The following is a 144,179-nucleotide window of genomic DNA, read 5'->3' as shown; positions in this document are numbered from 1 at the left end:
ATTGACAATCGGAATGTAATGTGAAAAATGTACATGATGCATGTTTATCGCAGGCCTCCACTCCCTCCAGAGATATATACTGTGGGGGAGTTGTATTTAGAAGAAATGAAAAATGGCAGAAAATTGAGTTTGGTCCAACGATCCAAGGATTCAGGACGGGGGGTGGGCGGCATATTGTATATAGTTTACGAGTTATAGGTCAAAATCAAAAGTGGGCTCGTGTAGTGCAACCATGAGGCCAACAGACCACATGGTGGACATCTTGCCATTACGTTAATGAAATGCCACCCTGCTTTTTCAATGCAAAATGTGAATATGGTCTATTAGGGAAAACTGGCCTATACTAGTGCATGAAAACAAATACACTTGATTGTTCCAGTAATACCAAATAGTTTGATAAAATAAATTAAAAAAAGGTAAATATCAGAAAATCGAGATTGGTGGAAATGGCCGTGGCAGGGTCATAATTCAAGAAATTCAGGGGAAAAAACCTACACAAATGATTGTATTGAGCTACGATTCAGGAATGAATAGGCCAATTAAAGCAGAAAGCTGGTAATTTGAGAAATTAAGGCTGAAGTGCCTTCCGTTGCCTGATAGGATTTGTTCTGTGTGTATGAAATGTGTTACAATATATAGTTTGACTTGTCTTGGACTACTAAAGATATGAGCTGTTTAGTCTTTGGGTCTAAAATGCACCAAATCGGACTTATTTTTCCTTTTTCATCTTATGTTAACACTGTTCTATTTTATTCTTGTATTGTCATATGCAATGTTGATTTACTTGTAAGTGACAACATGGATCTTGGTTCTGATTAAACTAACCTGAAATTCAGGAATGATTGCCCTTCATTTTTAGAGTACCGAAATCCTGACGACACTTATCCCCTGCGTAAGTGGGTTGTGGAAGTAATTTCAGGAGGGGCGAGATCTATGGACAATAACAGGGTCATCTTAGAATCGTCTCATGAGAATTGTGGTCCAAAAATAAACAAACTATCAGCGATCTTGTCGGGGAGGTGGGGCTCTATCGATACTCAGTCACTCATATTTGACAGTCTGTTTCTGGAGAAAATAATTCGTCAGCAGTAACAACTACCCAAAAGGGCGAGGTCGCATGCACGCATCCGCCTCGTTGACGGCAGACTGCTGGGCAAGTGCTGGCACTTTGGAATGGCGCGTCAGATCAACATATAGAATGAATTCTGTACTGGCCATAAATATATGGAGCGTGTCTTGAGTGTACAGGGTTTGATGAGGGCCCAGGTAGGGCCGGGCCTGTTGAGAACTCTAGTTTTTGCCGGCTGCCGGGCGCGGCTGCTCTAATAACTTTGGGGAGTTTAAATGTACAGGTATCCGTCAAAAGGGAGACATCGAAGAGGAAGGATGTGGGGGAGGGACAACATATGGAATGTCAGAACAGGTCACAGGTCTAAGGGTTTGAGGTCAGATGTAGAGGTGCTGGCCAATATTGACGACGTCATGGATCTCCATAGGGGGCGTGACCAACCAAACTGACGGGAAATGCACAATTTCATAGTAAATGCGACCTGCAGTCGCAATTATTATTATTATTCCCCCCATCTCTCTCCCCTTTCCTTTCCTGTCAACCTATTATATCTTTCAATGAAGGCAAAAAGCCCCAAAAATATCTTTCAGAAAAGAAAAATGAAATGGCGATGGCCCCCCTACTTCATGCATTGTATAAACTTGCATAGTAAACTGGGCCTACAATAAAGTGTATTGTGCTTACTGTGTTATCGTTCATATACAGTATTCTAACTTTTCAGGCCTTTGATGTGAGCTTACAGATCTGCTATTTTCTCAATTTTAGCCTCTTTGTGATATTGTTTGACAATGTGGCCGATGTTCGAACAGCTTTTATAGTATATTGTAGTTTGTTGATTGTCTCCACCAGGCCGAAGGCATGGGGAGAGAGTATGTTTTGCACTCCGTCCGTCCGTCCGTGTGTCCGTCCGTCCGTCCGTCCATGTGTCCGTCCGTGTGTCCGTCAGTGTGTCCGTCTGTGAACAGCTAATCTCCGGCACTGTTAACCCGGTCGATGCCACATTTTGCACACACACTCCCTGGATGCCAACGATGAACCTCTGCCCCAAAATTTCCAGAACGGCCTGTTATAGCGCCACCAGGAGGCCGCTTTGTGCAAAACAAGTTTTTGGACAGTACACCTACAGATTTTGTCCAAACATCACGCAAATTGTTACACAGTCTCTCTAGAGCCATTCAACCAAAGCGGTCTTTCAGATTTCTCAGACTCCATCCTGATTGGCTAAGATTGGCTTCCAAAGTTCGCAGGAGTGTTCAGTGTCAAACAAAATGCTGCAAATCATGAACACATTGTGTGATTTCCGTGAAATTGCGCACGCACATTCCCACTAGGCCGAGGAAGAAATGCCACGTGAACATTTTCAACTCAGCCTCATGGTGGCGCTATAACTGGCCGAAAAGTGTTTTTACTGCACGGATTTGTGGATAACTTTGTATGCCAACTCCCTAGAGGCCAAGGAAAAACCTTTGCCTGGATTTTTTCACATCTGCTCTTTATAGCGCCACCAGAGGCTGACATATGTAAAACACATTTTCTAATATTACTCCTTCAGATGTTATCCAAATTTCACGCAAATCGGTACACATGCTCTCCATAGTCATGTAATCCACCTTCATTGCCTACGATTGGCTTCTAAACTTTTCAGGAGTAGCCCGCTTGGTACCCGTTTTGTACAAATCGCCACAACTACTCAACGCAGCGTCCGATTTCGGTGAAACTGTGCATGCATATTCCCACTAGGCTGAGGAAAAAATGCCACTTGACAGTTTTCAAATCAGCCTCATGGTGGCGCTACAACAGGCCAAGCTGTGTCACACACACACACACACACACACACACACAAAACATGATTATATTACTCCTAAACATTTTGCCAAACATCACACACATGGAGAACGGCCCGAGGCCCAGATTAGGCTTCTAGATGAGTTGAGCCTGTTGATCTCCTGTGATAAACTAGGGCTGGACAAAGATTAACACTGTGGCCCTGTGGGTAGATTAACAGAGGGATTTAATTGTTTAAATGGAACCTCAGTGTAAACATTCTTATCATGGTCAGCTGTTGACCCAGCCCATCAGCATACAACTGGCTGCAGGGTTCTTTGACCATTTTGCCAGGCTCGGTCACATTTGTCCCTGTATATGCGCATGCTTAAAGTGAATGGCACATCGAGTGGCAAAGCAACAGGCAAAGTGAGTTTAACATTGTTTAATGTTGTTTAATGCAATCAGATGGGACTTTTCGGTTTGGATGCATATGGGCTGTCAAGGCCAGAAAGTAGTTTGCCACTCAGTAGGCATTCCTGCATACCTTCCGGGTTTGATGATGATGTCACGTGCATACCCTCTATTGCAATGCGTTAACTTGTGAGGTTTATTGTCTCCACCAGGCCGAAGGCATGGGGAGAGAGTATGTTTTGCACTCCGTCCGTGTGTGTGTGTGTCCGTCCTTCCGTCCGTCTGTTACCAGCTAATCTCTGGCACCGTTAACCCGGTCGATGCCAAACTTTGCACACACACTCCCTGGATGCCAACGATGAACCTCTGCCCCACATTTTCCAGAACGGCCTGTTATAGCGCCACCATGAGGCAGCTTTTCACATTTTTTACCTAAAACTGCACCGATCTGCGTGAAACGTTGCATGCACACTCCCTAGAGGCCAAGTGATTTTCTATACCAATAGGAATTCTCTTCAAAACTGATCTTCATAACTCGTTTGCTGTAATTTGCCTCCGAAATCATAGAGAGGAGCCTATTTTAACAAAGAACGCCATATATCATGGCCAATTAACCCCAAACCTGAATCGCACTCGGCCTCCAAAGTGAACCTTCAAAACCACTTTAGCTGTCCGCTCTAACTGCTCATTTGGACAGAGATGGAGGCCGATTACATTCCCACCCCGATGTGTGTTCTCAGTCATGACTCTGGCCTCATGCACGCACATGCATGCAAGCACACACATGTGTGCACGCACGCAAACACACGCACACACACACACACGCACACTATAGCTTACTCGCGCACGCACGCACGCACGCACGCACGCACGCACGCACACGCACACGCACACGCACACACACACAGTATGTTTTAATGGGATAACAGAGTGGAATTTCCAATCCGTCTTGAATCACTAAAATGATTGGTATAATTTGCACAGTTTCTATTGTTAACACACTTACATATTTAAATGCAACAGCAGCTATCACAATACAGCTGTGTGGCCAGATGGAGAACTGACACTTTAACATCTTTCAATCTGGCATTCCTATTTTGGGCATGTCATTATTATTATGGTTAAATTGTAAATTTCAAATGTCTTGATATTTAAAGCTGCATGCAATTCACAATACTTTTTTTTGTATGTGTGGGTGAAAAAACATGATTTTGACCAATGGGTATGGTACGATCTATGACTATAACTAATACTAGAGTGGTGGTTATATATAGTTGGTCTACCTGCTCTTCTATTGAATCATTTACTGTAGATCCTGTCGGGTAGGACTGCTACTGTTTGACAGGAGGTATTGCCGCTCAAATCCAAATCCATCCTCTGCTCAAACCAGCTGCCCCTTACTGTATATACTGTACCTCAACAGTTGAACATGTTAGAGCTCAAATTCTAAAGTATCAAAAGTAGCAGATCTACATGCGCTTTTGATGATTTTTGTGTGATGCTGTAGCAGTGTTGTTTTTGGCAGCAAATTTATATTTTAGTTTTAGTCATAGTCTCTTGAAACGTTTTCATTTAGTTTCACTCACATTTTACCTGGAATGTTTTAGTGTTTAGTCTAGTTTTAGTCGACTAAATATATCATAAGACGAAATCTACTAAATAAGTCGACTAAATCTACATGTGATTTAGTCGACTAAAATGTGTTTTGGCGGGCCTTGATGGGGGCTGTATTGTCAAGCCGCCTCACAGTACACAAACATGAGATAGGCTCTTGCCTCCACTCCACTCCGCCACCCACCCCCACCACCACCTGTCTAATAAATAAAAGAATAACACGTATATCATGTAAAAACCACCACATGCAGCGAAACATGACAGGCGTCAGTCAGCAGCACTTACACCAACTCAGCACCCCGCTGTGTCCGGTCAGTGTCCAGGAAAGAATATCAAGCTGTTTATGGGTAAGTAACCTTAGAGTCATATATCCAACCATTTGTTCTGTTGCTTGGGTCAGGGGAGCAGCTTTAATGGCATTGCCCCCACCCCTCCAGCGGTGACACGCTGCACTGTGAATGGATAGATTCCTGATTAGATTTACCTTTTCCTTAATGGGCCGATGTCAGCCACCTGCCCTTGGGGGCACAATTCTAGATCCACCACGTGATGTGACTGTTGTGACAACATCCACCCTGCTGACGCCCATGCTGTGTTTACTGTGTCACTCATGTACACATACAGCATAAAAGAATCCTATAATAAAAAAGGAGCGGGCCCAGAATAGAGCCCTGAGGGACGCCGGTCGGGTCAACCAGGCTTCACAACCTGGTTTGGAACAAAGGGGGTTCCATCGCGCCACAAGCCAAATTCAGGCTGGTCAGGTGCATCTCAGGAGCAGGACTGATAAGATAATAATAATAATAATAACTTTGCACACACACTCTCTGGATGCCAACGACGAACCTCTGCCCCAAATATTCCTCAACGGCCTGTTATAGCGCCACCATGAGGCCGATTTAGGCAAAACACATTTCGTACACATTGTATCCATACATCACACAATTCGGTATACACTGTCTCCATAGTCATGGGATCAACACGGATCTGCACCATTTCCCATCTTCCTTCCTGATTGACTAAGATTCGCTTCCAAAGCTCACATGATTGGTCCGTTTCGAACAAAATGCCACAAATCACAAACGCAGTGTGCAAATTTCCGTGAAATTATACACGCACATTTCCACTAGGCTGAGGACGACATGACACAATTTATTTTCCAAACCAGCCTCATGGTGGCGCTATAACAGGGCAATTCCTGTTTTTACCTATAACTGCATCGATCTGTGTACAACTTTGTATGCGCACTCCCTAGAGGCCATGGAAAAACATTTTCCCTGCATCCCTCCACATCTGCCGGTTATAGCGCCACCATGAGGCCGATTTCTGCAAAACACATTGTTTATATTAGTCCACAGATTTCATCCAAATCTCATGCAAATCGGTATACATGATCTCTGTAGTCATGTGATCAAGACGAGTCTGTTTGATTTTTCAGATTCTACACTGATTGGCTAAGATTGCCTTCCAAAGTCTTCAGGAGTGGCCCGTTTTGTACAAAATGCTGCACATGTCCTGCTCATCCAGAATTCTATCCTCAGAGATGCTATGAGTGATCTGGCTCTGCATTTCCTCAACAAAATGAAGAAAATTGTTGCAAAAAACAAACAAACATGTTTATATCACATTTTGCCAAACATCACACACACTCCTATCCTCCTGGTAGGAGTGTGTGTAGTTACTTTTGATTCATTAATGGTATTTTTTGTCACTTCACTGTCATGTGGGGGTCCATGGGGTCCTGACCCACAGGTTGAGAACCACTTGCACAATGTTGACAATACTGCCTATTAGATAGAGTATACTCACTACATGTCCATGCACAATGGTGTTGCAGTGTTTTTGCACAGGTTAGCTTGACAAGAACATAATGCTGGATTCATATCAATGTATTTTCTGACAAAAAAAATTAATGAATTAAGTGAATGAATGAATGGGAGGAAGGATGGAAACGAATGAATGAATCATGGTCTAGTAGGCTAGTTGGTATCTGTTCTGGAGTCTCTTAATGTCTGGGTCGTTTTGTTTTAGGTGATTATAACATCTAAATGATGTCTTTTGAATTTTGATCAGTTAGTGCTATTGTTCTAATTCTCTCTCTCTCTCTCTCTCTCTCTCTCTCTCTCTCTCTCTCTCTCTCGCGCGCGCTTTGTGTGTCTCTCTCCCGGCCGGGCCAGACCTATATGGGCACTTTGGAGTTAGAATACTGGACAACTCACCCAGATCCAGGTCCCCCTCCCACCCCTCACTGGGGAAAGTTTCGGGGGGACGGGATGAGTTGTCTTGTTACCCCCCCCCCCCCCCCCCCCCCGTCCCCTCACCTGATCTATCAACTAGCCTAATTAACAATTTTGCATTTCTGTATTAGCGTATTTTGCATGCACTTATACCCCCCCCCCCTCTCTCGCGCGCGGTGTAGGCCTAATGCGATGTGGGTGGGGGGAGGAGAAGAAGGGAGGGGAGAGCGAGCAAACGGCAAGGACACAAAACCCTTCTGCGAACGAGATCTGAACTGAAGAACAACTCTCTCTCTCTCAGAGTAGACCTGAGAGAAACATTCCACAATCCAATGCTGAGGGTGGCGATCAAGGCACGTGGGAGCCCTACGGCCGTTACGAAGCGCTAGTTGTTATTGAATATTGATGCTGCATGTAACGGGTAATATGAACAGATCATAGAGGGATTGGGAAGTGGGCACATCAGGATTGAAGGATTCAGTCTCGTGCTCGTCATGGAAGGACGAGCCGCAGAAGAACTCCTCCGGACTTCACTGCTCTTCTGCTTGTTCTGCGCCGGTGAGTTGGCTTGCTGTGGTGACTCAAAGTAGAGCTACGGAGGTGGTTCTCAAACTTTTTCACGGTCAAGGACCCCCAAATTGACACTAATTATTAGCCCGTGGACCCCCATTTGAAAAGATATGCCAGGGACCCCCATAAGAGAAGATTTTTACAAGAGATCAACCCGTTTAATTTCAAGGACCCCCAGTTTGACATGCATATAGATCTACGGACCTCCATTTAATGCCATTTCTATCTCTGGGTCCGGGACCCCCAATTTATATTGTAAAATCAATGTTAATTTAACTCTGAGAGTAGACCAAACTAGCATTTAGCTCATGGGGGCCCCCTGGAACTCCATCAAGGACCCCTGGGGCCTGGGGGTCCCCGGACCCCACTTTGGGAACCAAAGCTTTAAGTACAATTATGAGGTATCTATCTTTACTTTACCGGAGTATTTCCAAATCCCAAATGTCATTTTACTTCTACTCCACATCTCAAGAAAGAGTCTACAGTTTTACTCCAATACAAGTATTTTAAAACTTAATACGTTTTAAAGTTACGAGTTACTTTGTAGGTTTTTGATCATTACAAAACAACACAGTCATTTGAAAATAGCAGATGCAAGACACATTGTTGCGCTATTTTCAAAATGTTTTTTAATATACATTTGAAAACATAATCTGTACATTCTACGTGTGATACTTTATGTTATGAGTACCAGTACATTTGTGCTAATACTTTTGTACTTCTTCTGCTCAAGTAGGCCTACATTTTGAATTCCAGACTTTATACTTGTATTTCTACAATTCTACTTTGTAGTATAGGCTACTTTTCCACCACTGGTTGGCTTGTTGTTGTTGTTTCCCCTCGGCCTCTACAATACGTTTTCACCAGGAGGACCATCACTTATTTAACACCCCATCCACGGTGGGGCTATAGTGAAACAGCTTGTTCATATTTAATTCATGACGTGAACTTGTCATTATAGGTTAACAAGGTGGATGACAAAAAACGCTGTGCGCGCCAAGCGTGGTGTGGCACATTGTTTATTCTAAAAGCCCTAGACTACGTATACTTTCTTCCTATATCCTAAACTTGTACGAGCTTGTAAATCTGTCCAACTTTTGTCTAAATTTGTCCAAAAGGGACATAGACTAATAGAAGATAGATAAAATAGAAGAATGCACCTCAATGTAAAATGTGCTTTTCCCAGACTTAAATCCAATGTATCCTTCAACTTCTTGTTTATACCCACAATGATTTACACGTTTTAGCAATTGTATAAATATTAGACATTGATTGTAAAATGTTCAAGCATGTTCTAATTACAGCATTAGCCTATAGTATAGGCTAATGTTGTAATTAGAACATAGGCTAATGTTGTAATTAGAACATGCTTGAACATTTTACAATCAATGTCAATGTCAATCAATCATTTTACCAAAATGTTATAACGGAAAATGGTCTTTGTATAGTATAGGTCCTATACTATACGAAGACCATTTTCCGTTATAACATTTTGTACAGAGACAGAGTTTTACGTTGAAAGTGCCCACTCTTCCTTAGTGCCCAGTGCTCTTACCTATAGACTAATAGCAACCTAGTAATTAGTTATATTGAGTATAGGCCAAGGGTCCATGAATATATACTGTTCTCTTTGATGCTCTGAAGTCTGAAGAGCATCTGCTGAACCTTGAAATGCAGACAATCATCATGGGCTGAACACAATCATGGTGGCTGGGGGTAAACTTTGAAGGCGGTGAGTTATACTGTAGCTACAGCACAGCTGAGTGTGGGGGGAGGTATAGGCAGGGGGAACATGCTGCCATTGTCTCCCAGGGTGTCGATAGACAGGAGCCAGGAGAGAGGGTGGGTGGAGGGGGGGCAAGAGTCAGAGGACTCTTAGTGCTTTTTCTGGTTTTATCCTCGTAGCAGTTTTTGTATTGACCTACCGGTATTTACAAGCTTGTTTGTTAAATGTAGGCTATATAATTGTACAATCCTATGCAGTAGGCTATATTAATGTCTGTAGTTATGAATTCCTGTAGTTATATGTACATAGCCTGTATACTTTATCGGCGGGATTCAGCGTTTTAGCCAAAGCGATAATTTAAGCATAATAACAATATCATTTGAAAATGTATATATCTCTCTTCAACAAATGGGAGCCAGCGGCAGGCTTTTTCCAATTGCGGTCCTTTTCATAATTCAGTGTTTTAGGCAAAGCGATGCAGGCCTAATTATTATATTATGTTCATTCCATACCAAAACTGTGTCGTGTGCGAGCGAGTGTGTGATTCTGATCTATCATCTCTGCGAGTGTTGACACTACACAGAGAAGAACTGGGAGGTGGAGGAGCGAGGGGTGCGCTGCCCGGAGCAGTGTGCTAACCAGGTCTTCACGTCTGGCGAGGGAGCGGGGAGCTCTGAGGCATTCACCTGGAAGTGAAATATGTTTATGGAAAAGTGCAACAGCTCTTCCCTGTAAAAGTCTTTCATAAGGTCTTGAACAGGGGGTCTGGGACCCCTATAGAGATACTGTCGGGAGGCCGCCAAATCTTGGTGTGATAGAGACTTTACCACTTGAACCCTCAAATCCATTGGGTTAGGGTTAGCAATTCTGGGGGGAGCTTAGCTGCAAATAGGTATAGGTAGGCGTAGATCGGCTATGTTTGGTGAAGAGGTTTGGTGTACAGGCATAAAGGGCAGGCCGGGTATCGAGAGCCAAAGGTCAATTTGTAAGTATTGAGGGTTTAAGTGGTTAAATGTTGGAAAACACACTGTACACACATTTAACATGAATCCAATGTAGCTTCATCTATGTCTCCCAGCTAATGCGTCCGTCACCTGAAAAACATTGAAGACCCCTGGCTGCTTTAAGCAGTATAGTCTGCAGAGAGGTCAAAATGCAAGGCCAGTGCTCTATGCCCATATATCCCTGAATTCTTGCACGGTGACTGTACACATGCACAGAGCATAATTCGGGTTCTGGGAAATTATTGAGTGGAAACAGATGTTACACACGTACTTTTACGTGTATCCAAATACACATGCAAATCAAGAATAACCCTGATTTTATTGCTTGTTTGTAACTTTGTATGCAAAGGCCCCGTCACGCCGTTCTCCCACCATGCTTTGCATTTTTTTTCCCGTGACAGCAGAAAGACAAACAAAAGAGAGGAAAAACCTTCAAACATAAACAGGTGTTGCTGTGTCATCACCAGTCCTGCATGTCTGGGCTAGTACTCTGAGACACACACAGCTGTGTGCACAATCCTGTTGAATTAATAGGCTTTTTTATGACACCGCATTGAGTGCATTCAGCTCATCATAAGCAGACACAGTCAAACATGTATGTGTACACGGGTGCATGTGTTTTGTCCGACGTACTAACAGTCCTACACAATCATGAGTCTGTCACAGTACCCCAAAACCCAACCCTAAACCTAACATCACAGGAAGCCACGGGCTAGTTTTAACCTGCCACGCCACAGGTTAGTTTTTTGGGGTTTTTTTGCTTTCGCCTTTATTTTATAGATTTTATAGAGGAGGGATAGACAGTAGGCTGACAGGAAATGGGGAGAGATATGGGGGGGTGACATGCAGTAAAGGCCGTCGGGATCGGGAGTCGAACCCGCGGCACACTGCCAAAACGTTTTTTGTTTGTTTGTTTGTTTGTTTGTTTGTTTGTTTGTTTGTCTCCCCAAAATCATTATATGTCAAAACTGTTCTGTGTGTGTGCGGAGGAAGGGGAGAATGTTTAGACCTGTCATAAAGAAGATGCAAAACAATATGATTTATACCACTTAAAATGGTATAAAAGATCGGTTTCTCCAGATCGGGGAAATTGCCGATCACCGATCGAGTCATTTGGAGTGAAAATCGGCTAATCACAGATCGGTGGTCGATCGATTGGAGCACCTATACCATTTACACGTTTTAGCAATTGTATAAATATTAGACCTTATACACCATATGCCAAGTACAGTCATTTATGTACACTTAGCAACTTCTTTAATCTGTTGGCCTACCTTCCTATAACTTGTAAATCAGTGTTGATTTTATTTATTTAGTCTTTAGTCGTGTTTGTGTACTTTAGTCAAGTAAGAGTGTTAAAAGGTGTGACTTGTGCAGGCTACAGGAAATACTAAGACCTACTACACATGTTTAAAAGCAGTGGATCTAAACCACAGTGCTCTTTAAGTGTCCACACTCCCAACGTGCTCTGTGCTTCTATAATGAGTCAACTGTGTCCTTAACTCTGGAAGATTGCTTTGAGGGTATAATTAGAAGCTGGTGGGATGTGGTTGTGTGCTTCTATTGCTTTGAGGTTGGTCCATGAAAGGTTTCATTAAAGCACGTTAAATGATTTTTTTTCTTTCTTTTTTTTCTTTTTTCTTCATATGGGAAAAGGGCTAAAAGGAAAGTGTGAAGTCTTTCCCCAGAGGAGAGAAAAGCTTAAACTTCCAAGCTGGTGTACCTATTTTGACCATTTCGGAACATTTTGTGATGCTTTGTGAGCTTGTAGATCAGCTATTTTCTCTGATATTGGGCATTTAAAGCACACCACCACCACACCACCCCCTACTAATGTACCCTCTCCAGACTCCAGTCTTATGTTTTGAAAACCGCTCTATTGAATTGGAGCATGTGTGAAGACATTTTGTGCAATTATCCACTTCATCTTTCTGCATATTAAATATTCCATTTAACTACTTCTCTGGCAGGCAGTGACGCTCAGTGTAATGGCTGTTTGGAGTACTGCTGTGATGGCTCGCCGCCTTTCTGCTGTTCTTACTACGACTACGTCGGAACAGCGTCGTAAGTCACACACACACACACGCTCGCGCTCGCACGTGTGCACACACCATAGACTGTAAATAAAGAATGGACACGGGGGACGTATTGCACCCATTTGTTTCTACAGACCCGCTTTGAAGCCTGTTTTTCTGCAACCCGGAAAACGACTGCTATAGAGGGTATGCGCGTGACATCATCATCATAGCCGGAAGTTATGCGAGAACACCTACTGAGTGGCAAAAAACAACTTTTCTGGCCGTGACAGCCCATACATCCACACAGAAAAGTCCTATCTGATTGCATTAAACGACATTAAACTCACTTTGCCAAGTCACTTTGCCACTCGATTTGCCACTCGATTTCCCATTCACTTCAGTAGAATAGAACTCAACTCAGTAGAATAGAACCAGCAGAAGCCCTAGAAGCGCTTCATCTTCAATTAGAAATGAATGGTCCCAATATCTACAAAAACACATATTATTGAAAGAAGACTTTATTTGTTTGTGTTTCTGGCAGAAAGGAGCTTTCTGACAGACACTCTCTCTCTCTGTCTCTCTCTCTTTCTCACACATGCGCAGTTGCGCACGCACTTGCACAAGCTCAGCATTCATCTAGAAATGCTGACAAACACACACCAGCTGTTGGGTCACTTGGTTGTCTCGTCACCTTTGAACTGTGCATGTCACCCTTTCAGAAGGCTGTCCTTATCACTTTCATACACTACAGCTCATTGTTTCTCCTTTCCATGTCAAGGATCCCCAAATGGTTATGTTTTACGCTGTGGACTCCCATTTGAAAAATATATTTTATAGTAAAACGTATAAGAAAGACGTTTTCATTGTTTGATCATTTCAATGTCTTGTGATCTAGATTCTAGAACAGTGGTTCTCAACCTTGTCTGGAGTTAAAAACAGCTTCTTTTTTTGTACTTCTTTTTCTCCTCAATGTAGTCGTTATGGGTGCAGTCTAAACTAAGTATGCACCCCAGTCGTTATGCCAATTGATTTCCTACCCCCACACATTTGTGTGTTGTCACTGCAGTTATAACCTTTTTCAGATGGGCCAAATATATATAAATTTGGGGGTCCTTGGCACACAAAAATCACACCTGTGTGAACTGAGCGGTGCAACTCTACATGTATTATTGTGGAGGTCCCCAGGAACGCAACCAGGGGGGGCGGCCAAGTTCCGGCTAGCCTTCCCACGTCCGAAACGGTCGAGAAATGACAGAGTTACCGTGTTGCAGCTTTCCGTGCTCGGACACAGGGACACACATACGGACACACATAGCTGCGTAATAAAGCGGAGGCACCGCTCAAAAATTCTGAGAACCTCTGATTTAGAAGGAATTTGTAGTATCTTGAGACTTAATTGGTTAATCGTGTGTGTGTGTGTGTGTGTGTGTGTGTGTGTGTGTGTGTGTGTGTGTGTGTGTGTGTGTGTGTGTGTGTGTGTGTGCACGTTGCAGGGGGGAATTGATCTTCGGAATTGTCTTCGGCGTGGTGTTCCTCACAAGTACAGTACTGTTACTTGTGTACACGTGCATGAAGCACGGACGCGGCGCTCGCGTGGGCGTGTTCAACAGCTCCTACATCAACACTGTGACCCAAGGCTACCCAGGTAGTGACACACACACACACACACACACACACACACACACGTTTGTATAACTATAGAGCGTCGCAGTCCCGCCCCCTCGAGAGACCCGGAAAAGAAATCCCCGTTAATTTTCCTCATAGACTTTTCAGAAAGTATTTATTTAAAGACGTTTACGCCGCGGACAAAGCCAACTCTTGTCGTGACAAATCATGACAACAAACAAACATTTTCGGGCCAAACAAAGAATTAGAAAGTAGAAAAAAACGGCAAGTTACAACACTTTTTTTGTTGTTTTTCTTCTTTGTAATTATTTGTTTGGTCCAAAATATTGTGTGTGTTGTCATGATTTGTCACGACAAGAGTTGGCTTCATACAACGCTTAAAAGGTCTTTAAATAAATACGTTTTGAAATGTCTATGGGAAAAATGCATTGGGATTCATTTTCTGGGCCTGGCGTCGTTATGAAAGGGGGCGGGACTGCGACGCTCTATACTTGTGAGAACCTCAACAGTATTGTACAGCAATTTTATGAATGATGTTTTTAGACAGGATGTTTTTGGGCTACCAAAACAAACAGTGAAAACACACAAATACAGCGAGAGAGCAATATTTGTGCAAGCAGGGTAAAGTTACTAAAACCATAGCCTTTTCTGGCATATTTCTTAGCCATTTATCCAAGGCATTTATTTATCCAAGGCTGCCAGAAGATGAAAACTGCCTTTGCTTACTGTACAGTCTTATTGTCAGCTGCAAATAATAATAAGCAATTAATAAGTCAATAATTTAACAATAAACCTAGCAAGGAACGATTCAATAAATGAACATGAATAATGCAGATGAAATACATTCTGATTAGCTGGGATGAGTGCTCAACTCAATTGATCACCTCAATAGCCCATTCCGATCAGCTGGTAGCTCAAAATTGGTTGCTTCCCCACCCCCTGGGAAACAACCTATCTAAATAATATAGATAGGTCACAACAAGAGCCCTAACTTCCGTGTTCACAGCCATCTACTTTGCTGGGGGACCCGGTGGCGTTTACCGTCAAGGACACGGTGACCCGCATGCCGCGCAGAGCGCTCCTGCATGGAACAAATGCACCACGGAGGCCCCTGTGCATCTCTTCCGTGTTTGACGGAAGAGATGCTCTTACTGGGAAAGCATCTTTGTCGGATTTGAGCTATAGGTTTTTCTGAAAACTGATTTAGAAGACATTTAACCGATTTTGGGCGGGAACCCCTTTTGGTGTTTTAAACATTATGTTATAATTTAGCTATTGAAAAATATCAGATCTACAAGCTCATAGCGCGCCACCGAGTGGCGCGCTACGAGCTTGTAGGTCTGATATTTTTGAAAAATTGTAAAAATGTGGTACAAATCTTTGAATATATATTCTTTCAAAGTAAATGTTTTTAACTCGGGTCTAAATGGGTTAAAAATAAATCATGGTTGATTGGAAATCGCATTTGATTCGATAGAGCTCCCATACCACGTGCGTTCTTTACAGAGACATACCTTGCGTATCTTTTAGCACGCACACGCGCACACACACACACACACACACACACACACACACACACACACACACACACACACACACACACACACACACACACACACACACACACACACACACACACACACACACACACACACACACACACACACACACACACACACACACAGTGGTGACTGGTCCAGGCTCTTTGAAACCTTAGTCGTAGTCCTCAGGCGATCCTGTAGCAGACATCTTTTGAGAACATGGACAGATGTAACACAGTAACAATATCTCTCTTTGGCCTCCAGCGTCAACCACTGTTCTTTCTGTTCTCACTGGGATTTCAGCTGTAAAGAGTCTGAAAGACCTTTTGAAGAGAAAGAGGAAAAACAAAACGGCCTTGAGAACGATATAGGCTGATGAACTGTTAAACCCCAGGAGAGATTGGAAACTGCGATTTAAAAAAAGGGTGTGAAGTGTGAACGTAAAGAGTGGTGGTTAAATATTATGCAAAAAAAAAACATTAAAACCTGAGGCTGATTCTACAATTCATCGCTGTCGGGTGGAAACCTCATCCGTCCAAAACTGTTACTTTTCAGGATTCATCTAACTATAAATGCACCAAGTCTATGTCTGTCTTTCTGTGTGTGTCTGTGTCTGTGTCTGTGTCTGTGTCTGTGTCTGTGTCTGTGTCTGTGTCTGTGTCTGTGTGTGTGTGTGTGTGTGTGTGTGTGTGTGTGTGTGTGTGTGTGTGTGTGTGTGTGTACTGTTGTAATCCACGTAACCCGAGAACCTTTCTTCCCACCGACTTCGAATTCGAGACACGCGTTCCACCCCACCAGAGAGAGTGCAGTGCCCGGTGTCGAGTCGGTCGGACCCACGGTTGTCCAGAACCGCCCCAAAAAAGCCTCTGCCCGGGCTCTGGACTGCCCAGTGTCCACACTGTATATGGAGCTGGCCTGTTCTGAGTTCTGACATCATTCTGACGTATATATTTGGGCATTCCTGACAAAGAACTCCATATATGGGCATAAAAGGGACACAGACATAATATCTGGGTGGGGCACTGGGGCATTCATTTCTAACTTGCATCGTTTCAAGTAGGCCAGTGTCCAACGGGCACCATTGTAGAGGCTCCAACAGGCACCGCTCTAGTATTCCAAAAACGGCAAAAGTATCAGATTGTCAAGCTCAAAATGCGTAGCTTCACATTGCGTTTTGAGCTTGTTTTATCTGATACTTTTGATGCTTTTGTGTGGCGCTGTAGTATGATCAAGTACTAGGGCAGTGGTCTCCAAACTTTTTCACATCAAGAACCCCCAAATTGACACTAATTAGCCCGCGGACTCCCATTTGAAGAGATGTGCCAGGGACCCTCATAAGAGAAGATTTTTCTAACGGCTCTAGCAGTGATTCTCAACCCGTTTAATTTCAAGGACTCCCAGTTTGACATGCAATAGGCTACGGACCCCCATTTAATGGCATTTCTATCTCTGAGACACCAATTTACATTGTAAAATCCAAATAAATTTAACTCAGAGTGTACAAATGGAACCAATTGGTTCCATTTGTACACTCTCAGAGTTACAGACCCATAAGGGTCCATTTGGTTCCTAACTATCATTTAGCTGGGTCCTGGGTTTGTGGAACTCCCTCAAGGACCCCTGGGGGTCCCTGGACCCCACTTTGGGAACCATTGTACTAACTAGGGCATCCATTTACAAAAATAATTACAAAATAAAGTTAGAATATGGAGATAAGGGGATTCTGCCCGGCGGCAACGAAATGCCTTCTAAATCCTCCTGCACTTCTTTCTTTCAGTTGAACACTCGAAGCCATGCTGAACGGCTAGAATAGATTGAATGGTTTTTCCCGTAGGCGTCAGGTCTCCATTTCAAATGACTGTGCTGGGGGTTCTCAACTTCTCATGTGAAATGTTCACTATGCTTGATACATTTGGTTTTAAATTAAAGTGTATTTTTTTTATGAGTTTGATTACTCAGAGTAATAGATACAGATCCGATACTAGATGGGTCTATACCCATCTAGTATCAAAGTATTAAATACTGGCAGAATAGTGACATGTGCATTTATTTGGAGACTGGTGAGAGACTATATTTGCTTTGTGCTGCCGGCCACATTGGATCCATGGCAATTTGCATATCATCAGAACCTATCCACCGACGATGCAGTTGCCCTGGCGCTACACTCTGCACTCACCCACCTCGACAAGGGGGGGAAGATTTAATTAAACTACTCATTTGTCTGAGGGGCCTCAGAATCCCCTCAAGGACCCTCAAGGGCCCCCGGGGGTTCCCAGGAGGACCCCACTTGGAATACCATTGCATTTAGGCTACATGTCCGGGACGTTTTCAATAATTGTGAAATGCCTTGTTGTTCCTCTTTGATCTTAAAATAGAAAATGGTTGGTGCAATACATGCTTCTGAGTGCTTTAGACTAGTTTTCTGCAACGCTGTCAATAAAACTGCCGTTTTTGCCCTCATCTTCATTGTGCTCATCACTGTGTAGTTCACCAATTCAACCACTAGAGGACGCAGCGTTCCTTTCAAAGTTGTAAAATGGAGACAAGAAGCTTATTAAAAGTGAATATATGTAGTATGCAGTAGTAGGGCATCAATTTGTGTGTGTGTGTGTGTGTGTGTGTGTGTGTGTGTGTGTGTGTGTGTGTGTGTGTGTGTGTGTATATATATATATATATATATATATATATATATATATATATATATATATATATATATATGCAAACAGCTGTGTCTCATATTGTATCTTGTAGTAAAAGTGGCACTAAACAATGAAAACATTGTACTGTATGTACAATGACATGGGAATACTGAGGTCATTCCTTGTAAACGGTGCAGGGATACACACCAATGATTAGTAATCCTTAAGGTGGCTGAATCCCGTTAGATATCCTTCTACTGTCACAGGCTAGCTGCTCACAAATCTTGCTGCTGTGGTTGCACATTGTTGTACTTCCTGTAACCGGACCGCTCACTCCAAAACACATGCTTGCCCTGCTCGTATTCTTCCTGTTTTTGTTTTACTGAGGTTATAAGGTTAAAAATAAGGTTTACAGAGATTGTGCATTACATTCACCCATTCACACACCAATGCCGGAGGAAACCATGCAAGGCACCAACCTGCACATCGGGAGCAATTAGGGGTTCAGGATAGGGCATTCACTTCTAGTCATTTTTACTAGTTGACTAGTTGTTTAACTACCTATTATGTAAAATAAATAAATAAATATTTGTACATTTAAAAACTGTGTACATTGGTGACTATAACTATACTCTAACTGATCTTGAGGCCTAGAAAATCGACTAGTCAACTAGTACCAACAAGGTGGACTAATGGATTTATTAGTCGACTAGTTGAATAGTCAACTAGTTGCTTAATGCCCTAGTTCAGGACACTTCGAAACTTTGGAACTGGGAACCTTGAGGTTCCCAGCGGGTCACTCTACCCCTGAGCCACTCCGCCCCAAGGTTAGGTAATAGGCATACTGTAGTTTTACTGAGTTTAGGAATGCCTGGTGGCGACCGATCCGAGATCGCCGGATTTGACCCGGGACAAGCGTGTTTTGGGGGCGAGCGTTCTTGGATTCATACTCAGTTTTTTTTGTCATGAGTCTCAAAATCTCCTCTCTCGCTCTCTCTCTCTTGCAGGACCACCTCCTCCCTACGCCTACAACTATGAGATGATCCCCTCCCCCGTGCAACCCCCACCCTACACCCCCACTCAACCCAGGGCAGACAGCTACTCCCCCCTGCAACCCCCACCCTACACCCCCACTCAACCCAGGGCAGACAGCTACTCCCCCCTGCAACCCCCACCCTACACCCCCACTCAACCCAGGGCAGACAGCTATACTCCACCGCCTTACCCTGGAGGCTGCGCTTACAAGTGACCGCCCTGCCGGGGGTGTTGTTGAAACCATGGACAATTTTAAAACAAACTCCACAGGCAAGGGTCCATTTGGGTCCATTTTCAATTTCAACCCCCTCGGTTACATTTAGCGGCATACAAATGGTTTAACGTTTTAGCAAAACAACATAACTGTGAAAGGCGTTTTCTTCCCCAGTGTGGTGTGTTTCACTCTCGGATTACAATGCTGTGCACATCAATGGATGTGACGTGCTTTGATCAAGGTGAAGATGTAATTTGACTCAACACATCGTGGACGTTTCCCCCCCCCCCCCCCCCCATTTTATTTAAGGGCAAAATACTTTTGAGGACAGAGAACATGGACTCCATGTCCCATGAGACAGCAGAATGGATTTTGTTTTTGTCCTACTTTTTCTTTTTTTCTTTCTTTTTTTTTGGACGTGTTTCAGGTCATTGATATCACTTGAAAGAGAACAAACCTGTTTAAACTTGAGTATTATACTTGCTTACTGTACGGAGGACTTAATGATGATGAGGTGTGCTCATTGTTTTAACTGAGTCTACACAGTCAAATTCTCAGTGTGAATTTAACTTCGAGAGTGTAAAAATGAAGAAAAATCACACCCGTGTGAAGTGACTGGTGTAACTCCGTGTGGGGGTCCCCGGGGGGTCCCAGGAACTTCCCGACCCACAGTAATGCGCCCAGGGTGCGAGCCCGGTTCCGGCGAGCCGTCCCACGTCCGAAACGGTCGAGAAATGACATAGTTACCGCATGGGGGTCCCCGGGGGGTCCCCGGAACATCCAGACCCCCAGGAACGCGCTCAGGGGGCCGGGCCGGTTCCGGTGGGGGTCCCCAGGGGGTCCCTCTACTGTACTCTACTGTACTTCGTCAGCGTTGTAACACTGACGAAGGCTTCGGCCGCAACGCGTTCGTTGTGTGCTGCTTGTTTGCAGCATACCATATCCAACCTACCAATGGTAAAATAAATAAGTGCCTTAAAAGATATTGCCGTGAGTGCTGGTTTTCTTCTGTTTAAAATGTCGTTTCTGACTTTGCACCCGGTAAAATGATTAAAGTGAGTGAGACGAGATGGAGTCGTGCATGCTGCCTTCGAACTGTACTGTACAGTCACACCCCAAATCATCATATATACAGTTAATGTGTGTATGTGTTTGTGTGTATGCTATTTTCGTGCTCGGACAGACCCAGCCAGGGACAGACGCAGGGACAGACCCAGCCAGCTCCGTAATGGAGTGCTTGCACTCCATTACTGGCCGTACGATGGTGGATTATTGGCCTTTTTCTGACTTTACTTGAAACCAAGGATCATTCATCATTATAATAAGGACGGGTGGTTGGAGTCGACTACATGAACCCATAAGGGACTACCTTTTTTGCGGATCCTGGGTTTCGATGGGCGCTGATGGGACGCTTGTTTTACAGCGCCGGATAGGTGGCTACTACTAGTCGGGCGGGGTTATATAACCTCACAAAAACTATGCCTAAAACTAACCCTAACTTGTAAAAACAAGACTTTTCACCTGAGGCCGATTCTACAACAGTTTTCTGTGAAAAATACTAAATAAAACACGTTTTCATGTCAAGGACCACCAACGATTATATGTATTTGGCCGCCGACCCCCATCTAAGAATATTTCATACCAGGGACCACCCAGAAGCAAACATTTGAGTTCAAACTATTTTACATTTTTTGATTTGATTTGATTTGAATGGGTTAATCCAGTGGTTTTCAACCAGTGGTCCGGGGACCACCAGTGGTCCTTGAGGGGGTTCCAGGTGGTCCCCAGCTAAATTATGGAGTTGTTAACCAAATGGAACCTTATAGATATTTAACTCTTGAGAGCGTAATGAGAATGTAGAAGAATTGTTATTTTGATCAACGCCAAAACAAAATATTCTTTAGTTTTGGGTCTAAGAGGCTAAATGTGGCTCAAATGCAGAATAAATAATGGGCCTTGAAATGAAAAGGGTTGAAAAACCACTGGGTTAATCCATGAAGCGTTTTTTCTTCTTCCCATCAATAAAGCGTAACAGCCCGGATGTCATCCTGGTTTTATGGAAAAGTAACATTTATGAAGAGACGTTTGATGCATGTAAAAAAGTGAACTTGTGTTGCACTAACATACAAAACAACTCTTGAACAGCTCTCAAAGCATTTGCTGAATGTGATTCTGTGTTTAAATCCCAATTCAAGACTCGATTCTTTCAACTTTACTAACTGAAGGCTAACATACAAAAGATTGCTTCAACAGTACGAAGAGGCAGTTGTTACTGAGTGATGGTGTAGTAGGGGCTGATGATGAAAACTATTAAACTATAGGAGAACAGGGATTTCAACATGTAGAGCTGTATTAACTGAAGGCTATTGTAGCAGTGGCTCACAGCCTCAGCCTCAGCCTGATGACCTCAAATGTCTCATATCTCCCCTGAGCCATAGGCAATTGCTTTGGCTTAGTGGTTAAGATGTTGGCCTTCCATGCGGTGAACCCTGGTTTGATTCCCGGGTGTTACACTAACATACAAAACAACTCTTGAACAGCTCTAGAAGCATCTGATGAATGTGATTCTTTGTTCAAATCCCAATTCAAGACTCGACTCTTTCAACTTTACTAACATACAAAAGATCGCTTCAACAGTACGAAGAGACAGTGCACAGTTACTGAGTGATGGTGTAGTAGGGGCTCAGACAGACTCAGCACAGAGAGTTCATGTTCAAATCCCAGTCTCCCTAAAGTTTAATGCTAGAGTTATTCAGCTTTATTAACTGAAGGCTATTCTAGCAGAGTGGCTCACAGCCTCAGACTGACAATCTCAAAACTCTAATATCTCCCCTGAGCCATAGGCACTTGTCTTAGTGGTTAAGATGTTGCCTTTTCAAGGCTCGGATAAAAAAGAAAAACTCAAAAGCACCAGGAGACATCTGCTGTGTGCCCAAAGGTGCCATGGCTCAATGGTGTGGTGTGCTTGATCGGTTTCCTCTGCTACAGACAGTTGGCAGGTTCAATTCCCATGTCATCAAGGTGCTGGAGGACCATCGGGAGGGGTGCTCTCTCCCCCTGTCTCCTGAGAAGTAACGGTTGGGGCTTATGTCTGAAAGAACCCTGTCCAGCTAAACTTTCACCATGAAAATGTCCAATTAGTGGTTAAGATGTTGGCTTTCCATGTGGGTTCGATTCCCGGCTGTTCCACTCACATACAAAAGAAGACCTCAACAGGCTTGATCCAAAGAGAATGGATTCAGTTTTTCCCAGGTGTAAAGATAGTTTGTTATCAGCGAGCCAGGTGCTCTAGCGTTGCTGAGTTCAGAGCTGAGGGCCTTTTCAACCTGCAGTTTATTGTTCCTGGCCTGTGCAGTGCCGAGTCATCTGCGAACAGGAACAAGTTGCAGTCACAAGCTGATGTCATGTCATATGGAATGGATACGTCCATATAGGAGGTTTATTTATATTGTGTGTCAAAGTGTAATGAAACACCAATATAATGTACTACTGAAAATGCAGAATGAATGAATGAATGAAGCCTCCCATGGCTACATCCAGCTACCCACTATGATTACAATACAGCCACATACTGAGTCATCACACCTGTGTGTGTGTGTGTGTGTGTGTGTGTGTGTGTGTGTGTGTGTGTGTGTGTGTGCGCGCGCGCGTGCGTGTGTGCGTGCGCGCGCGCGTTTGTGCACTCCCGCGTGCGTAAATCCTGCTCCGGTCAGGTGATCCCAGGCGGGCGGCTGACGGAGAAAGCAGCTGGTGTGGGATATGTGTCTATGGTTCAGCCCACCATCAAACGACACGCACAGCACACTGACTGACTGACACATAACACACGCACATTAGACGTTAGACTGTTTCACCGGGATCCATTGGAACCGCAAGTCCCCAGGACCTCAAGATATCCCACTAATACTGCGTTTTTTTGGGGGGACGCATTTCTTTTTCGGGGGGGATACAGTCACACAGAGCGGCATGGGGGGACACCGGAGAGTGGCGTTATTGTTGCTGGTGGCTGTAGCGGCTTGTTCCGCCGTGGAGGTAAGAGAGAGAAGACCCTGATTGTGCTATAGATGTGGATGGATGGATCTCTGACTGTGTGACAGGTCCTGGGATCGGTACGTGTCGCCCCCCGACAATCAAGCGATTTGCGTGGTCGGCGGGCGACACCGATCCGTAGCCTACGTGAGCACTGGTCGGAGCAACAATGGCTTTTTCTTTTAATATATTGCCTCAGCTCAGCTGTTGAACGTTTTCCAAAACATGCATACTAATAGTCTGCTTTATTCATAGATACCGTATCTACGTTGATTTGAGGGGGGAAATGATTATAGCCCGTACAAGATCAAATGACAAGATCCTTGTAACTGTTATTGTTTTTTCGGCGATCATGGAATTTGAGGCATTTGACGTTTTTGTTCTTTTAGAAAGAAAGCCGCAAACACGACCCCCCCCCCTCGAACCCCTCTAATGTTGATGGATAAACACGCTTTTAAAACGTGCATACAAATAATGTCGCTTGACGACAAATACCCCGCCGTCCCCCAACGACAAAAATAAATAAATAAATAGAATTTGACAGAAAACACGCACATTTCGGCCGGGGGGCAGCGGACGGTGCATGTCTGCGCCATGATGGTTATTCTTCTAACAATGTTTATTATGAAAAGGAAAGGCATGCCCCCGTCTTATTTTTCCGTATCCCGAGGGGTAATTTAACGGGAGCTGGGCGTGTTGACTATAACACAGCTCCATTCCTTGGACATTTTATCCGTCCTAGAATAAGCATTATAACGCCAGTCAATGTGTCTTAAAACTAAATGAATACGACGTCTATTTAGTTGTGGTGGTGTCGTGTCTGAGATGCGGAGGCTTTATTGTTTATGTATTGTGCTGGTGTTGTGCACATTAGAGGAGACGTACTGTTAAGATGGCGGCGGTGGGTGCACTGCAGACTGCAGCATTCCAACATGAGATGAGAGAGACAGAGAGCTCAGCTGAGCCATATGCATCCAACAGGCTCACTATAGTGCTATGTTATAACCAGTGGTTCCCAAACATGTCAAGGACCCCCAAATTGACACTAATTAGCCCGCGGACCCCCCCATATGTGAAAAGATAATGCCAAGGACCCCCATATGAGAAGGTTTTTACGGCTCTAGCAGTGATTCTCAACCCGTATAATTTCAAGGACCCCCTGCAGTTTGACATGCATTAGTCTACGGACCTCCATTTAATGGCATTTCTATCTCTGGGACCCTCTATTTATATTGTATATTTATATTGTACAATAGTGTACAAATGGAACCCATTTGTACACTCTCAGAGTCAGAGTTACAGACCCATAAGGGTCCATTTGGTTCCAAACTGTCATTTAGCTGAGTCTCTCAAGGACCCCTGGGGGTCCCGGACCCCACTTTGGGAACCACTTCTCTATTATACACAGTGTTTCAATCTCAACCTGCGAACACCCCCCCCCCCCCCCCCCCCCCCCAGCCTATTTAAAAAGCTTGTTATAATGTCACTTCACTGTACCGTTCCATTACTCCCCCCCCCCCCCCCCCCCCCCCAAAATCATGTGAGGACCCCCGTGGGGGTCCCGACCCACAGGTTGAGAACCACTGAACTACAGCTGGCTGTGGGTTCTCAGTGAACCCGTTTGTTACATTTAAAGACGGTCTGTCCCTGAAAGAGCAACATGGGAGCCTAAACTGAGATAATTTCACACAATCACTGTCCATTCATTTTTTTCCTCTCCTTCTCAGCCGTGTTATCATAGGCTGCACTGTAAAAACATTATGGGAGGGTTAGACTACCCTCTCCGAGATAAGGAGTGGACCTGTGAGGAGCCTTTTGGTTAAATTAGAACTGTGTGTGTGTGTGCGTGCACGTGCACAGAGAGAGAATGTGTGGCCCTTGTCTGTTGTGAGAAAAATCCACTGCGGTGTTGTGTAACCACCAAGTGGCCACATTGTTGCAGATATAATCCTACAATCGGCCCTTTGGCCGCTGCAGCCTTTTAATTATAGTGTCTTACAGACAGTCTTGTTGTGTGGGAATGGTGGTTTGCGTCCCCATGACAAAACGTAACCACCACGACGACAACCCACAGACCCAAAGGTGCTGCTTGTAGCACGGCCACGGCACACACACACACACACAGTCACAAACACAGTCACACACACACACACACACACACACACACACACACACACAGACACACACACACACAGACACACACACACACACACACAGTCACACACACACACACACACACTGTGGTTGTAGTGTCTGCGCGCACTGCCGAACAATAGCCTTACGCACCTGTCCTAGAGCAGCGGTTCTCAAACCCACAGGATTTTTTTATGTGCAACATTGTTTTCTCACTCAACGGTAAACAAAACAAACCAGAAAGTGTAGCCTATGCACATTTATATAAAGTAACAATTTCGATACGGTAGCATATCGAAATCGGCCATATCGGCCATAAATATGCCATATCGCTATCGAAGCAATCTCAAAATAATTATAATTTTCACCGATATTGATGACTCGATGATAATCAATGGCTTTTGGTACTCGCAGATTAGTCCCTCAGCCTACCTGTCTCTTTAAGAGCATCAGCTGTTAGTGGGGAGGGGGACTTACCATCTACCAGCAAAGCAATGAGTTCAATATAAATATTATAAAATATGTAATATATCGGTATTTGCTCGATATGAAATATAACCGGAGATCGGATATCGTTCATAATTTCAATATCGTGCATCTCTACTTTTAAGACCTTTTTGATATCTGTAAAATAAAGAAATTAGAACATTTTGGTCAAAAGTGATCAAGAAAATCTACAAAAAAATGGCCAAACATTGGGCAAATTGTACCCTCTGGAAGCCCCCCCCCTAAAGACTTTGAGAACAACTGATCTAGAGACTCAAGACCCCCCCTATCTCTCTCTCTCTCTCTCTCTCTCTCTCTCTCTCTAAGCCCTACATTTAATGAAATGTTGCATAATGTCAAACGAGACAAATTGGGCAACTTAATATGACTAAATCCCTTTATATTGACATTGTATTCTTTGTTAGGGTGTACTTTCTGTCAGTTTAGGAGGTGCTTAAAAGTTGCGTCTGCAGCAAATCTTCAAAGGCTGAGGCAGTGACGAATGAAGGGCATAATAATCAAATGAAATGAGATTAAATATTAGATGGTGGGTGGAATGGAGATTTAGCCTTATGAAATGTCAACATTAGCAAATCCCTTATTGCCTAAGGTATTATACTGTATATATGCCATCATGTGGACAGACCACACACACACACACACACACACACACACACACACACACACACACACACACACACCGTTTGTATTGCTATACTTGTGCGGACATCAGCGTTTTAGGATGGTGACTTTATGAGTGCCATCATTAAAAACTCTATCCCTGAAGCCAGAAATGACCAATCTACAAGCTGGCGACATGTCGCGTTGCAACATGCCGTGAGCTTGTATCTCATCGCGTGACACCGGCGCACAACAAAGCAACCATTTTGGTCTTCACAAGAGAAACTGTGAAAAAATTCTCCTCACATGTCCTCATATCTTTAAATGTTAAATGTTTTTTTTTGTGGCTTTCGCCTTTATTTTATATATTTTATGGAGGGACAGACAGTAGGCTGACAGGAAATGGGGAGAGAGATGGGGGGGAAGACATGCAGTAAAGGCCGTCGTGATCGGGAGTCGAACCCGCGGCACACTGCCAGACTGGATTGCCAGCCAAGGTGCCTGGACCACTGAGCCATGGCCCAGCTCATATCTTATTTCTCAAATTCTGCTATATTTGTGAGGACATTTGACCCTAACAAGTACGGTAATACTAGCGCGCACACACACGTGCACACACCATTCCCTCCAGCGCCAGCATGGCCTTGACCTGGCAGCGGGGGCTTTAGGAAGCTAGGTTTCCAGGCTACGACCCGCCCACCCACCCCACTGCCCTGGATGATGTTAAGTCTCCGCTGAGCGTGGGAGCTGCATGCCAGCCTTTGTGCGTTTCCCTGTCCTTGGGAAACCAGGGGGGGGGGTGTCTTGGATGGGCGTAAAGGAGGTCTTGTTTGTGTGCAAAACTGTGCATAGTGCATACTGCAGTGTTTCAGCCTTCGGGGGGGGGGGGGGGTGGTTGGGGGGGGGGGGGATCAGCCCTCTCTCCCTCCCTCGATTAGCGTGCATTAATACCATTATGTCTCTTTCCGTTTTTTTTTCTTTTCCTGTGGGTTTGTGCCTGGCACCTTATACTGCAGATCTGTCTTTGTGAGAGGATGGGTGGTTCTTCTTCTCTCGAGGTGTGTGTGTGTGTGTGTGTGTGTGTGTGTGTGTGTGTGTGTGTGTGTGTGTGTGTGTGTGTGTGTGTGTGTGTGTGTGTGTGTGTGTGTGTGTGTGTGTGTGTGTGTGTGTGTGTGTGTGTGTGTGTGTGTGTGTGTGTGTGTGTGTGTGTGTGTGTGTGTGTGTGTGTGTGTGTGTGTGTGGGGGGGGGGGGGGCCGGCCATCTCAATAAACAGTGGGGGTTGAAGATATCCCGAGGAGGCAGGAATGTGGATTATCTCTCTCTGTCTTAGAACATTCTGTCATCTCGGTTATGACAACACTGACTCCCACTTAAAATCTCATCATGATGTAGCGTCCCCTTATTCCATGGCGAATATTCAGTGAAAGTAGCACACAATCTACAAGGCTCCGAAATGTCGAGGTCAATTCACTGAAGGGATTTGGTAGGAAAATGCTAACAGACCTAGAGTCGAGCCCTGGGGCATCCCTTTCAACTGGGTGTATGTGGTTAAAGGACCACTTTTCGACCTGTCTTCATAATTGGTCCTCACTAATGTTCATGATAAAATAGCACCATTTATTTTCCTACTCGGTGACCGTCTGTGTCTCATAGAAGGGCTGTGGGCAGTTCACAAACCCGTCCACCAGTGACATCATCGTTAGGCAATTGCTTTTAAACAATATTTAGATTTTTATTATCGTGAGAACGATGGCTTCCATCTTCGCATTGCAACTTTTCAGGAATAGAAAGCCTGCAGTTTCTATTAGCTTGGATTCCCCATCGATGATGTCACTGGTGGACGGGTTTCTGAACTGCCCACAGTCCTCCTATGAGACACAGACTAGAGTAGAAATGAAAACCAATGTGCTATTTTATCATGATCATTAGTGAGGATCAATTATATGTAGATGGGTTTGTAAAGTGGTGAAGTGGTCCTTTAATGTCACCCCTGACCTCTTTATTTCTTTCTTTCTTTCCTTCCAATTGAGTCCCACACACACATTCCTTGTGTTGCCAGTGCTGTCGTATCCCACTGACTCACCCGCCAGTGAGGAGTCCCCTCCGGGAGGACGTCCTACTCCTCCCGGCTGACAGGTGCCGCCCCCAGCCCGTAAGACTATGTGCAGTGACGCGTATCAACCGTCCAGCCTGGCTTCCCTCCCACAAACACGGGCCAATTGTGTTCACCACAACCCCACAGTCGTGGACAGGCACTTTTCCAATTCCTGACCTTTTCCTTAGAGTAATTTGTTGTCGTGGTCGGTCCGTTGTCATGGCCGTAGGCTCTGTGGAACTGGGTCTTGACGCTCCATTTCGCTTCCTCCATCCGAGTAGTGATCGCCTCAAGCCATGCGTAACTTTCCCCCCCCTCATGTCACTTGACCTTGTGGATGTAATGGAAGTCAACTGCTCCCGTGCGCTTTCCTTTCCCCCAGAGCCTTGCCAGTCGTTTTGTCGGTGCCATGCGCGCCGTCTCTGTAAAGCTGCTTCCTTTGACAAAACATCTCTTTACAAGGACAACATAATTAATAAGTAACACTTAGTAATGCATCTTAAAGCATACCAGATGAATTATACACAATGCAACGACTCGTGTATCTTAAGTAAAGGACAACTTTAGTTTTTTTCAACCAAGGTTCATATTTTAGGTTGTTATTGGAGAAAGTAAAAGATAAGCATACATTTTGTTTCATTTGCTGCTTTCTTTTGGGGCATTCGAACATGGGGGTGAATATATATTCTTTTTACAAAATGTTATAGCGATTTATTTTTTTATTATTTACTATAGTCCTACTAGACCCCATAAAATGACATCTGGCCACAAAAGATCATGGGATCTATTGAATGTCAAGGGGAGATGACAAACTGACATATTGAGCCTAAACACACGGTATGGCATGCCCCTAGTATCCCCCTTTACATTCAGTAGATCCCGTGATCTTGTGTGGCCAGATGTAATTTCCTGTGGTCTAGTATAAGTAAATAATAATAAAGAAATCGCCTTAACATTTTGTAAAAAAGATAGAAAGCAGCAAATGAAAAAAAATAAAAATAACGCTCATCTTTTACTTTCTCTAATAACCTAAAAACAAAAAACTAAAGTTGTCCTTTAAGGTCTTTCTGGGTCTGTCCGTCTGTATCTCCCTCTCTCTGTTTTTCTCTGTACTGCAATTATCCACATTGTAAAACTTGTTAGCCCCGTAAAGGTTGCAATCTATTCTCCAGTAGGCCGGTCACCCCACTCGCCCGTTGAACACCATGTCAGAGGTTTAAAAGAGCAAAGGCCAGAGCTCGGCTTGTGAATGAAACGCTGTGTGGCCGGTCGATGGCCTTGATCTCTGGGACCCGCCGAGCATCTCCCTGGCCTTGGTCAGCAGCACTCTGCACTCTGCAGCCCTCAGCTCAGAGCTGCTGCAGTGAGTGCACTGCTGTTACTTAGCCAGGCTTCATGTCTGCGTGCATGTCGGGCAGAAACCTCATATCTCCCATGTTTCGACTTTTTATGTTTTCGTTCCAAATGAACCCATTTTGGCCTGACGTCGAAATTAAAAAAAATGTCTTTTAAATCCTGACGGTTTTCTGAAAAACCCATGTTTCTATGTCGGTGGTTCTCAAACATTTTCATGTCAAGGACCCCCAAAAATATGACATTGGCCGCCGACACCCCATCTGAAAACATGTTGTTCCAGGAACCCCCCCAGAAGCAAAGATTTGAGTTAATAACGTTCACTCTGAAAGAATATATACTCAAAGATTTGCGACGTTTTTTTTCAAAAATAGCAGATCTACAAGCTCGTAGCGTGGCACTCGGTGCCGCGCTATGAGCTTGTAGATCTGCCATTTTTCAATAGCTAAAGTATAACATAATGCTTAAAACACCAAAAGGTATTCCCGCCCATAATGGGTTAAAGTAGTCGTTAGGGTTGGGATCTGGAAGCAGATCTAGCATGTCTGACAAAAGTAGTGAAAATAGCAGATCTACAAGGAGCTCTCAACGTGTGGTGATGCCAGTTTGTAGAGGTTTTTAACCTTTCTGATAAAAAATTAACCATCTTGGAGATGCAAGGTTTCCACCTGACGGCATCGAGATATTCTATACCCGACAGGTTGACTTGGAGCTGGTTCATATTTGATGTGTCTGAAGGGAGGGGGGGTTCCAGGGGGAAAGAGAGGAGGGGGTTTACACATCATAGCTGTCGGACAGAAACCCTGTATCTCCATATTTCATCTTTTGTTTGTTGGTTATTTTCCCTACAAATCAATCAAGAGCGACAAATTAGCCGTCAAGTAAAACTTCAATAATGCGACGCGACAGCCCTAAGTGGAACACTTCCTGTGAAAAGTAACAGTCCTGGACATCGGAGGTTTACGCCCAGCCGGCGGCGATGACATATGGGTGCGTTCCGATCCGGGAGCAGCTCCACTGGAGCAGATGGTGATTTAAATGCCTTTCGTGAAGGTCACATTTTGATGGGATGCCAAAGGATGCGGCGTGGAAGATGCTCCCAGATACTGGGCTGTAGTCGTTTGAGATTTTATCGAAAACATTAATTTTGCTCTGCTGTATTTATAGGAACAAATACTGGACATCATCTATACTACAGGATACTACTGGACCTACCAGATTCTACTTGTAACTGAATGTTGATACCCAACCCTCTCCAGATAGTTTTATCTATAGGGAATGCACATTTTTGGAGAAAAGCCAGAGCCTTGCTGTCTAGCCTCCGGGGCTTCCGAGCAACCCACAAAACCACAACATTCCATTGCATACGGGGGCTCTTTAGACGGATACAATTGCAGCCTCCTGACAATGAAGCAATGATCGTGGTGTGGTGTGGTATGTGACTCAGTTTCCTGGCTTGGTGGTGGCTGTCATGGGATTCGCCAGGTCAATGTCGCCGCTATTGTGACTTACTGTGTGAAATCCACAAGACTACACAAAATATTTTGGCCAGCGACATCGTCTTTGTCATATTGTGTCATAGACAACAGCCTTTTGCTCAATCTGTGTCTCGGATATCTCAATGCTTTCGTTGTCTGTCTTAGTCCTTGCCCTTTTGTTTTTAATCTGCGGCTGCCCTTCATAATTGACAAAATGTGCAACAGATGATATACTTCTCAGGGTCCATTTATCAGGAGGAGGTTATGACATTTAGAACCCAACTGATGTATCACTATTCTTTTCTTTTCTGACGACACTATTATTATTGGCATCTATGCAGACAATATTTTCCTGATATTTATCTCTACCTATTTCAACCTGGCGTCTCCATTTTGGAAATGTCATTATAGGTGAAAATCTTCATATGATTGTTTCCCTCACTATTAATGCACATTATTTATTATGTTGGTACCATTTCTGTCTACTCATTTGTGTCTGAGAGGAGGGCTGTGGACAGTTCAGAAACCTGCCTGCCAGTGACATACCGGTAGGCTGGTTTGGTCATTTCAAACAAGATTTCAAACTTGTCATTTTATTAATACAAGAACGTTCTTCTATTTCAGCATGCTAACTTTCCAGGAAGTGAAAGGCGGCAGTTTCTATCATCTTGGAATCCCAATTGATGATGTAAAATAGGATAAGATGAGACCCTGATTGACCCTGCGACGGGAATTCAGATGCCAATTGCCAAAGGCAGCACATGAGTTAGGATTATTGGCAAATTATACAACAAAACAAAATATCCAACACCATACACCACGTGCATGCATAGGTCAATGCTGGAGAACGTGCACAGTAAGCTATACAGCTGTTGTTTTCCGAGCAATTAGTCTATTGAACGAGCCGAGTGGCCATTGTGTGCCTCATACATCTTCATAGCTAGGGGCACCAAGGACTGTCTATAAGTCTATTGCTTGTCCCCTTTGGGAAGACTAATCTTATCACCCCTCCTGCTAGCTAGACCTTCCCACAATCTCCAGGTGGAGGGGGTTGAGGGGTCATTGGAGCGAAGGTTCCTGGACTGTCCGTATTCCATTAGCCCACCATTTGAGACACGACGCGAGTAGACAGAAATGGTGCCATCTTATAATTGGCAATGATTAGATTGCACTGATGAGTTCTACTCCTATGCCCAGGATAAGTGCTCATACAATTTACAATTTACAATTTAGGCATTTAGCAGACGCTCTTAATCCAGAGCGACTTACATTAGGCAAGAACAAAAGTATGGGAATACATCACATATATAAAATGCATTTATCAAGAAACATGCGTAAGCTAAGAACGTAACTAGAACATATCTATATAATGACACTATACATATTAAATATACATATATACTATACTATGCTATACATATGTACTATGATGTGCTATGACTACATACAATGCAATTATTGTGCTGTCTACAAGACATGCTATAAGTCTGTTTCAAATGCTATCTAAGTCTAAAAAGTGCTATCTAAGGGGGTAGGATAAGTGCTATGGGCCATGATGGAGTCTGAAAAGGTGGGTCTTCAGACTACGGCGGAAGATTGGGAGTGATGCTGCAGTTCTGATTGCTAATAGGGGGCTATAGGAGTAGCGAGGGGAGGGGGGGGGGGGGGGTTTGTTTGAGGAGAAAATATGTGACTCCCTGGACTCCCTTCCTTCCCTTAACCTGGGTGCAATCACATTTCCTGACTTTGCTTGTCGTCACTGGGTGGTTTTTGTCCGTCTGTGCACATCAGCACTGCTCTGTGTAAGACGGAGAGCGCGGCGTTCTCTCAGCTGCTGACCACGCAGCTGGCTGAGAGTGAGAGTAATCAGGCCGGCTGAGCTATCGCAGGCCTCCGCCCCGACGCAATTACTCAGCAGCACTGTGAGCATGCACTGCACTCCCAGTGCCCGTTGCATTTAGCCAGGAAATAGCCTACGCACGTCTTATTGGTAGGGATGCAACAACCGATCAAAGTAATTGATTTTGAATCGATTGCCAAAACAAATTATGCGATAAAATAGTTGCTTAACTATATAACATAACTATCGATCAATATTCTCATCATAGGTGAAAACTGAAGTAAAAAACAACGGCAGATCTACAACCGTGTAAACTTGTAGATTTGCTATTTCTGATTGTTTATTCTGATTAGCACACTTAGACCTGAGGGCAGTTCTGTAGAAAATGTCTTCTAGATCCTGAAGTTTTCTGAAAAACCTCAAATTTGTATTCCATATTTTAAAATGAAGAATAATGTTGCTATACTGTGTATAGCAAGGGTATAGCAAGAGGTATGTTCCCGGCTTGAAAGGTATAACAACATGCACCCAGAACAACACATAGGTTGTGTTCCAGGTTAAAATAATTGACAGAATAATCGCGGACTAAATAATCAGTAGTGGACTGGATGCATGTTTGGCCGTGTGCGTGCGTGCATGCATGCATGCATGCATGCGCGGCATTGCGCGTGCAGTCCTGCATGCGTTGGCGTCGATGCTGCACGTCGGCACTCTCTTACATTTTTAATCTTTTGTGTCAGCGCTGCGGTCATTGCGTCACGGGGTCATGCACGTGTCATTGCTGCACACGTGTGCATTCATACATGTGACCTTTTTGCACACACACACACACACACACACACACACACACACACACACACACACACACACACACACACACACACACACACACACACACAGAGCCAGAGGTTTATAATCGGACTAGAGGCGGTTCAATCAAGATTGCAATCACAGACAGTGTGGGGCCAGAAAGAGTGTGTGGGGCTGTGTGTGTGAGCAGTCTGTGCAGGCAACAGTGTTACTGTTAAAGTCATTCAGCCATGTCATGGCAGTGTACACACACACACACACACACACACACACACACACACACACACACACACACACATTTCACGTGATGCTGTAATATGAAATCAAAAAATCACACGTGTGAACTGAGTGGTGCAACTCCCCTCTCCCCCTGCCTCTCTCTCTCGCTCTCTCTCTCTCTGTTATTAGCACTAGGCAACAGTGCAACACTATCTCTCTCTCTCTGTTTCTGGCACAACAGTGCCACTTTTGCCCCTACTGGTACTCATAGCCACACACATAGCCACACACATAGGTTAACACATAGGTTAACACAGAGTCACGGACATTGCTGTTCCTTGGAGTGGTTGCACCACTCAAAAACAGCGAATGCACGGTCAAAGCAAAAGATGGCAATCGTAACAGCCAGTCTTGTGCGAGCTTGTAGATCTGCTATTTTCCGGCATGCGGCGAGGCGGCATAAATAAGTCAAGCTTGCGGGGAGGCATCTGCAAGCCACGCTGCATTGTGGCGGTGCTGTCACAAACACTTTGGTTGCCACAGGGCTGTCGCAATAAACTGCAACATCGCAATACCCAGCGCTCTGTTGACAAGACCAGGCAACCCATCAGGGCCTTGTGGCAAACGCAACCGCTATCCTCAGCATTACTCTCAAACCCATTCAGGACGGGAACCCCTTTGGGGGTTTTAAGAATTATGTTATACTTTAGCTGTTGGAAAAATAGCAGATCTACAAGCTCGTACGAGCTTGTAGCTCAATGACCCCCAGATCATTCTGGGGGTCCTTAACATGAAAAAGGTTGAGCACCATGCACTGACACAGACACATAGGTTTTTCAGAAAACTGTCAGGATTTAGAAGCCATTTTCTTTTTAGAATCGACCTCGGCTCTAAATGGGTTAACCCATTCAGGACGGGAAGTCGGGAACCCCTTTTGGTGTTTTAAGCATTACGTTATATTTTAGCTATTGAAAAATAGCAGATCTATAAGCTCAGCGTGGCGCAGACTTTTGAAAAATCGTGAAAATGTGGCAAATCTTTGAATATATATATTCAATATATCGTTTTTAACTAAAATCTTTGCTTCTGGGACACAACATATTTTCAGATGGAGGTCTGAGGCCAAATGCATATCATTTTTGGGGTCCTTGACATGAAAAACTTTGAGCACCACTGACATAGAAACCGCCATGATTTAGAAGTAATTTAGTAGAATCTGTTCTCAGGTCTAAATGGTACAAAGTATACTATATACCTGTGTGTGTGTGTGTGTGTGTGTGTGTGTGTGTGTGTGTGTGTGTGTGTGTGTGTGTGTGTGTGTGTGTGTGTGTGTGTGTGTGTGTGTGTGTGTGTGTGTGTGTGTGTGTGTGTGTGTGTGTGTGTGTGTGTGTGTGTGTGTGTGTGTGTGTGTGTGTGTGTGTGTGTGTGTGTGTGTGTGTGTGTGTGTGTGTGTGTGTGTGTGTGTGTGTGTGTGTGTGTATATTTTTTGAAGATATCTTTTGGGGGCTTTTTTATGCCTTTATTGATAGTTACACAGTAGTGTGACAGGAAATGGGGAGTGAGATGGGGGGGGTGACACGCAGCAACGGTCATCGGGATCGGGACTCGAACCTGCGACAGTAATCGGGCCCAGGCCACAAAGTACATTTTATGCTTAAAAGCAAGTACGAGTATAAATTTGACAGGCAACCGAGCAACTTTAACTCGTAGTGGAGTAACATTTGACATTGACATACTTTGACTTTGATCAAGTACTGGAGTTGAGCACTTAATTTGTCCAACACTGCCTGTGAGTGCAAAAAAAAGAACCCTATTTCAGGTCTCTCTGCCTGTCTTTTTTTTTCTTTCTTTTTTACACTTACATTAACACAGAGGATTTTTCGCTGCGTATAGGCTTTTTATCCCACCCTCAATTTCCAGCACAGCGTGTTACCGTCGTTTATTTAATGTATTTTTCATCAAACGGATCGACCCCCCCCCCCCCCCCCCCCCCAGACGGCGTACTCGTGTGAGTAATTGTCAACCTGACTCGCGGCGCTGCGAGTGACGACACTGCGTCATTATGTTTAAAGCCGGCGATGATCTCATTCTGTTAATCAGTTTTTTTCTTTTTTTTGCCTTTCTGTGAATTCTCTAGTGGCTGCACACACACACACACACACACGCGCACACACACTGGCGTTGGGATTACTATACCTGTGAAGACATCCATGTTGTAGGGCAGCAATTTTATGAATGACCTAATTTTTACTATTTATTTTTCTTTTGTTGCTGTTTTTCAAACACTAAAGCCTACTCGCTTGTGTGCCGGTGTCGTGCACCAAAAAGATGATCTACAAGTTCACAATGCATTGTGTTTCGATGTGCTGCGAGCTTATAGATCAAATGGCCCCTTGGGGGGGTCTCAAATGGCCCCTTGGGGGGTCTCAAATGGCCCCTTGAGGGGGTCTCAAATGGCCCCTTGAGGGGGTCTCAAATGGCCCCTTGAGGGGGTCTCAAATGGCCCCTTGAGGGGGTCTCAAATGGCCCTTTGGGGGGGTCTCAAATGGCCCCTTGAGGGGGTCTCAAATGGCCCCTTGAGGGGTTTTCAAATGGCCCCTTGAGGGGGTCTCAAATGGCCCCTTGCGGGTGTAACTCTTGAGAGTGTACAAAATGGAAAAGTTTGAGAACCACACCCACCGTTTGATTGATTGAAGTATTTATTTAACAGTTTGCAGAATGGGTACATTTGACATGAAAGCACAACTCAATACAAAGACTTATTGTAAACAAGCATTACACTTGTTTACACTAGGGCATTCACTTCTAGTCATTTTTACTAGTTGACTAGTTGCCTATAGTTTACTAGTCGACTAGTTGTTTAACTACCTATTATGTAAAAAAATATATTGAAATAAATATTTGTACATTTAAAAACTGTAAATATATTAACATATTATGTCAATATATGGCAAGTAATGCAGAATATAGCCTATGCTGCATATATTATGCCATATTAAGGTTCATATACCGGTATGTGGATAAAAAGGAAATATATGTCTCTATATAGCTTATGCAATTTATATTTCCATGTGGGGGGGGTACATCAGCTAGGTCGGGAGGTAACAGGGGGTGCATGGCCAAAAAGGTTTGGGAACCACTGCATTCTACCTGATCTTGAGGCCTGCAAAATCGGGAAAAAGGAAAAAAAACGTTTTTTTCTTTAATTGGTGTCATTGGTAACACCTGTGACGGAAGTAAGGAAGAAGCCCAATTTTCTTTTTCCGATATGGCTGCTGGGCATTATAGCCTATATTGTCCTCACACTGTCTACTATTCTTGCAGGGACCTTTGGCCCTCAAAAGTATACACACACACAGTGCGGGGGAGGGGTTTCTTGTTTTCCGCGCTTGTTATCACAGTCTCATGTGATGTCTGTCCCACACACCTCCCTGGGTGTCCGTGGTTGACATGGTGTCTTCCCATGGCGCCCTGCTTGGCTCTGTGGCTATAATTAGGCCGCCATGCAGGCGATATTCCTGTTCTCTTCCTCCTTCCCCTTGCGTCTCCCTCCCATCCCTCCCGTAAAGAAATATGAAATATATAATAATAATCCTATGACCTGACGAAGATGTAATTGACACATCGAAACGTTGTCGCTTTTTACCTGCACCCTGTTACAAATAAAATAAGGGCCTAAATTGTCTGAGCTGCTCCAGTGCCTTCTTGTTCGCATATATCTGTCCTGCTCCTGAGATGCACCAGACTTGCCTGCTATAGGCTAGAGGTGCGGCTGGAACTCCCTTCTACATGAAATATATAATGTTTCTGTCTTTTTCCAGGATCGAGACCAGTGCTTCCCAAATGAAACAAAAAATAAAAACCTTTGAAGAAATGGTGAAAATAGCAGATCATGCGGCATACAACGCATCATGGCAAGGCGTTCAGTGTCTTCAGTCCAGTCGCAACTGGGTTTGATCCAGAACATTGAGGAACCGTAATCGGTTCCAGTACACTTGGTGCAGTTTCCGGAACCCGTTCCATTTGTGTACACTCAGAGTTACAGACCTGTAAGGGTCAATTTGTTTCCATTTGTACACTCTCAGAGTTACAGACCTGTAAGGGTCCATTTGTACACTGTCAGAGTTACAGACCTGTAAGGGTCAATTTGTTTCCATTTGTACACTCTCAGAGTTACAGACCTGTAAGGGTCAATTTGTTTCCATTTGTACACTCTCAGAGTTACAGACCTGTAAGGGTCAATTTGTTTCCATTTGTACACTCTCAGAGTTACAGACCTGTAAGGGTCCATTTGGTTCCATTTGTACACTGTCAGAGTTACAGACCTGTAAGGGTCCATTTGGTTCCATTTGTACACGGTCAGAGTTACAGACCTGTAAGGGTCCATTTGGTTCCATTTGTACACTGTCAGAGTTACAGACCTGTAAGGGTCCATTTGGAATCAGATCATTGACTCGTTAAGGAACCAGAAAAGGATACCAACCCTACCAGCCGCTTTGGTATTTTACGGAGTCGCTTACTTCCTGTATTATTTGTGTTGGGTGTTGGGTTGTTGGAGCAGGGATGTGGGGGGGGGGGGTGGCTTTTCTTTTCTTGGAAATTGAAGTGTGAAATTGAAACACTTGTTTGAAATGTCAAGTGTGTGTGTGTGTGTGTGTGTGTGTGTGTGTGTGTGTGTGTGTGTGTGTGTGTGTGTGTGTGTGTGTGTGTGTGTGTGTGTGTGTGTGTGTGTGTGTGTGTGTGTGTGTGTGTGTGTGTGTGTGTGTGTGTGTGTGTGTGTGTGTGTGTGTGTGTGTGTGTGTGTGTGTGTGTGTGTGTGTGTGTGTGTGTGTGTGTGTGTGTGTGTGTGTGTGTGTGTGTGTGTGTGTGTGTGTGTGTGTGAAGGAGAGAAACGTGAGAGGGGTTATGTGTGTGTTCCAGACCGTTCCCTGCTATTTCTGGGTGTATGTTTCCGGTCTGGTCCGCTTGCCGTTGTCGAGACAGACATCCTGCGATTGTACTGCGCCAGCAGGAATACGTGTGTGTGTGTGTGTGTGTGATATAGGGAAGTGACAGCATACTGCGGTTGTTGTGAGAGTCCGTGACCTATATTCCCTGTGACAGGCAATGGCGCCTTGAGTTGACTCGCATAGTGACATGTATGATATACTGTATTTGTGGACTTAATTTATTTGGCATTTGTACTTAGTTTGCTCTCTCTACGTTGTACTATAACAGAAGTCACTGGGTGCTCACAATCTACATGAACTACATGAAATGTATCTCCTAACCTCGTCAGCCAATCTCTATTCAAAACTATCACTGCTTCTGCTGCTGGCAGAATGCTGTTAACGAAATAAATCATGTCCACCTTGAACATCTGACACGTCACTAACATTGTTCAGCTAGTGAGAAGCCTGGCCTTGCCAGCGTGTTTTCTGGTCTAGAGGGGAGCGCGTGCTTGGAGCAACTGCTGGAGAATATTGGTTCACCGATCTGAGCCCCCACCCCTGCCCCCCCTCCGCCCCTCCCCTCCATGGTAGAAATCAGCAGATTCACTTCCACTCCTCTCCTAGACCAGGAAATGTGTCATGTTCCCCCAGGCTTTCTTTTTTTTGAGCCGAACGCGAACGGAAATAATAGCCTGGGCTAGCTAGTGAGGCGTTTGGCTAGTTAGAACATCGTGGATGTTCAATAACTGCGGAACAGAATTCGGTGCACTGGTAAAGTTGTTATGGTGTCATTCTGTTCTTGTAGCCCAACAAAGTTTGTGTTTGGGTGAAGTGCTCTGCAAGCTTTGTAATCCACACGGCGCAGTATGTTTTCAAATAGGATGGAGACCCTTATTGGCAGAAGGGCTGCAGAATTAATCCTCAACCAATACGGACGGAGTTTTGGGTTAAAATCCCAAAATGTACTGGAATCAATGTTCATCTTTTCTTAGTTGGTTTTCTCTGTCACTTTAAGGTGTCTCCAACAGTAAAATGGTTGAGGAGATACTCAATCTGTCACAGAGAGCTTTTATACTTTAAGATCCACAGTGTTAAATTAACTGGGGGACAAACGGGACCCCAAGGCTGCGTTTGTGAACACTCCCGAGTTACAATCGCTGTTAAATTAACAGTCAGGACTTTAGTGCGTACTAGTCCCAGAGGGGGGGGGGGGGGGGGGGGGGGGTGGTGTGTGGGTGTGTGGGTGTAGGCCATCGGAGCACCATCTGTGTGTCGGAGGTGGTCCGTGGTGTCGCGGCTCCCAGCTGATTCCCAAAGACGGGTCAGCGCCAGTTTATCAGGCCAGCAGTACTGTGCGGGAGAGAGGAGTTATTTCTTCTAATTTAGTCATTCCTCCTCCCCACACACAGATATGTGTCACTGCTGTTGTATCCTACTGACTAGGGATGCTGTTGTATCCTACTGACTAGGGATGCTCCGATCAGGTTTTTTGGGACCGATCACCGATTGTTTTTCTCATGATCGGCCGATATTGATACCGATCGTGTGCGTAAAGGGGCAAATTTCCAAAATTGTTATATGTCAAAACCCACGTCAAAACTCTTCCTGGGTGTGGCGAGGAAGGAGAGAATGTTTAGGCCTGTCACAAAGATGCAAAATGATATTATGCTATACTGTATATCTAATATACAGTATACTAATATACAGTATAGCATACTTCATAATAGAAGATGAGGAGCAACAGATCTTAACTTGCGGATTACATGAAGTCTTTGCTGAAATCGTGACTGGATAGATGTAATATGTTGATCAAACATAAACAAACAGTCTATTGTCCAGGGTGAGTCCAAGATATGTGAAACTGGCAACGTGTTCTACTGACTTACTTACCATTAATGAGGAGTGGGTTAAGTCAAGTCACAGTGTGGGTTGTTTCAATGACTGGTTCTTTTGTTTTGTCCACATTCAACTCTAAATAGTTTTCAGTGCACCACTGTGTAAAATGGGAAATGGTGTTCAGAGTTATTGTCATGGGCTAATACAGTCATTTGTGTAGTGTGTAGAGGAAAGGACTGAGGACACAGCCTTGGGGGGCTCCTGTGTTGGTGATAACAGTTGATGAGAATGATGTACTGTACCTACTTTAACTGTTTGTGGTTTGTTACGAAGTTGTGAGTCCAGTGGAGGGATGTTGAGGAGGTGCAGTTTCTTGATCATATGATGGCGTTGAATAGTGTTGAAAGCAGAACTGAAATCAACAAAAAGAATAGTGGCAAAATTGTCCGAAGATGAGACCAGATGTTGGAGAAGGGAATGAAGGAAGCATGCCACAGCACCCTCTGTCCCCCTCTTTGCCCTATACGCAAACTGGAAAGGGTCCAGCTGTGACCTGACAGCTGGCAGAATGATGTTTAGAATCAGTCTTTCCAGGCATTTCATCATTATTACACTTTACAATTTAGGCATTTAGCAGATGCTCTTAATCCAGAGCGATTTACATTAGGCAAGAACAAAAGCATGGGAATACATCACATATATAAAATGCATTTATCATGAAACATGTGTAAGCTAAGAACGTAACTAGAACATAGCTATATAATGACACTCTACATATAAACTATACATATATATACTATACTATGCTATACATATGTACTATGAGGTGCTATGACTACATACAATGCAATTATTGTGCTGTCTACATGACATGCTATAAGTCTGTTTCAAATGCTATCTAAGTCTAAAAAGTGCTATCTAAGGGGGTAGGATAAGTGCTATGGGCCATGATGGAGTCTGAAAAGGTGGGTTTTCAGACTACGGCGGAAGATTGGGAGTGATGCTGCAGTTCTGATTGCAACGGGGAGTGCATTCCACAGCTTTGGGGCCATGAAGAGTTTGGGACGTGTGGAGCGTTGTCCCGGCGTTTTTAGTGAGGGTACTTCCAGCTTTCCTGCATTATTGATGTTAATGCTACGGGTCTATAGTGGTTAGGTTCTGAGGGGCGGGGATTCTTGGGTACCGGTATGATGATGGATGTTTTCCAGAGGGTGGGTACGGATGCTGTCCTGTAGGATTCCCAGAAGATGGAGTGAAGGATGGGGGAGAGCTCCATGGCGCAGAGCCTGAGCACCTTTGCACGAGATGCCATCCGGCCCTGGCGCCTTGCCAGGCGTACACCTGGCCAACAGCTGTCGGACATGCTCCTCGGTGAAAGAGGGATGCGACGGCTCCTGAAAGGGGAGGGCTCCCGAGTCCCAACAGTTCCTCGCAAGCAGCAGAGTAATCATGACTGTCAAAACCGTTCAGAGTATTTGCAAAGGTGGTAGGATCTGGAGTTGTGCAGTTCTTTTGTCTTGTCTCACCACCAGTTAGGAATGGGTAATCGGTTCCCCTGTTTCACATTTTAGTTCTTGTCGCCGATTTTCGTAAATGAATGGCCTACTTCATCATACTGTCATACAAAAGAGGCTTTGTGTGCTTGTAGATCTGTTATTTTCACTATTTTAAATAATTTTTTAAAATCATCATATGTATGTTTTGTACATGCAACGTATTCCACACGACGTGCACATCCAGCGGTGCCCATTCGTGCACACTGTCCCCTGATGACATCGCTACTCTCAGGTGACGTGGGGGGGTGGGGGGGGGTTGCTATGGTGACGACGGTGAGGGGCTTATGACAGACAGGCCAGCACCTCCAGGGATGCCAAGGCTCTGTGCCGTAGCGCCACGGCGATTATCACCATAGAGACCAAACACCCCGCCTCTTCTTCTTGTGGAGATATAGACAGATATTCAGTGGGCTGAAGCAGTGGTTTTCAACCCTTTTTGTGGACCACCATTTGATAAGATTTAGGCTCTCAGAACCAAAACTTTGAATATTTTGTTGTCAGATAAGATTTTGTCCACAATTCCATGGTGTATGGTGTTGGTAAGATAGAGATAACAGGCAAACGTTGATCAAAATAACGATTATTCTAAATCTACATTCTCTAATTGTGTATACTTCTTGTAAACTCAAGAGTTAAAGATCTGTAAGGGTCTATCCATCGTTTGTGTGTGTGGGGGGGGTTGAAAATGTGTTGATTTGCAGGGATTATCTTGTTGACCAAATCTGCGAATAGGCCTTTTGTTTGCTGCGGTTTATTATCCTACTTTATCCAAGACTCGATGTGAAAGATTCCATTGTGAAATCTTTAATAGCAGGCGGCAACTTGCGGAGGTCGGTCTACAAAAAAACCCACAGATGCTCATTTCCTATAAGATATGAAACTGATTATGAAATGGCAAATCGTGACGATCCCAGCATCCCCCGAGATCCCGTTTAATCATGTTGAAGACGAGGGAATATAACTCAGGTTTCATGACATTCAGTTTCATTTATTTTTGTTTTTCTTTTAGGTTTTATGACCTCAATTACACCCAAACAACCTGAACTTTGAACATTCAGTGGATTTTCTGTGGTCTGAGGTTTTCTCTGTGTGTTCTGAAGCAATGAAAACAGGCAAACAGGCGTCAACAGTGACGTCTGCTGGCACATTCCTGTCATATATGGGATTTGTGGACTCTTACCTCACAGTCCACAGGAAAATCTGAGCACTTGTTTGAGCCAGAAAACCTCAGACCACAGAAAATCTACTATTTTGTTATTTAACTCGACCTCTGCTGCCGGTAAAAGCTATCCCAGAAGAGGTGGGCCTTACTCCTGACTGAGGTTTTGAAGGAGGTTGAGTGAGGGGGCGTTTTTGATGATGTTTGGGGAGTGCATTCCAGAGGGAGGGGCCAGCAATAGAAGGCCCTATCTATCCCCCCCCAGGTACGGTAGCCTACTTGGACGGGGTTGGCTTCACTGGACCTGAGGGAACGGGAGGGGCCGTAATGGTGGAGAAGATCACAGACGTAGGGCGTAGCCAGATTATTGAGTGACTTGGTAGGAATTTGTAGTGCATTCTGTGTTTGATGTTGGACGCTAAAGGAATAGCTTAAGTTAACTATCTATCAATTATTCACCCCATGAAGCCTTGAATTCATGGAGGTTTTTTTGGGTTGTTTTGTCGCATTCCTGAGCCAATAATTCAATATTTGATGACATCACACAGCAGTAGGAGACCATGGCAAGAAGAACCATATCTAAACTCCCAAACAACACTCACAGTGTACTCGCTGAGGCCTGCTGATGATCCTGATTCAAAGAGAATGTTATAAATATGTTTTTTTTTTTTGCTCTAACTTAAATTAGTCCAATATTAGATTATTGGCTCTGGAATGCAACAAAAACAAAACGATCTCCATGAACGCAAGGCTTCATATGGTGAGTAATTGATGGGAAGGCATTTGAAAAAGCAATGCTTATTCCAAAAGTAACTGCTCGATACCGATTAAGGCTAACTTTGGCTGATACTGATATGTTTACCGATGAATTGCCCATCCCTAATAAAAAAATCACACCCGTGTGAACTGAGTGGTGTAAGGTCTTATATAGACTGATCAGATGTGGTCTGACGTAATGTCTGACGTAATGAAATCACACCCGTGTGAACTGGGTGACCGTAGCAACCATGCTAATTTTTTGGTATGAACAGACAGACAGACACGTAAACTAACAAAGCCAGTCGTAGGAGTTGTTTACACCACTCAAAAAACGCACCCGTGCGAACTGAGCGGTGGAACTTTACTTTTATTGTTGCTGTGTGTTACAGTGTTATAGTTACATAGTGACTATGTGTGTCATAATACCTGTCAATCACAGTTGTTGACTTAAGAAGCTGCAGGGTCAATAGGTCCTATACTCAGGCGGACAGACATTGCTGAGCATAGAAAAACACACAAAATGTTACAATATGATTGGAGATTTCTGAGGTTTGTGCCTGGACTGCAACGATATGCAAAAGGAGAGAGGCTGTGTTTTTGCTGCGGTTGGCCTTGTTGGTTGCATGTTCTTTCATCAGGCTGTGCTGTACGGGCCACGGCTCTGTAATTGGAATTTTGGCAAGCGGGGTGTGTGTGTGTCTGTGTGTGTGTGTGTGTGTGTGTGTGTGTGTGTGTGTGTGTGTGTGTGGGGGGGGGGGGAAGAGAGGAGGGCCTGGATGCCCTCTAATCAGTGGAACACACCCCCCCATTGGATCAGCTCCCAGACACACATCAAACACATATACCAGCAAAAACACACATGCACGCACGCTCACAAAATGCCAACGCACACACCAGGCGAGCATGACGGGTGATTTACACTTTGTTGCGCACCGAAAATAGCCGAGGTACAAGGTCGCAATCCGTTGGCAGTGTGACACGTTGTGGTCTTGCAGATCGGCTGCTTGCGCGGGCATCACATTACGTTACGAGCATGCCCCTGGAAGTTGGCTCAATTTAGCACGCACGCATCCTTTTTGATCGTCAAAGACGATCAAAGGGTTTTGAGTTACAGTCCAGCGTTCCAAGTGATTTGTGTATCATCTGTGCGTGCGTTGGCTGCGTGCGTGGATGTCTAGCATTCTGTCGCCGTGCCAGCCTTGTATAATTCAATCATCGCTCGGCCCAACAAACACAACTACAGCGCTTCCCACGGCCCCCGCATCCTATAAACAACCTGCCGTGAACGCAGATCGAGGCGTTTATTCCACTTTTTTTCATTTGAAACATTGGACTGAATACTGAACTCATGGCTCTCTTATGCTTAAGAAATAATAAGTCTGCACACCGTTTTTAAAGCTCCCCAAAAAATATTTTTTACCAAGGCAGAAAAAAAACCCAGCCTCTGTTTCGGCCTCTATGGCCTTCGTCAGGTATACTGGATAGCAGCGCATATAGGACAGGTATATAGAGGTATAAGTGGGAAGAAACAAATCAACGATAAGCAATCACGCCTATCGCAGTCCCAATTTGGGATTGAACTTGGCTATGACACTCGGGACAAAAATGAAGCCATTAGTAGGCTATCCCTGTGTGGCCACCAGGAGAAGAAATCATCACACATATCAAGCAAACATCAAGAACCCATATCATAACCCGATCCAAGTGTAGAAAAAGCTCCCTTGAGCTATACAGAGAGTAGCCTAGACCTGCACCTCCTGACCACTTTCTCTTATGCTTATCCACACACGCAAGTCCCTGTGGTGGACACCACTGCCTGTTTGTGCCTGTTTTGGGCCAAAGTGGGCTCATTGGGGCCGAAAAGGGCCTCAAGTGGTGTAAAGTTTTGCCCCTCTCCCCAAGTGGTGTGAGGCAGGCCAAACGGGGCCAAACCGTTAATGCTGCTTGCTGTTTGTCTTTGTTTTAGTGGGGGGGGGGGGGGGGGGTACAAATGTTTACATATCTTGTTAATAAACAGTTAACAACATTTGGTGGTCCAATTTGACACTGTCTTTACAGCACTGTAAGGGTCCATTTGGTTTGTACCCGATAGCCGGTGTACTGCCTGCACAGGTGATTTGCATTGGTGTACAAGACTTGTCTACACTGTCTACATTACATTGTTAGGCAAGAAGCAACGTTATCTCTATGTACTGTACTTGGGGGAGGGGGTTTATAGGCCTACTATATTGTGCTATTGGAAACGGGAGATATTTTGCATGCGAGGCCATGCGGTGCTGGACTGCCATATTATATTCTCTGTCGGCTGGAAACACTTTTCCCTGCCGGTGTTTTCACTAACCTTTTGAAGAATCACGCCGAATCATAATCTATTTCATGAAAATCCGCCTGAAAATAGTCCCATCGTTTGTGTTTGAGTTGAAAAATCCACCACCGTGGCGATCCGAAACAACAACAACACAGAACAGAGCGATTATATATTAATAACGATTATTATTATTAACAGTATTTTAGCTGTGACGTGAGCGCCCCCTCCAGAGATACTTCCGGGTCCTACTTTTGTGTCGCTTTTGTGTCCCCATAGAGTTATACTGTGTCCCTCCATCGGACTAAATCTGAGACTAAAACGACCACGAACGTCTCATTTTACCGCTTTGCTTGCAACACCGTTGCTACTGGTCTCAAATCTGGCTGTGACAGGCCGTCTGCCCCACACTGAATACTATCGCCATTTTATTTCATTGTGTCAACTAAATCCTCCATTAGAGATCGTATTAATGCAAACTAGAGTCAACATACTCAACCCTGCACACATTCTAAATATGGCCCCGAAATATTGTACTGAGCAAATGGACTGTTACCACCTTCAATAATAATGATAATAATACTCTATTGTCTCCACATCATATATTTTCTTTGTCATGGACACTCGTACAGAACATTAATAATTCTACTCGAGTTGGAAGCATTAAGACCCATTTTAACCCTAAATGGCTTCCTTTCTGAAAAATAACATTAATTGTAAAAAGATTCACGCGTTTATATATTGCTATTTACAATGAGAAGCGGACGGGAGCTGGTACCACTTGGACCCGGACGTAACATAGGGCTACAAAATTACATCGGATTTAAATACCGAATTACGCACGGTAGGCAATGCATTGAGCCTCAATTTCCCAGAAACCCTAGGAATCGAGCTTCAGTGTTTTTCTTTTTCCAGTCACGTGATCCAAACGCGTGTCGTGTCGTGTCACGGATGTCCGACGGAAACCCCGTATGTCTTTAAAAAAACTGAATAAAACGTATAAAACAAAAGTCGGGAATAGCGTGATCCACAGGGAATGTGTTCATTTACAAAAAGTTAAAATATGAAATGAGAGGTTTCTGCCTGATCGTGACGACATGGAAAGCATTATTTTCCAGGAGGACTGTTCATCTTGTAACATGGACAGGGGGTGTGTTTGTGTGTGTCTGTCTGTTATCAGTCAGGCTTTACTGCGTGTCCGTTATCTGTGGTTACAGGACTCATAATGGGGTGAACGCACAAAAAAGGTGTGTGTGTGTGTGTGTGTGTGTGTGTGTGTGTGTGTATGTGTGCGTCACAACAAAGGGGGATGTGTGTGTGTGTGCGGGTGCGCGTGGCCGCATATAGGCTACTTATGCAAAGTATGCGTGTACTTGACGTGTGTGTGTGCGTGTACGTGTGCGTGTGTGCGCCTCTGGCGCGGCTTCCATCAGCTCTGTGTCAGGCCTGGACCGCTCAGATAAGACGCACAATTAATAACGCAGCAGGAGGCAAGAGCAGGCCCTGCCTACTGTGTGTGTGTGTGTGTGTGTGTGTGTGTGTGTGTGTGTGTGTGTGTGTGTGTGTGTGTGTGTGTGTGTGTGTGTGTGTGTGTGTGTGTGTGTGTGTGTGTGTGTGTGTGTGTGTGTGTGTGTGTGTGTGTGTGTGTGTGTGTGTGTGTGTGTGTGTGTGTGTGTGTGTGTGTGTGTGTGTGTGTGTGTGTGTGTGTGTGCGCGCCAGTACGAGAGGGAAGTGTAGTGAGGAGGACATGACTCATGTATTTGTGCGTGCGCACTGCACTAACCACATGGAACGCCACTGTCCCAAATTCTGGACATAATGAACATACTCTGCAAAGGAAAGCCGACAATCTATAACCACTCCAATTGTAGTACTAGATCAGGATCAGGATTTTTGAAAGTTACAGTAGAATTCTATAGGATTGTATTGGAACTTTGGAAAGTTCCTAGTTCCTTTGGGGACCACAAGTTCATGGGTTCAACTTCAAACCCAGGCACCGCCAACTCTGTAATGAGTGTGAGGAGCACTGCTTTCGGTGCTGTGTGTGTGTGTGTGTGTGTGGGGGGGGGCGATCTCTCCAACTTGGTTTGGTTTGTGTTTGACTCCATTGTGTGTGCGTGTCTACATTATCACACTGAGGTGGCTGGTTTCTCTTATCTTACCAAAACACACACACACGCACGCACACGCACGGGCAGAGGACACACAGGCACACCCGGCCTCACGAGAACAGTATTGCTTTGAAACGGCAAAGAAACCTACTATTCATTTTCAATGGAAGCCAGTGACAGGAAGATGCAAAGAAACAGCCGACGGCTGTATCTTTGCAAACTTTTTTGTATCCGTAACTTTTTTACGGCTACAAAAAAGTTAGTTGAGCTGGTTTCAACTTCAGCTTCAAAGATTAAAAAAAGCTACAAATACGCTGTGTAGGTTTGCATCTTTGTATCTTTTGCATTTGCCAGAGTGAGATGTCAGCTTCTCGCGTTAACGAGCCAACGTGTCCACCTGGCTTCGGTACACAGACTGCGTGTCCAAGTAATTAACGTTCTGCTGTATATGCCGACTATTGACTTGGTCAGTGGTTCTTTTTTTTAAAGATTTGTTTTTGGCTTTTCTGCCTTTTATTGATAGTATCAAGTGAAGACTATCCTCGGAAACCCAGACGTTTTTATTTCCAGGGAGAAAAAAAAAGTCTGGGGCCGAGTCCACTTCAATTTGGCATACAGTAGCGCAAACGTCGCTCACTCTGCTGATTTCTGATCGTCTGCACCTTTGTTAAATTGACGCACACACGTACACACACACTCCTCTCTCTCTCTGTCGCTCTAATTAATTCGTCTCATGTCGCGCAGCTGCGTCTAGTTTCTCCCGGCGGATCCTGGGAGCGTACCTATGTTCCGCAGGTTCTATGTTCCCCACCATGCAAAAAAGGTTCTTTGTTCCCCACTTAGAATAAACCTAAACCAGAAACCTAACCTAGTAATTTTAGTAATTCTAGTAAGACTAAAAGTATTTTAGCAACTTAGTCTTAGTGTTACTTTTAGTAGCAAATTCTGATTTAAGCTCAGTCTTTGAACAATCCATTGAACTTTAGGCCTGCCTAGGCTGCTTAAACTATCTAGTCTTAGCCAACTGACCCCCGGATCCTGCCGGGAGCTGAAAACCTTTTTATTTTTATTTTTATTTTATTTATTTTTGCTATTTGGTGTTCAGCTTATAAAGGGCATTAAACAGTGTTTCTCAAATTGGGGTACGCAGAGGTACTACAGGATGTAGCCTCCTTTTTACTGTTATGTTTAATGATAAAACATTGACAATGTATGAACGTGCTGGCTCTGTAAAGCTTTAAACCAAATAAATTAGAATTGACTAGTAGCACAATCATTACTGAATAGACGACAATTAATCTGGTCACTTTTATTTGAACATATTGACATAAAATGAAACTTTTGAGGTCAGTATTTTACTATTTTGTAATCAAAATGTTTTAAAGATTTTAAGGGGTACTTGGATTCAGCAGTCAGGAAAAGGGAGTTAAAAGGAGTACTGAAGCACAAACCGAGGGGGAAGTACTGGTTCCCAAACAAGGGAATACAAGTTGAGAAATTATGAGATGGGAAGAACTTATTAGTGCACGAGTGCGTGCATCTAGTTCTTGTGCGTGCATCCAGCCAACAAATTCCCTTAATCATGTTGCAAACCTCTTCATTATTGGGTTACGCCATTAGATTATGTCTGCTATGTGTGTGTTATGCTGTTGCATAACGTGGTTAATACTTTCATCCATTTCCCCCTCGGGAGGCATGCAGAGCTCTTGTACGAGCAGCTTTGTTACGCCTCCTTTTGAACTAGCATTCATAGTGATTCTATTCACGATTATTACATTTAATTTATAGCTAACCATCCACTTTTAACAACCTGCATCTGTTAGTGGACTATATATGAACCAGTGTCTCTTTTAGTAGACTATTGGGTGTGTTTGGAAATGCACTGATTATCTGTTCCGATTTCAGAGTGCTCTGATATCGGTTAATTTATGAATCGGAGGAGATGCTTGTTCACTATAACCTGACTCCGCCAGATGGGGCAGCAGAGAGTACACTGGGTTCCCCCCTACTGCTCCACTGATTGGCCAGGCCGTTTTGTGGCCGGAGCATCAAGTCTGCCTGAGAGTTCCCAGATGGGAGCAGGAGGGGGGAACCCAGTGTACTCTCTGCTGCCCCATCTGGCGGAGTCAGGTTATGTTCACTAACCTTGCCGTTAAAACTCAATGTATCCCATGTATAAACATGAGTATTACGTGTTTTGTGTATACTGTACTGTAAGATGCATGTTGAATACTGTCTACTAGGGCCATAACTCTTTACGCTCTTTACCGCCTTTTCAGGCGGGGAGTGGCTGGCGCGCCTTGGCAATTCATTTTCAATGAGAGAGGCGTGCGTTTTCTTTTGGACACGCGGATAAAATTCATGCCTCGGGTGGTGCGTGAACCGTTTGCTAGCTTCCGGTTAAGACCCAAGGAAAAGGGAATTGAGCTGCCATCGGGAACAGGAGCTCCAGGCTAACATCTGTCCCCCCCAACAACCCCCCCCCCCCCTTCCTCCCCAACGGTTCCATTCTGTCATGACTATCATGGAGGATTGAGACCCAGAGGGATGCCTATTCATCCTGGCCAAACTCACCGCCTTAATCCTCAGTACCCAGATTACACTGTTCCCCTGGGTGGGGGGGGGGGGGGGGGGGGGGTGGTGTGTGTGTGTGTGTGTGTGTGTGTGTGTGTGTGTGTGTGTGTGTGTGTGTGTGTGTGTGTGTGTGTGTGTGTGTGTGTGTGTGTGTGTGTGTGTGTGTGTGTGTGTGTGTGTGTGTGTGTACTCGTGAGGTGACGTGTGGGGAGCTTGTAATAGATGGTACATTTTTGTGTGGACAGGGCTTTTGTATTGACAAAATCTAGGTCAAAGCATCGGTAAGGTACAAGTAGAACTCTCCAAAAGCAGCATTGTCAGCCAGCGGGACACTAAAATCTGGCGTCGGCCGGGCTTCACTTCCCGCCATCCCGAGATTATTGACAGATAAATCATTCTTCTACTATCTCCATCCTGTTGAGACAGCATTAGAGATGGAGAGATGGAAAGAGCGATACATTACATATTTATACACACACACACACACTGAGGGTGTGGGGGAATTATTTGCCAGTCAAAGAGGACGACATATAGAGGTAATTTGAATGTAGAGCGAGCGGTTGGAACACATTTGCCTTATCTAAGCCTCTGACGGACAGGGACCTGATTGATGATCCCGGCTAAGGCCCAGCCTGAGAATGACTGGCTGTCACATTTGTATGTTTTTTGTATTCATTTATTTCTTTTTTGCTTTGAACATTGGAACGTTACATTTTGACCAGCTGCGAAGCAGGCTGGTCTACAATCTATCAGGTTGGTAGTGGCAACTTATGGTATGGTGAAAGATGCTGGCGGCATCGGTTGTGTTAATAATTTCACTTTCCCAGACCACCAAATTAAAAATAATATTGAATTGTCCTCCTTTTTTTGTTTTTGTTTTTAGCTTTAAATTCCATATGACGGGATATGACTGATCCCGTATTAGCGTTCTGAGCTCAGTTCAGCTCAGAGGGAATTAAAGTTGGAGGAAAAATCTGCTTGTCTGCCAGGCCCCTAAAAAAAAAAGAACCTAAAAAAAAGGAGAAAAAAAAACATTAACAAGATTGGGACACACACACACACAAACACACACACACACACAATGGCATGGCATGGCGCCTCCCTCTGTCCCTCGCTAGCCTGCTCCCACTCCCCTAGTCCCTCCCGTATTGTTGCAAGTCATTTACCAGTACAATGCTGTTATTCGTGTGTGTGTGTGTGTGTGTTCTCCTGAGGGAACTGGGACACATATCCTTATGCGCGCACACACACACACACACACACACACACACACACACACACCAAACTTATAAATAAATATGCTGATGTTTGTACATGATGCCCGGCACGCGCGCACAGTCGCGCCCACACACCGTCCGTCTCTCAATCGCTCTCTCTTATTATGCCTGTAATATGTTTTGTATCAAACGGGCATCAATATGTACCATTACGCAATGCGTATTATTTTACTGTGAGAATAGCGGTCTGTGTGTGTGTGTGTGTGTGCCAGCTACATGAGAGCTGAGCATTATGTCTCCTTGCCAACCTTACATAACCCACTCTCACAATGTACTCTCTCTGCTGTCCAGAAACACAAACGCCACAGTGTGCATTTTTTTTCTCCCATAAATAGACAAGTTAAGACAACTCTGTTTAACTCAATCCAATGATTTGTGTGTGTGTGTGTGTGTGTGTGTGTGTGTGTGTGTGTGTGTGTGTGTGTGTGTGTGTGTGTGTGTGTGTGTGTGTGTGTGTGTGTGTGTGTGTGTGTGTGTGTGTGTGTGTGTGTGTGTGTGTGTGTGTGTGTGTGTGTGTGTGTGTGTGTGTGTGTGTGTGTGTGTGTGTGTGTGTGTGTGTGTGTGTGTGTGTGTGTGTGTGTGTGTGTGTGTGTGTGTGTGTGTGTGTGTGTGTGTGGGGGCTACAGTCAAGTCACTGGTGTAAAGCAGTGGTTCCCAAACGTTTTCATGTCAAGGACCCCCAAATTGACACTAATCATCCCATGGATAATTATCTCTCTCTCCTCATTCTAATGGTGGCAGCCCTGCTCATTCTAATGGTGGCAGCCCTGCTCCCTCTCTCTCCTCATTCTAATGGTGGCAGCCCTGCTCCCTCTCTCTCCTCATTGTAATGGTGGCAGCCCTGCTCCCTCTCTCTCCTCATTGTAATGGTGGCAGCCCTGCTCCCTCTCTCCCCTCATTCTAATGGTGGCAGCCCTGCTCCTTCTCTCTCCTCATTCTAATAGTGGCAGCCCTGCTCCCTCTCCCTCCTCATTCTAATGGTGGCATGCAGCCCTGCTCCCTCTCTCTCCTCATTCTAATGGTGGCAGCCCTGCTCCCTCTCTCTCCTCATTCTAATGGTGGCAGCCCTGCTCTCTCTCTCTCCTCATTCTAATGGTGGCATGCAGCCCTGCTCCCTCTCTCTCCTCATTCTAATGGTGGCAGCCCTGCTCCGTCTCTCCCCTCATTATAATGGTGGCAGCCCTGCTCCCTCTCTCTCCTCATTCTAATGGTGGCAACCCTGCTCCCTCTCTCCCCTCATTCTAATGGTGGCAGCCCTGCTCCCTCTCTCCCCTCATTCTAATGGTGGCATCCCTGCTCCCTCTCTCTATCCTCATTCTAATGGTGGCATGCAGCCCTGCTCCCTCTCTCTCCTCATTCTAATGGTGGCATCCCTGCTCCGTCTCTCTCTCCTCATTCTAATGGTGGCATCCCTGCTCCGTCTCTCTCTCCTCATTCTAATGGTGGCAGCACCTCATTCCTGTCCCTCCTCATCCATTTGTTCTTCACCGCCGTCATTTTTATGACTCTCCTCCTGCCCCTCCCGTTGAAGCCCTTTTTCTCTCCACCTCGTATGCTAATCTCCATCTTTTCTCTCTCGCTCCTCGAGGTCTCCCGCTTGTGAAAGATTAATTGCTGCCATACGGCATCTTTCCACGGTGGACGAGCCAAACCCACTTCAGCCCTACGGTCTTTGTTTGTATGTCAAAATAGACGACCTAAAACCTGAAGATCGGCTGTTTTCACCTGCCTCTGCCTGTCTGTCTTTGCTATTCGCTTTCTCTGTTCTATCTGTGTAACAAAGTCATTTTCAAGTTTCGTCTCTTCAGAGCACAACTATTGTTTGAACAAAATGAACATGTCAAAATGGAGGATTTCAATACGGAGTTATTGTAGTCTGTGGCAACTTGCGTTAATAATGCTTTGGTGTGAATAATTTCTTAAAATCTCTCTCTCTGTCTCTCTCACATATCAGGTGCCTACAGACGTGTCCATGGGTCTTTTGGCCGAGCCCCAGGTGGCCATGTTCTGTGGGAAGCTCAACATGCACGTCAACGTGCAGAGTGGCAAGTGGGAGCCCGACCCCTCGGGCACCAAGAGCTGCATCGGTACCAAGGAGGGAATCCTGCAATACTGCCAGGAGGTGAGGATGAGTGGGAAAGGCGTCACTGTGGGTTATTTCGATTTAGATTTTTGCCCTCTCAGAGTTATCATAACCTTCATTTCAACTCGTTGTACAGTTGAGGGGGCAGGCCCTCATTTTCAATGTTGCCGATATACAGAACACAAAATCAACAGGAATATGCATTATTATACAGTAATATTAAATATATGAATCAGAAGACAGAAAATTAGGGGTGCGATATAGTAACTAATTTCAAGAATTAAAATCGAAGTATATCGAAATTAAAACCGCAACATTGACTATGTATCGTATCGTTTTGCAATGCAAATAATCGGTATCGAATCGTTTTGCTATGCAAATAATCGATTGCATCAATACTACATTTTTGTGCATGGTATTTAGCATTTTTTAGAAGAAAAAATTAAAAGAGGGGTTTAATTAGGCTACTTAGTTTAAAATAATGTCAATGTATTTAAAATAGTTACTGTATCGATTTCAAATCATTGAATCGTATCATATCGTATCGCCATAATGAACCAATATCATCCATGTATCGTATCATCAACCATGTATCATGTTACGTATCGTATCGCTATTAAAATGTATCGTTACACCCCTACAGAAAATACTCTATTCAAAGAACTAAAACAAAAGATAAAAATAAACGGACACCAGTGCCTATCGCGCCTCTCAGACAGAGAGGATAAGAATCTCTGGGGATCTGTGGCCTAATGCATATGAAAACGGAGGGTCCTTACAATGAAAAGGTTTGGGAATCACTGCACTAAGGTCCCCCCCAAGCACTCTTCGTTATTGTTCTCTATAGTTAACCTAATTTACAACAATGCAACATTTAGGCATTTAGTAGACAAGGTAATCATTTACTTAGTATGCAGAGAGTAGCGATGGGACGATAATCGTTTACAAAAAACATTCCTAAAGGCAAAAATAAATTCCATAAAGTAGAAAACAAATTGCCGATTTGTAGATATGCTATTTTCACTAGTTTGGGTCCCGAGGAGACATCGAATGTCTCTTTTGGGTCACGGGCTAAAATGTTTTGGAACCACTGCTCTAAACGTTACTCACCATCCTTGGAAAAAAAAAACAATATAGATAAGTGGAACCAGGACATGAATTCCACTGGCTCCCTTGTCCTGTCTCCCCCGTCAAACAGTTTTTCCTTGTCCTGTCTCCCCCGTCAAACTGTTTTTCCTTGTCCTGTCTCCCCCGTCAAACTGTTTTTCCTGTTGTGTTTCAGTGTAGAAACATAACATGGGAAGTGGCCTCGTTTTGTTCAGATTCGTCTAATGTTTGCGTGATGAAGCTTTGGCCTCGTTTCTGAGCGTAGTTGCTTGTTTTGGGGTGGCTTCCAAATGTCTTGATTATTGTTTAAACGAGTGGTTCTCAAACATTGTCAGGTCAAGGACCCCCAAATGAATGTATATTGCCCACGGACCCCGCATCTGGAATTATAATTTGTGCCAGGGTTTAGTACCAGAGTTTAGTTTGTGTAGATCGCCTATTTTCAAATGGCCAATATACTGTATTTTGGCTTAAAGTGGTCGTTTGACTAGTCGCTTCTCTTGTGCCATCGAAAATCTGGCAGTGTTGACGAAAGACCAGAGACGGATTGAGGCGAGGCATGGAATCTATTGGCAGGACGTGCACTGTGCCAGGGGGGTTATAGTGAACTGTGCGAGGGAGGACATATTTGATGGAGCGAGTCAACATTTTTTATCAAGGGGAAATGGGCCTGAAGGAATCCCATTGGACAGCGATTTGCTGCAATTAAGGGCCCTTTGCTTCCAAAATAACTAAATGTGAAATAATCCTTTAGTCCCCAACTCGCTTAGGGCACATTTGCACATGCTGAACATCAATGTTTTCGCTGCATTTACCCAGCGATAAGGGGGTAAGACACTGACAAATAGGGCCCTATTTTTGCCTTACCTCTTAAGTTATCCCTAAACTTCTTTGGCTATTTGAACTATTCAAAAATGTTTTTCAAAATAGTAAAAAAGGCAATCTACAAGCTCACAACTTGTAGATCGGCTAGTTCATACATGGGCAACTTGCGGCCCGGGGCCACATGCGGCCCTCACCATCACTTTATGCGGCCCACAGGTTAATACCAGAATACTGATATATTATTGATTTCAGCTAATTACTAGTATTAAAATGTTATTGTCCTTTATTTTATGTCCAATATATTTGTATTTAGTTCATAAAGTTAACATAACTTAATGCATGAAATTAAATTAAATTAAAAGGTTACTTTTCAGGATTCCAATTCAAATATAGCAAAAATAGCTGATCTACAAGCTCAAAACGCATCGCAGTGGCGTCCATCGATTAATGCATTCAGTGATAATTTATAACGTTTTGATGACCTTATTGATTGATTAACCGTGGGGCCTCTTTGTATGAGGAATACAATGAAACGTGCATTGTCTTGTCTTTTCACATCACATGCAAAGGCAGAGACACTTCTGTGGTTAACTGGCCCACATGTGTGTTCCTCGGCCACGCGCAGACAGCATTACGTTACACAGAAAACCACCCAATGATAGAACCGCAGAATTTTCGATTAATTGTTAAGTTTATTTAATTGAAGAATTTCGTAACTATAGCACCATCTAGTGGTTAGCGCAGAATGCCACGTTTCTTTTTGAAGCGACACCACCGGTATCGACCTACTTCCGGGATCACGGAAGCATATCAGGGCCGTACGTTATATCCATGTGTTGTGATGATCACAACAGCTGAAACGGTCCCGCGAGGTCGCCATAACTTCCTCCAAAAACATGGGTGTTTACTGTTTTGTATGATCACCTCAATTCCAATACAAAGAGTTTTTTGGATTGTGTCTAGCCCGGGACCCGATGATGGAAAATGACATCGCGGAAGCGAAGCGTTGCCTGGCGACGATGATGCCAAGAGCCATTATTAAACCCTCATCTCGTCCAATCTCGCCCTAGGCGATCTGTGATCATTCATTTATCTCGCCCTAGGCAGGGGAATGAGTTAACAGCCATTTACAAACCATTAACCGGGGGGACCGTCTGATTCCCCGAGTGTCTCCTATTGGCCTGAGCAAAACATAATACAACTTGAAACTGTGTGTGCAGGTTTACCCAGAGCTCCAGATCACCAATGTGGTCGAAGCCAACCAGCCAATCAGCATCCAGAACTGGTGCAAGAAGGGACGCAAGCAATGCCGCAGTCACATGCACATCGTCGTGCCCTACCGCTGTCTGGGTAAGAGACCGTTTAATTTCTAGGACCCCTCAGTTTGACATGCATTAGTCTACGGACCCCCATTTAATGGCATTTCTATCTCCAGAACCCTCAATTTATATTGTAAAATCAATGTTAATTTAACAGACCCATAAGGGCCCACTTGGTTCCAAACTATCATTTAGCTGAGGACCCCCTGGAACTCCCTCAAGGACCCCCTGGGGTCTCTGGGCACCACTGACATAAAGAAAACTGCATGCTGCTTCTCCACATTTGAAAAGTACATTGTAAAATAAGATGAAAAGACTGGGGACAGCGCTGGGTGTACGGCATTTATCCTGGAATGAATATGAGATGACCTGTGGTAGGTTAAAGGAGTAGTTAGTTAGAGTACTTATTTTGTATCAATTTCACACCACCATGAAGCCTCGGTCAGTTTGCACTTTTTTTCCCACACATTCTCCACGGACATTTACCACAGGACTTAGACAGACAGTTAAAACGGGTGCTATGACAATGGATATAACGGGTATTGCATACTACGGTGGGGTATGTATTCCTGATTTTCATTGTTTTCAACTTGTGTGTGTGTGTGTGTGTGCGTGTGTGTGTGTGTGTGTGCGTGTGCGTGTGCGCTGCAGTCGGGGAGTTTGTGAGCGACGCCTTGCTGGTTCCTGACAAGTGTAAGTTCCTGCACCAGGAGCGTATGGACCAATGTGAGAGTCACCTGCACTGGCACACTGTGGCTAAAGAGGTACGCTCGCTCACTCACTCACTCACTCACTCACTCACTCACTCGCTTTCTCTCTGCCAATGGATTGTCCATTTAATTCGGAGAGTATAAAAACTCACTCTCAATAGGCACACTCACTCTAGTATAGAGGCTCTCGTAAAGCCTTTTCCTGTGGGAACCCCACAACCTCCGTTAAAATGCCAAATCCTCTCTCTCTCTCTCTCTCTCTCTCCCCCTCTCTGCCCCCCCCCGGTCGCTCCAGTCGTGCGGGGACCGCACCATGAACCTCCACGACTACGGGATGCTGCTGCCGTGCGCCATCGACCGCTTCCGCGGCGTGGAGTTTGTGTGCTGCCCCGCGGAGGCGGAGCATGACGCCGACAGCGCAGAACAGGATGACGACGACTCTGACGTGTGGTGGGGCGGAGCCGAGACCGACTACTCGGACAACAGGTGTGCATGTGCACACACACACACACACACACACACACACACACACACACACACACACACACACACACACACACACACACACACACGTGTTATCTCTCTCCTCTACAAGCTGACAACGTTGTGAGCTTGTAGATCTGCTATTATTGGTGAAGATACTTGGTGTACGTAGGTTGAAAAATAACAGGTACAGTGGGTGGCAAGTTTTTACTTTTAAGACGTTTTTATTACCTAGAAAAGAAAAAGAAAAAGGAATGCATCAAAAGTAATCAACAAGCTACATACTATAAAAACTGGTAAAAAAAAATAGCCAATCTAGAAGCTTATAGCTATCTTGTAGATCAGCTATTTTCACAATGTAAGAACCGAGTCAAACTTAATGTAATGCCTCCACTCCTACAACAAGTGCTTGTCAGGGTGGGGGGGCGGGGGTCCCCAGTTCAAATAATGATTAACACAATCTGTGCTGGCACGAGAAAATCTCGTGAATAGCTACTGTACCCAGCTGTGCCATCCATCAGATTACGATTACCTCAAAAATAAATAAATACAACACATCACCAAAGTGCTAATCTTTTAGTGGCAGGGGCGAGATAATAAACATATAGGCATGGACCAACATGTGCAGGTGTTGGACTGTACATCAAAGATGATCCTTTTGAAACTTCTCAAAGGAACTTTCAATGCCAGTTTTAGTCTGGACCTGTAGGTCGTTCCACGACCAGGGACCAAAGAAGGCCAGACATTTTTTCCAATTGACTTTTCGTATTTTTGCCATGTCATTAGAATCTTGGCAGCGTTATGCGTCCATACTGCGTTGTCATCCCCTGTGTTCTCTCTCCTCCTCGCAGCATGGTGAGAGAGCCAGAGCCAGCCGATCAGCAGGTGGAGGAGGAGGTGGAGGACATCAGGACAGCTGCTCCTCCCGCCGTGGTGCTGGAACAGGAACAGCAGCAGCATCAGCCGCAGCAGCAGGTAGGCCTAACGCGCCTAATCGCAATCATTCAAGATGATCGCCGTTATGTTGCATTGTTGAGGTCAGCCCGTTGCTCTCCCCAGGTTTGGCAGAGGGAGTTAACAACCCAATTTTTAAATTGGGGGGTGGGGTCGGTGGCCATATCGTTTTTGGGGGTTCTTGACATGAAATAGTTTGAGATCCACTGACATAGAAACATAGGTTTTTCAGAAAACTGTCATGATTTAGAAGACATTTTTGTAGAATCTGGACAGCCAATGATCAAAAATTGTTTGCCTAGTTGCAGCCACGGAATAATATAGACCAGCTAGCTCTTCAAGCGAGCTCGTAAAACAATTGACAATTCAAGCATCATCAACCACAATACATGATTTGCCAGTCTACTTCCTGATTGGTTAGTCATTTCTGCAGGGGCTTATTTACCAATGGCAAAGCTTCTAGTAAAATCTTTGAATGCAGATTGTGGCCCCTAGAGCAGGGGTCGGCAACTGAGATTGTCCTCGGGCCAATATTATTCCCAGACATTCCATCGCGGGCCGGCCGTCTGGCGCGTGCGTGCGCGCGCGCAGCGCGCGCGCGCCCGTGAAGGCGCGCCTAATTCGGTCTAATTCGGGTCTAATTCGGGTCTATTTGACCAATATAAATCAACTTTTTTCTTTTTTTTTTGCTGGAAAAATATGGTGCTGACACGACGTTATGCTGCTTTCACACGGGCAGATGCAAAGCTACACTAGTACACCTAGTCACAGAACAGTGTCGTCGTTAAGCAGCAGGAGGATCCCACTGGCAGCACCTGTCCGTTTATCATTAGCACAACCACGAACGTCCAACACATATACAATGAATTACTCACCTAATGCTGCCTGCAGGTTCCATGTTTAATTCCAGCGGTGTGTAACCTACATTGTCTAAGTGACAGTTTTCATATTGTAAATATGGTCGCTAACGTGGGATAACGCATAACGCTGCCAAGAAAAAAAAAAAATAAATTCTCTAAATTATCTCACGGGCCAGATATTATTTCTGGGGGGCCAATTTTGGCCCGCGGGCCGCCTGTTGCCGACCCCTGCCCTAGAGGTTTCACAGACAATTTTTTTGGGTAGCGTTTTACCCATTGCTGGCTGAAAAAAGAAAATAAAGGTCATTCAAATTTTGACATTATTGCTTATAGCTACTTTAAGTAAAACAATTGAGTACTTTTTCCTCCACTCCGTCTCTCTACAGGAGGAGGCGGCTGAGGAGGAGGTGGAGGAGGTGCTGGACAACGACCGGGACGGAGACGGTGCGGAGGACGAGGAGGATGAAGAGGACGATGATGATGACGAGGAGGCGGGAGCCGTGGAGGAGGAGGAGGACGTTGTCGACACGCTCGACGACGCCGCCGCCGACGATGATGATGACGACGACGATGATGAAGATGAGGAGGACGACGGCGGCGAGCCCACCACCAACGCTGTCGCCATGACTACGACCACCACCACCACCACCACTACCGAGTCTGTGGAGGAAGTGGTCAGAGGTGAGGCCGCGCGTGCCGCTCCGCTCACTTGCCACCATAGCATTTGTATTGTTTGTTTGTTTTTTGGTCGTTTTTTATTTTGTTATTTTTTGGTCCTAATTTAAGCTGTTTTATTTATTTTCATTTTAAGTGCTACCTTACACTTAAAAAACCCCCAGCTGAAAACAGTAATTGGCTATTTTTTATATTTATTTATTTTATATTTATTTAATCGTAAAATTGTAATTTGTTAGAAATTTATTTTGTAATAATATAAATTATTTATTTATTTATTTACGTTTGCCCATAAATCACAAAATATGGATGCCGGGCTGAATTCAACGGCATTCAATTTAAGTAAACAAGAGTCTTCGAAACCCCAGTGGTCATGTGGGGTTTTTGCAGGGTCACCTCCAGTCCCGTCATTAAGGGCACACGTAACTGTCCCGTGGCAAAGCCGCATGGTTGGAGATGACGGTAACGACACTGTGTGTGTGGTGTGTGTCCCCCCCCCTCCCTCGCAGAGGTGTGCCGCGCCAGCGCGGAGACGGGGCCGTGTCGCGCCATGCTGCCGCGCTGGTTCTTTGACCGGCAGGAGGGCCGCTGTGCCCAGTTTATCTACGGCGGCTGCGGCGGCAACCGGAATAACTTTGAGTCGGAGGAGTACTGCCTGTCTGTGTGCAGCAGTGTCAGTAAGTCCTGTTCCCAAAGGCCTCCGCTAGCCGCTAACCGCTATAGCCGCTAGTGCCAGACAGTGGCTCTCAATCTTTCAAAGTTCAAGGACCCCCCCTCCCCCACCTTTAACTCTGACAGTATACAAATGGAACCAAGAGTTACAGACTTGTAAAGGTCCATTTGGAGTGTCCATGGGCTGGACAACCACTTTGAGAACCACTGCACCACTAGCGGACCGCCAGCTTTCTCCCGGTCTGTCCCTAATCCTTACTTTTCTAGGCAATGTTATTATAGTGACCTTTTCATCATTATTATTATTTTTTTTGTATCTGTCAATATAAATTTTTTTTGCTTAGTTTTAGTTTATTTTTAATAGACAATAATTAGTTCTAGTTGTTTTTATTGTAATGTGGGTAATGTGGGATTTAGATGATTTTGGACAAATTCTAGAACTACGGAAGTAGTATCTATCATTTTTTGTTTCAGTAGTTTTGTTTTAAAGAGGCCTACACAGTTTAAAACAGTTTTTATTTTAATTTCAGTTAACTGAATCATTTTTTGTCAATTCTAGTTTTTGTTATTTTGCAACTTTTAGCTCACTATAATAACACCTGCTTTTAAGTAACCCGTCAGTTCGCTGTCTTCTATCCTTCCGTGACCGTCCTATCGCCCGTTTCCCTCTAACCCCTGACTTGCTTTGAGTGTGCTCAATCTTTTAACCACTTCAACCCTATTATGCACACCGTTGACCGGAGTCCCTCATGGCTCTGTCCTAGGCCCGCTTCCTTTGTTTCCCCCCCACCAAATTTCTTTGCAGAAATTGGCCCTTGTGAGCTTGTGGGACGGTTATTTTGGCCAAATGTTTGACCCATAAATGGGGATGCTGGTGTTGATTCAAGTGGTTATGTAATGCAGACAACCCAGAAGAGAAAGTTGATGTCGCCCTGACCCAAACTAATACAAAATAGCCGATCTACAACGGGTCGCGAAGCATTGTGAGCTTGTAGATCAGCTAGTTTTTTAACTTTTTTTTCTTTTTTACGGTACAGTACAGTGTAGTTCATGTAGGAAATGACAAAATGGATTTATTTAGTGACTCCTAGAAATAGGTCTGTGACCCACTGGGTGGGAAACACTGATGTAATGGATGGTTTTGGGGATCTGTTTCTGGGGGCCAGGCCTCTCCAGGAACAATGCCCCGTGCACACACATGTTTAGAATGCTGTGATTGATGGACTAAAACATCTGCCGCGCTAAGGTCTGCCTTATATCGTGTCCCGGTCATTTCTATTGTTCCATTCTATTGTTTCTATTGACTGGACCATTGAGTCAGAAACTGAACTCAATGGATTTCCAGTAGCAGTTCAATCCAGGCTGCCGGCCTGTTGTTTCCATTGAGATTACATAGTAATATTTGTCGGGTGAAAGAAGCGCTGTCTCCGTTGTGTTCTTGTATCTCTTGTGTTCCCCCCCCCCATATTAGTATTATTTTAGTAATGTGTAATGACACTGTATGTTTCTGTGTCACTACCTCGCGGCAGTTGTTTGCGTTCGTTTGCGACGTTCTGTTCGTGGTTCAATGACTGTGTGTGTTGTTGTGGCTGGCTGGCTGCGGTGGGGTGCTGATTGCGGAAATCAGCCCTTCCACTGTGTGGACCCGGCGGTGTATGCAGTTGCTTGCTATCCCATTGCCCAGAGGTGCGTGTGTGTGTGCATGGACGCCGTGTCCTATTGGCCAGAGGAGGCAGACGAGGCAGCCGGTCAGACGAGGCAGCCGGTCGACCTGTTCTAGGGCTAGAACAGGTCGAAGTTTTCAGGAGCTTTTCATTAGTCAGGTGGTTTCACCTGACAAAAAAAAGGGCAAAAGTAATAAGCAGGAAGTCTAAAGGTTTTGCTCTGGTGGTGATTTTAATGCTGTGCAAGGTTCATTGACCTTGTGCGCGCACCCAGCAGTGCTTCAGTGTTAGTATAGCACAATGTTAAGCCTTGCAGTAAACCGCAATAATGTGATCCGCCTCTCCCCGTATTGCCCCCTACTACATTTTGTGTGTGTGTGTGTGTGTGTGTGTGTGTGTGGGGGGGGGGGGGGGGTGTGTGGGGGTGTGTGTGTACACCGCCTGTGCGGTTTCTGCTCTGCTGAGCATGCCTGCTGCAACATGGGAATGAGAATGCACTGTTTTTTCCCCTCTGTGCCCACACACAGCCCCTTTTCTCACACACCTATTTGTATTCCTATACTCGTGAGGACAGTGATTTTATGGATTTTAGCCAGGATTAGTCGATCGATCTACAAGTTGACAGCGCAACACAGCGGGACACATTGTGAGCTTGTAGATCTGACATTTGTAAGCTTGTAGAGCTGACATTTCGGATTCACGACGCTGGCATATATGCAGTAACTAAGTATAAATGAGCCAAAACTATGAACGCAAAGTTCGCAAACCCCTTTATTTAAACCGGGAAACAAGTATTGCTCTTGTCGGGACCAGGGAAACACAATGTCTGTTTACTATACTTGTGGGGACATTTGGTCCTGGCAGTAGTGCACACACACACACACGCGCGCACACACTCACACTCACACTCACACTGAAGCGGCAGTGGGGTGGCGGTGACGGTGGCTCAGGGGTAGAGTGACCGGGCTCCCCAGAGTTGGTGTCGGAAGTGTCCTTGAGCAAGACTCTGAACCCCTAGTTGCTCCTGGTGTGTGAATGTAATGCACAATCTCTGTAAAACGCCTTGGATAAAGGCACTATATACTGTAAATGCACCATTTACCTCACTCTCTCACTCGTGGTTAGAGCCTGGTCGATCAGCCATCAATGCCGGGGTCAGCGCTGTTGAGGGCCAGCGTTTGACATCCGATCCAAACATCGAGACAAACAAAAACACTGACTTCAAACCCACTTAAACCGTAGTGTCACTGCCTGGCAGAAAGATCCTATCTCCATATATTTGGTGTTTTTTTTAAACTTTATTTGTAAATTGGTTTAACACCATACTTGATCATACTACAGAGTCACACAAAAGCATCAAAAGCAGAACATCCGCAAGTTCGAAACGCGTTATTGTGAGCTTGTCGATCTGCTACTTTTGCTTTTTTGTTATTTGAATCCTGAAAAGGAACAGTTTTGGACATATGAGGTTTCTACCCGGCAAAATACTTTTCTTTATGTCAAATAGTGAAAACAGGCAAAAGATTTTGGCAGAATGTTCACCCATTATGACATGCCCATGCCACGAACGGTACTCGAGTTACTTGGATTACAGACGTGCATACAGTGCATTGTGAGCTTGTAGATCGGCTACTTTCGGTGGATGTTACCCTAGTATGACATGTCCTGAATAAGGACACTATGGGGTTAAATTAGAAAAGCTGGCATGTTGTTTTCGTGAGTCTGTGAAATCAGGCGTTCTCTTTAGACATAACCAGATTCACATGTCTCTAGTCTAGCACGCTCACGTCAACAGAACAGACTAAACACTCACACACACAAAGCAACCACTTTCACTGGTGAAGGACACACATGGGCACAAGCGTATACACACAATTCAATTCAATTCAAAGGGCTTTATTGGCATGAGAAAACATGCACATACACACACACGCCTCAGTGTTTGTGTTGCGACCAAGGACTTATTTGAATCAATGAAAGGTTATTTTAGCCAATGTGTAATGCTAATACAATATATGTATGGTAGAGCGTGTCAATGTAATATAACTAGTACATCTGTATGGTAGGTGTATTTCTCGCTGCTTTTAGCCCTTGCCACGTCTTTTCAGAGCAAGGTCATATTTTTTGAAGACCAAAAATGTGCCGGCCGTAAGTAAAAAAACGGCTGTGTAACATGTCCGCCATCTTATTTAAATTCCCCCCACGAAACATAGATTTTGTAACGACGCTTTGGTTATGAGTCGTGAATAAAGCTTGTTTTGATCAAAAACGCAATTTGGGAAAAGAATCAGAGATTCAAAACGTTCAGTTAACATTTAAGTGGACGGACGCAGACCTTTTCACTTCGGGTTCATTTGCTGTTTATCGATCGCCTATAGCAACCGAGAGCTATTCATACGGTGGTGAAGAGCGTGATCTAACTTAATCAATAAAAATCCCTAACTTGACAACTATTGGGTTTTTTTATTGATTCCGTTTGAGATCGCTGATCGCCACCATCTGTTTAGCTCTCCATTGCTAGGCAACGCTCGGCCAGGCTGTGGTCCGTCAGTGAAAAGGAAAAGCCCCCTGCCACTGCCACTGAAATCTTAAAACCCTTTTATCTTGGATTATTTTCTCAGATTGAGTTGTTCATCAAAACGGCGATGTTTCACGGCACGACAGTGACACATCCTTGCAGTTACAATATTAACATTTCGGGTGACTTATAAAAAGATCGCAGCTAACATTAGCCTAGAGGCGGTGTTTGCATCCGGTTCATAGGTTGTGCCTTTTGGGGTCTTCAAAATCAGATATCTGGCTTGGAGACCTTGGCAGGGTATAGGGGGACTACAGACGAAAACTATTCTAGCAGTAAATGAGGTAAATAAATCGTTGTCATGGAATAATGTTTATAAATATTCTACTGTGTTTTATTAGACATGATAAGCAGTGTAATCTGTACTCTTCAGACCCGTGGGCTGAATTCCAGCCGCAGAATGACTGTTGGAGCTAAATGAAGCTCTGAATACAGTAACAGATGAGGAGGGCCTTTGTCTGTGTCACACAATTATCTACGGGTCATCTGAGGAGGAGTCGCCTTGAATTCTGGCTTCGAGCAAACAGCTTTTATAAGTGCCTTTGGCTTGTTTATTTTCTGTGATATATTGGTAGAAGGTTGTGTTTTTTATTGTTTCGTTTTTTGGGGGGAGGGGGCTTGTTTCTAAAGTGTAGTTGCTTATTTGGGATGTTGTTTAAACCAGTGGTTCTCAAACAATTTCATGTCAAGGACCGTCAGGGGGGGCACAGTCGGCAGTGCTGTCGCCTCACAGCTAGAAGGTCCTGGGTTCGATTCCCGCTGGGGACACTCGGTGTTCTCTCCTCCGTGTCATCAGTGCCCATCCCCGAGGCGGGGTTGGCAAAAGGGCCTTTCTGTGTGGAGTTTGCATGTTCTCCCCGAGTCCCCTAGGATCGGTACCCTCACAAAAACATGCAGTAATCCAGGTCTCTAAACTACCTCCTCCTGGCCAGCTGGGGCACCTGATGGAGGGGAAAGGAACCGGTCGGACACACCACATCCGGCCGGGAAACTTCCCCCTGTCAGGTGAAAAGAAGCAGCTTGGACTCCTCATGCATAGTTGAGGTCAGTCTGCTGCCCCCCCCAGGTTGGCAGAGGAAGTGTAGCGCCCAGGATTACATTAGATAATTGACACTGGGTGAAAAAAATGGGTTACAAAATCGTGGGATACAAATTTAAGAATAAAAAAAGGACCCTCGGATTACTATGCAATTGTTCCTGTATCACCATCTGAAAACATTTTATGCCAGGGCAGGGACACCCGTACCAGTTCTGTGTTGTTAAAATGTTGGGTAAAGAATATTTCACATTTTATTTATTTTTTAAATGCGATTCGTTGTGAGCTTATTGATCTGCTATTTTCAAATGGCCGATGCGTATAAGGTAGGTTTAAAGTGCTCATGTGGCCTACTTCTTTTGGGCTAGTTTTCATAGTCCTGCTTGCTTATTTCTCTCGATAATTTCTTTGCTACTACCTTCGTTTCTCTCTTGCTGGGTTACGTGCTAACGACATTAACTCCTGTTGAGATATTTGTGGTGTTGTTTTTTTTGTGTGTGTGGCCACTCGGCATATCCCAAATAAACGGAAAAGGAGTGCAAGACGTTGGAATTGAAGTGCTGTTCTGACATCAAGTGCGATTCAGGGGCCATGTCCACAGAAATTGTTCCAGCGTGTTCTCTCGTGTATTTCTATGGTAAATACGCGCTAGAGTTGCTCCTCTTCCCCCCCAAAGCACCGGGCTTGTTTTATTGTCCTGGCTGTGTATGACAACCTGGTGATTTTTAAGAACTGGCGTTGAATCATTATCACAGCCATGAAAACTCCATGCTTACGTTATTTCAGCTCGACTCTATTTGCGCTAGTATTAGCGCAGATGGCGGCATTTGAGCACCACAGCGTTCAATAGGTTTGAATGCTGAGGGCATGAATAACTGTTTTTGAGCACTCCAGACATGATTATCGGACATGATACCCCCCCCCCCCCCCCCCCCCCCCCCTTCTGTGGACATGGCCCCTTATACTTCATCGTACAACATTGTCCCGCACCGAAAATAGCCTAGTGTAAAAGCTCACAGTGCGCACTGTGAGCTTTTTCTGTATTGCGCCGACTCATACCACGACAACGTTTGAAAGAGTCATAACCCAGGTCTGGTCTCCTTGCTGCTCCTCAACTCCTCCTAACTCTTAACCTCCCGTGCCTTTTCTCTCTCTCTCTCTCTCTCTCTCTCTCTCTCTCTCTCTCTCTCTCTCTCTCCCTGGTCATCCGCGGTGCCGTTTGCCATGTCATCAACCCTGTCAACACCCCCCCCCCCCCCCCCCCCCCATACACCTCTCAGTGCCCACAGCCACGCCGAGCATCCCCGACGCGGTGGACCACTACCTGGAGACGCCTGGTGACGAGAACGAGCACGCCCACTTCCAAAAGGCCAAGGAGAGCCTGGAGGCCAAGCACCGCGAACGCATGTCCCAGGTATACCCAGTTCCCCACCACTGATATGGTCGCTCACATATAAAAGACAGGGGGCTGACTCTCGCTGTCCTGGGGGAGAGGGGGGGCGGCAGAGCAGCTCGCAATTCATTTCTAATGGGAGTCACATGGTTTTGACGAGACAAATGCTTGCTCCATGGCTGTCTTCTGCCCTCCTCCCACCCCCCATGGAGCAAGCAGGGAGCAAGCTGGTCTCGTCGAAACCAAGCGACACCCATTGAAAATGAATTACGAGCCACAGAGGACACAGGAGACACCGAGAAGACAGTGTCTTTTATGTGTGACTAAACATTCCAGGGAGGAAGTAGGTGTGTGAGATGGGGAAGGTCAGGACATGATTAGGAGGCTTTAGTAAGCAAAGAGATTTGAATCAGACGATGGAAGGTTTTGGAAAGGAAGGTGACTCTATAAATAAACAACATGACGAGAGAGCATGGTGTCTCTGTGTGGGAAGGAAGGGAAGAGAAGCAAGGAAGGGAGGGAGGAGAGCCAGGCAGGGGAGAAGACATGCCAAGTGTTTGCAACCTTTCCAGGCCGCTGCCCCCCAAAAATAATTATAGTTGAACTGGTGACACCCACCCTGACAAGCACTTGTAATTCTAAAGAGTTGAGGAGTTAGGAGTTTAATTTGACTCTAGTCTGTTCCACACATACATATAGATAGCTGACTGCAACTAGTTCACAAATGTGAGCCGTTGTGAGCTTGCAGATCAGTTATTTTGTGCCTCTTTCTTATATTATTTGACAATTAGGACATTGTTTTACCGTACTAGCCCAAGAGTGTTTCCCTAATTAAAAGCAGGTGTGCGCGGAGGAACCTTGGCTATGGGAATCACGCAGGTGAATTAATTCAGGTTTGTGTGTGTGTGTGTGTGTATGGGCTTATCTATGTCATCACGCAGTTACCACCCCCCCCCCCCCCCCCCCCCCAGCAAAATCCAACCTGAAAATGATATAAAGAGAGACATAAACCTCACAAACCTGGAAAACATCGCTCTTGCATTTTCACGACACCTTGCTGATGGCTGTGGGAGGATAAAACTGCTTAGCAGACCGTTTTGCATGCGGTGTAGTCTCTAGTATACCGCTTACACACAGAGAGAGAGGTTGGGGGGGGGGGGGGGGGGGGGGTTGAGAATGAGAGCTAAGTTGGCATAAATGGAGGAAGAGCGAGAGAGGAAAGGCGTGGTGATTTAAGCAGAACAATGGGTGCGTTTTTCCTAGTTTTATTGTTTGCTTTTCAATCTCTGTCTGCTGCATAGCCACAGCTGCGATGGTTCAAGCACACTAATTGCATTCCTAAATCAAGTAGCTCGCTGTGCGGTCAGCAGTGCATGCTCCGGATTTCGCAGCTCGGAAAAGCGAGAGCTAAGACAAACTGCACACTCATGCACGCACACACGCACGGACGCAAATGGACAAAGGCTCCATTTGGTTACATTTGTACGCTCTCAGAGTGACAGCCCTGTAAAGGTAAATGTACCCCCTCACTGAACTCTTTTGAGAACCACTGTATTATCGGAGAGTCAAATCGGCTACAACATATTTTCAGATGGGGGTCTGTGGCCAAATACAGATAATTCTGGGAGGTTGAGCACCTCATAGAAACAGGTTTTTCAGAAAACCTTTTTTTGGATTTAGAAGACTTTATTTATTTTTAATCTGCCTCAGTCCTAAATGGGTTAATCCCTGCGCTTTTGCTCGTCTGTTAATTGTCTCCAGGTGATGCGAGAGTGGGAGGAGGCAGAGAGGAAGGCCAAGAGTTTACCACGTGCTGATAAGAAGGCTGTTATCCAGGTCAGACACACACACACCAGGCATGTGCAGGGGGGAGGGGGCTAGTGGGGCTTGAGCCCCTGCCATTTTTCCTCAAATTTCCCTAAAATATATATATTGTTTTGTCCACATAAGGGCATGTGGGGGGGGGGGGGCAATTAGTGGACAATGTGACCAGCAAGGGCTTATGTGGGGGGCCAATAAGGGCTTTGTGGGGGCCAATACGAGCTTATGTGGGGGGCCAATAAGGGCCATTATCATAATTAATTATACTTTTAATGTGCTGGCTGCCATCAGTCAGTTTTAGTTTCAGACTAATGAGAACTTTCTGGGGACATAATTCACCTTAAGAGAGTGGGTGGGGGTTTTGGGGTAAAACAAGGAAGTGGGGGTGTGTGTTGTGCTTGTTGTGTTGTGAGTACGACGGAGTGTGTGGATTAAAGAGACGTGTCGTTCTGCACGACCAAAGAGAGAAATAGCAATTCGTAATTTCTTGCTATTCCTACAACGTATTGTTTATTTTACTGTCCAATGACATGAAATGGCACAAGGGACGGACTACACAAAAACACCACCCCCAAAAATCGGCCTTTTCTGGGGTTTGAGCCCCTGCCCCCTCAGTGCTCTCTGTACGGCCCTGACACACACACACACACACACACACACACACACACACCAATTCAATTCAAAGGAGCTTTATTGGCACGATGAAACATACTTACATTGCCAAAGCCAGTGTCAAAATACAATAAAAACCGTTGAAAATTGGGGAAAGTATATATAGTTGGATATACTGCAATATAGAAATACTCTGTTGCAAGTAATAGTCCGGAATTCAGAGTGTACTGAAAGTGCAGAATGTCCCTTTTCACGCACGCAGCGTTTCCAGGAGAAGGTGGAGGCGTTGGAACAGGAGGCGGCCAGCGAGCGGCAGCAGCTGGTGGAGACGCACATGGCGCGCGTCGAGGCTCTGCTCAACGACCGCCGCCGGCTGGCCCTGGAGAGCTACCTGACCGCTCTACAGCAAGACCCCCCCAGGGTACGCACGCACGCACGCACGCACGCACGCACACACACACACACACACACACACACATACATGCCTGGAGAGATACCTGACCGCTCTACAGCAGGACCCCCCCCAAGGGTGTGCACACACACACACACACACAGCTAGGGATGTCACGATTTCAGAATTGTAATTGTCACACAGATAATTACGATTAACATTTTAATTGTTTTATTTTTAACATTGAATATTGAAACATGGATACATGAAACAAATATTTTGTTAAAATGTCTTGTATATCTGCTATTGTTGAATAACAAAGAATTTTCTTTTAAATCACGTTATTTTATTTATTGGCACACGCCAACAGACAGGCGTGTTCCGGCTACGAGCCTTCATCAGAGCCGTATTTTAAATTATATTGTCTGTGCTTTCCTCAGACTTGTAATCTCGGCACCGCTGTGAAAGAGGGTCTCAGCCCTCTGTGTGTTTTTCCGAGAATTCGATAAAGGTTGAAATTTAATAAAATGTGTCCGTCTGTATGTCTGTCTGTCCCACAGCCGCGCCACGTGTTCAGCCTGCTGAAGAAGTACGTGCGTGCCGAGCAGAAGGATCGGCAGCACACGCTCAAGCACTTTGAGCACGTCCGCATGGTGGACCCCAAGAAGGCTGCCCAGATCAGACCTCAGGTAAAGCGCGCGCACCCCCTGGCGTGCATGTTAAACCCATTTTGGGCGGGAACCCCTTTTGGTGTTTCAAGCATTCTGTTATACTTTAGCTATTGAAAAATAGCAGATCTACAAGCTCATAGCGCGCCACCGAGTGGCGCGCTATGAACTTGTAGGTCTGCTATTTTTGAAAAATCGTGAAAATGTGGCACAAATCCTGACAGAAAACTGACAGGATTTAGAAGACATTTTATAAATTTCGACGTCAGGCCTAAATGGGTTAATACCGACAGTTAATACCGTCACTCGACCCAGTGGCGGATGCGGAACAACACTACTTTTTTGGGGTTTTTTTAAGAGGCACAGCAGGTGTGATGTGTCCAGGATGTAAACAAAGCTACATGTGGGAGTCAGAGGTTCTTCTCTCTTTTCACACAGTTAGTTTAGGGTGCGTGGAAAAAAAGCCTGTGTTGATTTTTCTTAGTCACATTTTTTTCTACTTCGTTCCTCCCCAAAAATAATCATATTTGAACCGGCGACCCCCCACCCTGTCAAGCACTTGGGTTCCACTTGGGTTCCACTTGGGCGGCGGTGGCTCAGGGGTAGAGTGTCTGGATGGTAACCGTAAGGTTGCCAGTTCGAACCCGGGCTCCCCCAGAGTTACTGTCGAAGTGTCCTTGAGCAAGACACTGAACCCCTAATTGCTCCCGATGTGCTAGTTGGTGCCTTGCATGGTTTCCGCTGCCATCGGTGTATGAATGGGTGAATGTAATGCACAATCTCTGTAAAGTGCCTTGGATAAAGGCGCTATATAAATGCACCATTTACCATTTACCATTTACCACAGATAAATATCACAACGCCTTTCGTCGGGAGGCATTGGGGGCTTATAGATCAGCTATTTTCACAAGTTTTGCCTCTTTCTTATATTATTTTACATTTGGCCAATGTTTGACCATGCAGTGTTTATTAAAAATCTCTGTGAATTCAAGGCATGTCATTGATAAGCATTGTTTTGGGTGAACAATCCCTTCAACATTGTTCTCTCACTCAACAGTGAGAAACCACCATACAATGTAAATATATACAGGGCATCTGCACATTTCTAAAGTGGCAATGTAATGACTTTTTAATACCTCTAAAATATATGAAGTTTGATCTTGGTCTTGTGGAGAGTGAACTTGATCTCACACAACACTGAACAGAGTGCTGCAACACTGCTGTCGGAGCCATCTGGGACAGACCACACACACACACACACACACACACACACACACACACACAGACTCCCTACAGCGAACTTAAATGGCTGACAAAAATGAGGAACTGCAATCCGCCGAGCGAATCAATAGAGCTTTCACTTAATCACGTCCCATAGTTACCCCCAATGAAATGAAATGAAATGCAATGCCACCCTGTGATCAATGAACCAACGGGGAGGACAGTGTCACGACAGCTAAAATCTTTACAGCATGAGTATCAGGGCTGTGAATCTTTGGGTGTCCTATGATTGGATTCGATTTCTTTTATTGGGGTCACGATTCGATTCAAAATCGTTTTTTTTTTCTTTTTCTCGATTCATCTCGATTCTCGATCCAAAAACGATTCGATACATTTCAGCACGATCTACTCCACTCTTCTGGCATGAAAGCAGAGTACATTTAAAGCTTTTATAATTGTAAAGGTTTTAAGGTAAATTTAACTTATCTGACTGAGTCTGACACTCGGTTACCAGAACAATACATTCAAGTAAAAACTGCTGTAAAATAAATAATATTGGTAGGCTTAGGCTAGCTGGTAGTACAAATGCACACATGCACGGTATGCAGAAACCCATAATGTATTACACAGGTACTTTTGAACTCACTAACAGAGTATGCATCTCTGTGCGTGCGGGCGTAACATTTTGACGTCAAGCATGGTACTACAAACCTGTGTGTGTGTGTGTGTTCTCCCTAGGTTCTGACCCACCTGCGTGTGATTGAGGAGCGCATGAACCAGTCCCTGGGTCTGCTCTACAAAGTGCCCGGTGTCGCTGACGATATTCAGGACCAAGTCGGTGAGTCTCTCTCAACACATCACCAGCTTCTTTCCAACTGTTCATTTAATCACAAGTTCACGGACGTTTGGCAGGCAAATCACACGGAGAGGTGACAACGTGCTTTAGCAGCCAAGTTGTGGCTAGAAGGGTTCGCTGCTCAACAGTAGGACGATGATATGACATTAAAAAGAAAGTTACTTCAAAATAGACTACCCAAATAAATTTACTATAGTCTGCATGTTTTGTAAATTTCCATTCCACTCCTGTGGGTCTGGAAGTTCCGGGGACCCCCTGGGGACCCCCACACGGAGTTGCACCACTCACTTCACACGGGTGTGATGTATTAATGTCCAGGTGTGGTTTGTAGGAACTGTAGGAACTCCAGTACTGCAGTACTTTATCAGACCTTTCTTTTGTCATCAGTACGTACTGATAAGTTGTCAGTGTAATTTAGCTTTGTTTACTTTAGCTTTTAGTTCATTTTAGTTGTTGAATAGAGTTTTAGCTTATGTCAGCCTGCCTTCGCTTACTGTACATGTGAAGGAACATTAAAAGATTTATGCGGTGGACATCGTGGTGGCGCAGGGGTAAAGTTCCTAGCCACCACCTTTGAGACTAGAAATGGAACCAAATGGACTCGCAAGGGTCTATTTGGTTCCATTTGTATGTTCTCAGTGTTATGGCATTCCTTGAAATATTTTTTTTTTAGAGCCATTACACCAACGCAGTTGAATTTGCATCGTATTGTATGTCTGCATAGCACCACAATGTAAACGAGCGCACAGGGCTTTTTGTGTTATCCTTCTTAGCAGTGCTTGCATAATTGTACTTGCTGTACTGTTTGCAATTGGTTAATAAAGTATTCAATCTGTGACGATACACATGGGTGGATTGGTACAACAACTAAATTATTCGGTTTTCTGAGCAATTGACGACCTTTTCCTGTGGGAGCCCCACACCCTCTGTTGAAATGGTAAAACCCTCTCTCTCTCGCTCTCTCTCTCTCTCTCTCTCTCTCTCTCTCTCTCTCTCTCTCTCTCTCTCTCATCTCGTCTCTGCCTCTCATTTTAAATTGTGAGCTCTGTGTGGGTTTGACAGTTTATTGGAGTCGTGTGCATTACTCAGGCATCTGACTGTCCACCCAAACATGCTCTGACTGTCCACCCAAACATGCTTGCACAATGTAGACTACACACACACACACACACACACACACACACACACACACACACTGTTCAAGCCTTTGAGTATGACGTCTGTCCAACGTCATGGTGTGTGTTGATCCTATGATGTGGTTTCTCAATTCACACGCAAACCTAAAAACACTGCAGAGATGCAAGCTCCCTCTGTCCCTCGCGTACAACTGACAATTTGACAGTTTATTTTAATTTTAATTGTACTCTGACATTTATACACTCTCAGAGTTTAAGGGGTCCTTGTAAAAAATGTATCATTTGAGAACCACTAAGAGTTGGACTCCTAATATGCCACATAGTGTTGTAGTAAATAAGTGTATAATATTCTGAGGAAAACTTGGCATTCAGTAATTGGGTCTTATGATCAAAATAAGAACATTATAATGGTGTGTAAAACAGAAAATCAAAGATTGCCATGGACAAGACCAAGTCTTTGCCACAGACACATGTTTCTGTGTACGGACAAATGTGTCTGTTATCCCTGCTCAAGTGGTTAACCATTAGGTTGTACATCAAAATTGGTGAAGGCAGCTGATCTACAAGCTCACAATGGGTTGCAACATGTGCACATTCGCTAGACATGACCAGCATCCAGATGCAGCTAGGGTTGACGTTGTTAATGAGATTATTAAATGACCATTTTAACAAAGCATGTCATGGTTTGTTAGGTTTTGGAATCATTTAATGAGTTACTACTGCTTTAGAAGGCTTTTGTAGGCCTCTGTTCGTAAGCCATTTTGACCGGGAGTCTCCGTCTCATCAGCACAGCTGATTTTTATGTTTTGATGAGGTGTGAGGTCATGCTCGTTTGCTTCCTTGAGACTACCTGTTGTAATGTACTGTATAATGGGTTTTGGTGTTGGTGTTATACTATTGAAAAATAGCAGATCTACAAGCTCATAGTGCCGCACCGAGTGCACCGAGTGCCGCACTACGAGCTTGTAGATCTGCTATTTTTTTTAAATTGTGGAAATGTGGCACAAATCTTTGAATATATATTCTTTCAGAGCGAACGTTTTGAACTCAGTTTTCAGAAAACTGTCATGATTTAGAAGACATTTGTAGAATCAGTCCTCGGGTCTAAATGGGTTTTAATGAGGCCCCCCCCCCCCCCCCCCCCCCCTCCCCCCGTTGCAGAGCTGCTGCAGAGGGAGCAGTCAGAAATGGCCCAGCAGCTGGCCAACCTGCAGACGGACTCCTCCCGGGTGAGCTACGGCAATGACGCCCTCATGCCCGACCAGGAGGCCGGAGACGGCCAGGCCGCCGCCGGCCCGTCGGACATCCTGCCCCAGGAGGACACCCTGAGCCTGGGCGGAGGCGTGGGCTTTATCCACCCCGAGAGCTTCAACCAGGCCAACACTCAGAACCAGGGTGAGTGGAGCCAGGGAGAGAGTGTTAGAGAGGCAGGGGCTGACATCCAGAACCAGGGTGAGTGGAGCCAGGGAGAGAGTGTTAGAGAGGCAGGGGCCTCAGAACCAGGGTGAGTGGAGCCAGGGAGAGAGTGTTAGAGAGGCAGGACCAGGGTGAGTGGAGCCAGGGAGAGAGTGTTAGAGAGGCAGGGGCCTCAGAACCAGGGTGAGTGGAGCCAGGGAGAGAGTGTTAGAGAGGCAGGACCAGGGTGAGTGGAGCCAGGGAGAGAGTGTTAGAGAGGCAGAACCAGGGTGAGTGGAGCCAGGGAGAGAGTGTTAGAGAGGCAGAACCAGGGTGAGTGGAGCCAGGGAGAGAGTGTTAGAGAGGCAGGGGCTGACATCCAGAACCAGGGTGAGTGGAGCCAGGGAGAGAGTGTTAGAGAGGCAGAACCAGGGTGAGTGGAGCCAGGGAGAGAGTGTTAGAGAGGCAGAACCAGGGTGAGTGGAGCCAGGGAGAGAGTGTTAGAGAGGCAGAACCAGGGTGAGTGGAGCCAGGGAGAGAGTGTTAGAGAGGCAGAACCAGGGTGAGTGGAGCCAGGGAGAGAGTGTTAAGGTGGCCTTACACTAGCCGATAATCGGGCATTTGAAATCTGACAGCACCACACACTACAGGATATTCGGAGCGGGGCCGAGCAAATATCAAACATTCTTGATGTTGATCGGGCCGATCCCGATCGCGCGCGGGGGGTGCCCGATTGAGTCGGGCACCCCCCGAGCGTCAAAAATGCCTGATTATCGGCTAGTGTAAGGCCACCTTTAGAGAGGCAGGGGCCTCAGAACCAGGGTGAGTGGAGCCAGGGAGAGAGTGTTAGAGAGGCAGAACCAGGGTGAGTGGAGCCAGGGAGAGAGTGTTAGAGAGGCAGGACCAGGTAGAGTGGAGCCAGGGAGAGAGTGTTAGAACCAGGGTGAGTGGAGCCAGGGAGAGAGTGTTAGAACCAGGGTGAGTGGAGCCAGGGAGAGAGTGTTAGAACCAGGGTGAGTGGAGCCAGGGAGAGAGTGTTAGAACCAGGGTGAGTGGAGCCAGGGAGAGAGTGTTAGAGAGGCAGGACCAGGTAGAGTGGAGCCAGGGAGAGAGTGTTAGAACCAGGGTGAGTGGAGCCAGGGAGAGAGTGTTAGAACCAGGGTGAGTGGAGCCAGGGAGAGAGTGTTAGAACCAGGGTGAGTGGAGCCAGGGAGAGAGTGTTAGAGAGGCAGGACCAGGGTGAGTGGAGCCAGGGAGAGAGTGTTAGAGAGGCAGGACCAGGTAGAGTGGAGCCAGGGAGAGAGTGTTAGAACCAGGGTGAGTGGAGCCAGGGAGAGAGTGTTAGAACCAGGGTGAGTGGAGCCAGGGAGAGAGTGTTAGAACCAGGGTGAGTGGAGCCAGGGAGAGAGTGTTAGAGAGGCAGGGGCTGACGTCCTGTGAGAGGGATAGGTGGCAGATCTACAAGCTCACAACGTGTCGCGCTGCGACGCGTTGAGAGCTTGTAGATCAACTATTTTCGGGGCGCAACCCAGCACTCTTTAGCTAGTGGAGAAGCGGTGTACGACCTGAATTTCTGAACAAATGTGTTCAACGCAAAAATGCTGCGTTCAAGTTCAGGAGACTTCGGGGAAAAAAGGAATTCTCCTGAATGCTGCCTTCCAGCATGGCATGGAAAGGAGTGGCATTTGCATTTCTTTCACCATAGTAAATGCTGCATTCGTGGTCTGGAGAGGGCAGTTGTTTTACAGACGGGTAAAAGGGCAGGTAAGGGGCTGAAGCCCCCTTTGATGTCTATGTGTGCACGTAGAACCTAGAACCAGACGTGTACGCATGGAGGGTACTATACAAAATACAAATGTATTATCATATTACTAAACAAGGTTTCATTCCAAAGCTAAAGACATTTCACGGTTTCACGAGGCAGCTAATGTGTAAAAAGTGCATGCTAAAATCTGGATTATTAACTTATACACTTTCTTAAAGTGTAAAAGAAACTCTCACTTTCAGATGGAATTCAATCCAGAATGCATCATGAACAATTTATAGTGCGTGGATAGTCTGACTTGACTGACAAATTTCCCTCTCTCTCTCTCTCTCTCTCTCTCTCTCGTATTCATCCATCTATAGTTGAACCTGTGGACTCTCGCCCCAATCCTGAGCGAGGCCTTCCCACAAGACCAGGTGTGTACTATTTGTGGTTTCGAATTTAGGAGTGAGGGTTGGAGTCATGCCTGATTTATACTTCATGGGGGGGGGGGGGACTCGAACCCGCGACGCGCTGTAAAGCTGGCTTAGTTACCAGCCAAGGTGCCTGGACCGCTGAGCCCACGGCCCAGGCCTGATTGAATATTTTAAAGGGGCACAACACACCAGGGGCGAATAGTTCTTATAACTGTAGGGTGGATTTCACTAACCTTTTGAAGAACGACCGCGCCTTTTCATGAAAATCCGCTTTGAAATGGTGTGATCGCTTTTCGTAGTAATCCAAAGTGCTGATCACAACAACAGAGCGGAGGCGCCACTGCCGCCATTGTAATGCATTGGGCCTCAATTTCCCAGAACCCTTTGCATGCCAGTACAACGTCTGTGTTTCCGATGACGTCGTCAAAAAGCGCCACCTATCCCACTCTGTCCGATGGAAACCCTTCTAAGTCTTAAAACGTATTAAAAAACGCAAATTAAACAATGAAAACGTAACTAGTTATTGGGAGGGAAGCTGTTTTACAATCAATTAACTTGTGTAACTCATGAATGGGAGGGAAAGTGTTTTAAGGTGACTTTGACTTGTTTGACATCAAAAGGGCACGTCAGCTCAAACCCACAAAGCAATACTTTATCAAGAGTGTTGCGCACAAGCGTCAGTATTACAAAGTTATATACAAAAAGAAATCCCTACCAATTCCATTTCTCATTCCATGTGCGTTTGTCTTATATGTAACGCCCCCCTCAGGTACATTTTAAACTATTTTCAGCAATGGAATAATGTTCTTTTTTTGCTGGGTAGATCTTGTTGAGCTGGTCATTTTGAAAGTAGCTCTCAAGTAAAAAAAAGTATGGGCACCCCTGCAATATTTTAAAAATATCGCAAATAGATGACACAAAAACGCCAATGGCTGGTTTCAATTGTACTCTAACGTGACACATATTTTCTGAATTAGGTTTGGCGTTAATGACCCAAAAATGTATCAATTGCACTCATAAAATCACTGTACTGAAATTATTGATGAACTCAGTCACAATCATTGCCCATGCTCTTCCCAGTGACAGGAGTGAAGATGGAAGCTCTCCCGGAGCTGCGAATGATGGAACCAGAGGACAGGCACAGCACTGAATATGAAGTCCACCACCAGAAACTGGTACGCACGCACGCACACACACACACACACACACACTGTAATCACAATACCAGTAAGACGCCTTAGTGCGAGAAGCGACCTCGCGTGCACGCATCCGACTCGTTGACGGCAGACTGCTGGGCGAGCGCTGTCGCTTTGGCATGGGGGGGTCAGATCAACATATGGAATGAATTCTGTACTGGCCATATAAGGAGCATGTCTTGAGTGTACAGGGTTTGATGAGGTCAGATCAACATATGGAATGTCAGAACAGGTCAGCTCCATATACTGTATGGAGATCTAAGAGTGGTTGTAAGATTAAAAAACAAATCACACCCGTGTGAACTGAGTGGTGTAAGGTATTATATAGCCTGATCAGCTCTGACGTAATGAAATCAGCTCTGACGTAATGAAATCACACCCGGGTGAACTGGGTGACCGTAGCAACCATGCTCATTTTTTGAGCACAGACAGACTAAATAATGAAATCACACCCGGATGAACAGGGTGAACATAGCAACCATGCTCATTTTTTCTGCACAACAAAGCCAGTTGTAGGAGTGGTTTACACCACTCAAAAAGTAAATAGCCTGGATGGCTATTTGTTAAAAGAAGTCAAAAACGTATTTGGCCTAGAATGAGTTTTAAGGTCCCTGGGCCTGCACACAGAGCGCGTTTTTTCAGATTTTTAGCTGCGTTTCGCCGGTTTCAGTTTTCCGAAAAACGCGTCCAGTGTGCAACCACCTTAACTGTATTGTCAACAGCTTCAAAGAATCTTGAAAAAAATATAGATTGTTTTGATATTTATTGAAATGTAACGCCACAAATGTTGTATGGGCGACACTGGCACAACATGCTTTTCAGAGCTTTTCAGGTCCATTTGGTTCCATTTGTACACTCTCAGAGTTATGGAAGGTGCTTGGGGGAAAAAGGGGGGCAAATCAGGCAAAGGCTTGATCTTTAATCTTATGCAAGGGGCAACCATCAGGGATGAGGATCTCGCTGGGAACAATGACATTGTGACGTCACCGTGCAAGCTCCTCTGAGGCAGGCACACACACACACACACACACACACACACACACACACACACACACACACATACACAGTCAGTGATTGTGCAATGCATCAAACACACAGCAGCAGTATAATTGAGACGTCCGTCATCTCTTTCGGCTGCTGCGCAGCACACACACACACACACACACACACACACACACACACACTGCTCACAACCCTCACAATCCACCTTCCAAATCCTGCAGTGTAATTCCTCGCGCCGACTCGGCTCAAAGCCTTTAATCCCTCCATTTTGTAACTTCTCACGTCTCACTTACTGTACAGTCTGAGTCAGTCATTCTCGACATTGTTTTTATTTCAAGGAGTCCCAGTTTGATATGCATTAGGCCACAGACCCCCATTTCATACCAATTTGTTTCTCTGGGACCTCCCAATTTACACTGTGAACTCCTTAAAGACGTGGTGAAATGAAATAAAATCACCCGTGTGAAGTGAGGGGCGCTCATCATCGTCGTACATCATCATCAAGAATGGTGGTCCCTTATTGGCCAAGAGTTCCCACTGACATCTGATTGGTTAGCCATCTGATTGGTTAGCCGATTTGCTCGTCTACATATGAGGTAAATTTTCCCTTCATGGCGTTTGATGTTTAATTTATGTCATATTTGGTGGAAATTTGACCTAATTTCTCCTTTCATTGTCATTGGCAGATGTTGAGACGTGTGGGGACAAGATTTAGCGGACATTTGACCTGAATTCCCCTTTCATTGTCGATGGCAAATTTTAAGACGTGTGAGGACAAAAGCTGTATATAGGAGGGGCTCAAACATACATTTTTCACACTTCTAAAACATTTGTGTGGAGCTGGGATCAGCGGTGCTAAACAACTAAGTGCGTGTGCTCAAAGTACATCGTGAAAATGTGGCACACGTTTTTTAACTCAAATCTTTGCTTCTGTGAGGGTCCCTGGAACTACATATTTTCAGATGGGGGTCGGCGGCCAATTACAGATATATTTGGGGGTCCTTGACATGAAAATGTTTGAGAACCACTGACATAGAAACATAGGGTTTTTCAGAAAACTGTCAGGATTTAGAAGACATTTTTTAGAATCGTCCTCCGGTCTAAATGGGTTAAGAATATCTTTGACTTGGGTGTTTCCCCGTTTCATTCTTTACTACCAGTACATCTCATCTCAAATGCAAATGTTGTACTTTGTTTGTACTATTTGACAAAACATACATTCCACCACAGGTTAACCAATTTGATACTGGGAAGCATCATTTTATATTTTAGCTATAGCAACATACATTCAATTCAATTCATAGGATTCGTAGGATTTAGAACAGCGGTTTAGAACAGTGGTTCTCAAAAAAATATGTATAACGATGTTTTATTTTTATTTTTGAGGGCCGCTAGCCCCTCCTATATCCAGCTTTTGGTGTGTGTGCACAAACTTTGTCCTGCACAAACATAAAATTCCCATGGATGGAGAATTTTACGTCCTAGTGTCTGAGCAAATAGACATAGGGCTCGCCCATAGTGTCTATTTTATGTCATGATGTACGATGATAACCCTCACTTCACACGGGTGTGATTTTTTTAAATTTTTTATCCATTTGATTTGCTGCAGGTGTTCTTCGCTGAGGACGTTGGCTCCAACAAGGGCGCCATCATCGGCCTGATGGTGGGGGGCGTCGTCATAGCAACCGTCATCGTCATCACCCTGGTCATGCTGAGGAAGAAGCAATACACCTCCATCCACCACGGAGTCATCGAGGTGTGTGTGTGTGTGTGTGTGCATGCATCCGTGCGTGCGTGTGTGCGCGTCTATGTATGCATGCATTTCTTTGCTTGTGTGCACATATTTACAGTTTTGCAGGAACCATTGCCAACAAGCCTTTTACATTCTAAATTATTTACGGGTCCATTTGGGGCCTATTTGTACTCTCTCCAGTTTAAATTAACAGAAGATTTAACTGTTAGGGTACTTATACCCTAACAGGTATACTTGGGGTGCGTGCTCGTATTACTACATTTGTGAGGGCCAAATGTCCCCACAAGTATAACAGAATATGAGAAACGGACATTGTGAGTATTGTATTGTGAGTATTGTCCTCACAAGAGGTTTACACTTGGTCGTGCACCGGCGATATGCTGATACTTTTACTCAAGCACATTTTGAACACGGGATTTCTACCTGTAACGGAGTACATTTTGTAACATACTACTTTGCAGTATTGATACTTTTTACTTCAGCAAAACATGTAAGTACTTCTTCCACCACTGGTCCTCACAAGTCTATTGTGTGTGTGTGTGTGTGTGTGTGTGTGTGTGTGTGTGTGTGTGTGTGTGTGTGTGTGTGTGTGTGTGTGTGTGTGTGTGTGTGTGTGTGTGTGTGTGTGTGTGTGTGTGTGTGTGTGTGTGTGTGTGTGTGTGTGTGTGTGTGTGTGTGTGTGTGTGTGTGTGTGTGTGTGTGTGTGTGTGTGTGTGTGTGTGTGTGTGTGTGTGTGTGTGTGTTCTCTCCAGGTGGACGCTGCTGTCACCCCCGAAGAGCGCCACCTGTCCAAGATGCAGCAGAACGGCTACGAGAACCCCACCTACAAGTTCTTTGAGCAGATGCACAACTGAAAAGAACTCACACACACACACACTGACACTAGTCTTGTCGCACATCCATCGACCACCACTAAACCCCACTACACCCTCGATGCCACCACCCACGTATCTCCACGCGTCCCACCCCACCCCGATCGAGCCCACACCCTCCCATTCCCCTGACAGCCACAAGGGCACGGAGCGAGGTTTTGTTTTATGAGCCTGGGTGGGGTGTGCCTGACCGCACGCCATTCAATTCACACACACACACACACATGAAACACACACACACACACAAAAAACACATTTAATTGGGTGGTGTTTATTACATTTTTTTCCTCCTATTCACTCTGTATGGGCCTGCTGACTGAGTTATGCTGTATAAAACGAAACTTTAAAAAAAACCCACACACACACAAAAACAAATCCCCGCTCAGAGCATCAAAACAAACCCACCCATAGGGGAGAGAGAGTCAGACTGTCCTCCGTGTACTCGCTGAGTCGAGGTCAGTCGATTGCATTTTGCTTTTCCGGTATGTGATGGATTAGATGTGGACTCTTATAGAGGAAATCTGACCTATCAGTATTTCAGGGGACGATCTCTCTCTCTATCTCTCTATCACTTTCTCTCTATCACTTTCTTTCTCTCTCTCTCTCTCTCTACCTCTCTCTCTCTACCTCTCTCTACTGCTGAGCCTCATAAAATTGCTTCCACTCGAGGCCAACATCAAGGTGTGATTTTCTTTCAAAACAAATCCTGTTTTTTTTATAAGCGCTGGTTTGAGTTTCCTCTCATTTCATGGCAAAAGTGCTAATTCCTGACAATCGCTCTTGTTACTTTAGTAAACAATGTCAGCGGTTTAACCCACTATAACTGTGGTTTGATGGCGAAGATGGCCGATGGTACAAGCTCACAACAACGCGACATGTTGTGAGCTTGCAGATCTGATGTTTTACACCAAATCTTTACCCATTATGGCATGGCCAGAAATAAAGACGCCCGGGGTTTATGTAGTTAAATTGATCTGCCTATCACGGTGGTTCTCATGGGACCCTCGGGGTTACAAATGAACCCTTTACACATCTGCAGCTCTGAGAGCGTTCAAATGGAACCAAAAATGGTCCCATTTGTACGGTCTCGGAGTTGGGGGTTGGGGGTCCTTGAAATTAAAACGTTTGCTGGTCTAAAAGAGGAGATCGCCACGTTATGTTTCATTCGAGGCTCAGCAGCTGCCCACCTCCGGGCACCCTAGACCCCCCCCCCCCCCCACTACTGACCCCTACAGTCCACACTGGAGTATAGGTGATTCCCCCCCCCCACACACACACATACATCTCACTCACTTCCCCTCCTCTCTCTCTCTCTCTCTCCCTCGCCCCCTCTTACTTTGTGCATTCTCACGACAGCCGTGGCTGGGTTGACTCACTGTCTCTCTGCGTAATGGTCCGGGGACCACCCACCAGGGGTCCAAATGGACCCCCCCCCTTTTATGGGTCTGTAACTCAAGAGTTCTCTAGACCCCCGTAAGGGTCTGTTTGGTTTCATTTGTAACACTCGCCGAGTTACTGACCCGCAAGAGTCTGTTTTGACCCCGGGTTGGTCCCCAAACCCGATGTTGAGAACCAGGGCGTTGACTCACACAAGGATTTGTAAATTATCAAGATATCAAATATATCAAGAGGCTGCCGATGATGAAGATAATGATGATGATGGTAACCATGTATTCCGAATGAGCTTTTTTTGTTGTCGTTTTCTTTTCTTTTTTAAGCATTTACGGTTACCCAGTTTGGTTTTTTTCAAAAAATAACAAAGAAATCTAACAAAAATCGAATGGAGAAACGAAAAAAAAAAAGACAAAACAAAAAAATCTAAAAACTATGTAAAGTCCTTTTTTAAAAACAATTTGCGTGTGTTGTAATGCCGATCTTAGCTGTTCGTATGTAGTGCATGATGACAAAAACGATGATGACAGGATTTGACGAAGAAGAAGAAAAAAAAAAGAAAAACTAACCGAAAATCTTTAACGCTGCTCTTGAGAATCCTTTCTCACGTATCGACCTGTCGTCCTAGCAACGATTGTACATTTTAGTATCTTCTCGTGACCACGTGAATTCAAACGACCATGGAAAAAAAAAGAAAAATCAAAAAAACGTATATTAAATCTACATAGATGAATGGGCTCCGCTTTGATATCATGTTTTAAAAAATCACTCAAATTCATGCTTTTGGGGGGGGTTTAAAAGTGTGTTACTTTTTTTTTTTTTTATATATTTTGTTTCTTTTGGTTCCCGAATCTACAGTGGGGGGGTCGACTAAGACCCATGTTGTGTATATTATTATTCTGTGAACTTTACTGTGTTGAAAAATCCTTCTCTGATCACAGGATCTTTTTGTGTAGAGGGGCTCTTTGAGATCATTCTATTTAAATTTTGTGTTTGTTTATTTTTATTTTCATTTTATTTTAAATTCACATTGTGTTTTTTCTTTATTTTTCTTTTAAGGGCCATATATAGGCTGGGGGAAGTATGCCATGTCTCGTCTATTTTCCTGCTACGTTATGCGTTTCAGTCCAGCCGCCGTTCCTCTCCTCTTTGGGTCCGTTTGACATTTCAGAAATACAATAACGTTTGCTCTTTGTGTACTTAAGACAACCCTTCTCTGTTTACTCGATATCTTTATGCCCCCCACCCCCCGTCAATCTCTCCCTCTACTCTCGCGCTCCAATCGTTCCGTGTTTTTGAGGAGAGAACAGGTGCCGGCGAGGGGGGAATGATTGGATTGGAGGTGTGTGTGTGAGTGTGTGTGTGTGTGTGAGTGTGTGTGCGCGTGTGCGGGGGGTGAGTAGGGAGAGGAAATGACTTGCAGTTCCAGATGGCTAGCCAGCCAAGCAGTCCGTATATAATGGATTCTCACTCCCCTCCCCTCCCCGCCGCTACCCTCCCCTCCAGGCATGCTGATCAGTGCACTGTATACGTACAGCAGCTCCGCTTCGTGGCAGATCACTGTAGTGTTTTTACATCATTGACCCGATCTCTACTGTAAAGATGGGGTTTCTAGCAGCTGAGCTGTTGGCATCATGTCCAATCCATGGCATGGCGGCGCAAGTGACATTGGAAGCAAAATAACTGTCTGGTTTCCCTTTGTAATATTTGTCCCCTGATAGTACTGATACCGAAAATGGCCGATTTATAAGCTCACAGACATGAGCTCACATTGTCTGTGTGTGACACGCAAAGTATAAATCAAGCTTTAACCCAATTCTCGCCCACCAACCCGCGGACAGTCAGCTTTATATCGCTGGGTCATGGGGTTTGAATTTGCCAGACACTATCTCAGCACAAGGTTAAAAGAGAAATCTTGTGATCTACAAACTACCTGCGGCTGCCTGTCTGTGTGCTTGTGCTACATCTCGTGAATAATGCAGTTTGCAGTGAATCCATGTCCATCTACTCACTGAGACTGCAGTGGGCTGGGTCATAATGCCTTGGTTTTTCAGAGGGTGTTGTTTCTTATCAGCCCAATAGAGGGCAGCAAAGTTGAGGAGGTAGCTAGGTTTGTTTTTTTTGGGGGGGGGAGGGGGACTTTTCTTTCTGTGGCTTTTCTTTTCTTTTTTCCACTGTGTAATATTTTGCGGGCCATTTGCATTGGCTGGGAAAAAAACGCTTTCTACACTGTATTCCATAATAAAGGTTTGAATGTACATACGGATACTGTGCCTTTGCCCCAGTGTTGTTTTTGGCAGCAAATTTTAGTTTTAGTCACACAGGGCAGTATTATGCGTGTCTTAAGTACCAGGTCTTGTGACTTAACTTAAGACCTGGAGGCGTGGTCAATGCTGTTTGGCCACTCAGAATAGCCAAATGGCATTGATCACGCCTCCAGGTCTTAAGTTAAGTAATAAGACCTGGTACTTAAGACACGCATAATACTGCCCATAGTCTCTTGAATAGTTTTCATTTAGTTTCAGTCACCTGGAATGTTTTAGTGTTAGTCTAGTTTTAGTCGACTAAATATCATAAGACTTTAGTCGACTAAATCTACAGCTTAGTCGACTAAAATGTATTTTGGCTGGGCCTTTATGCCGTCGTAATGACTGTTTTTACACTTGCTGAAAATAGCCGATCTACAAGCTCACAACATTTTGTCTTAGTTTTAGTCGACGTAATCAACACTGCTTTGCCCTTTGATTTATGAGTTCCAGGGTTACAAGAAGCCATTGCAGAATAAACAGATTTTCTGAAGGTCCTTTCAAAAAGTGCAATGATCTGAATTTCAGGCCTTGAAAGGAGTAGTTCACCCAAAACATTACTTATTTTATATCAATCGCACACCCCATGAGGCCAATCAATTGGTATAATTATTGGCCATGAATTAAAATAAAATAGAAAATTATGTTTTTGTCTGAACTACTGGAGTACCAACTGGTACTCCTTTAAGATTTCTTGAAAAGGTCTTTAATATAGTTTAATAAATTACAATGAATTAATTTACTTTGCAAGTAAATCTGGATTTTCCTTCATATCCTTTCTATAGCCAAGTCTTAAAATGCATTGATTCAGTTTAGTTCATATTTCTTTAATGGTTGGGCTAAGTCGGGTCAAGAGCACATTATATGGTTGGTGAAATTGCATTAATATGCATGTCCACCTACACTACTGTATATGGTGGCCTTCACAAATGGATAAATGATGCATAGATGTATATACCACCTTCTCCAAAGTGATTTACAGTGTGCATTACATTCACACACCAGTGACGGAGCAAACCATTCAATGCACTAGCCTGCTTATGCAGTTGAGGGGGGTGCAGTACGTAGTTCAGACAACTGCACCCCAAGCACGGGAGCAGACGCTAGTCCGACATGCGGATGAATGTTGGACTAATGCCCTGTCTGAAAAGCGTCCACCTCCCGTTGAGGGTAGGGATGTTAATAGTTCATCGTTAATCGATTAATCGCCATTAAGAAATTAGTCGGTTAAACTTAACGGTTAACTAATCAAATTAATCGAAACGTCTCTGCTTTTGCATGTGATGTGACAGACAAGACAGTACACTTTTCATTTGATTCTATTTCTCATAGAAAGATGTCATTGCCTGTCCCTGTATCGCAAATGGTCAAATTACTATTTCATTAAGGAATATAATATGCCTTTTGTATTCTTTCTGCAGCAAAGTGTAGATTTTTGAGTGGTGTAAACCACTCCTACAACTGGCTTTTTTGTGCAGAAAAAATGAGCATGGTTGCTATGTTCACCCTGTTGTAATGACGTAATGAAATCACACCCGGGTGAACAGGGTGAACATAGCAACCATGCTCATTTTTTCTGCACAAACAAAGCCAGGTAATGAAATCACACCCGGGTGTGATTTCATTACGTCAGACATGATTTCATTACGTCAGACAGACCTTACACCACTCAGTTCACACGGGTGTGATGTTTATGTTATACATTGAGGGAAATTAAGATTATCCAAAAAAAACGCTGCTTATCAACTAACCGGTTATTAATGCATTTGTAGTGCCTAAACCCCATTATTACTGGTTGCCAACAACCAGGATTGAAGTGACGACGTGCTCAAGAATGTGCTGTCCAACAGTGTCCATTCAGTTGAAGAAGTATATTTATTGACTGCCAAAGCCCATACTTTTACATAATAAATAAACATAAGTCAGAAGAATATACCAGTAGACATGAGTCCTACTGGTATATTCTCTAAAAACTGTTTGCCTCTGCATGTCAGCAACACCTGCACCTGATTAGGGCCAGGGTTAAATACCCCTCCTTGTAACCATGGCCTTGATTGACAAATTGACAATGCCAGCACTAAATAGATACATGGCTCAAATGGCTATTACAGCATTAATCGATAATTCCCATCCCTATTTGAGGGGTCCAGTGTCTCGCTCAGTGACACGTCAACATGAAGCTGACATGAGGCTCGAACCGGGAACCTTGTGATTCCAACACTGCTGCCCTAAACATTAATTTAGTTTGATCATGGACATATGGATACCCCATACTGTCCAATGACATTGGCCAAGTTATTGTGGAACATCCACATTTAGCATAAAACATTAGCATAAAACATCCAATGTAGTACTACAATTCTGGTGTGAAATGGCATGAGGGACTCTCACAAAAAGACACTCCCAACAATCGGTGTGCACAGGCAGCCCAGCAGTTAGTTACACAGATACAAAGTAAGGAAAGTATACAGCAATAGAATCGTAAGAAATAACAATAAGAAGCACCATCGTCCATTGATAAAGAGCAACGATATACACAAGTGTACAACTATCCTGCATTATGCAGAAAAACATAAATACCATTTGACAGTGTGCTCATACAAACGAAAAGGTGTCAAACCAGGCAACCAGTACAATCAGTGCTAATCAATATGCGGACAAAAGTGACAGTGTCCACACAGTGCAATCAGTACAATAACACTGTCAGAGGTCAGAGTCATATTTTATTCCTGACAGAGGCGACCAACGTTGTAAACCGTATAGCCATCAACATTATACAGTGTCCTTAACATTACACAGTAACATGATTTAAGCAGCTGAAACATATTAGTATTTAAGTTAAGCGGTATCTATACGCAGAAGCTAAAAGCGTATATAAATGCATATGTTTGTCCTATTTTGTTTGACAAAAAGCGGTTGTGTGAATGTAAATCAAAAAAAGCCAAACAGTCAAGTAAATAAGATCCCTTGATCCATCAGTAATGAAAATGTAGTGGTGGCGTGAAGTATAGATATTAGATTAGATATTGTCTCAAATAGTTTACTAAAGTACCGATATTCAAATGTTCTTCTTTGCTGTGAATGTCTGTACAGTTTGAATCCAGTTTGATTGAATATAATACTGTATATAGACAAAAAATCACACCCGTGTGAACTGAGTGGTGTAAGGTTTTATATAGCCTGATCAGCTCTGATCTGACGTAATGAAATCACACCCGGATGTGATTTCACAACTGGCTTTTTTTGTGCAGAAAAAATGAGCATGGTTGCTACGGTCATCCAGTTCACCCGGGTGTGATTTAATTACGTCAGAAATTATTTTGAACATAGCAACCATGCTCATTTTTTTCTGCACACAAAAGCCAGTTGTAGGAGTGGTTTACACCACTCAAAAATAGACAGCACAAGGTACATTCAGTCAGACATCTATAGGCTAAAATGATAACACAAAACGTCCAGGGGACTAGTTTCCATTGTGGTCTTATGTATTCAATTCATCAACAAAACTGAACATAAAATGATTAAAGTCCAGAGAAGTAAACAGACATAAAACTGCTGTCCTGTACCATTTCAGCACAAAGCAAAGTTCTTTGTTTACCCAGGGTGAATGGACTAAGCTCGAGATGCTTGTTTACAGCCAGACCCTGCTCATAGAACATTTCATGGTAGGGGTTCAATGCCTTGCTCAAGGGCACTTCATTTTAACGTGCCGGTCCGGGGATTCGAACTGGCGACCTTCCGATAACAAGACCGCTCCGCAAACCGTTCGGCCACCTAATAGACCTATTCAATCCTGTGACGTAGATTCAGTTGCCAGCTGATTGTTTCCCACAGTTAGAGGTTCAGTCAGTGTCTCATTTAAATGGTAACACATTGTCAGGGCCAAGAATTGAACCTGGAACCTTCTGCTCTCCGGGTGGGCATCACAGTGGTTCTTTACTTGATCCATTTAGCTATGGCAGCCTGCTGTGTTTGAATTATTTATTAACAGTATGCATGATGGGTACATTTCAAACGAAAGCACAAAAACTGTTACTGTGGACGACATCATAAAGCGTTACGCTTGTTTACAATAGGGTCCACCATTTTCAATTCATCAGAACATTTAGAGACGTATAAATATACTATGAACTTCACCCGTGTGAAGTGAGGGGCTCTCTTATCATCTTACAACATCGATATGTTATGCTATGATTAGGTGATGTAATGATGATGTAAAACAAACGGTGTCAAAACAAACATTACATTCTCTTTATTGTTAATGGGATTAAATGTTTGTTTAAGGGATAAGATGACGTACATTTTCCCTTCATTGTCAATGGCGTTTTTAAAACAAACATTGAACTAAAAACAAACATTAAACCAGGAGGGGCTAGCGCCCCTCAAAAACAAACAAACAGGAAATCATCATATAAGGATGTAAAAAGGGAAAGAATATAGGCTACAGTATACAGTATTCATATACCGTAAGGGGAAAACCAGACACATTGCAAGATGCTGTACTCTGTCAACCCTAAATCATTCCAGCCTGTCAAAGTGGGCAGGGGTGAGGTGGGTTCGGGGAGTGAGGCCTGTAGCCTGACCTGTTTTGGCCTTGTTTTAAGGGCCTTTAAGGTGCTGTGATATCAGGAGGTGCAAGCATAGTCGAAGAAACCTTGTATGATGGCTCCTGTAAGGGTAGCAGTGAGGAGATCCTGTATAGGAATCTTGTTCTTTAGTTGACTTTTTTGATTACATTGGTGGCCATTTTATCACGAGAAAACATTATCATGCATGGCATGGGCAATGGGCATACAGTGTGCCAACTCGGTCAGAGTTTGTGGCCTCAAGGCTGTGTGTAATTTAAAATTATATCTTAATATGCTAGTCTATTGCATAATAATGACTATATATTCAGTGTAATCTAAATAATTTAAAAGTATAACATCAACCACTCAATCAATAAGTAAACTGACAAATCAATTTGATCCAATAATAATAATAATAATAATAATAATAATAATAATAATAATAATAATAATAATAATAATAATATATTTCTTTTCTTTTTAAAAATGTCAGTGCAAGTCAGAGTTGTGTCATTAGCACTGGACCAGGGCTATTGTGTCATATACATCCTACTGCCCATAGAGGGCGCCCGACACCTCAACTCGCTCCGAAAACAGCCGATCTACGAGCTCTCAACGGGTCGCGCGCGCGACGCGTTGAGAGCTTGTAAATCGGCTGTCTTTTTTGCGCATGCGGCACCGTCGTACGCCGAAGTACGAATCCAGGCTTTATAATTTACCCACAATCCACCGCGCTCCTTCATCATCAACTCTGCTCTGATAGCTGTGTCAAATCCAAGGTGAGTTGCCTAGGGTTTTGTTTATAATGATTTATAACATTTAGTCTTATTTTAAAATATTATTATATTGTTATATTTTTTAAATGTGCTGGTTTATTTCAATACGACATGATGACAGTAATTTAGGAGGATACGCAGTTGGCACAGACATACTAGCAAAGCAGGTCATCTGAGGTTAGCATGCTAGTTAGCATTAGCAGCTGTGTGGGTGATCTTAGTATAAAGCAAAGCAAAGTTACTATATTTACCCAGGGTAATCAACAGCACTGTGTACAATAACGGGGGTTTAATGCCTACCTATCATGCTTTGCTTGATTGATTGATTTTGATTGATTGGAAAATGTATTAACAGTTTGCAGACTGCATGGGTTTGATTGATATTTAACAGATTGGAGAATTACAGTACATTTCAAGCACAACTCAATACAAAACTGTTAACTGTGGACGACACCATAAACTGCATTGCGCTGACTTAAAGCACTTCTTTACATCAGGGTCCTCCATTTTCAATTCATAAGAACATTTAAAGACATGCAAATATACACTTTTATGCAAAAGAGAGAAGAAAGAAAGCATCATACAAGGTTTTGGTTAGAAAAAAGGGAAAACGTGTACAGTATAGATGGACACACACACACACACACACACACACACACACACACACATACAAGCATAATGAAATTCCCAATGTATGTGTTTATCCTCCTGGGTTTAAGTTCTTTTGTGATTTGTTTCTGGGGATACTGCAAAGTAGAAATGATAGTGTACTTATGTTGGTAGCCTTGGATCGAGAGTGTAATTTGATTTATTTTATCGATACACAGTTATACACAGATGTCAAAATAGATCATAGTCTTGATGAGAGGCTATTTTGCCACCTACACGGAAGCAATGCATAGCTGAACTACTGAAAGCTATGTCATTCTGAAAGTACAAACTAATGTAGTTCCAGTTCCAACACAAAACGTATCTGGCACAATCATTTCAGATGGGTGGGGTCTGCTGCCAAATATATTGGAGTGTCCTTGACCTGAAAAAGAGAAGTTGATACTGCTGTCAAGAGATCTATAACACTGTGTGTGATTGAACCCATTTAGACCTGAGGTCGATTCTAAAAACGCCTTCTAAAACCCAACCGTCCAAACCCTTATTAAAAAAATAACACACGTGTGAACTGAGTGGTGCAAGGTCTTATATAGCCTGATCAGCTGTGGTCTGACGTAATGTCAGTGACCATAGTAACCATGCTCATTCTTTTGGGCCCCACATACAGGTACACACATACACGGGTGCAAACAAAGCTGGTTGTTGGAGTGGTTTGCACCACTCAAAAAATATTCTTTGTTGCTATATGAGACACAGAGGTGGCTCCCTGCATGAAAGGGATAACAACGTATATGTTTACACCAGGTCTAAATAAATGGGTTAATGTGGTGATGATAACCCATGAATGCAACATGTAACGTTTTACCCAATTTGACAGCAACATGGCGCTTCACCGGTTATTCCATCTGTCGTCGCTGTTCCGTTCGGCCGTGGCCTTGACGCTGCGCAGGAACATCGGCATCTCCGCTGTCCTCTTTGCCAAGACCAGCAAGGTCATGGACCCCATCCAGAAACTGTTCCTGGACAAGATCCGTGACTACACCACCAAGAGCAAGTCAGTAGCAGTGTTCATTCCGTCAACTAAAGGCCCACGCATACTATGCATAATAGTTCTAGGTGATAAAGTGACCACCACTGTGGTTGGAAAAACTACAACATGACGTCACGCTGCGATGATGAGCGACTCACCTTTTTACTAACCACTGATTTGGTGGTCACCTTGTGACCTAAAACTGGAGTATACGTGGGTCTTAAAGCTTTGACGGAAAATGTTTGGCCAGCGACTACCTTTTTTTTCACTGACAAGCTAAATATTGAAATAAAAACTAGGCTATGATAGCTTAGTTTTAGTCATCATGACTAAATATATTAACTAATAAAAACTAGATTCAAATTTGGGGGAGGGACTAGTGGAGAAGAGATCCAGTGGATCTAAGATAAGTTATTTATGTTTGGTGGTGTGCAGGTGTCTCACTCAGAAAATAGCAGATCCTCGAGCTCACAGCTCATTGAGCTTGTAGATTGCTATTTTCAGCAGGCAGTTTACGGCCTGTCAAAATACATTTTAGTCAATTCAACTGTAGATTTAGTTGACTAAAATGGTAATATATGCTGGAGAACGCACGGAAGGAATAGAAATGTTCCCCACTGCTTTAAACGTGATTGTGATACAAAATATTGTAAAACTCTTGTAGTGCGAGTTCCAGCTTCACTCTATACATAATACATTCACATCTTTTAAGCTTATCAGAATCAACAGTTTTATAGGTGTAAAGAAGTGGGTGACTTTTTTCTGGAAGAGAAAATGAAAATAAGCGGGGACCAGGAGAACAAAAATAAATACAACGGTAAAGAGAAGCATGTCTATAATACGCTAATATAAACATATCTAGATACTGTTTGTGTATATTTACATATGCAGTAGACATAGCTTGTACCAGCAGGTAGCATTTCGGTAGGTCCACATAGCAGCAGGTATGTACATGAGATTAGATGTTAAGGTGCGAAAGAGCCTACTACCTAGTTGCTAACCTACTATGTCCAGTGCTGTGGGTGTAATTGTCCGTGTCATGAATCATCTTTCAGGGCTACAGGAGGCATTGTGGATGCGGGCCCTTCCTACCAGAAGAACCTGGGTGATGAAGTTACCAAACTGCAGAGACTATATGGAACAGGAGACCTCACCAAGTTCCCTGACTTCAAATTCACCGGTAAGCCTTGATTCATTGGCCAGTACTTACTTAGTAGTTACTGGTTAGTGTCGGGTCGAGGTCGGGGTTCGATCAAAGAATTTAAAAATGGACCCAGTGTGTCCTTGCTTGGCACTCCGCATCAAGGGTTGGATTGGGGCTAAGTAACAGCGACAATACCACTTGTCATGTGATGCAGCAATGAGGATGTGCATTTGGCACGTAAGCCACAATGACCTCAGTCGAGACACGAAAAGGTCTTACAGAATGAAAATTATGAAACAAATTAAATTCGTTTTTTGGTTGCTTGTCAAGAACTCTTGCGTTACAAGTCCGACCTCCAAGCTTGAGTTTGTCATGTAGTATTGAGAAGGAATAAATTAGTAATCAGAGGATTGTGTTCCATTGTATGGTTTTGAAGGCAACTACCATCCACTCATGTTTATTCCAGAGTTATAGTAGTGAGGCTTTACAAAATACTATAACTAACTCAAACTGTATTGTGTCCCTAAAATTCTTTGCCTTTTTTTTTTTTTTTTTTTTTTACTGTTTTGAAAAACATTTTAAAATACTTCAAATAGCTGATCTACATCGACACATTGTGAGCTTGTAGATCGGCTATTTTTGCCATTTTTCTGTGCTTTTTGAATCTCTTCCCTGTCTACCCCATATGAATAAAAAAGAGCATTAATTAAAAACTAAAGCTTTTCACACAAGCTTTCACAAAATGTGCAAACCTGCCTAATAAAAATGGAAAACCATAATGTAATTTGTTTTCTTCTTTCAGCTCCCCAACTTAAGGAGACCCAGTGAACCGCTACTTTGTGCATGTTGTACACCTGTCCTACTTAATGAAAATAAGTTGTATTTAATAAAGTGATAATGGGTTGAACCTTCATGTACAGCTTGCCAATTAATTTACACTGATATGAGGTAAGGTCGGTTAAGCATTATGTTATACTTTAGCTATTGTAAAACAGCAGATCTACAAGCTCATAGCGCAGCACTGAGTGCCGCGCTGCCACTACGCGCTTTAAAGATTTGAAGTGACACCGACAGTCGAAAGGAGGAATTTAGGAGTTGGGGAATTCCATTTTTTTTACTCTGACTTCCACAGATAAATATTTGACCAGCTTTTATAGTATAGTTTGTGTATTACTCTTGATGCAGCATATGTTTTTTCTTTTTTTGAGGTAAAAAGAAGTCCTTTGTCACTTCAGTGTCATTTAAATCAGATTTGCAGATTGAGGAACACTGCCTTTATAATAGCTGTTATATTAGCAGTTCATTGCTGGAATTTGAAATTAAACTACAAAGGGACAACTCAAAAGCACTATAAGACACCTGCTGTGGGCCCGAAGTTTACAAGTTTACAATGGTGTGGCGTGCTTGATTGGTTGCCTCTGCTACACTGACGGGTTCAAGTCTCATTCCTTGGGGTGGATGTGTCCCTTACCCGTTTCCTGACTGAGAGGTAAACATGGTAAAACAGCTGAAATTTTACCAAATCAAAATTAATGAAGTCAATATTGTGCAACCCTTGGTCAAAACAAATCAAAATGCGCAGATAACCTGTCCTGTATACACATGTATGTTGAAGTCTCATATGAAGTAACACATTTCTTAAAGCATAATAAATTGGAATTCTACAGTGGTTCTCAAAGTGAGGACCAGAGATCACCAGGGGGTAATTCAATTCCTAGGAAAGTTAGTTAATATAACATTGAATGTATCGATCTACAAGCTCACAACGTATTGCATAGCATCGCAATGTTTTGTGATCTTACAGTAGATTATTACTATTAAGCTAGGGAAAGAAGTGAGTGACATTTAAATAGTTTGGAAACATTTGAAAAACATTGTATGGGGGTCCTCCATGGCCACTTGGCCAGATATATTAATGTGGGCTATGAAAACCACTGTACACTACACTAGGCTATAAGACCCATAAGACAAGACCATGCAAATGAGATGTGAATCATGTGATCCAAAGTCCAGAGAATAATTTCCACAGTTTTTAATTTCACTGAAATTGCTTTAATGTGGAGTTGTAGCAGAAGGTAAAATTGATGACCTTGTGGCAAGTTTGAATTGCTAAATGTAATGCATGGTTTCAAGCACCAGAGGGTAGCATTGGCATACGTCATGTGTGGCCTTTAGATTGATTGATTGATTGAAAAATGTATTAACAGTTTGCAGAATTACAGTACATTTCAAGCACAAACTCAATACAAAGGCTGTTAACTGTGAGTGGACGACCCAATTAAGCATTACACTTGTTTCCAATAGGGTCCACAATGTTCAATTCATCAAAAACATTAGAGACGTACAAATAGACACTTCTATATAGACAAAGGACAGAACAGGAATTCATCATAAAGGAGGTAAAAAGGGAAAAGAAACATATACAGTGAGGGAAAAAAAGGGGTGGGCGGTGGGGGGGATTCACGTTCAGCTCCGTTCATTTGTTTGTTTTCCTTGGAGGAGCTGCGTTGGGTCCCCAAGTCGGCTCCGTGGCCGTACCTTGAGTTGGCTGTGTGGCCGTGACCGTCTCTTGTGTTGTCCTTGTGTTGGGTCCCCAAGTCGGCTCCGTGGCCGTACCTTGAGTTGGCTGTGTGGCCGTGACCGTCTCTTGTGTTGTCCTTGCGTTGGGTCCCCAAGTCGGCTCAGTGGCCATACCTTGAGTTGGCTGTGTGGCCGCGACCGTCTCTTGTGTTGTCCTTGCGTCCGTGTTTGAGGGATTCCGATTTTACAGGGGCCAGTTTCGAATTGCAGCCGTCCGTAGGTGCCCTTTGAGAGCGGTTTTGAAGGAGTCAAGGGATTCGCATGTCTTAATGACTGTTGGTAGGGCGTTCCACATTTTGGTGGCATAGGAGCGAAAATAATTTAGTCCCTTGTTTGTGCCGAATCTGGGTTGTACATGGTTCGTTGCACTCCCTCTGGTGTTGTGGGTGTGGACTTCGTTAACATTAAGGAAGTATCTAGACAGGTACATGGGTATCTTGGTGGTGTATCGAATCTTGTGGACCAGACCCATTGCAAGATGCTGTACTCTGTCGTCGACCCTAAGCCATTCCAGCCTGTCGAAGTGGGCAGGGGTTCGGGGGGCGAGGTCAAGTAGGAGCCTGACCAGTTTGTTTTGGGAAGTCTGGAGCCTGGTTTTAAGGGCCTTTGAGGTGCTGTGGTACCAGGAGGTGCTATATTTCATTATATTGGCAATTCGGCATTATATATATACTGGTAGGCTATTATAATATTGGTACTTGGTCCCTTTGCTGAAAATGGCAGATCAGATGTAGGCTCAGAAATGTTTGTTTCTCCTGTTTAGACATGTAGGCCTAAGTACCGGTAAGCAAACACCGTAATAATTGTGATTATATTAGGGTTATTTATGCTGTAAATTGAATTGTATTTCTGTGGTTTAGGTTCAAATAAAGTGCAAAACCCCAGCTCTGTTGCTGTTGGCTGGTCACAGCCAACACTGATGGCTGTGTGCTATCAAATAAATAAATAAATGGTAAATGGTGCATTTATATAGCGCCTTTATCCAAGGCGCTTTACATAGATTGTGCATTACATTCACCCATTCACACACACATTCATACACCGATGGCAGCAGAAACCATGCAAGGCACCAACCAGCACATCAGGAGCAATTGGGGGTTCGGTGTCTTGCTCAAGGACACTTCGACACTAACTCTGGGGGAGCCCGGGTTCGAACTAGCAACCTTGCGGTTACCATCCAGCCACTCTACCCCTGAGCCACCGCCGCCCTGATGTGATAGCACATCAGTGAGCTGGATGCAATCCTACCTGGAGGGGAGAGAACAGATGGTGGAGGTGAATGGAACAATGTCCCCCCCCTCCCAGAGAGCTGTGGCGTTCCACAAGGGAGCATACTAGGGCCTTTACTGTTCCTAATATATGTTAACGTCATGACTTCAGCTTGTGACTGCAACTTGTTCCTGTTCGCAGATGACTCGGCACTGCTGGTCTCGGACAGGGACAAACTGCAGGTTGAAAATGCCCTCAGCTCTGAACTCGGTAGAATCTGCACCTGGCTCGCTGATAACAAACTATCTTTACACCTGGGAAAAACTGAATCCATTCTCTTTGGATCTAATAGTAATCTCAGCAAGGCAAATGGCTTCTTGGTTAGAGTGGGTGACAATGTTATCACACGTAAAGATGAAATTACCTACCTAGGTTCCATCCTGGAGGCTAATCTTTCCGGTGATAAAATGGCCACCAACGTAATTTACAATTACAATTTACAATTTAGGCATTTAGCAGACGCTCTTAATCCAGAGCGACTTACATTTAAGCAATAACAAAAAGCATGGCATACATCACATGTATAAAAAGTAGTTATCATGAATCATGCGTAAACTAAGAACGTAACAGTGGAGTATCTATGTAAACTATACATACTATACTATATAATATATTATACATGTGTACTATAAAGTGCTATGACTACATAAAGTGCAATTCTAGAGCTGTCTACATAACAAGCTATAAGTCTGTTTAAAATACTATCTAAGTCTACATAATGTGCTATCTAAGGGGCTAGGCTAGGGCAAGTGCTACGGGCCATGGTGGAGTCTGAAGAGGTGGGTTTTCAGACTACGGCGGAAGATTGGGAGTGAGGCTGCAGTTCTGACTGCAATGGGAAGTGCATTCCATAGTTTTGGAGCCAGAAGGGAGAAGAGTTTGGGACGTGTGGAGCGTTGTCCCGGCGTTTTTAGTGAAGGTACCTCCAGCTTCCCTGCGTTGGCTGATCTGAGTGAGCGGGAGGGTTTGTAGGGTACGATCATACTTGTGAGATATGGGGGGGCCATGCCTTTGGTTGCTTTGAATGCCAGCATCAGAGTTTTGTATTCTGTGCGGGCAGCGACCGGGAGCCAATGGAGCGAGCGGAGAAGGGGGGAGACGTGTGAGAATTTTGGCTGGTTGAAGACCAAGCGTGCTGCGGCATTTTGGATCAGTTGGAGGGGCTTAAGTGCACATGCCGGTAGGCCAGTAAGGAGGGAGTTGCAATAGTCAAGTTTTGACAAGACTGTTGTCTGGATTAGGAGCTGGGCTGACTCCTGGGTGAGGAACGGTCTAATTCTTTGTATGTTGTAGAGTGTAAACCTACAGGATCTAGTAATGAAAAAAGTCAACCAAAGAACAAGATTCCTTTACAGGATCTCCTCTCCTCACTGGTCGACAAAAACACCTTGAAGACCTTAACAGGAGCCCTTGCACAAGGCTTCTTTGACTATGCATGCACCTCCTGGTACCACAGCACCTCAAAGGCCCTTAAAACTAGGCTCCAGACCTCCCAAAACAAACTGGTCAGGCTCCTACTTGGCCTCACCCCCCGAACCCACCTCACCCCTGCCCACTTTGACAGACTGGCATGGCTTAGGGTCGGCGACAGAGTACAGCATCTTGCAATGGGTCTGGTCCACAAGATTCGATACTCCACCAAGATACCCATGTACCTGTGTAGATACTTCCTTAATGTTAACGAAGTCCACACCCACAACACCAGAGGGAGTGCAACGAATCATGTTCAACCCAGATTCGGCACAAACAAGGGACTAAATTATTTTCGCTCCTATACCACCAAAATGTGGAATGCCCTACCAACAGTCATTAAGACATGCAAATCCCTTGACTCCTTCAAAACCGCTCTCAAAGGGCACCTACGGATGGCTGCAATTCGAAACTGGCCCCCGTAAAATCTGAATCCCCCCCACCGCCCCCGCCCTTTTTCCCCTCACTGTATATGTTTCTTTTCCCTTTTTACCTCCATTATGATGAATTCCTGTACTGTTCTTTGTCTATATAGAAGTGTCTATTTGTACGTCTCTAAATGTTTTGATGAATTGAACATGGTGGACCCGGTTGTAAACAAGTGTAATGCTTAATTGGGTCGTCCACTCACAGTTAACAGCCTTTGTATTGAGTTTGTGCTTGAAATGTACTGTAATTCTGCAAACTGTTAATAAAATTTTCAATCAATCAATCAAACATCATGACGACTCCAGAAAGCAGGATGTTTGATTGAGAACATGCAGGCTCAGAAATGTTTCTTTAAATAGTTTCTCCTGTTTTGACATGATCAGTAAGTATATATGTTGTTAAACACCTTAGTAATGATTCAGTGATTATATTTGGGTTATTTATGCTGTACATTTAATTGTATTTCTGCTGTAAATGGGTAAACTGGCCTTTGTTAGGCTCGACCTTACACTTCCAATAGGTAGCCTATCGATCTGTATGATAGATTTAGTAACCTGCTGGAAGGGAAACATAACTTGTATGTTTTAAATACAGTACACTTGTTTGCCTTCTACTACTAGAAAACAGTCATCGTAATATCATTAGCCTACTAATTTCATGATTATTTATCTAATTCAATTGAACCTGAAATCCTGCCAACATCACATGCAGAAAGGTGTCACTTTTTAAAATTCCTACATTGACATCGGAATAGTATATGAAGTTATGATATACTATGTGATAATAATTAAGTTGTAAAATACTAGTGCTCTAGTTAAAAAAAGAAAGTCATACAATGTCACAATGTGTTATTCTTGCTAGCCTAAAGCAAGCCTAAATTGGTCCCAGCACAGATGTTTTGATTGGTGTTTGTTGAAATAAATACATGAAATGTTAGTATTTTGGATTCAGTATTCATCCCCGGCCCTGGGGGTCACTCAGTACAAAACAGAATGCAGTTCACAAGGGTCTCAGCATATAATTGATTATTAATTTGTTATTTGTCATACATGACAAATATAAATCTGCCTTGTTTAAATGTAAAGTCTGAAATGAGTATACAGCTAAAGTAAAGTATTAAACAAGTACATTTATATTTCTGGTTGATTAAAAATGCTATAGTATTTATTAAACAAGAACATTTATATTTCTGGTTGATTAAATGTGCTATAGTTTTTGTCATCTAAAACTAAGAAAAGAGAGATGACAATAACTGGTATGCAATGAATGACATTACTAAGGCAAACTAAACAGCTTGTTTACTCAATGAAAGAGTAAATTCAACGACAACAATGACAGTGACACAGACTCAGAGAAGTCTTCCTTGATTCAAATACACCAGAGTAAGGCCAAGTGTGGACAAGGATGGACACATGCACACCGCACAGACAAACAGTCTGGTGAGACGTAGGAGAACCCTAGGCCACCCCACCCGTTTCGACTGGTATCAATGGACAAGACCGCAGTTATCAGTTAGGATCAGTACGATTGTTTCGAGCTAGTATGGGCATGCTCTGCCGACCCAACGGCTCAGTCTGTAGTTCTCCGTGATTATTTCGCTTGATTATCACTGATGTCCTCAGTGCCTGCAGTCCCCCAAGAACACACAAGGCAGAGAGAGCCTCCTGTTGGTCCTGGCATGACAGAAAGGAAAGTGGGCGGATCTGCACGGGGTGCCCCCTGGGCGAGGCGGTCGCTGGGGTGTGGTCAGCACTGGTTTGCTGCACCTGGCCGGCAGGTCACTGCGTTCCCTGTTGGCCGGGTGTGGCCGATGCTATAGCTGGTTTCACCTCGGTGATTGCTGTGCCCAGGGCGCCCCTCCACGGATTCGTCTATAGCTGGGGGCCTGGAGGAGAGGGGCAGTGACTTGGCCAAATCACTGCTGACCTGCCAACTGGAGAGTGTAGTTGTTAAGGGTTGAAACACGTCATGTGTTTTGAGCCCTACTAGCTGGCTCTAAGGGTCATGTGTTCTGAGCCCTACTAGCTGGCTCTAAGGGTCATGTGTTCTGAGCCCTACTAGCTGGCTCTAAGGGTCATGTGTTCTGAGCCCTACTAGCTGGCTCTAAGGGTCATGTGTTCTGAGCCCTACTAGCTGCCTCTAAGGGTCATGTGTTCTGAGCCCTACTAGCTGGCTCTAAGGGTCATGTGTTCTGAGCCCTACTAGCTGGCTCTAAGGGTCATGTGTTCTGAGCCCTACTAGCTGGCTCTAAGGGTCATGTGTTCTGAGCCCTACTAGCTGCCTCTAAGGGTCATGTGTTCTGAGCCCTACTAGCTGGCTCTAAGGGTCATGTGTTCTGAGCCCTACTAGCTGCCTCTAAGGGTCATGTGTTCTGAGCCCTACTAGCTGGCTCTAAGGGTCATGTGTTCTGAGCCCTACTAGCTGGCTCTAGGGGTCATGTGTTCTGAGCCCTACTAGTTGGCTCTAAGGGTCATGTGTTCTGAGCCCTACTAGCTGGCTCTAAGGGTCATGTGTTCTGACTGAGCCCTACTAGCTGGCTCTAAGGGTCATGTGTTCTGAGCCCTACTAGCTGGCTCTAGGGGTCATGTGTTCTGACTGAGCCCTACTAGCTGGCTCTAAGGGTCATGTGTTCTGAGCCCTACTAGCTGGCTCTAAGGGTCATGTGTTCCGAACCCAATTGCTGTCTGTCTAGTGTCTACTATGCTAAAGTGACACAGATACGGGGGAAACGTCGACCGAGAGAGACGTTTATCTCTTTTAACAAGTGTTGCTTTTTGTAGAGATATGTATGTGCGTGTGTGTTGTATTCTAATCATTTGAATGTTAATTAAAACATTTTGAATTACAGAATGTTGTCTTTGATTTTGTTCAGACTTACTTTCAAGTGTTTAGAAAAGAAATGTGCTTAATGACCAATTCCCATGGTTCTGTTTACTACTCTGACATTAGTTCTGGAATGTGTGGTTTTGTATAGCAGCGCAATCTCTTTACCTCAGCCTTTACCTCAGCCTCACCTGCTGGTCAGGTTACCTGGTCACCTGCTGGTCAATCTCTTTACCTCAGCCCCACCTGCTGGTCAGCGCACAGAGGAGCGTCTCTGTCATAGGCCCTTTAAGGTGCTGACAGTCAAGAAGGCATTATACATTGTTGATAAGCATACATTTTGCGTTGGCTATGTTGGTGTGTTGGTCATCTGCAGTCTACCAAGCTTTAGATGCTGAACATGTATTTCTTGTATTGAAGATGTATTTGTTTCCATGGCAGCACAAAAGAGAGAAATAAAAACACAAATGAAATAAACATATAGTGGTATCAGATATAAGATATAATCAATGGATACCACATTGTACTTCTAGGCATGTCAAAAGATATAATCAATAGCTATGTGTTCGACTCCCATCAGAGTCGCTAGCCGATGTAGGCCTACTGTATGTAAGCTCCCGTGTTTTCAAAATAAAAAAACATTTGTCAGATTGGGCTGTACCAAATAGAGAAATAACTTCAGGCTGTAGTCTAAGTAGCACAATAGGCTAGTGTTTTACTCATTTTACACTCAAGAGTTAAATATCTAATGATTAAGGGTCCATTTGGTTACCAACTCTCCATTTATATAGCTGCATGGGGACCACCTGGAACCCCCTCAATAATAATTTGCTTTTCATATCTGGTTTGGTACGGCCCAATCTGAAAGCAAAGATACATCACTGAAGGTTGAAGTGGTGCAACAGGCTAGTGTGCTTGGCTGTTAACCGAGAGGATGGTGGTTTGAGTCCACCCAATGTCGGAACTTTCCAAATTGTATTTTGAGAATTATCTGACAGTAGGTTCAGGTTTATGTCTGCAAAACAGTGAGTTAAATTTATCCCTCAGTTTACACCCAGACACACTGCCAGGGTCTTGAAACTGTGACCTTCTGCTCGCCAGGCAGCCACTATATCCATTCACCTGCAGCTGTCTACTTGGCCCAATCCCAATTGCCTCCCTCAAGCCCTGAGCCCTGAACCCTCATTGACTTTAGTGACGTAAGCTGTATAAGTGCTTGAGGGTGAGAGGCTGCAAGGGCTCCAAATTGTTGTGAAAGGAATGGGACAGCATTTTGAAGATGAGTCCCCATTCATGACACTTTGCATCACTTTTTAAAACCTGTCCTTATTCACAGCCAGTGCCTACATGCATGACATGTCTATCATGTCTATTTATGTCATTTTATTATTAGTTTCATAAATACACTTTCCTGTGTGATAGGGGTTGTAATATTCATATATAATAATATTCATCATAAATTGCATTTCCATATTATTTTACTTTGCTCATTAGTCATTTCTCATCATGTTTCCCTTATTATTATTATTGTTATTAAATATATAGCCTATCCTTCCATTCCGTCTCCCTTTGAGAACAGTGAGAAAGCTATATTGTGTTTGTTGACATTCTAACCGCGGTACATAACTAATTTGCATACTTAATTGATTGACGTTCGGAGGATCCCCCTCATTCCCCTGGTAACGCTATGAACTGTGGGTAATTTCTTTGCCAAAGTCAGCTAAAGTCAGCATCGATGCTGACTTTGGCAAAGGGCACATAAAGGGGCGGGGCTGAGCACTCACTGACTTACCGATTTCAAATGGGACATCCCTCAAGCCCTCGCAGACTTCACATGAACGCGCAGCTAAATCAGTGAGGGCTCATTGAGTCAGCAAGGGAGTGGATTGGGATTTTTATTATACTAAGCCACCCAGTTGAACCCAGGTTTCATGCCACTGACAGTTGCTAATCAATCAGTTCAGTGCCCCTATTATATGTCAAGCACATGGAAGCATGTTCATTGGGCAGTCAAGTGTCATGAATCAACTCTAGTCAATTTAGCAGGGGAGAAGGGGGTGGGACTAAAACAAAAAGGAGGACGCATGCCGGTCTGAGAAATATATGAAAACAGAGATGTTAAAGTGCTGATTATAAATGCAGTTAAATGTCACCAAACCGGAACTAATAAAAGGGGTGCGTATACCCGAAGGGAACTCTTTTGCCCGAACACTAGTACTACACACACACTGTGGAACAGAAGGAGGATGGATGAGAACCTTTTATTGATGATAACAGACAGAGGTACGCTTAGACATCAGAGATTTACATTCCTTCTTCACAAGTCTTGACCATTACTGGTCAATTAAAAAGTATGCTGTACTGTTTAATCCTAAACTAATGTGCCTTATCTGTTCATTTAGGTGTATGATGAGATCTGCACGTCCGCACCTTCCAAGAAATACAGACAACTCGGCGTCCCCCCTGCATAACTCTGAGCTGCCTGCACCCCCTATAGTTTCAATAAATGTATTTGTAACATTCTGTCTTTGTTTACTCTATACCGGTCCATACCTATGCTATGCAGAGCTGTGCTAGGTAGCCGCCGTTACAGTCATGCACACAAGGCCCATATGAAAATGAGATGTGATCCAAAGTCCAGAGAATAATGTCCTTATTTCACTGTTTATAATTTCACTGAAATTGCTTTAATTGTAGAGTTGTAGTAGCAGACTCTAAAATTGATGCCCTTGTCCTTGTGGCAAGTTTGAATTGCTAAATGTAATACATGGTTTCAAGCGCCAGAGGGTAGCATTGGCTACCTATAGCCTACCATACGTCATGTGTGGCATTTGTTTAGGTGCTATATTACATTATATCGGCAATTCGGCATTATACTGGTAGCCGTGGTAGGCTATTATAATATTGGTACTTGGTCCCTTCCATATATTCGCTGAAAATGGCAGATCAGGTGTAGGCTCAAATGTTTGTTTCTCCTGTTTAGACAAGTAAGTAGGCTAAGGCAAGCACATATTTTGTTAAACACTGTAATGATTCAGTGATTATATTTGGGTTATTTATGCTGCGAATTGTATTTCTGTGGTTTAGGTTCAAATAAAGTCCAAAACACCAACCCTGTTGCTGTGGGCTAGTCACATGACAACTCCAGAAAGCAGGATGTAATTAGTTTGATTGAGAACATGCAGGCTCAGAAATGTTTGTTTCAGGATCAGAAATGTCTGTTTGTTTAAATTGTTTCTCCTGTTAGACATTATCAGTAAGTACATATGTTGTTAAACACCTTAGTAATGATTCAATGATTATATTTGGGTTATTTATGCTGTAAATGTAATTGTATTTATGCTGTAAATGGGCAAACTGGCCTTAGTTGGGCTCCTTAGGCTACACTTAATCCTATAGGTATCCTAGGTAACCTGCTGGAAGGGAAACAACTTAAAAAGTATGTTGTAAATACATAAATGTTGCCTTCTACCCTTGTAAAAGAAAACAGTCATCATAATTATCATTAGCCTACTAATAATGTCATGATGTAGCCTACAGTATGCTTATTTTTAATTCAATTGAACCTTTTCAATGAAATCCTGCCAACATCACATGCAGAAAGGTGTCACTTTTTAAAATTCCTACATTGACATCGGAATAGTATATGAAGTTATGATATACTATGTCATTAAGTTGTAAAAAACTAGTTAGTATTTAGTACAGTGCTCTATAGTTAAAAAAAAGAAAGGCATACAATGTCACAATGTGTTATTCTTGTTAGTCTAAATTGTTCACAGCACAGATGTTTTGATTGGTGTTTGTTGAAATAAATACATGAAATGTAAGTGGTTGGATTCAATTTTCATCCCGGGTCACTCAGACAGAATGTAGTTCACAAGTATGGGTCTCAGCCTATAATTGATTATTAATTTGACATTTGTCATACTATGACAAATGTAAATCCGCCTTCTTTAAATGTAAAGTCTGAAATGAGTATACAGCAAAAGTAATGTATCAAACAAGTACATTTATATTTCTGGTTGATTAAAAATGCTATAGTTTTATTAAATAAGAACATTTATATTTCTGGTTGATTAAAAGTGCTATAGTTATCTAAAACTAAGAAAAGAGAGATGCCAATAACTGGTATGCAATGAATGACATTACTAAGGCAAACTAAACATCTTGTTTGCTCAATGAAAGAGTAAATGTGGCTAACAGAATTATTTTTTTTCCCACAGATGGTTTTAAACAATAGTCTAAATCTCAGTTTAGTCATGAACCCTGATCATCAGGGGGTATATCTGTAGATTCAGTCATTCTGACAGGGGTAGAGGTGTCTGATGTGGATTTTCATCCCTTGACCTGTCACCTCTCCCTTCAACCATAAATACAACCTCCAAATTCTTATTAGTGTGAAAAGCCGAGTGGCGCAAGAGAAAAGCAGAGGTTTCACAAGCTGAAGGTGGTTGGTTTGAATCTTGCTCAGGGTAAACCTTCAATTTCTGGCTTTTTATGGCGAAGAGTGCCGAGGAAGTGCGCCTCCCTCCTCGCTCTCACTTTTGGCTCTGGTGGAGGAGGGAGGAGCATTGGGGGAACACCTCCAGGGGGAGGATCTTTTTAGGAGCCCGCCTCTAGAGGGATGATCTTTTTTTGGGAGCCTGCCTCCTTGGGGAGGAGCTTAATTAATTTACATATTATGTAAAGCAGCATTTTTTATTTAATGATTTCACATTAGGTTGAGTTGTTGCTATTTATTTAATTTTTTTAGGTTTGAGTGTTCTTGGTTTTAGTTGGCTTTTTTATTTTTTGGTTTGAGGGTTCATGTTTTTAGTTGGCTTTTTGTTTTTTTGAGGTTTGAGGGTTTTGGTTTTTAGTTGGCATTTTTGTTTTGTTTGAGGTTTGAACCTATGACGTTAGGTTTATGAAGCCTAGTTTTTATCTATTGAGCCACACTGGCATGTAAGCTATAATCGGGAATGTATTACTTAACCCACATTCGAGAATTTAGATGGACAGTGAAAATGTGAGGTTTGAACACTGCACCTCCGGTTTCTAAGTTCCAGATTTATCTCTTGAGCCATACTGGGATGATGGATATATCGGCAAACGTCTTACTTGACCCACCTTTCAGAAATTAGATGAACAGTGAAAAGGTGAGGTTTGAATACTGCACCTCCGGTTTCTAAGTTCCAGATTTATCTCTTGAGCCATACTGGGATGATGGATATAACGGCAAACGTCTTACTTGACCCACCTTTCAGAAATTAGATGAACAGTGAAAAGGTGAGCTTTGAACACTGCACCTCCGGTTTCTAAGTTCCAGATTTATCTCTTGAGCCATACTGGGATGTTGGATATATCGGCAAACGTCTTACTTGACCCACCTTTCAGAAATTAGATGAACCGTGAAAAGGTGAGGTTTGAACACTGCACCTCCGGTTTCTAAGTTCCAGATTTATCTCTTGAGCCATACTGGGATGATGGATATATCGGCAAACGTCTTACCTGACCCACCTTTCAGAAATTAGATGAACAGTGAAAATGTGAGGTTTGAACACTGCACCTCCGGTTTCTAAGTTCCAGATTTATCTCTTGAGCCATACTGGGATGATGGATATATCGGCAAACGTCTTACTTGACCCACCTTTCAGAAATTAGATGAACAGTGAAAATGTGAGGTTTGAACACTGCACATCCGGTTTCTAAGTTCCAGATTTATCTCTTGAGCCATACTGGGATGTTGGATATATTGGCAAACGTCTTACTTGACCCACCTTTCAGAAATTAGATGAACAGTGAAAATTTGAGGTTTGAACACTGCACCTCTGGTTTCTAAGTTCCAGATTTATCTCTTGAGCCATACTGGGATGTTGGATATATCGGCAAACGTCTTACTTGACCCACCTTTCAGAAATGAGATGAACAGTGAAAATTTGAGGTTTGAACACTATTATTATTTTTGTTGTTGTTGATTGAGTTGCTTTTGAACCTTAGTAGAACCTTCAGTTTATAAACCTTTTTTTATTGAGTTGCTTTTGAGTTTTGAACCTTAGTAGAACCTTCAGTTTAAACCTTTTTTTATTGAGTTGCTTTTGAGTTTTGAATCTTAGAAGAACCTTCAGTTTATAAACCTTTTTTTATTGAGTTGCTTTTGAGTTTTGAACCTTAGTAGAACCTTCAGTTTATAAACCATTTTTTATTGAGTTGCTTTTGAGTTTTGAACTTAGAACCTTCAGTTTATAAACCCCGGACATTATTACCTGCGCCACGCTGGCACCGAAAATTCAAGTGAGAACGAGCTACTTAACCCCGTAATATCAAGTATATTGGTATGAAACAGGTCAAATTTCCTCCTAGAAGAGGTGATATGAACACACTTCTTAATGTAGTGGGAGTCAAAAGTCCAATATCCTGAGCCTGGTCAGTACGATCATGTCATTATGATTTCAGAAATTAGATGAACAGTGAAAATGTGTGGTTTGAACACTGCACCTCCGGTTTCTAAGTTCCAGATTTATCTCTTGAGCCATACTGGGATGATGGTTATATCGGCAAACGTCTTACTTGACCCACCTTTCAGAAATTAGATGAACAGTGAAAAGGTGAGGTTTGAAGACTGCACCTCCGTTTTCTAAGTTCCAGATTTATCTCTTGAGCCATACTGGGATGATGGATATATCGGCAAACGTCTTACTTGACCCACCTTTCAGAAATTAGATGAACAGTGAAAAGGTGAGGTTTGAACACTGAACCTCCGGTTTCTAAGTTCCAGATTTATCTCTTGAGCCATACTGGGATGATGGATATATCGGCAAACGTCTTACTTGACCGACCTTTCAGAAATTAGATGAACAGTGAAAAGGTGAGGTTTGAACACTGCACCTCCGGTTTCTAAGTTCCAGATTTATCTCTTGAGCCATACTGGGATGATGGATGTATCGGCAAACGTCTTACTTAACCCACCTTTCAGAAATTAGATGGACAGTGAAAAGTTGTGGTTTGAACACTATTATTATTTTTGATTGAGTTGCTTTTGAACCTTAGTAGAACCTTCAGTTTATAAACCTTTTTTTTTTTAGTTGCTTTTGAGTTTTGAACCTTAGTAGAACCTTCAGTTTAAACTTTTTTTTATTGAGTTGCTTTTGAGTTTTGAACCTTAGAAGAACCTTCAGTTTATAAACCTTTTTTTATTGAGTTGCTTTTGAGTTTTGAACCTTAGTAGAACCTTCAGTTTATAAACCTTTTTTTATTGAGTTGCTTTTGAGTTTTGAACTTAGAACCTTCAGTTTATAAACCACGGACATTATTACCTGTGCCACGCTGGCACAGAAAATTCAAGTGAGAACGAGCTACTTAACCCCGTAATATCAAGTATATTGGTATCAAACAGGTCAAATTTCCTCCTAGAAGAGGTGATATGAACACACTTCTTAATGTAGTGGGAGTCAAAAGTCCAATATCCTGAGCCTGGTCAGTACGATCATGTCATTATCATGATAGGCCTCGTAAGAGAACGGTTGAGGACCTTCTGTTTGCAAGTCCTGTACCACTGTAACCACTGTTCCACGGCTCATGGAGAATTCATCCTCATGCACGCTCTTCAGTGAAAGATAGATAAAGATATCTTAACCACTGTTCCACTGTGGTTTATGCTGAAAGAGCTCTCTTGTGTTCTCTTCACTGAAAGATTAGATAAATGTGCAAGACTAAGCTACAAAAAGTTAGAAATATTTGCATTCTGTATTTGAACCAGGAACCTTCTGGTTGAAAGTCCTATATCTTAACCTCTGCACCACCATGGCTCACACAGAAAATTCATGCTCTTGCACACTCTTCACTGAAAGATTAGATCAAGATGCAGGAGAGGTAAAAGTTGGAACAAATGGCTGTGCTGGATTTGAACCAGGAAACTCCCAGTCACAAGCATGGCTCAAATTACTGTTCTCTAACTTCCATGATAACACTTAAGCTAAACACACCAGTGATGGAACAACAAACACGTTGAGTTGCTCTGTACATGATCCCAATGTCCCTTTTGAAGAGTGACAACCAGAAGAATAACTTAAGTTAAAACAATAGGAAACTATGAGGCCAAATCCAGCTGAGGTCCTTTCACTCTGGAGCATGTTTGGAGAATAACACTGGAAAGAGATGGAAAGCTGAGGAGATTCTCATAGAGCATGGTGGCTCTATATGCTCATGTGTTACAGAGTAACATCCAGAAGAACAGCCTAAAACTGTGGTGTGTTACAGGCAGCAAACATGTCAACTCCCTCTGTTAACACACTGTTGACACTGTATATGATCCTCATGTTGTAGGTTTAAATCCATCCAAGGCGGTTCTATCTGAAGCATATGTGGCCAAGTGGAAAGAATACTGAAAATGCTGCCTCTAGATGGTGCTAGTTCTCTTGTTGGTGCAATGTTGGGAAGTAGAGTGCAGAAGCTGGAGGTATGAAGTCAAGAGATTCTCTTCCATGAGGCCCCGGCCCTACTGAACGTTCAGCACCTCCTACTGTAAATATCTTCCTGGGAGTTTCCTGGTTCAAATCCAGCACAGCCATTTGTTCCAACTTTTACCTCACTCCTGCATCTTGATCTAATCTTTCAGTGAAGAGTGTGCAAGAGCATGAATTTTAAGTGTGAGCCATGGTGGTGCAGTGGTGAAGATACAGGCCTTGTGACTAGAAGTTTCCTGGTTCAAGTCCAGCAAAGACATTTTCCAACTTTTATCTTATCTGATCTTTCACTGAAAAGCATGAAATAGAGCAAACTCAGTGTGAGTCCTGGTGGTGCAGTTGTTAAGTTATGGGACTTCCAAACAGAAGGTTCTGTGTTCAAAACTTCAAAATCATTGCATCAGTGCATTACAACTTCAGTTGTGAAGAGCGTGAAAGAGAACGATTAAAGTATGAATAATAGTAGAGCAGTGGTTAAGATACAGGCCTTGATAACCAGAGGTTATGAGTTTGAAAACAAGTTTTCTCTTTCACCTTTATCTAATCTTTCACTGAAGAGCATGAATCCTGAAATGCATGAACCATGGTGGTGCAGAGGTTAAGATATAGGACTTTCAACCAGAAGGTTCCTGGTTCAAATACAGAATGCAAATATTTCTAACTTTTTGTAGCTTAGTCTTGCACATTTATCTAATCTTTCAGTGGGTTTCCGGGGTTTATAAACTGAAGGTTCTAAGTTCAAAACTCAAAAGCAACTCAATAAAAAATGGTTTATAAACTGAAGGTTCTACTAAGGTTCAAAACTCAAAAGCAACTCAATAAAAAAAGGTTTATAAACTGAAGGTTCTTCTAAGATTCAAAACTCAAAAGCAACTCAATAAAAAAAGGTTTAAACTGAAGGTTCTACTAAGGTTCAAAACTCAAAAGCAACTCAATAAAAAAAGGTTTATAAACTGAAGGTTCTACTAAGGTTCAAAAGCAACTCAATCAACAACAACAAAAATAATAATAGTGTTCAAACCTCAAATTTTCACTGTTCATCGAATTTCTGAAAGGTGGGTCAAGTAAGACGTTTGCCGATATATCCAACATCCCAGTATGGCTCAAGAGATAAATCTGGAACTTAGAAACCGGATGTGCAGTGTTCAAACCTCACATTTTCACTGTTCATCTAATTTCTGAAAGGTGGGTCAAGTAAGACGTTTGCCGATATATCCCTCATCCCAGTATGGCTCAGGAGATAAATCTGGAACTTAGAAACCGGAGGTGCAGTGTTCAAACCTCACCTTTTCACTGTTCATCTAATTTCTGAAAGGTGGGTCAAGTAAGACGTTTGCCGATATATCCATCATCCCAGTATGGCTCAAGAGATAAATCTGGAACTTAGAAACCGGAGGTGCAGTGTTCAAACCTCACCTTTTCACTGTTCATCTAATTTCTGAAAGGTGGGTCAAGTAAGACGTTTGCCGATATATCCATCATCCCAGTATGGCTCAAGAGATAAATCTGGAACTTAGAAACCGGAGGTGCAGTGTTCAAACCTCACATTTTCACTGTTCATCTAATTTCTGAAATCATAATGACATGACCGTACTGACCAGGCTCAGGATATTGGACTTTTGACTCCCACTACATTAAGAAGTGTGTTCATATCACCTCTTCTAGGAGGAAATTTGACCTGTTTGATACCAATATACTTGATATTACGGGGTTAAGTAGCTCGTTCTCACTTGAATTTTCTGTGCCAGCGTGGCACAGGTAATAATGTCCGGGGTTTATAAACTGAAGGTTCTAAGTTCAAAACTCAAAAGTAACTCAATAAAAAAAGGTTTATAAACTGAAGGTTCTACTAAGGTTCAAAACTCAAAAGCAACTCAATAAAAAAAGGTTTATAAACTGTAGGTAATTCTAAGGTTCAAAACTCAAAAGCAACTCAATAAAAAAAGGTTTAAACTGAAGGTTCTACTAAGGTTCAAAACTCAAAAGCAACTCAATAAAAAAAGGTTTATAAACTGAAGGTTCTACTAAGGTTCAAAAGCAACTCAATCAACAACAACAAAAATAATAATAGTGTTCAAACCTCTAATTTTCACTGTCCATCTAATTTCTGAAAGGTGGGTTAAGTAAGACGTTTGCCGATATATCTAACATCCCAGTATGGCTCAAGAGATAAATCTGGAACTTAGAAACCAGAGGTGCAGTGTTCAAACCTCAAATTTTCACTGTTCATCTAATTTCTGAAAGGTGGGTCAAGTAAGACGTTTGCCAATATATCCAACATCCCAGTATGGCTCAAGAGATAAATCTGGAACTTAGAAACCGGATGTGCAGTGTTCAAACTTCACATTTTCACTGTTCATCTAATTTCTGAAAGGTGGGTCAAGTAAGACGTTTGCCGATATATCCATCATCCCAGTATGGCTCAAGAGATAAATCTGGAACTTAGAAACCGGAGGTGCAGTGTTCAAACCTCACATTTTCACTGTTCATCTAATTTCTGAAAGGTGGGTCAGGTAAGACGTTTGCCGATATATCCATCATCCCAGTATGGCTCAAGAGATAAATCTGGAACTTAGAAACCGGAGGTGCAGTGTTCAAACCTCACCTTTTCACGGTTCATCGAATTTCTGAAAGGTGGGTCAAGTAAGACGTTTGCCGATGTATCCAACATCCCAGTATGGCTCAAGAGATAAATCTGGAACTTAGAAACCGGAGGTGCAGTGTTCAAAGCTCACCTTTTCACTGTTCATCTAATTTCTGAAAGGTGGGTCAAGTAAGATGTTTGCCGTTATATCCATCATCCCAGTATGGCTCAAGAGATAAATCTGGAACTTAGAAACCGGCGGTGCAGTGTTCAAACCTCACCTTTTCACTGTTCATCTAATTTCTGAAAGGTGGGTCAAGTAAGACGTTTGCCGATATATCCATCATCCCAGTATGGCTCAAGAGATAAATCTGGAACTTAGAAACCGGAGGTGCAGTGTTCAAACCTCACATTTTCACTGTCCATCTAAATTCTCGAATGTGGGTTAAGTAATACATTCCCGATTATAGCTTACATGCCAGTGTGGCTCAATAGATAAAAACTAGGCTTCATAAACCTAACGTCATAGGTTCAAACCTCAAACAAAACAAAAATGCCAACTAAAAACCAAAACCCTCAAAAAAACAAAAAGCCAACTAAAAACATGAACCCTCAAACCAAAAAATAAAAAAAGCCAACTAAAACCAAGAACACTCAAACCTAAAAAAATAAAATAAATAGCAACAACTCAACCTAATGTGAAATCATTAAATAAAAAATGCTGCTTTACATAATATGTAAATTAATTAAGCTCCTCCCCAAGGAGGCAGGCTCCCAAAAAAAGATCATCCCTCTAGAGGCGGGCTCCTAAAACGATCCTCCCCCTGGAGGTGTTCCCCCAATGCTCCTCCCTCCTCCACCAGAGCCAAAAGTGAGAGCGAGGAGGGAGGCGCACTCTTCGCCATAAAAAGCCAGAAATTGAAGGTTTACCCTGAGCAAGATTCAAACCCACCACCTTCAACTTGTGAAACCTCTGCTTTTCTCTTGCGCCACTCGGCTTTTCACACTAATAAGAATTTGGAGGTTGTATTTAAGGTTGAAGGGAGAGGTGACAGGTCAAGGGATGAAAATCCACATCAGACACCTCTACCCCTGTCAGAATGACTGAATCTACAGATATACCCCCTGATGATCAGGGTTCATGACTAAACTGAGATTTAGACTATTGTTTAAAACCTGTTAGCCACATTTACTCTTTCATTGAGAAAACAAGATGTTTAGTTTGCCTTAGTAATGTCATTCATTGCATACCAGTTATTGGCATCTCTCTTTTCTTAGTTTTAGATAACTATAGCACTTTTAATCAACCAGAAATATAAATGTTCTTATTTAATAAAACTATAGCATTTTTAATCAACCAGAAATATAAATGTACTTGTTTGATACATTACTTTTGCTGTATACTCATTTCAGACTTTACATTTAAAGAAGGCGGATTTACATTTGTCATAGTATGACAAATATCAAATTAATAATCAATTATAGGCTGAGACCCATACTTGTGAACTACATTCTGTCTGAGTGACCCGGGATGAAAATTGAATCCAACCACTTACATTTCATGTATTTATTTCAACAAACACCAATCAAAACATCTGTGCTGTGAACAATTTAGACTAACAAGAATAACACATTGTGACATTGTATGCCTTTCTTTTTTTAACTATAGAGCACTGTACTAAATACTAACTAGTTTTTTACAACTTAATGACATAGTATATCATAACTTCATATACTATTCCGATGTCAATGTAGGAATTTTAAAAAGTGACACCTTTCTGCATGTGATGTTGGCAGGATTTCATTGAAAAGGTTCAATTGAATTAAAAATAAGCATACTGTAGGCTACATCATGACATTATTAGTAGGCTAATGATAATTATGATGACTGTTTTCTTTTACAAGGGTAGAAGGCAACATTTATGTATTTACAACATACTTTTTAAGTTGTTTCCCTTCCAGCAGGTTACCTAGGATACCTATAGGATTAAGTGTAGCCTAAGGAGCCCAACTAAGGCCAGTTTGCCCATTTACAGCATAAATACAATTACATTTACAGCATAAATAACCCAAATATAATCATTGAATCATTACTAAGGTGTTTAACAACATATGTACTTACTGATAATGTCTAACAGGAGAAACAATTTAAACAAACAGACATTTCTGATCCTGAAACAAACATTTCTGAGCCTGCATGTTCTCAATCAAACTAATTACATCCTGCTTTCTGGAGTTGTCATGTGACTAGCCCACAGCAACAGGGTTGGTGTTTTGGACTTTATTTGAACCTAAACCACAGAAATACAATTCGCAGCATAAATAACCCAAATATAATCACTGAATCATTACAGTGTTTAACAAAATATGTGCTTGCCTTAGCCTACTTACTTGTCTAAACAGGAGAAACAAACATTTGAGCCTACACCTGATCTGCCATTTTCAGCGAATATATGGAAGGGACCAAGTACCAATATTATAATAGCCTACCACGGCTACCAGTATAATTCCGAATTGCCGATATAATGTAATATAGCACCTAAACAAATGCCACACATGACGTATGGTAGGCTATAGGTAGCCAATGCTACCCTCTGGCGCTTGAAACCATGTATTACATTTAGCAATTCAAACTTGCCACAAGGACAAGGGCATCAATTTTAGAGTCTGCTACTACAACTCTACAATTAAAGCAATTTCAGTGAAATTATAAACAGTGAAATAAGGACATTATTCTCTGGACTTTGGATCACATCTCATTTTCATATGGGCCTTGTGTGCATGACTGTAACGGCGGCTACCTAGCACAGCTCTGCATAGCATAGGTATGGACCGGTATAGAGTAAACAAAGACAGAATGTTACAAATACATTTATTGAAACTATAGGGGGTGCAGGCAGCTCAGAGTTATGCAGGGGGGACGCCGAGTTGTCTGTATTTCTTGGAAGGTGCGGACGTGCCGATCTCATCATACACCTAAATGAACAGATAAGGCACATTAGTTTAGGATTAAACAGTACAGCATACTTTTTAATTGACCAGTAATGGTCAAGACTTGTGAAGAAGGAATGTAAATCTCTGATGTCTAAGCGTACCTCTGTCTGTTATCATCAATAAAAGGTTCTCATCCTCCTTCCACAGTGGGTGTGTAGTGTTCGGGCAAAAGAGTTCCCTTCGGGTATACAGCACTGTTTTTTTGGCAAATCTAGTGAGCAAATATAAGACTTCCGGTGGACGATCTCTTCAAAATAAGAGTACCCTCTAGAGTATTGAAAAAAAGTTTAATTTGCACATTAAAACTATAAATTAAGCATTTAAACGATGCTATAGGACACACATTATGTTTCTGTGTAAAAATAAGTAATAAGTAATGTTTCTGTGTAAAGATAAGTAATTAAAAAGTTATCTAAATGGATAAATGCTATTCACTGGAGAGCATGGACTTTATAAAGTGGACGCTGGACAGAAATCCCTGCTATGTTTCGACTAGTGTGACATACGCACGCGTCCGGGGAGACCTCCTCTACAACACCACACTGTCCGCTAAGCAGCAGAGGTGTAAAACAAAAATTGGCACCAGGTCACAGGTCAAAAAACATAAAAAAACTTCCCATTTCCAGACTACAGTGGACTAAAGTGGACGCTGGACAGAAATCCCTGCTATGTTTCGACTAGTGTGACATACGCACGCGTCCGGGGAGACCTCCTCTACAACACCACACTGTCCGCTAAGCAGCAGAGGTGTAAAACAAAAATTGGCACCAGGTCACAGGTCAAAAAACATAAAAAAACTTCCCATTTCCAGACTACAGTGGACTAAAGTGGACGCTGGACAGAAATCCCTGCTATGTTTCGACTAGTGTGACATACGCACGCGTCCGGGGAGACCTCCTCTACAACACCACACTGTCCGCTAAGCAGCAGAGGTGTAAAACAAAAATTGGCACCAGGTCACAGGTCAAAAAACATAAAAAAACTTCCCATTTCCAGACTACAGTGGACTAAAGTGGACGCTGGACAGAAATCCCTGCTATGTTTCGACTAGTGTGACATACGCACGCGTCCGGGGAGACCTCCTCTACAACACCACACTGTCCGCTAAGCAGCAGAGGTGTAAAACAAAAATTGGCACCAGGTCAGATGTAAAAAAAACTTAAAAAAACTTCCCATTTCCAGACTACAGTGGACTAAAGTGGACGCTGGACAAAAATCCCTGCTATGTTTCGACTAGTGTGACATACGCACGCGTCCGGGGAGACCTCCTCTACAACACCACACTGTCCGCTAAGCAGCAGAGGTGTAAAACAAAAATTGGCACCAGGTCACAGGTCAAAAAACATAAAAAAACTTCCCATTTCCAGACTACAGTGGACTAAAGTGGACGCTGGACAGAAATCCCTGCTATGTTTCGACTAGTGTGACATACGCACGCGTCCGGGGAGACCTCCTCTACAACACCACACTGTCCGCTAAGCAGCAGAGGTGTAAAACAAAAATTGGCACCAGGTCACAGGTCAAAAAACATAAAAAAACTTCCCATTTCCAGACTACAGTGGACTAAAGTGGACACTGGACAAAAATCCCTGCTATGTTTCGACTAGTGTGACATACGCACGCGTCCGGGGAGACCTCCTCTACAACACCACACTGTCCGCTAAGCAGCAGAGGTGTAAAACAAAAATTGGCACCAGGTCAGATGTAAAAAAACTTAAAAAAACTTCCCATTTCCAGACTACAGTGGACTAAAGTGGACACTGGACAAAAATCCCTGCTATGTTTCGACTAGTGTGACATATGCACGCGTCCGGGGAGACCTCCTCTACAACACCACACTGTCCGCTAAGCAGCAGAGGTGTAAAACAAAAATTGGCACCAGGTCACAGGTCAAAAAACATAAAAAAACTTCCCATTTCCAGACTACAGTGGACTAAAGTGGACACTGGACAAAAATCCCTGCTATGTTTCGACTAGTGTGACATACGCACGCGTCCGGGGAGACCTCCTCTACAACACCACACTGTCCGCTAAGCAGCAGAGGTGTAAAACAAAAATTGGCACCAGGTCAGATGTAAAAAAACTTAAAAAAACTTCCCATTTCCAGACTACAGTGGACTAAAGTGGACACTGGACAAAAATCCCTGCTATGTTTCGACTAGTGTGACATATGCACGCGTCCGGGGAGACCTCCTCTACAACACCACACTGTCCGCTAAGCAGCAGAGGTGTAAAACAAAAATGTAACAACAGACATTGTAATTACTGGTGTTGGAACACTAATGTCTGCATGAATGGTAATGGTAGTACTTAACTACTGTGAAGTACTATGTAGATCGACCATTAACAGTCATAGTGAAACATTGATAGCTCTAAATTAGGGCTTTTAGGGTTTGACAAGTTGTTAACGGCATGCATGCACACTTGAGTACAGCCATTACTCAACCATCCCAACCCCCCAACCCAACCATCTTTCTTCTGGCTGTCCACCACTGGCTGGGCGGTGCCCAGGTAATGAGGTGACAACGATCAATCGTTGTCACCTCATTACCTGGGCACCTCATTACCTGGGCACCGTCACCTGTTCACCGTCCACCGTCACCCTCCGCTAAGCAGCAGAGGTGTAAAACAAAAATTGGCATGCCATACAGCAAGGTGAAAGGTCAAAAAGTGGACTAAAATACAATAGAATATAAAAGAATACAGACAAGGCTTTGAAAGTTACAAAAAAATACCTTTTAATTAATCATTGCTAATATAACAGTGTACACTTTCAATGGAAAGAAAAAGGCATACAGTTTGCTTACGGTGTTTCTCATTCACTGTTACACAGAAGAAGAAAAATTCCCTCTGCAAAAAAAGTTTCCAAATCCCTACAATATTTGTTTTTAAACGTAATTTGTCTTAAGGTGGACTGAGAATCTACTTTAATAGTTTAGTAGTAACTTTTGATCAATTTACTGTATGTGTGTGCATCTGTGTTAATACAGCAAACATTATTCAAACACATGCAAAACATGCAAAAACTACAAACGTCAATCAGTGCAAACGTCACTCAAGCTAAGTCAGGTGAAGGAGTTACCTCTAGCTTTGGAATAGGTGTCACTTGTGTGCGTTGATTGCATCTGTCTGTGCATTTATGCGTTTGTTTGTCCTGCCGAAACTTGATTCTTTCTTGATTGTTTATTTTCTCGTATGACAGGACATAGAAACTACCTGTGACTACTGTGTTTGTGTGATGTCGAGCTGATGTTAGTTGCTCAAAGGTATAGCCTGCTGTGTCATTTGATTCATTTGTCGCGATATGCCATTTATGATCTTTAAGGATGTACACTGACACATATGGTGACCTGTCGAAAAATACACACATACTGGCCAAAACATACTCATTGTGGTGGTACAGACAGGAGAAATTGAACGTTTTTGGAATTTTTGTGCCAGCTTTTAACAGGAGAAGTAAGGTCTGTGGGCTGTGAATTACTTCATATGTTGATAAGCTCTTTTCCTGCTGACATGTTTCACATTGTTCAGATTGAGCAGGTAATATTTGTGCAATTGTGTCTAAGATGCCTTTTTGTGACACTTCAAGTGGCTGCACTATGTATTGTGACATGTTCTTTGTAGATGGTAAGGCCTTGTCACCACATTGAGTACAACTATACAGACTAAGACTTTTAAGGCAAAGCAGGTCATTTCCAAGGAAAGGAGGCAGAAGTGTGTATTCTACAAAGCTGTTTAATATGGTGCATACGTCTGTTCTAGAAAATTGCTGAGACACTAATGACACTGATGTGTTGGCTAGATTGAATTTCTCAAGTGCCCGTCTAAATTGTGTGTCCTGCGCGGCTGCTTCTTCAAGCCGTGTATGACATTTTTTGAAAGCAGATGTCTGTTGTAGAAATGTTAGAATTGGTAATGGTATGGCTTCACACATATTGTGATTTAGACTTTCATTCCCTAAAACCACATCATCATCATCATCTTCCAAATTGTCCTCTGTTATTGTTCTGTTATTATCCTTGTCTATTGTGGTGCCAGCATCACTACATTTCACATAGAAATATAAGCACCCATTTACTTTTGACTCTCGCACAGCATTTGCTGCTGGTAAGATTTGTATCATTGTGTCATTTGCTTTAATTACAACATTATCATAAATCAAATTTGCCCAAAAGTGTCCAGCTTTGGCCACAGCGCCTGTATGACAAATGATTGAGGCCAACTTATACTTAATTTTAGTGCCGTCACAAATAGGAATTTCGATTACACCAGATGGTTCTACATGCTTGCGGCTCACCACCCCACGATCAGTAACACGCGACAGAGAAAGAGTAATGAAATCAGGAGAGTCATTCCAACATATTTGTCGCTTCATAGCAGAATCACATGCTGTACATGCGTTTGGACTTTCACCTTCCATGATTGAGTGTTCGAAAAGATAATTGAGAGACTCTCTTTTCTGTGGCAGCGGTAATGGAAAAATATTAGTCTGTGAAGAATTGCTTTCAACTGTCCGGGCACATGTTTTACAGATGTCTGTATGTTTTGCTAGAACAACTGTGTGGACACCACACACACTCAACCAGACTACTAGTTTGTGTATAAAATCTAATGGGTCATTGTGCATTCCTAAGGCCAAGTCTGGGATGCTATTCACTAGTTGTTGAGTGACACCACGGATTGTTTTGCAATCAAATGTGTGACCTGGATTTTGAAAAAACGCTTGAATGAGAGCTGCTAAATTCCCCGGCATAGATGACAACTGAACCATCGAAGTAGGCGTCAATGGTTTCAATTTATCTTGTACTACTTGTAGATGCAGTATAGATTGTAGAGTTGCATTTAGCCAACAATTATTTTCATTATTTGCAAACCTGCATATACTATTGCAAATTCCTGTCTCTGTGCCTCTGATTTGTGGCTTTGTTTTGTCTGGCACACTTGCTGAGCTTTGGTTTTGTAAGAACATCTTTGAATGTGGGGATGGCCGGTGTTGATAAGAGCCCCTAAGATGTTTTGGCAATTTTCGTTTTTTGTTCCAATTTTCTACAGGTGCTGGGCTTACGCACTGTACCTGTGTTGTTCTGTATGCTGCTTTGTCACAGAAATCTATGGCTGACTGGTTGTAAAATAAGCGTATTTGCTCTACACATTCGTCCAGTCTGTGTTTCTCATTTCGTAAAAGCAACACTTTGGTGTTTTTGAATGTGGCCTCAGAAATAGCTGTGCTTTTCTTACTCAGGTTTATTTGTGCAGCATAGGCTCCAGAGAATCTCTGCAAATCACCTGAGAGGAGATCTGACCATATTGGAATAGTTGAAAGCATCTTGAACAGCTTGTTTAAAATCAGTTCCCCATGGTAGGTATTAACACCTGTGTCATTGGTGGTTTTCATTGCTTTATTGGCTTCAGTCCTTATTGTTTCAAAATGTTTTTTGAAGGGAGATGTACTTTCACTGACATCCTCAAAATCACCAAAGAAGTCATGATCAATCACAGTGTCATATGGACTGTCTTGTCGATCATTTCCTTCCTGTGGCAGATTCTGTGTCTCAGACTTGAAGTTGTCAAGACTGGCTTGCACCACGCTGGAGTTCCTTTTGCTACCAAGTACAATACAAGCAGCGTGTACTATTGTACTTGCTTGTTGTAGTGTTTTGACATTAACTAAAGTGCTGAAGATGTACATAGCCAAAGTATACCTCTTATCTCTGTGTATGTACTGTTGTTTGCAAATGTGACTTGCCTGTTTCATCAAATGACTCTTACATGCCCTTATGGTACAGAAATTTAAATCTTTGTTATCTGCCTTTCCTACCACTATTCTCCAGCAGCGTAACAAGTACATACTCATGCTATCTTGATTGAAGATACGCATACTGGCTTTTAAAAGCACTATGGACCTGTCACTATTAATCTGAATCGGTGTTGTGTTTGTACCAAATATCTCCTTCTCTTTGCATCTCAATTGTGTGAGTAGTTCCTCTATAGCCGATTGAGTATGTTCTTCAGAGATCATGAATGCAACAGGAGTTGATGAATTAAATGAACTTACTATAATTTCATAATACAAAATCCTTTTCTCTGTTATTTTAGTCTTAATGATCCCCCCTGTGGCATCCCATGATGCGGCACATTGTGCCGTCGCATTGTGCCACAGTTTCACTCCTGCTTCACTAAAACATATAACCTTAAGGGGACTAACTTTAATAATTTGAATGAATCCTTTTACAACAACACTGTCTGTGTCTTTATCCTCCCATTCTTTTTTAAGGTCCATCAACGCTTTGATCTCACTGTCATCCTTCCATCCTTGTTTCCGCTGTTCATGTTTGACCTGCCTGTACAAAGAAGTGTCTTTGCCAACTCCGCTACGATTTCCAGCTATTAAAGACCTTGGGTCTGCATTGTTCAATGCCTCAATGTAAGCAGTATGTGCAAATCGGTTCTTCATTGATCTACCCAAGTTTGCACGCTCTGTGCTTCTAATGTATCTACCTCTCAATTTGTCCTTTGTGTGATATATGTTGCCAGTGTAAGCTATATGAAATATGCCGTCTTCGAATGAATAGAGATGTATTTTGAAGTAATGGCAGTAATGGCTGTACTCAAGTGTGCATGCAAGCCGTTAACAACTTGTCAAACCCTAAAAGCCCTAATTTAGAGCTATCAATGTTTCACTATGACTGTTAATGGTCGATCTACATAGTACTTCACAGTAGTTAAGTACTACCATTACCATTCATGCAGACATTAGTGTTCCAACACCAGTAATTACAATGTCTGTTGTTACATTTTTGTTTTACACCTCTGCTGCTTAGCGGACAGTGTGGTGTTGTAGAGGAGGTCTCCCCGGACGCGTGCGTATGTCACACTAGTCGAAACATAGCAGGGATTTCTGTCCAGCGTCCACTTTAGTCCACTGTAGTCTGGAAATGGGAAGTTTTTTTATGTTTTTTGACCTGTGACCTGGTGCCAATTTTTGTTTTACACCTCTGCTGCTTAGCGGACAGTGTGGTGTTGTAGAGGAGGTCTCCCCGGACGCGTGCGTATGTCACACTAGTCGAAACATAGCAGGGATTTCTGTCCAGCGTCCACTTTAGTCCACTGTAGTCTGGAAATGGGAAGTTTTTTTATGTTTTTTGACCTGTGACCTGGTGCCAATTTTTGTTTTACACCTCTGCTGCTTAGCGGACAGTGTGGTGTTGTAGAGGAGGTCTCCCCGGACGCGTGCGTATGTCACACTAGTCGAAACATAGCAGGGATTTCTGTCCAGCGTCCACTTTAGTCCACTGTAGTCTGGAAATGGGAAGTTTTTTTATGTTTTTTGACCTGTGACCTGGTGCCAATTTTTGTTTTACACCTCTGCTGCTTAGCGGACAGTGTGGTGTTGTAGAGGAGGTCTCCCCGGACGCGTGCGTATGTCACACTAGTCGAAACATAGCAGGGATTTCTGTCCAGCGTCCACTTTAGTCCACTGTAGTCTGGAAATGGGAAGTTTTTTTATGTTTTTTGACCTGTGACCTGGTGCCAATTTTTGTTTTACACCTCTGCTGCTTAGCGGACAGTGTGGTGTTGTAGAGGAGGTCTCCCCGGACGCGTGCGTATGTCACACTAGTCGAAACATAGCAGGGATTTCTGTCCAGCGTCCACTTTAGTCCACTGTAGTCTGGAAATGGGAAGTTTTTTTATGTTTTTTGACCTGTGACCTGGTGCCAATTTTTGTTTTACACCTCTGCTGCTTAGCGGACAGTGTGGTGTTGTAGAGGAGGTCTCCCCGGACGCGTGCGTATGTCACACTAGTCGAAACATAGCAGGGATTTCTGTCCAGCGTCCACTTTAGTCCACTGTAGTCTGGAAATGGGAAGTTTTTTTATGTTTTTTGACCTGTGACCTGGTGCCAATTTTTGTTTTACACCTCTGCTGCTTAGCGGACAGTGTGGTGTTGTAGAGGAGGTCTCCCCGGACGCGTGCGTATGTCACACTAGTCGAAACATAGCAGGGATTTCTGTCCAGCGTCCACTTTAGTCCACTGTAGTCTGGAAATGGGAAGTTTTTTTATGTTTTTTGACCTGTGACCTGGTGCCAATTTTTGTTTTACACCTCTGCTGCTTAGCGGACAGTGTGGTGTTGTAGAGGAGGTCTCCCCGGACGCGTGCGTATGTCACACTAGTCGAAACATAGCAGGGATTTCTGTCCAGCGTCCACTTTAGTCCACTGTAGTCTGGAAATGGGAAGTTTTTTTATGTTTTTTGACCTGTGACCTGGTGCCAATTTTTGTTTTACACCTCTGCTGCTTAGCGGACAGTGTGGTGTTGTAGAGGAGGTCTCCCCGGACGCGTGCGTATGTCACACTAGTCGAAACATAGCAGGGATTTCTGTCCAGCGTCCACTTTAGTCCACTGTAGTCTGGAAATGGGAAGTTTTTTTATGTTTTTTGACCTGTGACCTGGTGCCAATTTTTGTTTTACACCTCTGCTGCTTAGCGGACAGTGTGGTGTTGTAGAGGAGGTCTCCCCGGACGCGTGCGTATGTCACACTAGTCGAAACATAGCAGGGATTTCTGTCCAGCGTCCACTTTAGTCCACTGTAGTCTGGAAATGGGAAGTTTTTTTATGTTTTTTGACCTGTGACCTGGTGCCAATTTTTGTTTTACACCTCTGCTGCTTAGCGGACAGTGTGGTGTTGTAGAGGAGGTCTCCCCGGACGCGTGCGTATGTCACACTAGTCGAAACATAGCAGGGATTTCTGTCCAGCGTCCACTTTAGTCCACTGTAGTCTGGAAATGGGAAGTTTTTTTATGTTTTTTGACCTGTGACCTGGTGCCAATTTTTGTTTTACACCTCTGCTGCTTAGCGGACAGTGTGGTGTTGTAGAGGAGGTCTCCCCGGACGCGTGCGTATGTCACACTAGTCGAAACATAGCAGGGATTTCTGTCCAGCGTCCACTTTAGTCCACTGTAGTCTGGAAATGGGAAGTTTTTTTATGTTTTTTGACCTGTGACCTGGTGCCAATTTTTTTTTTACACCTCTGCTGCTTAGCGGACAGTGTGGTGTTGTAGAGGAGGTCTCCCCGGACGCGTGCATATGTCACACTAGTCGAAACATAGCAGGGATTTTGTCCAGCATCCACTTTATTAAGTCCATGCACTCCAGTGAATGGACTTGGGCACTCCAGTGCATGGACTTGGGCATTTATCCATTTAGATAACTTTTTTACGTTATTTCATTACTTATTTTTACACAGAAACATAATGTGTGTCTTCACAATAACTGTAATGTAATAATAATACTAATAATGTAATGTAATAATTATTTAATTAACCACGCTTTTATTCTGAAAGCAACCGGATGTCTTAAGTTTGCTAGCTCTCAAACAGGAAGTTCTAGATTTGCCAAAAAGACGGAGCCCGGGTATACGCACCCCTTTTATTAGTTCCGGTTGGAGTGGACTATAATGAATTTAATCATGTGTGTGTAAGCTAAATGGCATAGGCCTACATGGCTAACTGTAATGTATGTGTTGAGGGTGCATACATATGGTAGGGGTTTAGGTAATGGTATTGTGTGATTATAGGAGTGGGGGATATTTTGGAGTTACCTGGGGAACAGTATGGGCTAACCAGGTAATATAGGTAGGCTATGTTACTCACTCTATAAAAGGCAGTCAGTTGTGTCTAACCAGGAAGATGACAGGTTGCACTGAATACTGTCAAAGTTATTGAAAAAAAAAATATAGTTTTAACCATTTATTTTCCCAAGTTTATTTAATGGAAAAGCCATGTGTGTTGAATGTGGGCCAAGTCATAAATTACATTGTGAAACAACTGAAATAGACTTTAACCAAGGCGCTTTACAAGTCATAGTGCATTACATTCACCCATTCACACACATTCAAACGGATTGCAGCAGAAGCCATGCAAGGCACCAACCAGCACATTGGGAGCAATTAGGGGTTCAGTGTCTTGCCCAAGGACACTTTGACATGTAGACAGGAGGAGCCGGATTCAAACCACCGACCAATGGATCATTGGACAACCTGCTCTACCTCCTGAGCCACAGTCACCACACATGTGTGCGAACATTATTTAGTGCAACCAGGGGCGCTTGCTTGGGGCGAGTTGGCAAAGGCGCGAGCCGTCTCGTATTCCCACACAGTATGGTATAGGTAGCCAATGCTACCCTCTGGCGCTTGAAACCATGTATTACATTTAGCAATTCAAACTTGCCACAAGGACATGGTCATCAATTTTAGAGTCTGCTACTACAACTCTACAATTAAATCAATTTCAGTGAAATTATAAACTGTGAAATAAGGAAATTATTCTCTGGACTTTGGATCACATCTCATTTTCATTGTCTTATGGGCCTTATGTGCATGACTGTAACCAACGGCGGCTACCTAACACAGCTCTGCTAGGTATGGACCGGTATAGAGTGCATTTATTTAAACTATAGGGGGGGTGCAGGCAGCTCAGAGTTATGCAGGGGGGACGCCGAGTTGTCTGTATTTCTTGGAAGGTGCGGACGTGCCGATCTCATCATACACCAAACCTTACACCGTTTACTGAACTGCTCCGCTTTACTGCCACCTGGTGGAAGAAACACTAATTTACAGTTCGAACCCCAGCACCTAAAACTGTAGGTTCCCCTACAGTTTTTATTTATTAGATTAATATTACGTTTTTAAGTAGCAATGGCTGGGTTCCTCAAAGAAATTTGTAGCTTGAACAGGGGTGCATGCCCTCTAGGTCGCACACAGAAGCCTGTGCTGCCTGATTAGCTCATTAGCTGTTGTGTGTTATGGAAATGTGTGTTTTTTCATGCCAGTTAGTTGTTAACAGCTTGTTCTCTCAGCAACCATCAATGACCTGGAAGGAAGTGAAGTTTACAGAACAGGAAGCAGTTTCCCAATATATATAGTGTAGGGCGCCCTCCGGTGAGAACAACATGCAACGACACCTCTAAATCACATCAGCAATGATTTAATATCAGAAATTCACAATCTAGAGCTTCAACTTAACAACAAAGGGGGGTAAATCATTTAATCAGAATATCAGTTACAACACCTTTGAAATGACAAATGTTGAAACTGCTTCATATGAAAATATACAGATTTTCTTTCAAGATTTGTTTGAAAATAGCAGATCTACAAGGCATTACATCACAACTTAACAACAAAGGGGGGTAAATCATTTAATCAGAATATCAGTTACAACACCTTTGAAATGACAAATGTTGAAACTGTTTCATATGAAAATATAGTTTTTCTTTCAAGATTTGTTTGAAAATAGCAGATCTACAAGTTATTACATCACAACTTTAGACAATTTTCTGGGGCATCTAATGATAGATATAATCCTCATAATGGCCGCAGGCATGTTTCTAAAAGTTCAGATAGGTGTCATTTATTTTGCCATTAAGCCCCCAATTTTCACTGTGTGAAAACGCTCCCCCGGCCCCACTGTACTGAATCTCAGTCGATGAGTATTGGCTTCAGTGCCTGGTTACGCTTCGGTCCCCGGCTGGCCTTGAACCTGCTTTGACCGTGTACCTCGGTACCGCCATAGCCACGCCAGAACTCGCTAACAGGACACAGGTGGAGAAAACTCAGGAGGTTAGACAAGTCAGGAAACACTAGGGCGTTTAGGACTCACGATACGTCAGAGCTTGTAGATCTGCTATTTTCAAAAAAATATTTTATACATTTGAAAACTTGTGAAATGGGACGTTCTGCATACTGAGTGTACTTTCTACTTTTGGTACTTTAAGTACATTTTGATGCCAATAGATTTGTACTTTTACTCAAGTAACCTTTCACCTTTGACCTGTAGTAACCTCTTCTAATAAACCATGTTTACTAAAGAGACGTTACTGACCCGAGTCTCACCGTTTCACCGGTGAGATACATCTTCAACCACTTATCCGTAGTCGCGGGGGCAACAGCTCCAGACTTCCCTCTCCAGAGCAACAGTAGTAACTTCCTACTGGGGGATCCCGAGACGTTCCAAGGCCAGTGAGTCGATGTGTTTCCTCCAACTGCACCTTGGCTGCCAATGGGACGTGCCTCGAGGACCTCCCTAGGTAGACGCCCGAGAGGCATCCTAACCAGATGCCCGAACCACCTAAGCTGGCTCCTTTCCAGGCGAAGAAGCAGCGACTCTACTCTGAGAATCTGTCCCGTGTGACTGAACTTTTCACCCTATTTCTAAGGGAGATGCCAGCCACCCGTCAAAGAAAACTCATTTCGGCCGCTTGTATTCCTGACCCACACATAATGACCATAGGTGAGAGTAGGAACACTTCATGACCATATATAGAGTAGGAACACTTCATGACCATATATAGAGTAGGAACACTTCATGACCATATATAGGAACACTTCATGACCATATATAGAGTAGGAACACTTCATGACCATGTATAGAGTAGGAACACTTCATGACCATATAGAGTAGGAACACTTCATGACCATAGTAGGAACACTTCATGACCATAGTAGGAACACTTCATGACCATATAAGGTGAGAGTAGGAAGGAATATTGCTCGGTAGACAGAGAGCTCCCTGTTTTTCATTCTGCAACATCACATCAAGATCGTACACTACCCACCCACCTGTTGTTGTCATGTAGCTGTGGCCATATGTGACCAGATTTGACTGAGAGCCTGTCATCGTGCAACCTCCAGCTTTTCACCAGAGAAGAAAAACAGATTTATTTATTTTATCCACAATTAGTTAATAGCACAGGCAGACTCTTCACATACTAGAGCATGTCTGAAATGAATGTCAGAGCTGAAATCGACATGTAAATATGAAATAAATGCTTAAACATGTAGCTAGGTGTAATGAGTCCACAGAAGTGAACCTTTCAAGCCTGTTTTCTCAACTCGCTGTTTCTCTGCAAGACATTACTCTATACGCTATATCTCCAAAACTGGTGGGTCAAACTGAACAACCAATGTGTCAATTTGAAGCTGTGATTCCCTGCTTTCACATGTGAAAAAAACAAAATAATAATAATAGTAATAATTAAAAAGAATCAATGACTGTGTGTCAAGTTTGGTCACATACTGTATGTTGTCATGACAACACTATGAATATTAATAAAGAACAATATTAGATGTTCAAGAATCAGTTTATTGAACAATTAAACACTTTTACAAAATGTGATCATCAGAATAATGAATATTAATGATCACACAATAACATCTGAATTATCCCACTACCTGGTTGGTGGTGCCTGGTTGTTAGGGGGTGGTGCCTGGTTGCTAGGGTGTGATGCCTGGTTGCTAGGGGGTGATGCCTGGTTGCTAGGGGGTGGTGTCTGGTTGATAAGGGGTGGTGTCTGGTTGCTAGGGGGTGGTGTCTGGTTGCTAGGTGGTGGTGTCTGGTTGCTAGGTGGGTGTCTGGTTGCTGGGGGTGATGTCTGGTTGCTAGGGGGTGATGTCTGGTTGCTAGCGGTGGAGTTTGGTTGCTAGGGGTGGTGTCTGGTTGCTAGGGGGTGATGTCTGGTTGCTAGGGGGTGGTGCATAGGGGATGGTGCCTGGTTGCTAGGGGGTGGTGTCTGGTTGCTAGGGGTGGTGTCTGGTTGCTATGGGGTGGTGTCTGGTTGCTAGGGGGTGGTGTCTGGTTGCTAGGGGTGGTGTCTGGTTGCTATGGGGTGGTGTCTGGTTGCTAGGGCTGATCTTACCAGCACTCCACTTGCCTCCACACTAACACAGACTGCCTTGGGTCTAGGCTTATTATCCCTGAATGTCTTCACATATTGTACAGTTATAAAACTGCATAATTCAGGCACATTTCAGCCACCTCTATTTGCCCATTAGGACCACTAGTCTACGCAACGTCATCAAACAGCGGCACGCAACTACGGTAACATCTTTCTACAGGCAACAGCTTTCTGTGTTATCCTTTTTTTCCCTCCGTGGCGCTAGAGCGAGACCGGCCGCAGGCCGTCGAGCTTCTAGTCTGAATGATGAGAATAATATGGAATTATTATTCAAATGAAAAGAAAAGAAAACAATGGAATGACTGACAATGATTCAACAGATGAACAATGAATGATCTGAATGTCATTAAAGAATGAATGCAGATGAATGCAGATGTTTGAAGTCCACCATGAGAGCAAACAACACGAAGTCTAGTCGACCAATCAACACGCTCACAGCAACAACAAAAAAGAGGGGCTCCGAGTACGGAACCATGTGGGACCCCAGTCAGTAAAGTCACTCAACAGGGTTTCAGTGGTTCAGTATAAAGGTTTATATACAATAAGAGTCTAAACCATTTTTTTTGGCCCACGCAGGGACCACTTTGAGGGGAGAAATATTTACAAGTACCCCCCCATCCTCGCCATTATACAACCTTACATTTAGATGCCATTGGAACGGCTTGTATTAAAAACCTTTCAATCAAAGTAATTTCATAGTCAAACAGAAACCACTACATCAGGGCTGTTCAACTAGTTGTTCAGGAGGTCAAGTTGTCAGAAACCTAAAGGGGTCCGGACTGCCCCCCAAAAAGCTATTGATCTCATATGTACACCTGACACAACATAACTGACTATTAATCTCATATGTATGACTGACACAACATACCTGGATATTCGACTTTGTGGCAATAAACAGAGTCCGAGTCGAGACCGACACCAGATTTCATCTTCTTTCGTTTTTTTCCTTCTCATTGTCATCTTCAAGATGTTGTGACAATAGACTGTTTTACAAACTCACATGCAGAGCTTGTAGATCTGATATATTCAAATATCTGATGTAGAGGTTAAAGTGCAGGTTGAACTAAAGTTGTTGCTATATTAATTTAACTCATTCACTGCTGTCTGCCAAGGACAACTTTTAACACCTTTTATCTTTTTTTGAGCCCCTCCTATATACAGGTTTTTTACAGCTTTTATTTTGAAGGGCTTTTGTCCTCACACGTCTCACATTTGGAGTGATGGTCACCAATATGGAGTTCTATGATGTCACCACGAGTCAGTCATGTCCAAATATGGAGTTCTATGATGTCACGAGTCAGTCATGTCCAAATATGGAGTTCTATGATGTCACGAGTCAGGCATGTCCAAATATGGAGTTCTATGATGTCAGACTTAGCCGGTGTCAGAGTGCCCACTATTAGGCGACAGTGGTAACCATGACAACATGGACTCACCCAAACATGTTGAGTATAACCATGGCGACCTGAAGTCACATGGAGACTCTATCTCTGCTCACACAGAGACACAGAGGAGTCAGGGTAAACACAGAACCCAGCATAGAGAGGTTCAGTGAATGTGGTCTGGAAGGTGTACAGGTGTGTCAGAGTGTCCTCTAACACTCTGTAGAAGGACAGAGTCCCAGCGGGACGGTCCAGATACACTGCAACTCTGTTGGAGTCAGAGGGACGCATAGGAAGGTCAGGGCCCTTACTATTGTGTGTGACAGAGTAACCGTTATCATGGTGACCATCACTACAGAACAGACTCCAGGACTGTGTATTGTATCCAAGCAGACAGTCATCACGCTCTCCTTTGCTACTGATGTCTCTGTCAGTCACTCCTATCAGAACATTTCCACTGAACTCTATCTCACTGTAGCAGCATTCGTCCAGAATCTCTGAACACAGAACCTGAGGATAGAACTCAAACCTGTGAGGATGATCAGGATATGAATGACCCTGACCATCCCGTGTCACCTTCCTGTTGTTCTCAGACAGAGAGAGGAATCTGTATGCTGTGTTTGTGTCCAGTGTGAGATGCTGGAAATCTGATGAGAAAACAACACAGTACACATTATAATATATCATTCACTGAGCGGAGCGGCACGCACGCACGCACGCACGCACGCACGCACGTACGCACGCACGCACGCACGCACGCACAATTTTTCTAAACTTAAAAAAGCAGATGTACAAGCTCGCAGTGCGCCACGCAATGATGCGCTGTGAGCTTGTAGATCTACTATTTTTAAATAGCCAACATTTAAAATATTGATAGTGTTTAAAGTGTGCTATATTAACACAGACAGACAGACAGACAGACTCACGTGTTGTAAGGAGTTGAGGTTCAGTCCAGTGTTTTCCTCCATGATTCACACTGTAGGAAGTACAACAACAATGAATCAAGTCAAAACCTCTGCTGCTTAATGTCTCACATTGGCCTGTTTTAGTCCCACCAAATATTTACTAAACACATTTTCTTCATCATTCTCCCACAGACTCTGTCCAAACATCACACACATTGATACACCATATATCTATGGTCATGTGATTAAGACGCATCTCTCAGATTTGGATAAGATTGAAAAGTGTCTCATTTTGAACAAAATGCTTCAAATCATGAACGATTGCCTGTGAAACATTGCTGGCCCACAATAAGCTACCCATCCTGGCGGAGACCTGTGCTCTGAGGAGCACATGTTTCTGGTTGAAATAAATACATAAATGGTGGATGTATTATCTTTATCCATAGGGCTTTACATACATTACATTCACCCATTCACACACCTTTACATAGATTGTGCATTACATTCACACACACCCTTACATAGATTGTGCATTACATTCACACACCTTTACAATGTGCATTACATTCACACACACACACACACACACACACACACACACACACCTTTACATAGATTGTGCATTACATTCACCCATTCACACACACATTCATACACCGATGGTGGAGGAAACCATGCGAAGGCACCAACCTGCACATCATAGGGGTTCAGAGTCTTGCTCAAGGACACTTCGGCACTAAAACTCTGGGGGAACCCGGATTCGAACTGGCAACCTTGTGTTTGTCATCTGGCTGCTCTACCAGCCACTCTACCCCTGAGCCACTGCCACCCCTGTCTAAATAGTCTTTCTCTGTGTGTTAGATTATAGATTATGATGTAATTTATAAATCGACTCACTGACCAACATGGACACAGTCCTATAGTCTACTGACCAACATGGACACAGTCCTATAGTCGACTCACTGACCAACCTGGACACAGTCCTATAGTCTACTGACCAACATGGACACAGTCCTATAGTCGACTCACTGACCAACATGGACACAGTCCTATAGTCTACTGACCAACATGGACACAGTTCTATAATCTACTCACTGACGAACATGGACACAGTCCTATAGTCTACTCACTAACCAGCATGGACACAGTCCTATAGTCTACTGACCAACATGGACACAGTCCTATAGTCTACTCACTAACCAGCATGGACACAGTACAATAGTCTACTGACCAACATGGACACAGTCCTATAGTTTACTGACCAACATGGTCACTTGACAGTCGACTCACTTGACAGTCTCCAGTGCAGCAGACAGCTTCTTCAGAGTAGAGTCTCCTAAGTGGCTGAAGTTCAAGTCCAGCTGTTTCAGCTGGGAGGAGGGGTTGGAGGTCACAGCTGAAGCCAGAGCAGAACAGACTTCCTCTGTGACTCCACAGCCTGACAACCTGCAGAGAAATACAGATTTAACAAAGTGCTGTTGATGTTCAAGTAGAGATCCACACAGAGAGAACACACATTCTTTACCCCAGGATCTGCAGTCCACATTGTGGACTCTTCAGTAACGCAGAGAGCTGGAGCAGTTGTGATTCCTGCAGGCAGATGAAACTGAGGTCCAATTCTCTCAGATGGAGAAGATTAGAGCTGAGAGCTGAGAGCAGAACTTCAAATCCTGTCTGTGTGATAGTACAGCCAGCAAGTCTGTAATGACACATATCTGGATTGAATATCACAGTTTTGGAGTAAATACTAATAATAAGAGATGGAAAGAGAACGCAGGCAGGAATAATGTGAAGTAAATCATCTGAATCTTCCAACAGAGTGTGTGTGTGTGTGTGTGTGTGTGTGTGTGTGTGTGTGTGTGTGTGTGTGTGTGTGTGTGTGTGTGTGTGTGTGTGTGTGTGTGTGTGTGTGTGTGTGTGTGTGTCATCATCATCATCATAACCTTTATTTAAACTCTGAGTACAATTGAGGGGCAGGCCCTCAATTTCAATGTAGCCGAAATACAAAACACAAAAATCAACAACATACACTAAATACAGCAATATCAAATATCTGAATTGTAAAACAGAAAGTGTCCAAAGCTAAAACAAATATAATAGATAGATGAGAATTAATTAAAAACAGTTACATTGTTGAGTTAAAAGTGCTAGAAATCATTTCCCTGAATTGACCTAGGGAAGGCAGTGATCTGATTTGTAGGGATTTTTGGAGTTTGTTCCAATCAAATGGAGCACTGACAGAAAAAGCTGCTTTACCTAGCTCTGAGCTCTGAGCAAAAGGAACCTTGTGTGTGTGTGTGTGTGTGTGTGTGTGTGTGTGTGTGTGTGTGTGTGTGTGTGTGTGTGTGTGTGTGTGTGTGTGTGTGTGTGTGTGTGTGTGTGTGTGTGTGTGTATGTGTGTGTGTGTGTGTGTGTGTGTGTGTGTGTCAACATGACTACATACTGTAATCACTGTACCTCATTAGTTCACATATTGTAGTTACTGTACCGTAGCATTGATAATGATGATTCCCTAGCAGCCATGATGGATCACATATTGTAGTTACTGTGATGTGAGAGTGCGAACTAGACAACACAAACTCTGACCATATTATTATTCTAATCAGAGTGGGATACCATAATGTCAACTTTATTTACTCTTATTATAATCAAACAATAAATAATAAAACAGAACTAATCAAAATAATAATCTGACCTCAGTATCTCCAGTTGACAGTTTGGACTCTTCAATCCAGAGAGCAGGTCCATGGATGGATCCGTTATGTCATTATAACTGATGTCCAATTCTCTTAGATGTGAAGGATTAGAGCTGAGAGCTGAAGCCACAATCTCATATTGTGGCTTTTGGAGTCGACAGCCAACAAGCCTGTAAATGTAGATTATGTAAAATCAGTGATTATCAACACAGATTAGATAAAGTTCATGTTCAAGGACACCGCCGTACGGACAAAGTACAAACCAGGTGTTACCGTAATTCCTCCAAGAATCGCACATTACCGTTTTTTACCGTATACACACTATGAAACCCACACCCCCTCTTACACCAGCAAGCAACCCTGCTGTGGCAATCAGATTTCACAGTATTATTTAATTGAAAGCCATTTCAACTAAATAATAAGAATAATTAATACCAACAATCTTAATTAATATATATTTTTTGGGGAGACAGATCAAATTAATTTGAAGTGAAAAATAACCCAACCTTATCTATCTTTACTGATGAACCTGGAGTGTTTGTGTGTGTGTGTGTGTGTGTGTGTGTGTGTGTGTGTGTGTGTGTGTGTGTGTGTGTGTGTGTGTGTGTGTGTGTGTGTGTGTGTGTGTGTGTGTGTGTGTGTGTGTTACTAACCTTGCTTTTTTGAAAATCCTCAAAGCTGGGATGAGTCTCAGTCGCCCCACTGCTGTTGTTGTGCTGTATGTGTCCAGGTTCAACTCTTCCAGAATCTCCTCTGACATCTGCAGCATGGAGGCCAGAGCTGAACACTGGGTCTCAGAGAGGTACTTCCCTGATCTGCTCTCTGACTCCAGGTACTGTTGGATCCCCTGACTTAATGACGGGTCGTTCATCTCCATCAAACATTGGAAGATGTTGATGCATCTGTCAGGAGAGAAGTCGTCATCATCCATCTCCTTCAGGTTGTTGATGACTCTCTGGATCTCCTCTGGACTGTTCTCTGTCTGACCCAGCAGGCCTCCTAACAGACTCTGGTTGGACTCCAGTGAGAGGCCATGAAGGAAGCGGACAAAGAGGTCCAGGTGGCCACTTTCACTCTTCATGGCTTTTTTCATGGCTCTCTGCAGGAAGTCATCCAGGGTAATTTCTTCTTCTCCTCCCAGGAATGTCTTCAGGACCTCCATGTTCCTCTGTGTGAAACAGTGGAACAGGTAGACTGCAGCCAGGAACTCCTGGATGCTCAGATGAACAAAGCAGTAGACTGTTTTGTGGTAAGAAGCACCGTCTACTCTGAAGAATGCTGTGCACATGCCTGACTCTAGCACGACCTTGTTCACATCAAGACCACAGGCTTCCAGGTCTTTCTGGTAGAACAGGATGTGATCTTTGATCAGTTGGTTAAATGCCAACTCGCCCAGCTTCAGAATGAACTGTCCTTCTGCCTTCATGAGCTTCTCTTTAGTCGTCTTATCTGATTCACCATACTTCTTCTCCATCTGCTTCGTCAGAGCCGTCAGGAACTCACAGTACATCTGAACCAGGGTCTCAGGGAGCTTGTCTGTCATGTCTCTGTGCTGCACAACAAAAGCAAGGATCCAACAGAAGACTGGGATTTCACACATGGTGGAGAGGATCTTTGATTTCTTTATGTGTGAGATGATTAAGCTGGTCATGGAGTTGGCCTTGTTCTCATCATTGAAAATCTTCATGAACCTCTTCTTGAAGTACTCCTTCTTCTGGTCATCTGTGATGAACCCTCTTACTTCTGTCATCCTGTCAACAAACTTCTTAGGGATCTGATCGACTGCTGCAGGCCGTGAGGTGAGCCAGATGTGAGCGGAGGGAAGCAGTTCACCCTTGATCAGGTTTACAATCAGCTCCTCGACCGGCAGGGATACGTCAACATTAGTGATGGAGGATTCTTTCTTGAAATCCAGCCGAAACCTGTTTTCATCGAGCCCATCAATCATGAACATGACTTTGCAGGGACATGTGTTGTAGTCGTCTGACTCCTGCAATATGCTGAAGATGTCATTCAGAGCTTCTTCCTTAATGCATCTGGTTTCCTTGACACATTCGTGAAGTAGCTTCGCCAGACAAAAGCTTTTTCCCTCGAGAAGATTTAACTGGCGGAACGTCAGTAGGAACACGAGATGGGGGTCTCGGGGGAAACGGTCCATGGTCCAGTCGTGAATAAATTTGTGTAAGAGGAAGGATTTTCCAATTCCTGCGACACCAACAGTGAGCACTGCTCTTTCATTTATTCCAGAATTATACAATTCCAAGAGTTGGATTGGTTCGTCCAGTCCTGCCCTGTTCATCTCCATCTGTCTGACCTCATGATACCTGTGCATGCCTGTGAAGCTGGTGGTTATGTTGTAGATCGGGACACAGACGTCGTCAAACTTCATCTTGGACTCATTGTCCAATTGTACACATAGATATGTGTTTTTCATCTTGTTGTGAAGCATGCGTTCGTAGCCAGTAATGGAACCGCCTGATATTTTCACCAACACATCTGTAATGAACAAAGCAATTCTTAAACAGCTTAAGGAGAAAGAGATCTGCCAGAGACTTAGGGACCTACCAGAGCCCTCCCAACAACACAATAAGACATTTGCCATTTCAATCTGTCTTTTTACTAAAACGTTTGTTAACATTAACAATGTTGTTAAACTCTAAATCTGGCAGAATTAACTATGTACCTTCTGATTCCCAGAATGCCTCTCTACCATTCAGATATGTCTGCCCAAGTTTCTGTATTCACACACACACACACACACGTGCACGCACGCACACGCACGCATGCACGCACGCACGCACACACACACACCCCTTTGAAATGGACCATGCATCTGAGGACTTTCTGCTGTGATAAGACACTTATTGTCAGCTCACCTTCAGCAGAGGCAGAGTCAGCTTCTGCTTTAGGTTGTGATGGAAGAGACTGAGTGGACCTGCTGTGGAATGAAAAACATGTTATACTGACTATGTATTCATCTATCAATGTCGTCAGCCTGCGCGCCTAAAGACGTCTAGTTACGTGGCTGGTGCTACACGTAATGCTAGCATCAGAGCGCATGCTACATGTAACGTTAGCATCACAATGAAAAACTACAACCCTGTCATGATTATGAACATCCTGGCTAAAAATAACACTGCTATTTTAAAAGGATCTCTGGCTAATAAGACTTAAATGCTTTAAAACATTATACTTGCCCTCTATAACTAACCAGGGATCCTTTTAAGAATTAGGAACACATTAGAATCAACGTGTGACTGTGGAGCATAGTGAGTGTACATTATCTTGTATTTATGTCATTATCTTAATGCATTATCTTGTATTATCTTACAGAACGTAATAGAACATTAATTTAAATCACAATTACTTACAGATATTCTAGAAGACACATCTCCTGTGTCTCAAGACATTGGTAGAATTTGTATTTAGACTTTTTGTTGTTCAGGATGTCATAGAGTTCCCTCATCCTCTCCTCATTGGTGGACTTTGACCTCACATTATTGTAGCCCTCTTTGGTGATGGCCCTCTTCTCAAGGAGCAGATCCAGGATGGGATTGACCATTGTCACTCTCTGAATGAGCTTTGTCCGGTGTTGGTCAACAAAGTGACCCGCTGAAGATAAGTGGAATGAACATTTGTTGGTTGTTGATGTTGTGAAACTGCTAGTATTTCCCTCCACACGCGAGCGGGCGCACAAACAGCGCAGATTAAGTCTGGCCCCTCTCAATGCATATTGCCCCAGGCAGATTAAGTCTGGCCCCTCTCAATGCATATCGCCCCAGGCAAATTAAGTCTGGCCCCTCTCAATGCATATCGCCCCAGGCAGATTAAGTCTGGCCCCTCTCAATGCATATCGCCCCAGGCAGATTAAGTCTGGCCCCTCTCGATTCATGTATGTTGGGACAGGATTCTAGGCTGACACATCTGTAATGAACAAAGCAATTCTTAAACAGCTTAAGGAGAAAGAGATCTACCAGAGCTGAGCCCTACCAACAACACAATAAAACATTTACCATTTCAATCTGTCTTTTTACTAAAACGTTTGTTAATTTTGTTAACGTTAGCTAATGTTGTTAAACTCTAAATCTGGCTGAATTAACTGGAGACCTTCTGATTCCCAGAAGGCCTCTCTACCATTCAGATATGTCTGTCCCTGTTTCTGTATTGACACACACACACACACACACACACACACACACACACACACACACACACACACACACACACACACACACACACACACACACACACACACACACACACACACACACACACACACACACACACACACACACACACACACACACACACACACACACACACACACACACACACACACACACACACACACACACACACACAGCTCACCTTCAGCTGCTCCTGCTCTTGTAGACGTTGAACTTGACATTGGTGGGTCAGCGGCTGTAGCTCCATGCTGGTCTGTTGGGTCAGAAAAGACAAAAGACTTGTATAAGAAACACAGTACTGTGTGTGTGCGTGTGTGCATGCGTGGGTGTGTGTGTGTGCGCGCACGTGTGTATGGACACTGCCAGTAGGCCACAGAAGTAACGTAAAGGATACTTTTCCACATATTGTATGTTTTATACTTTTTAAAATATTTCAGGCCCGTTGAGAACTCTACCGCTGCATGGGCTCTGTGTGAATGGCAGCTTGAGGATGACAAATGGTGCGTGTGTGTGAGTACCAGGACACTATTAACCCTCCACGCCATTGCCGTAGCTCTAGGTCAATTAAAGCCTATGTTTTGATACTACGCTTAACGCCATTGCCGTAGATCAATGGCAATTGCGCTTTTATAGCGCTTTCGATCGATCAAGCCATAATGCTACTTGCGTTAGCATCGGGTAGCTATACCTGTTGTTGTCACAACACTGGGTCGCCCATCTTAGATCGTCCTCGCCATAATAATCCTATCTGTTTCTTTCAATCGCCTGTATCTCCTATTCCTTGTCCCAGATGGCATTTTTGGTCAAAACAACGTTTCTTTGAAGGCACAGAGCCGGCGATGAGGAGCCCTCCAGTGCCCCGGTATAGACCCATCTTGTAAAAAACAGTTGAACGAGACCCGTTAAACTTACTAGGATATGTCTACTTCCGGAAGTCTGGAAATGTGGCTTTTCAAAATAAGAGCTCAACTGGGAAAAATGCTGGCGTGAATTAGATCCTAATGTTGTCACGGTAGCATAATGACTGAACCCAAATGCAGAGGAAAGTTCAAAATAACTGGTTTATTAGACAGAAAGTCTAATCAAGTCCAAAAAGCAAAACCTTTCAGAAGCATGAAGCAGCCACCAGGATGCCAAACTCTTAGTAATACAAAATGACAAACCCAAAACATCAAGGTAAAGCACCTATAGTTAACGCACCTATAGTTCATTTTCAAGACCTGCGATTTTGCACGGAGCACTGGGGCGCAGTCGTGGTGCGACAGCGGAAACGTATTTACGTGAGCGCGGTCCCGTTAATTTGTTGTGCGCGTGCTCGTTTTGTTCACGCTCCCGCGACTCACCAGACCTGGATTCTGTTTAGCTTTTTTTTTAATGCTTGCGTTGTCGCGCCGCTCTTGAGCAGACCTGGAGGAGATTCAAGGTCAACATGTATGATGGGACAGGATTATAGGCTGATCCTTGCCGCACACGCAAACACACACACACGCACACACACATGCACGTGCACACGCACACACAGCTCACCTTCAGCTGCTCCTCTTCTTGTAGACGTTGAACTTGACATTGGTGGGTCAGCGCCAGCGGCTGTAGCTCCATGCTGGTCTGACACAACTATTAGAAAAGACAAAAGACTTGTATAAGAGACGCAGTACTGTGTGCGTTCTCGTGCGTGCGTGCGTGCGTGCGTGCGTGCATGTTGGGACAGGATTCATTTATATCTATTCATAGTGTAATCTATACAGACGAGTTGTATCAGTTTATAAGACATCTATTCATAGTCATGAATCAGTTTATAAGACATCTATTCATAGTCATGAATCAATTTATAAGACATTCATAGTCAGCTCACCTTTAGCTCTGCCTGGAGCTTTATGCTGGAGATGAACATAGAAGAGAAGAGAAGAGATGAGAGACACAAACAACAGAGGAGGCTTTTCTCTTTTTTTGAAGGGCGCTGGCCCCACCTATGTCCAGCTTTGAGGGTTTGTCTTAAGACAAACATTGAATACCATTGACATTGAATGGTCAGCTTTGAGTGTTTGTGTAAACACAAACATTGTGTTAACACAAATGTGGATCCGACCCGGCCCGATCGGTACTGACACGACTCGACGTTTTTGGGCCGAGCCGGGCCCAAAAATTATGCTAATCAGATCTGTAAGTTGTCGAGACACACCATTATAGCCAAGTTGGCAGTTGGTATAATAATATCGTCGCTCTGTTTGGGACTGTTGCACAACAGTGAATGATTGCACTTTGTGAACGGGGACAATACTTCATATACGTCACTAAAGGGAAACTAAAGGGATCAGCTGCTGCATGCTCACCACCACTGTCTGGAATCCATTAGA

At 43.6% G+C, this 144,179-nt stretch overlaps 4 protein-coding genes and 2 long non-coding RNA genes across 15 annotated transcripts in view; 5 read left to right on the top strand and 1 right to left on the bottom strand.

Annotated features, from left to right (window-relative positions):
• Nucleotides 1–835, top strand: part of LOC306916893 (uncharacterized protein) — a 10,901-nt gene extending 10,066 nt beyond the window's left edge. For all 7 annotated transcript variants that reach the window (XM_079494983.1, XM_079494984.1, XM_079494980.1 and 4 more), the window contains one exon: nucleotides 1–835. This exon is cut by the window's left edge and continues 1,977 nt beyond it. The gene's annotated coding sequence lies outside the window, so the exon portion shown is untranslated.
• Nucleotides 836–13,965: 13,130 nt separating this feature from the next.
• On the top strand, nucleotides 13,966–19,762 carry LOC306916963 (cysteine and tyrosine-rich protein 1-like). The gene is made up of 2 exons (XM_079495066.1): nucleotides 13,966–14,061; nucleotides 19,230–19,762. Exons 1-2 carry the CDS (start codon nucleotides 13,986–13,988, stop codon nucleotides 19,469–19,471), a joined length of 318 nt encoding a protein of 105 aa, XP_079351192.1. The 5' UTR covers nucleotides 13,966–13,985; the 3' UTR covers nucleotides 19,472–19,762.
• Nucleotides 19,763–23,208: 3,446 nt separating this feature from the next.
• LOC306917306 (amyloid-beta A4 protein-like) lies at nucleotides 23,209–88,170 on the top strand. Of its 4 annotated transcripts, none has more exons than XM_079495457.1 (18): nucleotides 23,209–23,503; nucleotides 54,999–55,166; nucleotides 58,280–58,409; nucleotides 59,030–59,142; nucleotides 59,384–59,574; nucleotides 60,423–60,546; nucleotides 61,775–62,066; nucleotides 62,570–62,737; nucleotides 69,291–69,424; nucleotides 71,165–71,239; nucleotides 72,099–72,257; nucleotides 72,788–72,916; nucleotides 74,855–74,954; nucleotides 77,270–77,503; nucleotides 79,631–79,684; nucleotides 80,765–80,859; nucleotides 83,492–83,638; nucleotides 84,388–88,170. In XM_079495457.1, the coding sequence occupies exons 1-18, from the start codon at nucleotides 23,438–23,440 to the stop codon at nucleotides 84,487–84,489; spliced, it is 2,481 nt and encodes an 826-aa protein (XP_079351583.1). In that variant the 5' UTR covers nucleotides 23,209–23,437; the 3' UTR covers nucleotides 84,490–88,170. The 4 variants fall into 4 exon arrangements, with proteins under 4 accessions (XP_079351583.1, XP_079351582.1, XP_079351585.1 ...); XM_079495456.1 differs by having other exon boundaries at nucleotides 61,772–62,066; XM_079495459.1 differs by lacking the exon at nucleotides 62,570–62,737 and having other exon boundaries at nucleotides 61,772–62,066.
• A 5,232-nt stretch (nucleotides 88,171–93,402) lies between these two features.
• On the top strand, nucleotides 93,403–97,239 carry LOC306917072 (ATP synthase-coupling factor 6, mitochondrial-like). Its single transcript, XM_079495195.1, has 4 exons — nucleotides 93,403–93,552; nucleotides 95,036–95,212; nucleotides 96,244–96,368; nucleotides 97,135–97,239. The coding sequence occupies exons 2-4, from the start codon at nucleotides 95,040–95,042 to the stop codon at nucleotides 97,158–97,160; spliced, it is 324 nt and encodes a 107-aa protein (XP_079351321.1). The 5' UTR covers nucleotides 93,403–93,552; nucleotides 95,036–95,039; the 3' UTR covers nucleotides 97,161–97,239.
• Nucleotides 97,240–106,967: 9,728 nt separating this feature from the next.
• On the top strand, nucleotides 106,968–108,496 carry LOC306917288. Its single transcript, XR_013789136.1, has 2 exons — nucleotides 106,968–107,186; nucleotides 107,306–108,496. It is a non-coding gene; the product is annotated as an uncharacterized lncRNA (long non-coding RNA).
• Nucleotides 108,497–117,716: 9,220 nt separating this feature from the next.
• On the bottom strand, nucleotides 117,717–119,102 carry LOC306917659. Its single transcript, XR_013789214.1, has 2 exons — nucleotides 119,027–119,102; nucleotides 117,717–118,907 (listed from the first exon to the last, which is right to left on the bottom strand). It is a non-coding gene; the product is annotated as an uncharacterized lncRNA (long non-coding RNA).
• Nucleotides 119,103–144,179: the final 25,077 nt, after the last annotated feature.

The sequence above is a fragment of the Electrona antarctica genome (genome assembly GCF_951216825.1).
Source record: "Electrona antarctica genome assembly, chromosome: 24".
In the NCBI taxonomy this organism is placed as follows: Eukaryota; Metazoa; Chordata; class Actinopteri; order Myctophiformes; family Myctophidae; genus Electrona; species Electrona antarctica.
The sequence above is the reverse complement of the archived record's forward strand: the minus strand, read 5'-3'. Positions and strand labels throughout refer to the sequence as shown.

Coding starts and splice junctions, on each gene's coding strand:
- LOC306917072 (XM_079495195.1), top strand. CDS start 95,040: ATGGCGCTTCACCGGTTATTCCATCTGTCGTCGCTGTTCCGTTCGGCC. Junction 95,213..96,243: donor GACTACACCACCAAGAGCAA/GTCAGTAGCAGT, acceptor ATCATCTTTCAG/GGCTACAGGAGGCATTGTGG. Junction 96,369..97,134: donor CCCTGACTTCAAATTCACCG/GTAAGCCTTGAT, acceptor TTCTTCTTTCAG/CTCCCCAACTTAAGGAGACC.
- LOC306917306 (XM_079495456.1), top strand. CDS start 23,438: ATGGGGGGACACCGGAGAGTGGCGTTATTGTTGCTGGTGGCTGTAGCG. Junction 59,575..60,422: donor ACCGACTACTCGGACAACAG/GTGTGCATGTGC, acceptor TCCTCCTCGCAG/CATGGTGAGAGAGCCAGAGC. Junction 62,738..69,290: donor GTCTGTGTGCAGCAGTGTCA/GTAAGTCCTGTT, acceptor TACACCTCTCAG/TGCCCACAGCCACGCCGAGC.
- LOC306916963 (XM_079495066.1), top strand. CDS start 13,986: ATGAAGCACGGACGCGGCGCTCGCGTGGGCGTGTTCAACAGCTCCTAC. Junction 14,062..19,229: donor TGTGACCCAAGGCTACCCAG/GTAGTGACACAC, acceptor TCTCTCTTGCAG/GACCACCTCCTCCCTACGCC.